The sequence below is a fragment of the Mobula hypostoma genome, chromosome 26, assembly GCF_963921235.1.
Source record: "Mobula hypostoma chromosome 26, sMobHyp1.1, whole genome shotgun sequence".
NCBI classification, from domain to species: Eukaryota; Metazoa; Chordata; class Chondrichthyes; order Myliobatiformes; family Myliobatidae; genus Mobula; species Mobula hypostoma.
The window spans coordinates 26,744,382-26,885,442 of NC_086122.1; the positions used below are offsets into that span (position 1 = coordinate 26,744,382).

The 141,061-nt window shown below is 41.1% G+C and overlaps 1 protein-coding gene across 1 annotated transcript; it reads left to right on the forward strand.

The window, feature by feature from the left end:
* Nucleotides 1-8,482: 8,482 nt before the first annotated feature.
* On the forward strand, nucleotides 8,483-120,316 carry LOC134338160 (transcription factor AP-2-beta-like). Its single transcript, XM_063033757.1, has 8 exons — nucleotides 8,483-8,937; nucleotides 9,352-9,739; nucleotides 10,347-10,808; nucleotides 18,201-18,261; nucleotides 77,643-77,868; nucleotides 79,104-79,222; nucleotides 94,149-94,290; nucleotides 119,167-120,316. Exons 2-8 carry the CDS (start codon nucleotides 9,713-9,715, stop codon nucleotides 119,456-119,458), a joined length of 1,329 nt encoding a protein of 442 aa, XP_062889827.1. The 5' UTR covers nucleotides 8,483-8,937; nucleotides 9,352-9,712; the 3' UTR covers nucleotides 119,459-120,316.
* Nucleotides 120,317-141,061: the final 20,745 nt, after the last annotated feature.

Here is a 141,061-nt window from a genome sequence, read left to right on the forward strand (position 1 = left end):
GCATTTTTTAAAAAGACTGTGAAGGTAAAACTTTAACGAAGACAAAGCAACGCCTCCGGGTTTGCCGTCGTTACAGCCTGTCAGCTTTTCCCGGGAGAAGGTCCTCCCTCGGCAGTGCTCACCCGGGGCCTACCCATTGCTGGGGCGTCGATGCTTCAACGCTGAGAAGGGCCGCGGAATTCCACCACGCCTTCGCACTCAGCACGATTATGTTAAATAATTTGTAGGGTGGCATCACAGCAACCATTCATAACCTTCCAACATTTCGATTCTGACACTACTTTTGAATGTCAGTTGCACTGTTTTCGTTTTGCTGAAATTCTATAATATCCTAATGGTAAAAATAATATGCGGGTTGTATTGAGTAATAGGGATATAATTTAATCCTGATTTCGGAGTGGTATCCATAAAACATTGCAGCTTTCCTCTTGTGTTTATGATCCCGTCTGAGTCTCCTGACTGAATTATATCCTTATTGTTCAATTACAGCCATCTATTGTTCTATTCATCTATTCACAGTGAGAAATAAAAAACAAATGGGGAGAGAGAAAATCTAACAAATCTTGAATTAGTATCAGCACATACCATCTAGAATCAGTAAGTTCCCTTAACCTTGTGATATGGAACTCAGGTGGAAAATTAACTGTAATATATTACTCACAGCATTCAACATTAGGATGTACAAGTGCTTTTCACCTTCGTGCCAAACTCTTATTATTATACCATAGAATAGAGTGTTTGATATCAGTTCTGTTTCAAGCTTGATGCATGCAGTTCCTTTTGTCAATCAGAACACTTGAGCTCATATTGTATCTGCAGATTAATACATTTGGGATGCTTTCCTCTGCTGGAAGTTCACTATATTCTGAAAATGGTGACAATTCATCGGTTATTATTAATTCATCATGTCAACTAGGATCAAAGTTCAAATTGAATGTATTATCAAAGTATGTATATATCACCACACACTACCTTGAGATTCATTTTCTTGTAAGCAATCACAGTAGATCAAAGAGGTGCATTAGAATCAACCAGGATGAGAAATATTGACATTCATTTAAAGAGAATGTCAAATGCCAGGCCCAGTCCTGATTTGGAATTTATTCTGATTTTTATTATAGAGTCATAGACATTGCTGTATGAATCTATGATACAAATCACCATAATCTGATGAAGAGTAACATCTTGTTTTTCTCTAGAACAGCTCATGGACAATGGGATTAGTTATGGGATTCCTGGATGCAAGCCTTAATTAAGATCAAACAATTGCATAGGGGCTAGGAATTGATCCGGAATGATTCAACTATGAATATGCAATACATGTATAAAAAGATGTGTTCCTGTTTAACACAAAGCACTATGGCTAAATTTATGTTCCGATATTTCCAAAACCAAATGTTTAACCCAAAGCAAATGAGTGAAATGGCAATCGCAGTCAGCTCTAATCTGACCAATAGTCTGTCCTTAGAGATATGAAGGAGCTACCTTCAACTCCCAAAATTTGTTTGTGAGATGTGATCAACAGTAGTAAGGCTCCATTTGTAGTATTTCATAGCCCCGCTTAAAAAAAAGTGATGGTCTCACTGTAGCAAGATTGAGTGGTGCAGTTTAAATTGTCTGTGCATAATCTTTGGGGGCATTTTGAATAGCACTGAATCAATTCAAAGAACTGTAACATCCTTCAATTGCAGATAATTGTTGGTTTTGCCTTGACTCTAAAGCATTAACCAATGTGTGTTTGTCAGTCTTTCTATGAAGAAGAATCCTTAACATATGTTGATGTCTTTGCTAACAATTCTGACTGGCTGCCCATAGTGTACCAAATTATGAGAGTCATAGATAGGACACACAGTCAGAATCTTTTCACCCAGGATAGAAATGTCAAATACCAGAGGATATTATTTTAAGGTCAGATGGAGGAAATTTAAAAATGGTATGAAAGGCCAGTTTTTTTCACACGGAGAATGATGGGTGCCTGGAATGGATTACTAGGGGTTAGCAGTAGAAGTAACAGCTTGGAGCTTGAGTCTTTTTGATGGCTCATGAAAATGAAGGGAAAAAAGGGATATGGATGAAATACAGGACATTAATATAAACTGGCATCAAGATCGGCATAGCATCATGGGCCAAATTGCCTGTCCAGTGGTATATTATGTTGGTCCCAAGTTTGTTTGTTTTAATAGTTTAAAATGTCGCCTCTAATTCTATAATGGTTGTTGAAATTTGCATTGATTATTCATATTGTTTTTTTCTGTGATAGATTTTTTTATGCGTGTAATTTCATAAAGCCACCGTTGAAGCAACTGATTTTAAAGGCCATAAAGTCCAAATTCCACCAACAGTTCCCCATAAGTCAGACTTCTAACGCTAGAGGTCACCCTCACGGTTCTTATCTGCATTGACGCTAGCAGGAATACTGTGTCACGGTGACCTGAACTGAATAATACTCATGGTGTGTTCTGATTGCATTGCATGTTGGTTAATTTATGACTCGGTACATACACATGCCAGAAATAATTACCTTTCAGCTTCGTTCTAGTTAACTAATTTTACAGTTACACTTGAAGCCGGCACCAATTTTAGAAAACGGGAGGTGAATAATCTGCTTCATTTAAAAGAAGAACTCTGCGGATGCTGGTCTAAGTCCATACTCAAAACGTCTTTAACAAGCAAAACTATTAAGATGCCTGTTTTTCTCTGCACTTACACCTTGCCACGTTTTAAGGTGTTCGTGTCAAATAAATGGAAATTGTTCTTCAATTCATACAGAATGAACAATAAATTGTTCATTCAAATCATTCATACAGGTTTTATGTAATTGAATAAATTAATACACATGGGATGACAACTAATGCATCTACGATTAGTCACAATTTTCATATTTAGATATTTTTGAAATCTGATGCTGCGGCAATTTCTTAAATTGCAACCTGTTATCGGTATGGTAGTTAGAACTAGGCTTTTGTAGGACCTGGCTAAGCATAACAAACGATTTTGTATTTTAAATAATTTGTTTGAAGAGTTCAATATAAACTGGGACGGAACAAAGAGTTCAGTGTATATTGGAGTGTGTATGCATAATGCCAAATCAACTATAGTAAGATGCATATCGAGGGGGAAAGTTTAGTTATAGCACGAGTAAAATAGATGGAAGGGAAAACAAAAATGTGTTTTCAACTTTACCTTCAACAGTTGTATGCCTTTAAGAATTAATACTTTACAAACGACTCTGTTCTTTATCACAGTTTAAAAAGCGTGTATCAACGCTTGAAATGCGCCTTATTCTTCTGTTACAGATTTCACTGTGCAAAGACACCAAAGTCACAGACATTTCATCCTCTTTTCACTCGAGGAAAGGATAAGAGCGTCGGAGCACTAGGACAGGAACTTTGGATATTGCTAATCAATTTCATATCAGCCCATGTCCAAAGTTACTCCACCATGTAAGCTTAAATAACTACAAGCGCCTTTATACTCATCATTGTTTTAAGGACAAACCCTGGCTCCGATAATAAACCTTAATGGAGTTCAGTAAATTGCCTACAAGATTTGAAAGTTCTGTAACTTATTCAAAGCGGAAGCAGTAGCTGTCCGGGCTGCTTGAAGGTGTGACCCTCGGTGAAGCAGACCTGCTTTATACCATGACTTCTCCATGAGTTACATAGAGGTTAGTGACAAAGGAGCTGTGCTTGAATGCACAAACAGAACTCTAAACTTGGGTAGTTAATTTTTAATGTTAAGAGCCTGCAGGCAAATTTTAGACCTTCTCTTGGGAAAGGAGATCTTTATAAAGTTCCCAGCAGATTCAGTATATTATCCAAAGATTTTTAGAATGTGAATGCTCCTCAGTCTACAGTTAACATGTAACTACTGCCGTTAAATTGCCTTCTTCAGGTGATTGTTACACTGTCTAGGAAGTTTTAATGCTCATTTCAATTTTTCATATGGATGTTACCGGTCGTTTTGATTCACATTGAAGATTCCAGTGGTTTAAACAATTCACGGTCAGATTTACATTTTATCTGAAATCCCAGACTTTGCAAAACACCAATGCCCAAACTTTTAACAAAAAAGAAAACGCCATTCTCCTCCTGATAGCCTGGCAGCCGGATGGCTGAATATTTTACACCGGGCACATAAATTAAAGCGGTTCTGTAATTGTACATCGAATCACTAATAATTGTACACATTCACAGTAAAGTTACACTGAAGACTGAAGTTAAATCTGAGTTGAGGATTTGGGAGAAAGGAGCAATTTCTCTTGCCTGTTTCCTTGGTTAACATTAAATGCCGACGAGAACATTTTAGATTCCGATTCTTTCCAGTGCTGAATGTTACTTTGGAGCGGGTGTGTAGATTAGTTTGCTCCGCTGGGTGTCGCTGTGACACTGATTCACAGTGCTTCTGGGCTGGGCGGGGAAATGTTAAACAGCACTGTACCCAATGCACACCTATAAAAGACGGAACTTCGTGTCGCAGAGACTCGCTCCACAAAAACAAAACACGCGCAGTTTATTAGTCTTTTTTTCACAAATGTTAACAAATAGAGGGCGAACCAGTATGATCTTCGAACAGAAGATAAGTTTTATAAGTGCCTCAATTTCAGCCTCATTTTCGAACTTCTACTTCTAAAGATAATTCTGAATACATTTAAAATGCCTGCGTTACTTCACCGAGTGTTATTTTTTCCCCCATATTTAGATACTGCTTCTTACTACTTCCATCCCGGACGTGTCTCTGCAAGTGCACGCGTGTTAAGGGTTGATGGGCTGGGGTTAGTCATTAAATTAAATCATCGGTGACATACATTAGTGAAAAATAATTCATGTTAGGTAAAACGAACGAGAGAATGTACCAGCATCAATTCGATAGTCGGCCTTGTGACTTAGCGCAGGAATAATCCATATTTGTCAGTAAATGTGTGACAATGAAAATGACATTTGATAGTCAAAGTAATTTAATAGCAGATTTAATTAATACTGTTAAAAGAATGAATTCTGGTCTTTCCAAAGGCGATAAGATTCACCCACAATCGCTTCTCCCCTTTTCCCGTCCAACAACAAAACAAAAAGCCGGGGATTGCTGCGGGCGACAGAGGGAGAATTCAATTGATTTTAATGTGAGATCTTCAATCTGTGAATGTCCCTCAAAGCTGACACTAGGAACCGAGGGTTCAATTTAACAACATACGTATTATGCAAAGACGTGCAGAGAGGGAATCAAATCGCAGACACATTTATAACAGAAAACACAAACAGCAATCGGCGATGAAAGTTACTGAAAGAAGCTAGTAATGTTGTAAACAGATGAGAGTAATAACACACATTCGTAGCATCATGTTGTAGTACGTAAAGTAGGATGAGCTAACATTAACAGCAATGAAAAAAATGGAAGCGCAAAGACAGCAGAAACAGAAATATTTGATAGTAAATATTCAGATGGGAACTGTTCAAAAAAATTCACGGGTCCGTGCGGATGATATTTTAATATTTAAGCATGTCTTGATATAATGTAATCGAAAAATCATTTGTAAGGATATAATGATATCAAAACTATAGAATGCCCAAACAAAGAGCGCATTGTTATCCGAGGAATTCAGAAAGCACTAAGAACTAAACACTATTTGCTTCTGATTTTTATTGTAGTATTCGCTGGGGCCCATCTCCAGGAAACCACACGGATGTAACTCTTTTGAGTTACTTCTGTAGGATTGTAGAAGAGACATAAGTACTGTTTTCAGCGAACTAATTGCCTGGAAAGTGAGGCATCTCGGAAGTCGGAGTCAATTGATGAATTGTGTTAAAAAGACAGCAGAGTCCCTTCCAATTTAAAATTTTACGCATGAACTAATATCGCTGCTCTTCAAAAAGTTTCTAAAATGTTTATGATTTTGAAAAAAGATCACTTGCTTTAGTGGTATAACTAAACTCTTCATCCTAACTCCACCGGCCCGCGACTACCCATCCAAAAAGTTAGGACGGTTAAGATTGGGAGTAGAAAAAATGGGAAACGTGCCTGTTTTTCTACCTAATGGAGTTTCATTGGGTCCAACCGACTCCAAGTTATATTCTGCTTTATAAATAACTGCCACCTTACTTTTGTGGACTATTGACTTTTATCCTGGAGACAGCATTTCCATTCTCTCTTTGAGCCCATGCATAATATTTATATATATGTATTTTTTATAAAACCATCTTTATCGATTCTATTGTGTTTCTTATACTTACTATGAATGCCCACAAGAAATTTAATCTCCTGGTTGTATATGGTGATATATGTCCTTTGGTAATAAATTTACTTTGAACTTTCCCTTTCGCCTTACCTGTTTCACCAGCTATCTGTCTGCTGTCAAACTATTTTATTTGGAAGGAATATGACGAATGAGTAGATCTGCAATGAAGCTGCGGACTTGCTGGCTCCAAGTGCGCGTTCACATGGTTGTGAATTTGCCCTTTTTGATATCTCTTGTACGCATTTGCGTGAATGTGAGCATTTTAAGTGTGGCATTAATTTGGTCTCAAATTTCAGTTAAGTTATGGGTAATGGATTTCCTTAGGACTTTTCCGTGATTTTATTTATCCATAATTAGGAGAGGGGAAATGGACGCTGGATAGGAAGGGAACCGTGTCCGAAAATGCATGTTTTATCCAGGTTCTGTTATCCGGAGAAATGTTCTTCAAACAATGACAACAGGAAAGTGTTTTCTGCTTTATTTTTATTATACTAATAACTTTTTAAAAATAAAAACATAAATCCATTGAATGAGTCGAACCACGATCATAAGATAAAGTTGTTTAGCTTCAACTTAGAAATTGAGAAGTTGAGTACATAGGTAGCAACAATATTTAGGAAAGTCTGTATAATGTTCCTCGGTGCCATAACCATATATTGTTTTAACCTGACAAATTTTAAATGCTTTGAAGTATTAAGGATATTCTTTATGCCATTTAGTTTTAACGCTCGGGTAACCAGCCCTCCATCAGGGAAATTATCTTGTTAGAGATCAGAAAGTTTTGAATTTTTAAGGTGCAGTCCTTGACTGAGAAGAGATGGCTACAAAGGACGATGCTGTGCCACGGGAATGGACGGAAGAAAGCCCGCGGTATATTTCATCATTATTTACCATATGGTTACAATGGGTGATTTTCGCAATCTCAATTGAAAAGCTGCTTTTTTTCCCCCTTCTTCTAATACGCGTATCCTCCAGAATGTCATCCATATCCTCGCTGCAGTGCGATTCGTTAATAGCAGTACAACTGTATAATGGACCACCTTTCCGCCCTACGCCTACAGTTTTCTCACACTCCACTTTCACATAATATATCCATATATGTATACTGTTTTAAAAATCGGGACTCACATATATCAATTTCTCAAGACCAACATGTATACACTTACATGTATATATTCAACCCCTTCTCCTCTCGCAAACACTTTGATTCACATATTAAAGGGACAGTTCATTTTCAAAAGAATTAAAGAGAAATCTCTTGTCAACAGCAAAAGATCGAAATAGTATTCTGTTTAAATTGACGAATTTCTCAAATCCGCTTGCCGAACTGTGTGCCCTGTTTCTAGTGGTCTAAAAGATAGATTGTCTTGTGGTTGGTTCGTACCATAAAGATTTTTCTTAAAAAATGGAACTGTTTGTTTTTTTTGTCTCATTATTACTTATCGCGCACAGTTCTAAACTTTCGGGTAATTTGTTTCAGAAAGTTTTCGAATATTATTTTTATTTTGAGTTTTAATATTTCGATTTTAAATTATTGTAGAACCATATCATATACAGCCCCGCACATTGGGGATTTAAAATGTAAATTAGCTATCCCCTGTGGCAATGCCGTTACGAATGGTCATTACAACTGACCCAAACTTTATTACTAACATTGCGGTTAACCAAACGTTAGGGTGAAGACGGGACATTTGTGAACATCGCCTTGAATACAGGTAACGTTGATGTTTAATTACTGTTCTGAGATTTGGTTATTGCATCGACCCAGTTTCCTGTTAATTAAATCAGAGACAGTATCAGCTCCCCACACTCACCTCAGCGCTCGTTTCATCCGCATTGTGTAAACTATGTATTTACGAACGTTTCTAGTAAAATGTAAAGTTACGGGGACAACATTCGCAGCAAAGATCACAAATGAACGTTTCTACAAGGTCCAACCACTATCTAGCAAAAAAAATTAAAGCAGTTCCGGAGCTGAAAACTGATCTAGTAATTTATTAGTTCCACCTGCTAACTAACAACTTAATATTAATATCAGGTATTCGGAAATGTAAGTAACATTTTGCAATTGCTCGTTTAATATTACAGTTGAGATTTGCAGATTTACGGATGCTGTTGGAACAGAAAGTTTTTCTGCAGATCACCATGGTTTGGAGAGCCTTTGTACCTGCAATTGAGTAAGACAATAATACGAAAGGACAGGGGAAAAATACAAAGGAGCGAATTCCATAAAGGACGTTGGCCTTTTACAGAGCCGTTAAGAGAGTACTGGCGAAAATGAAATAAGTACGCCAGTGGAAAGTATTTGCCCTCTTCACTGTTGAAAATAATTTGCTAAATGTCCCTCTTTTATTAAAGCAGCTAATCACTAAGTTTAAGAAAAATGACACTAGCTATAAGGTAGAATGTAAAGATTACAGTTACCTGTATCATCATACACTCCCCAGAAGCGAGTGTCTGAATTTTTAATTTCACTCATTTTTATATGCAATCTGAACAAGAGTAGCCAAAAACGATTAACCGCAATATTTTGTTTCTTTGGGGGAGTCGACGAGTCTCCAAGGCTTTGGCAGAGCTGGAAACACCGGCAAGCATTCAGCATTAAGCTGGGTTCTGAGGCAGAGGAGCCGCAAGCGACGCCAACTGCTCAGCGCATTCAGATTTAAAACAGGCCCTCGGGCAACGTCCGCCATCGGTAGAAAAAGGTAGATAAAGCCCTCCGTCGCAGCGTTTGCCTACTTGCATCGTCCAGGCCACTCTCAAACTTTAAACGAGTTGTCTCCATTCCGAGTTCGAACAGCTTCCCCAAAAGAAGTGCATGTCTTTTTAGTGTTTTATTTTAATGCCAAATGCATGTTAAAGTGTGTTCGTGTTCTGTGAAACATCAACGATTAATCTGCTTTATCAGAGGTCTGCTTTTGCAGACTACTATTGGGCTCTGGATAATTTTGTTCACTTTGCATTCGACTTGCGGGGAACTGGGCGGCAGTTGTGTGCAAGGCACACGCATAGACAACTCTTAATAAATAAAATGGCCAGCGTGCATTATATTGTCTATTGCTTTTCTTTGAAATGTCTCTTTCGGTTCCACTACTATTTCCCTATCCCTCCCGCACCAGGAGTTGTTCAATTTGACACAGGAAGTGCGCGTCCCCGGAGCCGAGCGTCGCGAACGCGCGGTGCTCGTTCACGCCTGGCTGATTAAAGATTTGGTGATATTTAATAGAAGAGAAAGCCCGGACTCAGTGGGAGAGACTCACAGCAAGAGAGAGAGGGAGAGAGAAAGAGAGAGAGAGAAACTCGGATCCGATCCTAGCCTCTTGGTTTCTCTCCCAAATAAACCCCAGCATACGGATCTTTATATGGATTTTGGACTCAATTTCTCCTAATTCTTTGGAGTTGCTCCGATTGAAACAAGACACAGACACACATACAAAACGACTGGGATTGTTTGGGATTTGGTGTCCTCAAATCGCACAGATGTTGGTGCACACATACGCTGCAATGGTAAGAACAGTAGAAAAGGGGGGAACGGCGTCATTTATGTGAAATCGAAGCTAAAAACATTATCGCGATTGCGTTTATTTTCGTATCCAGTAAAATAACAACAGATGGTTCCGACAACGCGCGTTGTTTTTATCCGCCCTTTTCGTTATTTTGGCGAACTTTATGTTTCTCACAATGGCGAAATAAACGAGTCAAAACTGCAACTCCAACAAAGGGTAACTTTTACACACACCCGAAAAACAAATCGGGAGAACTGTAGAGATGAGGGGTGTGTGGGGAGTGGTGGGGAGGGAGGGGGTCTTTTTTTTCCTCGGGGCTAGTGGTGGGGGTGGTTGACTTTATTTCCGGATTTGCAGCCGATATATTTTCTCACAGTAACTTGTCAGGGAAAAAGGTCCGATTTTAGATAAAGACAGAAGTTCGGCGGAGAATCGAACTGAAAATAGTACTGCGCAGAGTTGGAATTGTAAAACAGCGAAAGGGAGAGAAAGAAACCTCCAAGAATCGGCTGGTTAAATCGAAGAAGGGGAAGGAATGGAGCGGGGAGGACTGTGTTGTTTTGCCTGCGTGCATGCTCCTGTAATCGCTGTTCTGTTTCCTCTTTCAGGATCGGCATGATGGAATGAACAGCAGTCATAGTGCCCGGCTCGCCCAGCTAGGCTCCATGAGCCAGGCTCCCTACTCCACGGCCCCGCCGCTCTCGCATACCCCTTCTTCGGATTTCCAGCCGCCTTACTTCCCACCGCCCTACCAGCCCCTGCCCTACCCTCAGAGTCAGGAGCCCTACGCTCACGTCAACGATCCTTACTCCCTGGCCAGCCCTTTGCACCAGCCCCAGCAGCACCCGTGGCAACAGAGGCAACGCCAGGAGGTGGCGGCCGAGCAGGGTATCCTGCACCAACCCCGGGGTCTGTCTCAGTTGTCAAGCCTTGATCACCGTCGGGATTATCATGGGATCCGGCGGCCTGATGTGCTTCTCCACTCCGGCCACGGCCTTGACTCAAACCATGGGCTGGTTGACACTCTCGCTCTCCACGCTCTCAATCACCACGGGCTCGACGACGTACAGGTACGGGCTCCTATCTAATACACCGAGGCATGCGTGACGGGACAGTTCTTCTAGTGACATTTTGTTGTTTTTTTTGAATTAAATAAACCGGCCCTAAGGATTACAGATGTAAATTTAAGGTTATTTCCGAAATTTCTTTTTGCATGGAAATTAAAATAACTAATGACAGCGCATGAATTTGAAAAGTTTTCTATGAACTGATTAGTTTCGTTGTCGCTCCCCGGTCTCCCTGTGGCAAGCTCACATTGTACATGGGAGGACTCGATAGCATTGTTTGCAAACGCTGACACAGTATTTATATCAGTTCGCTAATCCGAAAAGATGCTCTGATCTAACACAACGGATCCCTCATGTCATTAATGACCGCAATGGAAAACAGGGCATTCGGCTATATTTTGTTCTCGAATTTGCGTTTTATCCTGAACCTGCTCGTCTTCGAACATTTAGTTCCATTTTATAAATTGATTTCCCAAATCAACTTTTAGGCGGGAGACTCATAAATGTATCATTATTATATCATAAATATTTAAAAATAAAAATCTGCATCGTTTTTAAAGGAGAAGCGAGTGTGATGTAATGTACGACGAGGGAGTCGTTCTGCTGACAACAACGATTTGGTTTGGAAGGAAAAAGAAACTTAGTAATGAGTTAACTTAAAGTACGAAGAGCAAGTATAGTTTTATTAATAGAATAGGTTTATAATTGTCACACGTTGGCTGTGCACTTTGGTTGTCTTCCCCCCCCCCCCACGTCGCCCCCCACAACACACCCTACACCCTTTGTTCTCTTCTGTGTTAAGGATTTGGATGGGTTGTTGGTTTTATATTTTAACGGTCATAGCAGAACCTGACAGGTTTCACGAAATAGTGTCGGGTTTTGATGTCCAATTTGGATTAACCTCCAGCAATTCCAATACTTAATTCTCTTCAGAGCACTCATATTAATCTGGTCGGATGAACGGCAAGTCCTTGCTGCAGAGATTCACATCTAGTTATTTATTATGGTTGCTGCCTTTTTCGATGAATCCCGCGATGCCAGGGTGTTCAAAACGAAAGTGACAACCAGTGGCGCATCGTGTATGTTTTAGACATACAATCGAGCGCTCCTAGTAATGACAAGGTTGTAGATGTGTTGTTCTTTTTCCCATTTCAATTTCGTTGATATAAAGCAAAAACTATCAGAATTAAAAATAGATATGTTGTGTAGTATAATTCGGTTTCCGCCTTTACTCAACCATAAGCACGACAATATGTTATTAATACAATACATGAAAGGTCTTAAGGCAGAGCTCTCGGTTTGAATTCGCTCTGCCCGGATGAGTTGTCTCAAATAAAATCAAGAACAATTTAAGATGAGCATATCATTAAATCCTGTACGGTCTCTCCCTTGGCTCTAGTATTGACGAGATCTATCCAGCCTGGTCTCGGTGGATTGTTCCACTGAAAGATTTTTCTAATTATAGGCTTTGTAAACACAACTCGCTTTATTAACTCCGCGCGCTAGACGGGCTTGTGGTGTTTAACGAAAAAAAAAACAGATTCAGAATGGCAAGTAAATACAGGGAGGAATCGTCTGCCGTCGAAAGGCTCGAATTAGTTATTCCAAGCACAGAAAGAGTGTCGCTCACAAAGTGTCCGCTTTATGCGGATTGCGGCGATGTTGAAAAATATGGCAGGGTAACTTTTCACTGTTATTAACATTGCTTTTTTATGATCATCTCATAACTAGGTGCAAAATGATACATTAGTTTTCCCCCTTTGGATGAATCTGTCGAGTCACCGTGCTCCGTTACAAACAGAATTACATTTTTTTCATTTAAAAAATAATATATTGCTTTTGAAAAGCAATCTTTACGTTTACCAGTGCCAAAATTTCTGTTTTTCTTAAATCAAGTGAAGCGGATCGTAAATATCAGAGAAATGCGAGCAAAGGTGCGACTTTTTTTAAAAGGGTTTCCGAATTGACTTCACTATGATCTCGAATTTTAACTTCGCCTTTACTTGTTACTTTGTCGATGGCATCTTTCAATTATTTTTTGAAAAGTCTTTCCCGTCCCTGTCGCCCGCAGACCTACTCATTCCACCGTTTCCGCCCAGGTCCTGGGACCTCTCAGTTGATGGTATTATAGTTAACAGATCATGGGCCCACTATGGAATCCTACTCATTGCGGGAAGACATAAGAGTAATAATCTTACAATTCATAACATCATGAGCACATTTGTTGCAGATGCCAGTTTGAAATGCATTCATTTTAAATAGAGCAATCTGCTTAATTGAACTAACGCAATTACATTGTATCTGGATTCAATGAAGACAGGTTTTAAAGTCGTATTATAGATAGAGCGTTGGCAAAATGGCCTATGAAGATATTATTATGTTCCCCAAAGTTTTTTTCATTCAAGAGCCATTCTGTCGACAAGGTAACATGATAGCTATATAGTAACAATCGGTCTTTGATAGAAGTGAGTTGCACCGCTAACCTAGTTAGAGGGCGTTTGCTACCGGGAGTACAGTGTTAGTGCGGTCTCCGCATGATGATTTGGTGTGTAATTCATATTGCACAAGTTTCGGTGTAAGTTAGGAACCAGGTGCATAGCCTTAACGTGAAATGAGGTCTCAGCACAGTACTGCCATTCCAGGTGTCAGTTTAATGAGAAACGGCCTGTCACTCGCCTAAAGTTTCTGCTCCTGGTAAATAATTATTTCCAGAATAACACTTAGTTCATTTTCAAATACTGCAATTCCCACCGAAAGAACGTGTTTTAATTACTAAATTGCCAGCTGGCGTTTCTCGTTTAACTATTGCGCCGATCGCGATAGAATGTTTATTGACGGACTAACAATGCTTTAATAAGAACTTCCATGGGTTTGAACATAAAGTGCTGGTCATAATCTTGAAATAATATAACGTCTGTGTTAAACTAAGTTCCGCAATAAATTTCAAATAGTTTCTTAGCGTAACGTCGACTACCGTTTTACCTTCCTAGAGGACAAAATAAAGCCAAATTGAACGAAGTGAAAATACCGTGAAATCTGTTTAGATAATGAGGGACGTTTAATGGTTTACTGCTCTCAGAACACAAACTCTTAAAGGACATGAGAACCCGAGACACGTCGTAAATTCTCAGAACAGATACAGCACGACCCACAACCACCTGGATGTGAAACTAATTGTGAAGAATCCGCGGAATGTTCGATCTTGCTTTTTTTTTGAAAACTAGCTTTTATTGGAAAGTGCAGATAGTACATGCTGAGATTCGGTGATAAGTATTTTGGCAGAAGGAAAGGGGCGAAATGTGCAGTTTGCTGATCTTTAATTTATTGTCACCCCACCCTATTCCCGCCCCCATGGCACTTTCTTCCCAATGTCGCACTCTGTCAATATCAGATGTCCCTCAAATCTCAGATTCCACGTAACATTATATTTCTCCCGTCATATTTAATACGAGTTCTAAACTTCGATCTTAAATTTCCTACTACAACGTAGCATTCGCCCGAATAATCCAGGTTCAATATCTTAATGTATTCGATATCACAGTAGGCTTAATGTCGTATCACATAATCTCACATTCCCTCAAAGTCATATTACCCCTGATGTGTACTGGCAAAGATTAGGTATTCTTTAAGTGGAGAGAACTGTAGTTTTATCATTCACAGATGATGGTCGAAAACTGATATTCGTAGAACATTTATTTCAACACAGTTTTCAAATATTGAAATTATTAGGCGGCTAAAATAATTTATATTTAAGTCATGGCACATCAGAAAGTTAAGAAACCGCGAAACACCTGCCCATTAGTACTAGTTTTGCTAACCGGAGACATTTGATCAACTACCAACTTGATCTCTGCACTGTTGAGTTCTTAGGACTACACCGCGTATTCTTCTTTGCCTTAAAATTATTACAGTATGCAAAGCTGGGAGAGCAAATAGGATTTACCAGCCTGAGATAATCGGGGTCTTCGGTTTTGAATGGGGAAAGCGTTCTGAGTGAAAGTTCGCTTCGAGTCCGAAAGTAACCGTACTTATCGCTAATCATTGCGAATTATTGTGATACAAAACGACAATGTAATCACAAAGGAGCGTTTATTGCTAGCAATGGGATATAATTCCTTGAGGAATTCAGTAATTTCAATTTACTATAAACCGTAACTCTCCCTAATTTAAAGGTATAATGTAATAAGGACATGATACACACAGTATAATTTATACTTATTAGCTTCTGTAATTGTATTTGAACGCGGCTTGCAAGAGATAGATTTTCTCTGTACTTATATTTTGAAATTTAAATGGAGATTAATTCAAACACCTTACGTTCTCAAAAGGCCGGAAAAGATGATCTATTTTGTGGCTGAGGGTTAAAAAAGTCAATCTAACACTGTTAATTATATTTTTAGAAAAGTTTTAGTTTAGTTTGAATTGTACCTTTTCTGTTAGATTACCGTTTTGCAAGATATCAACGGCATTGACAAAATGTATACCATTAACTTTTCTCCTAATGTGGTAGATTCATTTAGAAATTGTCCCCTGGCTATTGAGGACTTGGCACGTTTGTATTAGACCCGAGCCTTCTGCTCGATGTACTAAAGCAAGGGCAATACGTTTGATCTGAGCAGGGGACTGATGAAATTCTGTGAGGCGCTTTCCTGTTGACCCCGTCCCAATCCCCCCACCCCACTTCTGTCTTGTATTATGAAATCCATTATGAACTGTGAGTGTAAATACCGAAGTGGAGACATTGAGGAGATAATTCCGTCGAAGGTGTTTTAGACTGCACGAGTAGTTTTACCCGAGAGCTTCAACGAGACCTCCCGGAACAGATCAGTTTTACATTGAAGTAACCTCGTGGATATTTCACGTTTACAGCACTGACCATTACCCACGGAATACCAACTTTCATTTCAAACTTATGTTCACGCCTTGAAGCAATCGATATTCAAGAAGTCTGTAATTCGGGTGCAGTAAGCTCTGTGCAGCGTGACAAACCAAAGTAACTTAAGTTAGTACTGAAGACTGGCGGGACATTCACAGTGATGATCAATTTACACGACGCTGTTAGAGTCATGTGTCGGTGCCGACAGGTTTGCTCCGACGTTGGTAAAAGAGCGCTTAGGAGCCCGAAACTATGCCTGTTTAGATTCTTCACCAGACTAGCGCAGCAAACTACAATCAGGCGGACCACTTCTCTCAACGTGGTTAGGTATAAATAGGATTTCCCGTTGATGATGGTTATGTTGTATCACAGATGCTATGACTTAAATCCCAAAGTGACCATAAACAACCAGGACATATGGAGCTAATTCTAGTGCTTTATAATACAGTTCATATCTGTTTGCATGATGGGTACTATGAAGATGAGATAATTTAACCCTTTAAGAGTTCTCTTAAAAAATCACTGTAAAACCTGGGATTGTGGGGGCGAAGGGGAGGAATCTGATTCCTTCAGTCCACTTTTCCAAATATACCGGGGAGAACATTACATCGATTGATGCATCGGATAAGATATCAAGGTGTGGCCCTTTTAGTCCCTATGTAAGAGTAACAGGTTGAAGTCTCCACAACACGACACTTGTCAAAATTTTAATTCCATACCCTTTACTGTTCATTATTTAGTGCTGCATGCAGACGGTTTTACCCCCTCATTTTTTTTTCCTGCTATTGTAGCGTTTGTCCGTCAGAGTTTAATAGTTTCTGAGGAAGGGTCTCGGCCCCCGAAACGTCGACTGTTTACTCTTTTCCATAGATGCTGCCTGGCCTGCTGAGATCCTCCAGCATTTTGTGTATGCTGCTTTGATTCCCAGCATCTGCAGATTTTCTCTTATTTTTAATAGTTTAATATCAGGATCTGGGGAAAAATCTGTTGTAGGAGCACGACACATTAAATAATCATTAAATCACGTACGTTGGGAATCAAATGCACTCTCATCTAATTAGAATGAGTAATTTGAAACATGTCAATTACTTCGGATTCAGGATTTGGCCCCTATATATTTCAACCATACAAAAGTTTGATTCAGCTTTCTTGTTAGGCTGGAGAATTGGTCAGATTTGAAATCAGCCCAAATCCCACTTTAAGCACAAATCTTCAATCGGCAGACTGAAATGTTCAGTCGCAGCAGATCACTTTTCAACTCATTTAACAATTATTTGTTGGGTACAAATTAAAAGTATCCAGTCATGTTCTCTTCCATTTCTAAAATATTGTTGGGAGCAAGCCGCAATTATTAATTGGAATCTGACCCTAAAGGCCTCAGTTCTTCTATATACAAATGACTATGTATCTTGCTGATTTACATACATACGATAAATAAATATGCAGAAGTAATGGAGAAACAAATACCACGCGGATTAAGGATCGAGGGACAATAATAAATAGCGAAGTGTAAATTTCAGAACCATGGTCACCACAGCACCAGTCATCAATGTCATCTATTAAAGTTATTCAAGACAGGACATACGAAAATTATCCCAGATCCTCACATGCTAATGCACCTCTTAAGGTTGACTAACCTTCGTAATGTATATTTTCAATAGTTCATACGCAGCCCTGCATATCGACATGGGTACAAAATGACAAGTCCTTCTTTAGTATCGACATTCGGAATATATCTGAGCCGCGGGCTGCAAAGTAAATTGGCAACGCCTTTTCCTATTCATTATGAATTCTCGTCCTTAACTCGTAACAATTTTGGGGTGCTCTAATTTAGAAGGACACGGCAGTATGTATTTGCAAAGTGATCTCTTGCCCAGTGTCAAAATATGCGACTGTCAAAATACCTTAATCGGCCGTGCACCAGCTAGACAAGCAATGAACAACACCAAGAACAATAACGGGAAACACGCTGGTTGGTTTGTTGGAACTTTCCTCGCAGATTGTATCCCTTTCGACTCGCCTTTCCACTGAACTGACAAAGAATTTTGCGCTGACTGTGACTATCTTCGGGTGCTGTTGAGAGGTCGGCGAGAGATGGCGTTGACAAGCCTCTGGCAGAAGCTCACGTGAACTTTAGTTGAAGATGGCGCGTCCGGGCTCAGTGATACTGGCAAAAGGAAAACCCTTGAGAAAAAGTTAATATGGAAAGAAAAGGATACATCTAGATTACATGGATAAACTCTAGTCTAGAGGGAACTGCAATTCTGGATAAGTGGGAGAATTAGGCAATATATTAAGGAACCAGTGGATCCACTCACTCCTTTTGGTTCTATCCTAAATGTAGAATGAAATCACACGTGGGTTAGATTTTCATTAATTCAGAAGCAATGGTAGTAACTGAATTCCACAGCGTAGTGCAATGTTATCAGTTGGGAGGATGGAGGGAGAGAGAGAGAGTGTGTGCGAGAGAGTCATATCTAAAGGATATTAAATAACGATTCGCTCTTTCCCCCCTTCAGGCCGTGGAAGATAACGGAAGCCCTGGGATGAATTTATTGGACCAGTCTGTAATCAAAAAAGGTAAACGACTTAACTTGCTCTGTTCAAATTAAAGTAACTGTAATTGACTTTTCATATAGTAAACCCGTCTTACGGGATATGAAATATTCTTACAAATGGGAATCCGTTACATTCGAAATATATTACGCTTTCCACCACATTACTGAGTGAGAATTTATATTCACGGACACACCGTCTAACAGAGACAAAATATGCATGATCAGAAATCGATTTACACCCACTTAATACTCCTTTTTGTCAATGTTAGCGGCGTTGGTTATTTCATCGTAACCCGATTTCGGGCTGAGATGGATGTGGTTTAATGTATGTGAAAGAGATTTACACCTAAGCATATTCAGTAAACAAGAATCAATGGATAATGTTTCTACTTCCTTGCTGCAAGATCGTGAGAGGTGAAGGATAAACATCGTGATGCTTTTTAAGTGTTTTGTACGTGGGAGGGCGCCTGAATAGCTGTGTTGCAGTTGAAAGCTTGTGATCTGCGGGCAATGACTCACATTCCACAAGCAGCAGTTGTTTTATACTTTATATAATCCTGAATGCTGATCAGGAATTGCTTTCAATACTGGCAATTACTTGCCTACAACAGACTTGGATTCGTTTGCTATTTTCGTTATATAAAATATTGACTTATAGCCGAAAAAAACTGCCAGGGAAACTTTCATAATTAAAATGTGCCTTTTTCAAAGTAATCTCCGATGTTTATGAGTGACACTTGGGCTACGTCTATGGTTCGAATATTAGTAGAAGGCGTTTTACAAATAATCACTTAGGGCAGAAACAGGCTTCTTGTCCAAGCAGTTTAAATTGGCCATTATGGCAAATTCGAACTTTTTTTCCCCCTGCCGGTTGAGCACAACTTTTTCGTACTCATTAGTTAACCTCTTCAAATACAGTATTATCCGCGAGATGGAAAATCCCTCGTTTTTCTCAGTTACCGAATCTTCTAAATTCCCCACTTCACTTTACATGTTAGATTTAAGCTGACGGCTTTTAGTTTTACATTCTTCCTGAACATAATCTATAAAAAAACATTTCATATGCGATCTATTTCTAATAGGCCATTTTTGGACCTCATTGAAGAAAACTCATAACTCGAGTTTCTTGAAATGTGCAACTTCTTTGTGGTGGTACCATGTTTGTGATTTTTTTTGCACCCCATCTTTTTCTTCAATATTCATTTACCATAATCTGCCGAGAATTGTATACAGCCCGCAACTGTGCTCTAACAGAAGACTGCAACTAGTAAACTTTTCAATTCCACTCCAAATATAAACGCAAGATCTGGCTCTGTTGTCTTGTATGATATAACCAGTGTTGCTACTATTAGTAATTAGTATATTTGTACTTAAAACCCTTTTGTTTCTTTAATGTGTTTAAATTTACTTTCACAATAATATTTGTTCTAATTATTCTTCCCAACAAGTTGGTATTTGCTTATTTATTTCCTCAGTATTTGTCCATTCTGGCAGCTTATTAGTGTCTCAACTTGCTTCACTCCTCCATCGTATTGACTGTTCCCTGTACACAACTTCAGGTTTTTTTTTGCAAATTTAAAACTTGTTCTTGTAGTGACTTCTTATAGTAAACTCTTTTAGCTTTCTCCCAGCTCTTTCCCCCCACCCCCCAGGGGTGAGATAATGTGTACGTTTCTTCTCCCCTGGTTTTATTAATGAATGTATTATGTATTGTCTTATCAATAGTAATTTGGAAATCTAGATGCATTATATCTACTACATTACCCTAGTTGACTCTGTCATTCTGTTAATTAGTTAGATGAGAATGACCATGCTAAACTTTTCCTTGTATAATCTATTTAATGCATTAAAAATATTTTTCATTTGAGATTTGTTCTTTTTTTAGTATAGCCTCCAATATTGTGACTTTAATAGTTCCTTGGATATTTTATATTTTTCGCTTTAAACAAAAGTGTTATGCTACTTTTTTCACTGCGTCCCTTGCATTTGCAACAAATTATTAAATAAAATGACTTGGGGATCACTTCTCTAAATTCTTTCATAATATGCTGGTGAAATTCTGAAGTGATGTTATCCTGTGATTTTCATTGGATCTGTTTGCAATGCTTTCTTTTTAAAATGTATTCACGTATGTTAATTCAAATCTCAGATTGATTTGTTTTCCTGGAAAATCAGACACAAAGTCTGATTCCTTCCATTTCTCATTGCCTGAGATTGTCCTGCCCATCCCTTACCGCTCACATCCAAAGCCCGTCTCTCCCATTTTCTTACGTGACAATTGCTTTATTCCATGATACTTGAGTTTCGTAGTTGATTTCTGCCTTCATAATTGTTTCTCTTTTCACCCTTCCCGCCTTCCTCTCTACAATATTTTGTATTGTCCATGTTTCGGGCGTTCCTCACTCTCACTTTCCCGCTTGTATTTACTGAGAACGCTCCGTTACTATTTATTTAGCTCCCGTTTTACTTTGGCGGCAAATATATTCTTCCTTGACGCGTTCTCGAAGTTTTCTATTCCTTTTCTACGCCATTATTTGCCAATATTTTCCAGTTTGGAAATTGAAACGTTTGGCGTAGGCGATAACTGATCTACGTATTTGAAAACCAAATATTGCTCCAGTAATCTGAATGCACTTATTCATAACAACCGGATATTCGGGAATAAAACGGTGTAGGGAAATAAGCCATTCCGAGGAAGACTGGGAACTTTGATACAACCAGTGTTTTCGTGGAAAAGACGAGCGCGAATTAGAAATTGACCCGTGCCCGAGTCATTGTGTGTGAAACCGGAATAGCGGATTAACTAAGAGGCTCTTGACTTCAAAACTAATACTTCACCTGTCAGTTTCACGACAAATGTACCGAGGGGCTCAGTAATATGTCTTCCTAACTAGAAATGTTTTCGAAAAGGAGATAAACTCCTTTAGGTTTGGCGGCTTTAATTTAAGTAATCACTTCAGTTTTATTTAAAATGTATAACCTCAGCCAGTCTTGTACATTTCTTTCCAAAAACACCGTGGACACCAGGGAAGGTATAATTCAAATTAATTTATTCTCATATATGTGGAAATATGTGGCTTTTCAGTGGGCGTGATTAAAGGGGAAATATATTGTTTTTTGATCATTTTAACACAGTGCATTTTAGACACCATGAACCTGCACCAAAACGAACGACGTTCATTTCTGAACATTTCGTAGAACGAGCCAGTTGTAGAGATTCCGCGTAAATCCCAATGTGCGTTTAACTTCTTCGGTGCCAGATGAATTTAGCTGGAGGAGGGAATCTAAGGGTGTGTGGAGGTTACTATTTTAATTAACAAATTGCCCAAAACTGATTTGAAGTTAAACTAGAGAGAGTAAGGCAGTCTGTAACACGGGCCGGTCAAAGTTCTGGCCGACTTTTAAACGCGGCAGAGTTTAGTGGATTTCATATCGCCAAATTATTCGCCCCTTCGCTTTCCGATCAGATCTTTTAACCCAAAATAAGATTCCGTGACTGCTTCGGAGGGGGCGTTCCTTACCGAGTCCTCGGAGGTTCAGCACCGCGTTTTGCCCTGTGTCATGTGATTCTAAAAAAAAATTAGGACGTTTTAAAATATTGGCGGAATTTTTGCATATCGTTACCAAACCGCGAAAATAAATATTAAACTAATATTACTGGTCAGCCAATCAGGCTTCCAGCAGATGCCGCTGGGGCCTCCTTTTTCCCACTCTGAAAGCCACCTTGGCGGAATGGCTGACAGCCTCACCCCCCCCCCCCGCCCACCTACCTCTTAAATTCCCCTGGGGTTTGTGTGGCGCTCGGTTACGACCGGCTTATTGGGAGATAACGCGCCCCAATACATGACCTTAGTAGAAGCAGACGGGGTCTGAGAGGCGGGGGGTGGGGGGCCAGAGAGAGAGAGAGCCAGAAGGACACACACACACACACACACACACACACACACACACACACACACACACAGTCAGAGAGCGACAGAAACATAGGGTGAAGGAAACAGAGACAAATAGAGCGAGAGGGACAGACAGAAGGGTTGGTTGGAAGATTGAAATAACGACATAATTTAAACACCGGGAGAACAAGCGGCCTCAGAAACGGACGGAACGAGTAAAGATAAAACATGCATCAAAAATGAAAATACAAATAATCGTGAAAAGCCAGCAAACCAATAATGGACGTGGAAAGAGTGTCGGCGGGTGATAGATGGGTGTTCATTAACCCTCTCCTGGGCTCGTTTAGCTCTCATTTCAGTTATTAGCCCCTGCTGGGCTATTACAGCCTTAGACAGCCGTTCGCCGCTCGGCACTGAGGAATCTCACCTCGCCTGGGACATTACAACCTTTTAAATACTGTGCTGTGCCGTGCTTACTCTCAGAGTGTGTTCTGGTTCAGTCCCTGTGTTTGTCACTTTCTTTGGTTTACACATCATGCCGCTGGTAAGCTTTCCCTGTAGGGTGGCCAAGCGCTTGACTACCTTTATCTCTGTACATTAGAAAATTCGCAGTTTCAAGCTGGACAGGTTCACTCATTACGGAATTATCATAGCAGATCGATTTTTACTCAGTTTAGTAGTTGAGTTGTTGTCCGGGAGCTATGTCAACGCTTCATTTACGACAGTTCATTGCCAAAATATTGTTACATACCACTATTTTCCGTTTATGAAAGGGTATGGAAGGCATTGACTCCCCAATTAAATCACAAGGACGGTTTTTAACTGAGGCACAATTCCTTTGCAAGACTTGCTTACTTAAAAAAGTTTCCGGTCTAATTACACCGCGAATCTCGAGTAAATATTAGTCGTACAGTATTCATTTCGCTTAGTGTTCTGAAGCATAGATAAACTGTTATAAACATAGCTTAGTTTTGGAGTTGCACTTACTAATGTCAACAAGTTGTACGTCAGCGGGTACACGCATCTTTGTTTACAACTTGAATCAACTTCTTCAAAAACTAGTAGTGGGATGTTTCAACATGCAAATTAGATTAACAAATACAAAACCGTGTATTTTCATACATTTCGGCACAACGATTAAACCATGGTTAATAGATACAGGGGGAGTATATATGTTCTGAACGAATGGTTGTTCTCAGGGCCGGTGCGAATTCTGACAGAACGGAGTGAGTTTCTTTCACCCACAAAGCGCAGAACTCCCCCCAGTGTTTTCACTGAAAGGGTTAATAATCCGGGATTTCTAGTTTTATTGTGAAGCGATTGAGGTCCCCGTGCTTACTGCGTTCGTCATTCTGCGATACTCTGTGTTGCATTAGTAAGGGTGACACCAGACTCCCAAAATAGGACAATGAAGGTTTCTAATTTTAGTATCTCACGACTAAGATCAAATTCCTGCTGAAGCTGAATGGTGCCAGAGTGCGATTTAATGAAAACAAACGCATCTTGGCGTAACAAGGAAATCCCCATTGGAAAGATTCTACAGTATTTACTTCACAATTTTCAAGCACGTTGATTGCCTCTTGAGGTTGAAACGGCAATAAATAAATGCAACGGTCCACCCTACCGCCTAGCTAAGCACAAGATTTTCACGTCTTCGTAATTGTTGTGCGCAATTGGATATCGTTCGTGTCCAGCTTGATCGCCAAATAGCCTCTTCCACTAAAACAAAACCTACATTTTTAATGAGGCTTAAAATGGTTAGTGAATTTTAGAACCATTTCCTACCCAAAATAAGCAATTACACATCCGATTTAACAAACTCTGCAGAAATCTTTCATTCGGGCGCCATGGATCTTACACACGGATACCTTGCTCCGCAGCACACACAAAATACAGAAGGAGTTCGGCAGGCTGGGTAGCAACCATGGAAAGAAAGGTAAACGGAGTCCTGAGGAAGGGTCTCGACCCGAAACGTCAGCTGTTTACTCTTTTCCATGGATGCTGCCTGACCTGCTGAGATCCTCCAGCATTTTGTGTGTGTCCCCAGCAGCTGCAACTTTCTAGCGTTTATCAGCTCTTGTCAGACAGATGAGAGAATCGATTTGTTGTCCAAATGATCATTGCTACCAATTCTCCGAAGTATGTACAAATTTATGCGTTGGAGATCCCTTTTTGTGCAGGAAAGGGACGTTCGTACACTCCGCAGCGCCACGTCACTTGTTACATTTAGAAAGTGATGTTGAATGACCCGCAGCGCTGCGCAAATTACATTTACAGTGCACCACGTTAAAATCCAGTGTTGACGTGAAAAGATACTATAAACCCGAATGGATTCTAAAGATACACCATAAAAATATAGGAAGGTAACAAATCATCAATAATCAGTAATAAACAAAGAGTCAGTTAACAGGCATGACTGTTTAAATGAATTAAAGTTCGATACACGTCATTGGCAGCATTGCGCCACAACCATAGTTCTAGTCAAATGGTACATTGGATATGTGGCGACTATTAAAAATCTGAACAAAACTGCAGACGCTATAATTCTTAAAATAGAAAATGTTAAAAAAAAACTCTCTGCTGGTCGGGCAGCATCTGTGAAGAGAGAACAGATTTAACACTTCAGCTTTATTCAGAACTGAAACAAAGAGTCGAGGTCAATCTCCACCCATACTAGTTGACCTCATCGTTATTTTCAGAATGTTCTATTTTTATTTATATCCTAGCTGTTGTTGATTTCCTTCTTGAACAGATTATCTGAAATATATGCTTCCCACATTAAAAGCAGTTGTAGTCTTGCAGGAGTTTCTTTACAAAACATTCTCAGGTATCTTTGGCTTGGGGTAAGGACATTCAGATTAACATAATTAATATAAAATTAGAGCCCATTATATATTTATATAAATTCATGAGGTGTGCAATTGAAAGAAAAACTAAAAAAATAATTTTAATAGGTAGATTTAATGGCATAGAGAATAATGATACAGTACTTGAAAAAATACATATACAAGCACATAAACAATTTCAATATTAAATAGACCTTTTAATTAGTAATCTGCCTGATATACAATGGAAATGCACAATGTCTGGTACAAGAATATGGAAAATCAAGGAATATGATTGTGAAAGAAGGGGTATTTGTATAAAGCATATTGTGCCATTCAATACGAAGTTATCTGAATAAGACAGTGTGGAAAATTTTAAATGCTGCCACGTGCATGAAGATAAACATGTATTTTCGCATTAAGTTATTATTTTGAACACGTATTTCCCTCCAAAGACTTTTGAAATTGGTGTCAGACAAATCCGTTAGTACAACTCTCAAAGATTATGCGAGAAACAGTTGGTTTAAACATTTAGCAAGTCTAGCATATTTGATACACCAATTGTTCATTTGAGATTTCTGGCAAAGCAATATTTATTGCTCATCTCCAGCTGACCTATGAACTGGCAATTTTAAGTAGGCATGGAGTCACATAAAAGCCAGACTAGGTAAGGCTGACAATGGAACATATCCTTTCCTGATGAACAACATGGAGACAAACGGGTCACCGATATTGAAAGCAGCTTTTTATTCCAGTTTTCTTACTAGAATTTAATTTGCCCAGCTGTTATGATAGGAGTTGAAATCATGTTTCATGATCAACAGTCTACTCTTTGTATGCGGGTATAGCAACTTAACCACTGCTTTATTATGTTGATTAAATCATATTTCCTATATTACTACTATAGATACAAATATACCTTCAAATAAATTATAATTTACATTGGCTAGATAGAACTGCATTCATAAATTATATCTTAACATTTTCATTCTTCTAAACTTGTGAACAAATTTTGAGGCATACCAAATCATTTGGATTAAGATTCAACTAATATTTGTAATCAGGTAATTATTTTTCCTTTAATTAACTTCCATGTCTTAAGGTGAGTCCAGGATTCACTTTTAATTTACATGACTTTTCTGCACATGGCTCTTCTAAAAGGTCTTTATAAAACTGAACTTTAATCAGCTTTTAGAAAATAAGTTTTAAAATTATTAATTCCCTTTCATTCAACTGGGATGGGGAAAATTTAAAAAATGCTGTAACACCTAATAAAATTTTGAACTCTAAAAGAAAATAAAACTGTCAAAAGACGTATTGGTCAGCAGGTATATCAGGTGAATGGTGTTTGATTGTGCCACTGGCCAGACATGAGACTCAGTGCCCTGTCCCCTCTCCTCTGATAACTGTGCCCAGAGGTCTGAGGTCTATTGTCCTGGCCCCCTCAATGCATGAGTCAGGCCACAAGACACAGCAAGGTTTCAGTAGTGGTGAGGCCTCAGCCAGCATGCTGTTGAGTACCCACTCCCAGGATGGTCTGATCAGAAGCAAGGCTGAGCAAGATGGGGGTTCCCCTCTGGTCAATGCCAATGAGACATAATGATCAGCTCAGGGGAACTTGCACAGAAGAGGAGCTGAGGACAGAATTGATTGGCTAAGTTCATTTTGATTCACAAGATCATTGTAAGTGATTTTATAATTTAGTAAGAAATGTTTAAAGTCATTAAAATTGGTTTGAATGATTAAAAAATCCAGTAAAAAAAACTTTAAAGTCATAATAAATAAACCAAAATATAACAACGTAAAAGGTAAATTGATTGACAGGAAATTTATCTGTAATGAAAGCACCGTAGATCAATTATAGAGTCAGCTGTCCATATATTGCCATATTTGTAAGTGTACCATTTAATTAAATGCACATGGCTCTTCTAAGATTTGATGCCAGCTGAGGGCCTAGATTATTGAAATGTGTTCCTTTACTTTCAATAATAGTACTTGTATTACTTGGAATTGTATTATATACTCCGGAATGCAGTACGTCATGCAAATACCAGATGGACACCAGTCAAAGCACAATGCCAAGGAATGAAAAGAACCAAAGTGAAGTGTGTTCCAATATTAATCTGATAAATTGTGTGTTGCTATCAACACCACATACTGTAAAGGGAAGTGGAAATTGCTTATAAGATTTGTCTGAGCAAGGATCACCGACACATACACACACACATACACAGACAGACAGACAGACAGACAGACAGACACACACACACACACACACACACACACACACTCTCTCTTAGACTCAGAGGGTCATACTGTATGGCCCTTTGGCCCATCTCATCTATGCTGACCAAGGTGCCCTTTAAAGCTAATTCCTTTTCCAATTAAAGGCAATTTCTTCAAAGCAACATGCTCACTGTCTGAGAAAATATTCAGTATTATTATAAAGCTTAAATCACTTTGCCTTTCCCCTCCTGCATCAGAGTCAAGTGGTGTCTTGAGCTCTACTAAAGAATTTCAAAATTTTTGTGGTAATATCCTATATTTCCAGTATGGAAATTTAGGAATGCTTTCCTATTTTGGATAATTTTTGACAGCTCAGGTCTGTTGACCTGCAATATGGAACTGGGAGCTGGAACTTATTGGCATTTAAGTTTCGAACATAGTTGGCTTGGAGGAGGTGGTGGTGATTACCGAATTGCCAGCCTTCCAATTTCCACAGACATCTGTCCTCCTGTGGGGCTTGATATATTGATGGTTTTCTGCCATCATCCAGCTGCCACTTACTTTTAATAGAGCCAACAGAATGCTGAGTATTAGGAACCTTTGGGCTTAGAGTGATGCTGGGAAGCAACCGGCAGGTCATGAGTAATGCTCCCAGCTTTCCACTCATTCTAGAGTTTGGTAACTACTACTAAGCCTGATCTACCAGGCAGAAAGAAATTAACCCAAGCTCTTGGATCCAAAGTGCATTGTGACAGCAGAACAAGAGAGGATTGGGAAAATTTTGGGTTGGAAATAATCTCTGACCAAATGCCTTTGGATTCTGTGAAACATCAATCAGCACCTTGAACAATGGATGGAACATGTTGTGTGGTGGTGGGGGGGGGGGGTCAGCCACAGCACAGGTCAGGACAGGCACGTGGGAAGAAGGGGAAGCTGGATGACGATTTAGTGATTCTCTCTTTCAGATCTCACTCCTTTCCTAGGAAATGGGTTTTATCCTGCTTGCTCATCAGACTCTAGCCAAAAGGACATGTGGAAGTGTAGGGGCACCAAAATACAACCAGCAGAGGGTGCCCCAAATATCAATCAGGGTTTGGCTGAAGGCTGAACCAAGATCTAAGCCCTTCCAGGAAAATATTTGGTGCCAACTAAAGAGAGGAACTTGCAAAGTCCTAACCCAATGAATGGATATCTAGGTTCTTACTGTCACTCTCCACAGTTTAATGCCTACTGTGAATCCACTGCAAACTGTATAATGTCCTTTGACTAGCAAGCTGTAGGAGGGAAGGGAATGACAATAATGACTAGAAATAGGCCGAGTGTAAACAAAGTAGAAAATGATGGAATTATTCAGCAGGCCAGGCTGCAGCAATCTTGAGAAAAAGTGATTTAATGGTCAAGTTAATGACCTTTGAGCAAAACAATAAATGTGCTTTGCAAAGTAAGTTGGTGTCCCATTGTGGACAAGAGTAGCAAAGGAAAGGTAACACACACAAAATGGAACTCATCAGGTCAGGCAGCATCTATGGAAACATCAGCAGATGTTTCATCAGGACTTGTTACTCCGGATCTCCAGCATCTGCAGAATCTCTTGTCCAAAGGAAATGTAGTGGTAGGTCGTCCACATACCAGTTATAGCTCCCTGTCGCTAGCTTTCCAATGTGGGGTTATGCTGGCTGTGGCAGATCTGAACAGAATGTGATTCACAGGAATGCAAAACCACATTAAAGCAAAATTTAAAGGGAAAGGAGGATAATTAAAGAGGGGTGTTAAGGTCCTAAAATTCTGATCATTTTAAGTAACTCTCAGAGTCACTTGACTCTCAAGTTGGAAAGCTGGCTGAAAAGTTGCATGCAAAAGGGAAGGCATTTGTAATCTAACATGCTGGCACGTGTTTATGGAAAGATGACGGCAGTCTTGACCTACTGTTTGAACACCATTTAATAAAGGCCATTTTGTAAGAGGTGTTTGTCAAGAGGATAATGTCTGTGCCATTTCTTGTCCTGCAAGGAGATAGAGCTGATGTTCAAGCCATACCTGATCATTACTGAACAACTTGTAACCTGCATGTTCACTGCAAATGCCATACCATCTACCTATGCACTGAATCTGAATCTCTGAAGATATTTCTGATTCTGTATTATTAGGTATGTACAATGCAACACACACAAAATTGCCGGAGGATCTCAGCAGCTCAGGCACCATCTATGGAAATAAATAAACACTCGACGTTTCGGGCTGAGACCCTTCTTCAGGACTGGAAAGGAAGGGGGAAGACACCAGAATAAAAAGGTGGTGGGGGGGTGGGAAGGGAAGGAGGATAGCTGGAAAGTGATAGGTGAAGCCAGGAGGTTAGGAAAGGTAAAGTGCTGGAGAGGAAGGAATCTGATAGGAGAGGAGAGTGAACCAAAGGAGAAAGGGAAGGAGGAAGGGATCCAGGAGGGCAGGTGAGAAGAGGTAAGAGGCCAGAGTGGGGAATAGAAAAAGAGGGGAGAGTGAGGGAAAATATTACCATAAGGAGAAATCGATATTCATGCCATCAGATTGGAGGCTACCCAGACGGAATATAAGGTGCTGCCCTGAGGGTGTACAAGAGGAGGCCACAGATCGAGATGTTGGAATGAGAATGGGAACCAGAATTAAAATGCCTGGCCACCGGGAAGTTCCGCTTTTGGCGGATGGAATAGAAGTGCTCAACGAAGATATGTAAAATGCTGTTTTCAAATCATTTGGCCTTGTGGGCTGTTGATACACACAATCTGGTGTTGTATTCTATATTCTCTAAAGGTACGACAGATAGCGATTGGGTTGTTTCCGAGGAGATGCCTAACATTGCAGTTAGCCATGCATTCATATATCTTAAAAGTACCATGGATTGTTGTGCCAGCCCACCGTGGAACTCGGAATTTCTTCATTTACTGACCCTAGCAAAGTGAGATCTGTCTCCCTCAGTCTGCAGAGCATGTTTCCATGTGTGACCAGCGAATGGAGCTGGTATGGAACAAGAAACTTACTTTGCAGGGATGCTGCCTGACCTGCAGAGATCCCTGGCAATTTGTGTGAGTTGCATTGATTTTCAGCATCTGCAGATTTTCTCCTGTTTGCATTCCTGTACTTTACTTTTAACCAAATCTGATTAGTACATCTTGTTGGGAAATGGAAGGACAAAATAAGATTGAATGTGCCTTAATGTTCCAACAGCAAAAATCATAACCTTGAACAATGACCAAAATATTGCAGCTTTAATCAATTCAAGGCTTTTAGTCGGTAACAAAACTACCTCTGTGCGGTACTGGGCACTCATTAAACTTGGCCGCCTTTTGGAACTGATTTTCTCAGACATAAGAGCAAGAAAACAGCGGTAGATGCAGGTCATTCAGCATCTCAAGCCGGTTCCACCATGCAAAATGACCACGGCTGACCTACCCCACGTCTCATCTTCTCTGTGCCAGTTCCCTCCCTAATCCCCACTTTTCCAATTCTTTTATTCTTCTTCTTATCATCAATGATCCAGCCTCCACAAACTTCCAGTTGAGAGAATCCCAGAAATGCACAACCCTCTGCAAAGAAGTTGTAATGCATCTCAACTTTAAACGATACCCCCCCCCCCACCCCATCCAGCCACTGCACTCTTGTCCTTGTCTCCTGTTTAAGGTTCTTCCACTTGTGGAAATATGTCAACATCTCTTGTCATACCTCATTCAGTACCTTCAACGTTTCAATAAAATCACCCCTCAGTCTTCTAAATTCCAAAGAATATAGGTCTAACATCTTTAGACCCTCTCATCCCAGAAAAACTTTGGGAAATCTTGTGCTTCAGACTTCCACACCCTTGTAAGTATTTCAATGACCTGTGGTGAGTTTGAAGCAGCTACTTCATGTGTATTAATCTCCAACCCATAAGAACTATGCTATGATCCAAAACTAGCTCTTATTAAACAGCTGATGATAGAAATCTCAAATTTAATTTCCAAATATTCATTATGGTAGATCGTATAAATGAGAAATAAGAGGGGTTAATTGTTCATCTGTATTTATTGAAATTCTCTTTGATTACAAATATGAATTTTATGTCAAGACAGTCAAAAGTAAATTATTTGTCTGCATAAAGCCCTGTGCCTCAAATATAGCTTCATGCAGATTTAGTGCATCTGGTGCTCTAAATACTCCATGCAAATTTAATTACCGATTCTAGATCCTGCTGTAATGAGCTAAACATTTTGGAGGTCAACTTTCTGATATAACATTAACTTTCAGTTAAGAAATAATTTATCTTGTTTTTTTTTTATTGTTTGTATATGCCTGACTAAAACTGCAGACCTTGAGCTGTGAGATAAAAATTAATGTCACACCATCAGCAGTTTATCCCTACATCAGTCACCATGTACTGGCCCGTTGGAACGATGGTAACGTTGATTAGAGGAGCCTATTTCTCAAGATCCAAGCATGCATGGCTGATCCCAGTAGCCTCTTCTCCAGGTGATAAAGTGCTTACTGTGCAACTGTCATTATTACAGCCACTCCATCAATGTAGGCGAGGGAGACCTGAGGTCTGGAAAAGCTGCTGTGAACTCTAAAATATTATTCTGACAAAGAGTATTCGCAGTAACAACCAGAAGGATCAAACCTTTTGTGTTAAATTCCCTCCACAAATAAATAATAGACTCTCTAACTGCTTGGAATAGCAATTTTCAAAGCAATGTTCATTTGTTACACTCACACAATTTTGTCAGCTCCACTTAAGGGACCATCCAATATTGTGTTAAGGCACTGAGGAACAGATATCCTTTTGTGTCCCGTTGACAATCATTGCATTGATTCCTGGCAACTCTAACTGAAAGCTTATATTTGCTAAACCTGGATAATATATTTTCAGTTATGTTTACAGCTTGTCTGACACGATTACCTTTAAAGCAACATCCCAGGTGGTTACTGCATCGCTCATTTAAACAAATCTTGTTCAAATTAAAATTATACACACTGGCTGCTTATAAAAATGCAAATAAAGGTACGTCCAGAACTTGGAAACTGCACATAGTCAAAAAGCATGTTAAACTGGTAAAATAGACATTTGGTATATATATTCTTTTATGTATTGGCTTGAATTTTTCGAACAGGCCAATTACAGTTTAGTTTATTTAACTAGCTTGCTGCTATGATATCAATGCAACTTTATGGCCACTAGATTGTGCTTGTTTTCACTGTTCAATTCCCCAAAAGGATGTGGACTTTAAAGCATGAATTATGTTTGGCACAGCTCAAGTTTCCATAATCTTTTGTGCTATTTAAAACAAAACATTGAGTTTGCTGCAGGCTCTGTCCTCAAAGCTGGTCACACCACCAGAGTGAATTAATTGCCGTTGAGAGTTTCTGCTAATTGCATTTTTTTGCAGGCCTTTTAGAAAACTCTAAAAATTAAGCTGGATCTTTTGGGCTCAAGGACACACTAATAGGTATGTTTTAAATGGTTTGAGTGTAATTTTTTCTTAATTCACCGTGAAACTGACTATTGTATTTCAATCCAGTTAAAACTAGTTTTTAAAATATATTTTGAAAGATGATGTACAGTAATTTTGTATCTGGTTACTCACAACTGTTGGATTGACACTGAGATTAAAAATACTTACATCATGTGATAAATCCATTTCAGTTGTACCAATCAGATCAGATTTTAAATAAGTTAGAACTCTTAAGCTATAAAAAGGTATATTTTAAAAGGAAAATTCTTAAAAAGATATGGTATTATATGGAATTGCACTAGTGCATGACAGATTTTAGTTTGGACCATAATTGCAATAATTTGAGCAGAAGCCCTGGGCAGAAGGAACACTTCAGAATTACTTTCATTTTTGGTATAATTTTTACTAGAAAGTTCAACTGCAGACAAGATGGAAGGCCAGCTCACTTACTTAAAACTATTGGCATATGTACTACATCTTTTCATGAAATATCAAACTTACAATAAGTTACATCATTGGCAAATATAATCCAGGGCTTCCCAACTGTCTGACATCTATTAATTTGCAGTTTAGGAGACATTCATCACACTAATTAATCTCATATTAAATACGCTTTTGTTAAGCATTTATGAACATAAACTATTAATTCAGTCATATGCTTAATTAAAGTGCTGCACTTACATTAATTCCCTTAAACTCTCCACTGTGCAATGAATTGCATTGCTTAATTATTTATTTTATTGGCATATTGTTGAGATAAGTCAAAGATCCCCTATCGGAGAGGATTGTCAAAGCCATTGAGCTCAGGGTAATAGCTTCCATAAGGGGAATGCAGAAAACGTAGAGAGGAGGAAGCTGTAAGACTTTCCATTTAATTTTGAACATTAGTTTAGTACCAAGATTCATTTAATTATCAAATTATGTTAATAAATCGATATTTAAAATGCCAATTACTCCACAAAATATGTGGCATTTGCTATAATGTATTTTTTGATCAGAGCTTGCAGTGAAAATCTGGGCTGACACAGCATTCCAGAACAAAAATATTGATAGCAGTTGATCTTCACTAACAAAATTTTAAAAAGAATAAATTAAATAAACAAAATTATATGTTATTTTCATTATTTTAGATATTTGGTTGCACATATCAGAGAGAAGTAGGAAATGACTGTTCAAATTTCTGAATTTAAAATTAATATACAGAACACTACTTTTTAAGACAGTAGAGAGGAGAGTTCATTCGTAATCATATCAGTGGAATCAAGTTCATTAGTGACTACATTAAGTAGAAAATGCCAATAAAGTTAAGCATGATTTTAAAACATGGTCATATATGGTGGAATGGCAAATTACAAGCTTAGATTATGGTTCTTTTTACAATTACATTTTAATCTCATTTGGGCCACCTGAACATTGAGGTCTTGATGATAGAAGAGGAGTGCAGAGGAGTCTCCTTCTCAACTCATCTTAGCAATTGCTTGTAGAGTACTGGACTCTAGGAGTTTGGAAATATACAGTGGACCCCCCCCCCCCAGTTAATGATAGGGGTCCATGGCATAAAAAAGGCTGGGAACCCCTGTCCCCGAGTGAGTATCCTTTATACTAGAAAAGAGTGAATGCCGAGATCTGAGAAATAACACAAAATGGATAGATATTTAAATATGATGCACAAATAGAAGGAAATGGCAATTCCCTCTGAATTCTTCAGTATTAACATATTTTCCAGAAAATGCTTTAATTTAAGAGAAAGAATGATTTGCGTACTGTATAAGTATTTCCATATTATTGTAAGGAGAGCATATTAGGTTCAAGCTCTTGAATTTAAATAACAATTGTATGACCAAGCTAATATCAAAAGAAGTTTACTGAATATTGAGACAGTCACATACCTTTGGGGCTGAATGTCTTCCACACAATCCACCTAATGGTAAAATAATGGAAATCATTATCCATTTGGCTTGTATTCAGTGCAGTAGTTGTTTGCTACAGATATCATAAATATCATACAGATGTTAGCAATAGTTACCAGGTAATTTACATTGCAATTTGGAAATGTTTATTCCATAATAAATCTTCAGGTTTAGTTTCAGTCCCTGTTTAGTTAACAAGAATTTACAGCTACAACATTCAGTGAACTGGAAAAAAAAACACTAGGTATGTCTTTTGATCTTCCATTGCAAATTTGAGCAAATGGGGTTGGCACCCATTTTTCCTTCAGTTATTGGTAACGTTGCTCATAAGTACGGTTCCTTATTAGATTGAATATGACATTTTCCAGAGCATTAATATTTAACATGCTAAAAGATTTTTTCATTTATCCGATGAACTTATTAGTACCTGTAAATCGATACTTTTGTTTGATTGTATGGATTTAAAACAATGTAAGTCTCTGATTTTGATCAGTGTAGTGCCTGCAGTGCTAAGTGGATGTTGCATTGGTGTATTGGGGATCTGTACAGTTTGCAATAATTACTGATTCATGGCAAACAGCAGCAGATGGCTTTTATTCTCATTAAGAAAACAAGCAATAAATTTTGTTGGAATTTATTCAAACACTTGCTTTGCCGTGAAGCTAACACATGCATAAATATTATACATAAAGTCATTTTGGTTTGGGCAGAAAATTCATTTGAAAACTAAATAAAGAATTTTGCTTTTTAAAAATTCCCCTTGATATTATTGAAACATTTCTTTCAACCTGCAACATAAAACAGTAGTGCTAGTGTCTCTGAGGGAGTCACAGCTCCTTTCTGAAAGGACATGTAATTGCAGCTGTTCAGAATGGCCTCCAGTTCCTGTGTGCATATTACACACCCCAGACTCCAGTAAACTTCAATCCAATTCACTTGCAAACCTGTTTAATAACTACTTGCTGTCACGTTACAACTGCTGCCAGGGGATATGCAGCAAGGAAGGACCAATTTCCAGGGAAGAAAGAATGTTAGATTATGTTGCTTGTTTTGATCATTCTGTTCTGAAGTGATCAAGCCTTCACTAAACAGCGTACAAGTTGACCTTTTGAAATAATACAGAAAATATTATTCAAATGCTACATGCTAAGTTAATGATTATTATTAGACTGTTTTATGTGTCATAATGCATTTTCAGTCCCGTTTGTAAACAGAAGCAGACAAATCATACAAACTGCCAGAACAATCTTACTGAACCTATTAGAGAATGCCTTTATATTGGATTGTTTCAAAATATGTCTCAATTTATTACTTTTCATGTTCTTTCAACACTGATTACCTCTTTGCTTTTAAATCCAGCTTTAATAGATGCCCCGTGTTATCAACTGTGATGTAATTTTAGATAAGAGAGATGATTTCATATCTCAAAGCAAATTGTTCAGACATTTTGTTTTATGTTAATACGATTTCACTGAAGATAGACAAATCTTTAGACTCAGGAGTTGGATGCCTATATAAACTAGTTTGACATTTCACGTAGGACAGCATAAAGGTGTCATCCTCTATCAGATCAATGTCCTTGGGAGTAGGTTTTTTCTTTAATGTAACTGAATTATTCTCCTCTGGATTTAAGTGTACTTTGACTGCTTGTCCTATTTAAGGGACAGTAATACTCAAATATTGGTGCGGCTACTTCATTGAAATAATGGTTGAAGTTTTGTAATAAAGACGGGCATTTGGAATTGAACTTCTTTGTGATGTTCCCATAAAAAAAGGGCTCTTCATATTGGCAGGCAATTTCTGAGAATTGCAATTTTGATAGTCTGTTTGTATGTGAGTCAGAAACAGTTTCCCGACTAATATAAAAAGAAGTACTGGCATTGTATAACTTACGATATTGTCATATCTTATTAAAAAAATCTTGATCCAGTCTTTAAAAACAAAAGAAAAATAGTGAATAACTTCTGTACAGGGCTAGATCTAGGAGAATTATCTTCCTTGCAGATATCCATTACTTAGTTTGTCTAACAGTTTCTAGCAAAATTCGGATTTGATAAATTAATCATTTAATTTACTGCTAAGTACCTCATTTGCAATATTGAATTGAATAACTTGAACATCGTTGGCTCTTTTAGTTACTGAGCTCACATCAACACTCCTTGATCAATGGCAGTTATTGCAAGGATATACGAGGGGCGACACCTTTTTTGATGTTTATGGAGTAGCCACCATTTTCATTTCCATTAGATTTTTCTTTAAATTTGAATGGAAGTAAAGGTTCTATCAATGTCTAGTGTTACTTCATAACATATAAATATAGGATAGCAGATGGCTCAAAGTGATGTTCAAAAGCAGTAATTCAATAAAGTGGTTCTGATGACATCATTAACGGTATGAGTGAAGCTTCACCAGACTTGGAAACATCAACAGAACGCCAAGCTTGAATTAATGCCTAAAACTCACTGCCAGCTGTTTGTTATTCTTCATAATATGAAACCTATAATTTTATAATTATAAGTTTTGTCATTTTAAGCCTTTATGTGGGAAAAGGGATGAATGTCATAGAGAGTACATGATGAGAGTTAAAACAACCTAGGAAAGATGACAATGACAATGAACTTGGGTGTATATCACACTACAAGACTGACACTGATGTGCAGTGTCAAGTGTTTTTAGCCCAAGTTTATTGGATAATTATTATCTCGTCATATTAACGGTCTTTATGTGTGACTTACTTTTTCCATTGCTCAAGGCCTTTGTTCTTTTATATTTTGTAATGGAAGGGACTAGTCATTGGAAATCAATTTCTATTTTGTCTTAATAAATTTCCTTTGGCTTATAAAGTATTTTAAGTGATATTTACAAATGTACGGGACATAAAAAAGACATCTGTTTTTCAAGCAAAAACAATAGATCTTAAGATGACATTAGGCTGTATTAGGCTGGTTTTATATCTATATTTGTCTACATCGACTTTTGTAGGATAAGTACTGTACAAACTGAAGTCTCAGCAGTCAGTGGCACATCAGGATCCACCATAAATTTTTCATTTAATGGGAGTCCTTGTAAAAAGGTACAGAACAAGATCAGATGTTAAATGTTTCAAGCAGTTTTAGAACATAGGAATATAAAAAAATAACTGTTTCAACTTTTATTATAGAAAGTATTTTAAGAGTTTAGATTTTATCCAAGTCCAATGTACAGCAGTGAAAATTGTTTGAGCCTTTGATCCTCATTTTATGGTTGTTGCCATACACATGGTATACATATTTTTCTGTGATCTTATTGATAATGTTAGTATATAAACTTTCAGTTTATGCTTGCTTAAAACATTGATGTTTCTACTCTTTGGAAACCTGTTAAATAAAATTTAAGTAGCTCAAATATTTGCCTTTTTGATGTGTTCGTGATGTACTCGGTACAGAGTTATAGCACCTACAGCTACGGAAGAATCTTTCAGCGGAGGATTAAGATGCTGGTCTTGCCCTAAGATGCTGAAGTGATGACTTCCTGATGTCAGCCAGTCCGGGAGATATTATGAGTGAAGCTTATAAGATGAACTGTAGAACTTTTCTCACCAAACCATGGAATGATATGATGCATAGCACACGTTACAAGGCCAGACTTTGTACTGGCCTATTTCACCTGTGTCTACCTTGCTGCCTGTCTATGCTAATCCTAATTGTCCTCACTAGTCTCGTTCCCCTATTTGCCTCTTCTATTCAAGTACCAATCCAGATATCTTTTAAATGCTATAATTGCATCAACATCCATGATCTCTGGCAGTTCATTACAGATATTTACCACTCTCTGTGTGGAAAAATCACCCCTCAGTGCTCCTTAAAAAAAATTCCCATCTCATTTAATCCTGCATCTTCTAGTTCTAGATGCTGCTGTTCCTGAGGAAAAAAAAGCAAAAAGGAAAGATTCTGTGCCCTTCATAATTTTGTAAACCTGTGTAAATTTACCCCTCAGCCTTCTTCACTCTAATGAGAATAACCCCTGCTTGCTTAATCCCTGCTTGTAAATGTTGGCACTTTCAGGGAGCTATAGATTGCAACCCAAAGTCTCTGTTAATCAGTGCTCCTAAAATCCCTACCATTTACTCTATATGTGCTACCACATCCCAAGGTCTGGTTTATTCTATTCATAAAAGATACAAATATATAGTATATTCATATTCAGTGGATGATGGTTAATTGCTCCATTGGTTAATTGGGGCAGCCACTTATTTGGGACAGCTATTAAGGAACAAAAGCGAATTGAGAAAATTGTCGTGATTCCCTTCACTTATTTGGGACACGATAGTGCTAAATTGGGATGGGAGACTTTGCCAAACAGTTTCTAATTAGCGGCAGTCATGTGAACTTGTGTGGCCGTTAGATACGACATCGTGCTTAGAGCGAGCTATTTTTAAATAGTGCCAGTTGCGTGTGTTTGTGTTCAAAAAGCAATGATTGTTGTCACTGATAATTGGCGAAAAATAAGCAGTAAGGCAATTTAGAGTAGTCTTAGAAACTGCTTACTGTGATTTCAAGCATTCAGGCTTGGAGACGTCAGAAATGACTGGGAGTGAAAACCAAATGATTTCACTCCTTCAGCAAGTTTGAAACTATGAAGAATTTAAAGGTATCGACAATCGTATTGAATGTTGCAATGAAAATGAAGACTTGGAGGATGTAATCGTCGAAGGCATTGATTGTAGGCAGCCCATTACCTACACTAGAAGTCTGCCCTAATCTTGTTCATTTACAGTTAATCCAAAGAACACAGCAGCATGCTGGTTGTCCGTCATATCTGGTGACGACAGTGAAACCTGTGTGGGAGAGTTTTTAATATGGAAAAGCTATTACACTGGGATAGTTCCGCTCCCTTGATCTCAGAAATCCGGGTTCATTGGTACGAGTAGTCGTCACAAATTGGGGTCTTCCTTGGATGCATGGATGACCATGACTTCTTCTGTGCCTATCATCCCCTTCGCTCTCCACGAAGAATCGCTTTCTTGGCCGTTGGGTTTCACCCGCCCTGGTTGCCGGAGCTGACTCTCCACATGCTAGGGTAGGCATGTCCCTATTTCACCATGTTATGAGGTCTGGTGGCTACCCTCACAAGGCTTAGCCTGCCTGTCAAAGGAGTGTACCAGGGTGTGGCCGCTGTCACATGCAAACAGCTACTGGGAGCCACAGGTGAGAGCTGAGTGTGCGGTAGGAACCAAAGGTGAGTGAGCTGCCGCACAATGGACATGACAAGCCCCTTCACCTGAGGTGCTACCCCTCCCTGGGCCCCCCATACACAGCAGCATACGCTGGATGAATCCATCCCTCCATAACTATTGGGACTAACACACAGTTTTATAGTGCTATGGTAGCATTGGCAGTATTCTAACTTGTTCTGTACTTCATTTCAATATGTAATTTTTTACTTAGTTAAATGGTAGTTTGTCTTTTTTTTATACTTTTAAAATGATTTCCATAAAATTTCAGCAAATTGGGACAGCCAGTTAATTGGGCCAAAATGTACTGGTCCTGATGTGTCCCAATTAACCGGAATCTACCTGCATTGTCATTTGCAGTTATAGTACATGTCATTCCATTTTCTTATAAGATTTACCATTTAGCATTACTCCTCTTTGTGTTCAAATCTATACAAATGGTTTTGGTACAGGTGTTAGTCCCCTAATGTGCAACGGCATAGTTCCTGGAACAGAAATCCTTCTTGTGGAGTTTTTGTGGCAGGAATTGTTGCAAGCTGGAGCATGCAGCAATACATTTCGGAAGGTAGTAGTCTGCAGTGTTAATTTGTGGACAGATCCTTGAACTGGAGTTTCCAACAGACCAAAATGTGTCTCTCACCGTGCATGTAGTGTTCCAGCAGCACTTGATGTTGGTCTCAATGTGTATCCTGGGGAACCAGTCACTTGCATATGATGAACTTCAGCAAAGGTCACTGCAACTCTTTCCTGTGCTTCTTGTCAAATATATATTCTATTTAGAGCAGGAGTTTCCAACCTGGAGTCCACGGACCCCTGGCTTGATGGCATTGGTCCATGGCATAAGAAAGTTTGGGGAGCCCTGGTCTAGAAGAAGGATGCCGATATTTATTCCACTGCAGCGCTCACAAGGGTAACATGTGGAGGGTCAGAATCTTCCCTGGTGAAAAGGGTAAATGGTAAAATGTAGCAATCGTTATGCTTGAATTTGTATTATTGTCTGACTCTTGGAAGAAGGAGGTTGTCTACCACTTAATCCTCCAGTTATATCACTCTGTTCCCCTGAAGAAAAATGGTTCTTGCTGGAGTAATTGTCCACTATTGCACTGGCATTTCACTGAGCTACCATTTCATTCTGAGCAGATGTAGACTGAACTTCCTGTATAAGCGTGCGTTATGAATCTAACACTTGTGATCAGTGCAGATCTTTCATGTAGTTTGGTAAGTTGGTAAGGAAAAAATTGTCATGTAAACCATTCATACAGATGAAGTCATTACAACGGTGAATTGCTATAACATGAGTTAAGAATAAAGTGTGACAGTTACAGAGAAAGGAAAGTGCAGATAGACAATATGGTGGCAAGTCATAAAGAGGTAGATTGAGGTCAAGAGCCCATTTTATCACTCAATAGTACACAACAGCGGGCAGAGGCTGTCCTTGAGCCCAGAGGCACATGCGTTCAGACATTTGCCTTATCTGCCCGATGAGAGGAAGGAGAAAAGAGAATTCTCAGGGTTGGTGGAGCCTTTGATTATGCTGTTTTTTTACCAAGGCAGTGAGAAGTAGGCAGAATCACAATGTGGAGAGTATGATTTTATGGACTTTCCATTTGCACAAATAAAGTAAAATTAATGCCAATCAGTCCTATAGTAGAGACAGACAGCGGCTGAATCAGAATCAGGTTTAATATCACCAACATATGTCATGAAATTTGTTGTTTTGCAGCAGCAGTACAATGCAATACATAACAATAAAACTGTGAATTACAATATATATGTTATTTATATATATTAGTTAAATTAAATAAGGAGTGCAAAAAAAGAAGTGAGGTTGTGTTCATGGGTTCAATGTCCATTCAGAAAAGGGATGGCTGATTATAAAATCATTAGTCCATAGTATTTCAAAGAAAAAGTTTTGCGTTTTTCTTTCAAAGGCAAAGTTACATACAAGAATATTAGAAGTTAAAGCTTTTGCTGTTCCCAAAACTACCTGTTGCCTGCTCTTGAAACTTGCTATTACTTTCCAGTGTGTTCCTGGATGCAGTCTTCGGAATATCAGTGTGTCCCGGCATATGAAACACAGTGCAGGGCCACTCCCTGTGTATGTGGCCAACAGAAAGATCGTGGCAGCTGCTGAGACCTTTTGCTCAGGCTTTTACATTTCTTCCATTTTATTATATTTGCATATATTACATTTACATTTTACATAATTTACAAATATTCAAATTACCTGAGCAGTATTAAGAAAAAAAATTAAACACCCACATGAATTGATGGGTTAAATTGACAAATGGAGTCTAATACGGGAAAATGGGAAGGTTACGCACTTTGAAAAGGTGAATAAAAAGTATATATTATTCAAATGGAAAGAGACGACAAAATGGTGAAGTGCAAGGAAATCCAGGGATCATAGAAATGCAAGAAGTTATCTTGCAGGCAGAAGAAGAATCTCGGAAGGCAAATAGAAAATTGTACTGGTACATACAGTATATACTGCTGGGGTGCCTAAGACATTTGCACAGTATGTGTCAACATGGAGCGGAGAGCAAGCGCGTAAATCTGGCTGGAGCAAAGGGTGTTGGGAATGGCGAGGGTGGAGCATCACAGGAGAGGTGTGGGACAGGTGGCAGAGAAGGAGTGCCAGAGGCAGGGAGTGGCGTGGGTACAGACACGCCCAGCCCTGAGACTCCAGGCAAGGTCATTTGCAGCGGCAATATTACAGTGCAATACATAAACTTACTACAGAACTGTGCAAAAGTCTTGCACACCCTAGCTACAAATATGTGCCCAACACATTTGCATAGCACCATATTACAAGGGATATGACAATATAAGAGTTGGAAAGTTTTGGTGCGACTCCAGAATACTCCTAGAGTACTGTGTGCAGTTGTATAATAATAGAGCATACAGTACAGGATAAGCCTTTGGGCCTACATAGCCTACAGTACAGGATAGACCTTTAGGACTACATAGCCTACAGTACAGGAGAAGTCTTTGGCCCTACATAGCCTACAGTACAGGCATCCCACCTCTCCCGGAAGTTCCGGGAGTCTCCCGCATATTAATAGTGGCTCCCTGATGCCCGCAAATTATATACAATGTTCCGGAAATTGATTTTTTTGAGAGCGAGCTTGAGAGAACGCGCGAGAAAGAGCAAGAGAGTGAGCGCAAGAGCAAGTAAGCAAGTGCGAGACAGCGAGTGCGAGTGAGAGCAACCACGAGAGAGAGAGAGAGAGAGAGAGAGAGCAAGAGCAAGAGCGAGAGTGTCTAAAAAAAGAAAATATAAATCCTACTTCACCCCAGACTACACTAAATTGTACCCCTGCTTAATAGGGGTCAAAATAATGACAGTGTTGCTCGCTGCACTGTTTGCAACAGTGACTTTCCTATTGCCCATGGTGGGTTAAGACTGTAAAAGACATGTCGAGGTGAGTTTAACAGGTGTCATTTGTTCATTAGCATAGCTAACGTTATTTAAACTAGCTGGCTAGCTGCTAAGGTGCTACTCTATTGCAGACGTCCCACCTCTTCCGGAAGTCTCCCACAAATTGATGGTGCTACCTCCCTGAAATGAGTTTTTGCAGGATGGGATGTCTGACAGTACAGGATATGCCTTTGGGCCTACATAGGCTACAGTACAGGATAGGCCTTTGAGCCTACATATACATGCTGACCATCATGCACTCATCTGTACTAATCCCATTTACAACACTTTGCCCTGTTTTTTTTCAGAATACTGCCAACTTTTGCAATTCTCCAGCCCAGAAAGCTGTGGATGCAAAGTCATTGAATGTTTTCAAGACAGCGATTGATGTACACTTGAAGTACAAGGGAGCCATGGGGTATGGGGAGGCAGCAGGGAAGGGCCATTGAAGCCAAAATTTTCATTGATCTTATTGAATGTAATGGCAGGCTCAAATCCTCCCATCAAAAATTAAAAGTAATTAAATATTTAAAAGCTGAAAAGGTTAAGGGGAGCATGAGGGGAAATTTCTTCACTCAGAGAGCGGTGAGAGTGTGGAATGAGCTGCCAGTGCAAGCTTGATTTCAACATTTAAGAGAAGTTTGGATAGCTACATGGATGGTAGGGATATGGAGGGCTGTGGTTCGGGTGCAGGTCAATGGGAGTAAGCAGTTTAAATGGTTCAGCATGGACTAGATGGGCTGAAGGAGCTATTTCTGTGCTGTATTTTTCTATGACTCTAGGACATTTATACTAACTGAAATAAAAATAAAATAAAAACTTGCCCAGCAGATCCTTCTTCCCATTGATTTCTATGAAGATCCTGAAGCTACATTAGATTTAACCTGGTCGCAGTTCAGTGAGCAGATTTCCCAAAGAGGTGTGTCCTAGTCTGTTGGACTCCACATGTGCAATACAGGGGCATCTGGCATTACAGGGAGCACAGTAGAAGATGCTACTGCTGGCTGAAGCTCATGCCACTTTCGTGAAGACATTTGGTAAGAATGGTAAAAGTTCTGGGTCAAGTGGAAGATCAAAGTCCAAATTTTAAAGTACGTTTATTATCAAAGTACCATGTACTACCTTGAGATTCATTTTTCATGCAGGCATTTGCAGTAGGACGAAGAAATAAAATAGAACCAGAGAAAAACGACATGCAAAGACTGACAAACAACCAATGTTCAAAAGAAGGCAAATTGTCTCCTGCCCTGATATGCCGAATCACAAAACAAGTTTTCTTGCATTATTATAATATATATTGTTTGGACTGCACAAGGCCTGAGCTGAACCAGTACAAAAATTACTACCTTTGTACTGCTACCAGATGTAGTATACTATTATTCTATTATAATAATGTACTGTATTATAATACATTATTATAATAATTACTGAACTCTGCTTGATGCAGCAAATTTGCTTATCCGGTTGTATAAACAGAGTAGGAATTGCCTGCAGTAAGTCATTTTTTAATACTGCGGATCCATTCTGTTACAATGCATAAATGAACAAAATTTGTTCATCACTGCACAAACTCATGACATTGTGTGCACTTTAATCTGGGAACAACATTGGTGCAGGATGTGTGCTATCAGAATGAGCTCCAGCTGCTTATTTTCCAAAACCGTGCAGGGTATGTTAAACCATAGCCAGCTAAGGCTGAGCAGGTACCTCCCACCACTTTCTGGTCTCTTTTAACATCCACGTCTCCATGCATTCCTACAATCCCGTACGGCGGCACGATAGCATAGTGGTTAGCACAATGCTTTACAGTACCAACGACTAAAGTTCAATTCCCGCCGCTGCCTGTAAGGAACTGTATGTATGCTCTTCCCGTGACAGTGTGGGTTTCCTCCCACAGTCCAATTGTTGGTAGGTTAATTGGTCATTGTAAATTGTTCCATGATTAGGCGAGGGATAAATCGGGGGATTGCTGGGTGGCGCGGCTTATGAGGCCGAAAGGCCCTATTCTGCACTGTATCTCAATGAAATAAATAAAATAAATCCAGCTCTTTCTCTCAGGACAAGAATTCCACACAACTATCTGCCTACAGGATGTCAAACTTCCCCTTTGGCAAGAACGTTTGATAACACTGTGAATAATGTTGACCTGGTGAATATTTCACTTTATTCAGCGTTCCCTTACCTTTGCTGCTCTCCTTTAGTCCCCTTATTGTCTTTTTTAGCTCGTGGTCTAAAGATTACAGGCTTGAGTAATATTACCTAATTTTGCTACTAGACTCACCGGACTGTGCAAGCCTTGTTTCTTACCTGTTTGCACGTTCAGTTGCTACAATTATTCCAAGCCCAAAGTCAAAGATTGAAAGTACATTTATTATCAAAGTATGTATGCAGTATACAACCTTGAAATCTGTCTTCTGCAGGCAGCCACAAAACAAAGAAACACCATGGAACCTGTTCAAAGAAACACGCAACACGCAGAAAAAAAAAGAACAAATCACATAAACGGCAAAAAATGAGCAAATAACACATAGAATATTAAACATCAGACCGTAGAGTCCTTGAATCAGTCCAGGGATGATCAATTTAGTTCAGTTCAATTCAATTTTGTTTGTTGACTGCAGGCCATGCAAAGTAAACATCTACAAGTAAACTCATTGTAGGAATGAAAGTCAAATTCATTCCTACAGTGCAAGCTGCCTCATACTTCTTCTCCATTGGACTCTTTGTTTGCATTCCTTTGCAATGGAGCCAGTCAATAACCAGCTGTATTTATTCTATTTCCATTTCTCAGTCTGCAGCCCACAACAATCTATCTTTGTTTTTTCCCCTTCGTTAGTTAGAATTTTGTTCTTTGGTGGCTAGGGGAAAATTGATTAGAATGCGGGGGAATAAAAATAGGATTAATCAGAATCAGGTTTAATATCACTGACATATGTTGTGAAATTTGTTGTCTTTGTGGCAGCAGTACAATTCAATACATAATAATATAGAAAACATGAATTATATTAAATATAATATTAAGTAAGTATATTATATTAAATAGTTAAATAAGTTGTCAAAAATAAAAAAAGGAAAAGTAGTGAGGTTGTATTCATGGGTTCAATGTCCATTCAGAAATCGGACGGCAGAAGGGAAGAAGCTGGTCCTGAATCATTGAGTGTGTGCCTTCAGGCTCCTGTACCTCCTTCCTGTTAGTAGCAATGAGAACTGGGCACGTCCTGGGTGATGGTGGTCCTTCATGATGGATGCTGCCTTTTTGAGGCATCGCTCCTTGAAGATGTCCTGGATACTACAGACATTCAGGGAAACAGCAACGCGCACAACACGCTGGAGGAACTCAGCAGGTCGGGCAGCACCCATGGAAATGATCAGTCAACGTTTCGGGCTGAGACCCTTCATCAGGACTGTAGAGGGAAGGGGCAGAGGCCCTATAAAGAAGGTGGGGGGAGGGTGGGAAGGAGAAGGCTGGTAGGTTCCAGGTGAAAAACCAGTAAGGGGAAAGATCAAGGGGTGGGGGAGGGGAAGCAGGGAGGGGATAGGCAGGAAAGGTGAAGAAGGAATAGGGGAAAACACAAGGAGGAGGCGGAACTTTGAGGGAGGTGATAGGCAGCTGGAGGAGGGGGCAGAGTGAAACTGGGATGGGGGAAGGGAGGGGGAGGGAATTACCGGATGTTGGAGAATTCAATGTTCATGCCCAGGGGCTGGAGACTACCTAGACGGTATCTGAGGTGTTGCTCCTCCAACCTGAGTTTGGCCTCATCATGACAGTAGAGGAGACCATGTATGGACATATCTGAATGGGAATGTGAAGCAGAATTCTCCAACTTCCGGTAATTCCCTCCCCCTCCCTTCCCCCATCCCAGTTTCACTCTGCCCCCCTCCTCCAGCTACCTACCACCTCCCTCATGGTTCCGCCTCCCATTGTGCTTTCCCCTATTCCTTATTCACCTTTCCTGCCTATCCCTTCCCTGTTTCCCCTCCCCCACCCCTTTATCTTTCCCCTTACTGGTTTTTTCACCAGGAACCTACCAGCCTTCTCCTTCCCACCCTCCCCCCACCTTCTTTATAGGGCCCCTGCCCCCTCCCTTTTCTGTTCCGACGAAGGGTCTCGGCCCAAAACATTGACTGTTTGTTTCCATGGATGCTGCCCGACCTGCTGGGTTCCTCCAGTGCGTTGACCCCAGCATCTGCAGAGTATTTTGTGGTTAGACATACAGGGAATACTTCAGATGCTATACGTAGCTCTGAATTTTTCTGATTTGTTGATTGTAACGGTAATGGTGTGTTCATCTTGCGGAATCATGAATGTTGCCCTTGAAGTTCATGTGGGCACAGTCAGCATCAGAGGGAGGAACATCACAAACCTAAGATTTGCTGACAACATTGATGGACTTGCAGGAAGAGAGGATGGACTGGCCAACCTGGTCAGCCACCTTGACAGAGCCTCCACAAAGTTTGGAATGGAAATAAGTGCCGAGAAAATCAAGCTCATGGCAAATGCCAACAGACATCTCAGTCTATGGTCAGAAACTTGAGATAGTGCAGCAGCTTAGATACCTGGGGGAATCATCAGTGATGAAGGATCAAGACCAGAAGTCCTGGCAAGAACTGCACAGACAATGACTGCACTATCCAAACTCAAGACAATATGGAGGGACAGCAACGTCACCATGAAGTACAAGATCAGACTTCTGCGTGCACTGGTATTCTCCATCTTCCTGTACGCATGTGAGACATGAACCCTCTCAGCAGAGCTACAGAGGAAGATACAGACATTGGAAATGAGATGCTATCGCAACATCTTGGGCATCTCATACTTGGACCACATCACAAACGAGCAGGTCCCCAAGACCATCCAGCACCACATTGGCCCCCATGAAGATCTTCTCACAACAGTGAAGAAAAGAAAGCTGAGATGTTACGGCCACATAACAAGATCCAGTGGCCTTGCAAAGACCGTTCTACAAGAAACTGTGGAGGGGAGAAGAAGGAGAGATAGACAGAGGAAAAGATGGATGGACAACATTAAAGAATGGATAGGGAAAACATTTGCGGTGACCCAGGCTCTGGCACACAACCACGACAGATGGAACAGACTGGTGCAAAGCTTGTTGTGATGGCACTCCAATGACTCCACCAGGAGTTAAGGGCACAAGGCAAGGCAAAGTAATGGTAGTGGTCTCAATTTCGGAGCAGCCAGTAGAAAAAAAATGTCAGTTCTGCAAGTAAAAAGATATAATCTTATCTCCTGGATAGCAGAACTCCAGATAGTGGCAGTTTGTAAGGTGAGAGAACAAAGTCACTTAATGTCTAAGAGCAGCAGGACATCAACTGGTAGAATCTTGTGGCTATGAAAATCATGCAAAATATTAAAAAGATAGATGCTCCAATCAGTGCAGTAACTGCATATTGTAGAAAATTATCCCTTATTAGGGAGAGAGAGAGCCTGTGGTATGTTGAATCCCGGATGAACATGCAGTCTTTGGAGTACGACAAGTCTGTCTCTTTGCTGCATGCTTGAGTGCTCGCTGACATGCGCCATTGTTTTTTTTTTGCCGATGGGGGGAGGAGAGATCGTTGCTTGCTGCTGCTTATGCGCAGGTGGGAGAGGAGCTGGGGGGGGGATTTTGGGGTTCTAACATTTAATTGTCATTCATTCTTCGGGGCACTCCTCTATTTGCGTGGATGTTTGTGAAGAAAAAGCATTTCAGGATATATATTGTATACATTTCTGACATTAAATGTAACTTTGAAAATTCATTTAATTCAATTGGTAAAGATGCAGGCTGAGGCCTGGAGGTCAGTAAAATTAGGGGTTTGATTCTGGTACTGACTTAACTGATCTTAGCTAAGGTGGTGATAGTAGGCTACAATGAACTTTAATTAATGAGAAATAAAGTAGATGAGTTTTTTTTAACCTTCTTATCTAAATATGGATACAGTGTTTTTTGATGAAAATGGTGATTGGAAAGAATTGACAAAAAATGGTTGAAATTCATCCTTAGTAGCATTGTATACATAACAAAATGGTTGGGTTGGGTTGTTCTCCAATCTCGGCATTTACTTGCAAACGTTTCATCACCATGCGAGGAGGTGTCATCAGCACACTGTTAATTGCGGTGTCCTCCGAATGCTTGGCCTTATCAATCAGCCGATTGGTCGTCATTATGGAAATTCAGTTGTGATGTAGGGAGGAAGTCTCGTTGGTTGGTTGTGTGGCGAACTTTGTGTGGTGCGGTCTGGAACTTTGCCCGCGCTGACTCATAAATAGGATCAAGGTCTACATGTCTGTTTACAGAATTGTTTCGCGGAACACCACGCTTCTTGCATGCCGCGTGTTTGCTTGCGCCGTGACTTTCACTGAAGCCCAGTCGAGTTTGTGCGCCCCTCGGTCTCCATGGGTAGAGACTAGGGAGAGTTGGTCATGCCGCTTTACAGCCAGATGATGTTCACGGATCCTTGCGGATAGTTTATGAGCCAGTGTGGGTAACACTCCAGACCACAACGCACAAAGTTTGCCACACAGCCAATCAGCGACAAGACTTCCTCCCTACATCACAACTGAGTTTCTGTATTGACAACCAATCAGTTAACTGATAAGCATGTAAAGGCCAAGCTTTCGGAGGACACCACAATTAATAGCGTGCTGATGATGTCTCCTTGTATGGTGACAAACTGTTTGCAAGTACATTGCCAAGGTCGGAGAACAACTTAATCCAACCATCAACCACCCGAGCTACACATTTCCTGAACTATTTCCAACATAACAAAATAGCATATATCTGGGCTAGATACTGCTGGCCATGACTTGCTGTGTTCAGACTCCTTCGCCAGCACGCACTTGTTCGGGATAGGGAGGGCTAGTATCTCTAATGTACTGCACTTGAGTGTTGGGCTTGCTAGCGTAGTGGTTAGCGCAATGGCTTTGCAGTGCCAGCAATCATCGATCACGGTTCGATTCCTGCCATTGATTGTAAGGCGTTTGAACGTTCTTCTTGTGACTGTGTGGTTTCCTCCAGGTGTTCCAGTTTCCTCCCACAGTCCAAAATAAAAACGACGCATGGTTGAGGGCAAGCTGTGTCGGCGGCGGAATTATGGCACCACTTGTGGGCTGCCCCCAGCACAATCCTCGGACTGTGTTGGTTGTTTATGCAAAATGATGCATTTCACTGAATGTTTCAAGGTACATGTGACAAATAAAGCCAAACTTAGACTAGCAATTTATACATAGTTCAACAGTCACAAATACTAGCACAATGAATCCCTTGTTAAGCCTGGTTTATACTTCTGCGTCAACGCATCGCCGTAAGGTCTGCGTCGCTGCAAACCCTATGCAAAGCCGATGCGGAACCCCATGCGAGAGCTTGCATTGCTGCGACGCGCACCTCTCCCAAAATGTAACCGCGCGTCGCGGCAATGCAGAATGCAACAACTGTGATGGGTCTGCTTAGTAGCATCGCATGTCATCCTACGCTGCAACGGCTTCCCATTGGGTGACTGAAGGGCAGGGAAGGAACTCTGGCTGCAATGCTTTCCATAAAGCTTTACAGACCTCCGAAATTATGGAGGACACATTTCGCACGAAAAAAGACGCTCGCGTCTTGTTTACCCCGAGACTACAATGACCATGAAGCCTTGCACGGGCAGGTGAGTGTGCATGTGTGACATGCGCGAGTTGCCGAGCGATGCAGACACACCAACGCACAAGTATAAATGCTCACAATGCACGTAGGCCACTTGCGTAGGTTACGGCGTCCAGTTAACGCAGAAGTATAAACCAGGCTTTAAACTGGTCTGTTCAAGTTTTATTGTCATTCGACCATAAACATGCAACCATGTTCCTCTGGACCAAGGCGCACAACACAGTACATGTAACTCACACACACATGGGGTAATATTACCACAAATAAATTAACAAATAATAAGGAGCAGTTATGACACAAGTCAAAAAGTAAACTGTTTACACTTTAGACACTTCATACATGATGAGTCCTGGGTGGTGACAGGAAGTTCAGTAGTCTTATGGCCTGGGGGAAGAAGCTGTTTCCCATCCGACCAGTCCTTGTCCTAATGTGATGGTACCTCCTGCCTGACGGTAAAGGATCAAAGAGATTGTTGGATGGATGGGGAGGATCATTGACAATGCTGAGGACGCAGTCCTCCTGATAAGTATCTCCGAGATGTGGAAGAGAGATTCCGATGATCCTGTCAGCAGTCCACACAAGCCTTTGTAGGGATTTGCAGTCAGATGCCTTGCAGTTCCCATACGGGACAGTGATGTAGCTGGCTGGCTTGTTCTCACTGGTGCTCCTGTAAAAATTGGTCAGAATGGGGTGGAGGTGGTGGTGGGGGGGGGGCGCGTAGCCTTGCTCGTCTCAATCTCCTCAGGAAGTGGAGACACTGCTGTGCTTTCTTGGCTAAAGAGGTGGTGTTGAGGGACGAGGTGGGATCGTCCATTATGTGCACTCCCAGAAAGCTGGCACTCCTACGGAGGAGCGGTTTATGTGTCGTGAGGAGTGGTCAGCCTGCACCTTCCTAGTTGAGAGTTGGGGGCAAAAGTTTAGGGGTAACACCGAGGGGGAACTTCTTTACTCAGAGAGTGGTAACGAGCTTCCAGTTGAAGTGGTGGAGGCAGGTTTGATATTGTCATTTAAAGTAAGATTGGATAGCTATATGGACAGGAAAGGAATGGAAGGTTATGGGCTGACTGCAGGTCGGTGGGACTAGGTGAGAGTAAGCGTTCGGCACAGACTAGAAGGGCCGAGATGGCCTGCTTCCGTGCTGTAATTGTTATATGATTATATGGTTATAAAGTCCGCAATCATTCTTTTAGTCTTGTCCGCCTTGAGAATCAAAAGTTGTTGTGCTCCCACCATTCTACCGGCTGCTCTGCCTCCTCTCTGTACACCGCCTCGTCGTTGTTGTTGATGAGGCCAACCATGTTGATGTTGGTTGATTAATTAAACTGCTTTATCATTATTTTAGTTTGTAAAGGTACTTTTGAAAAGTCTTCTGTATACCAATAACCGTGATCACAGCAATCTTTTATTATGTTTAATGGTCACATGTTTAAACTGTCTAATTAACTTGAAGAATAAGAAATTTACAATTGCACTGATATCAAAATAAGTGTATTGGTCTGTAACGTACATGCATATTAAAATAAATCATCACGGGCTAAGCGTACATCAAAGTTGCTGGTGAACGCAGCAGGCCAAGCAGCATCTCTAGGAAGAGGTGCAGTCGACGTTTCAGGCCGAGACCCTTTGTCAGGACTAACTGAAGGAAGAGTGAGTAAGGGATTTGAAAGTTGGAGGGGGAGGGGGAGATCCAAAATGGTAGGAGAAGACAGGAGGGGGAGGGATGGAGCCAAGAGCTGGACAGGTGATAGGCAAAAGGGGATACGAGAGGATCATGGGACAGGAGGTCCGGGAAGAAAGACAAGGGGGGGGGTGACCCAGAGGATGGGCAAGAGGTATATTCAGAGGGACAGAGGGAGAAAAAGGAGAGTGAGAGAAAGAATGTGTGTATAAAAATGAGTAACAGATGGGGTACGAGGGGGAGGTGGGGCCTTAGCGGAAGTTAGAGAAGTCGATGTTCATGCCATCAGGTTGGAGGCTACCCAGATGGAATATAAGGTGTTGTTCCTCCAACCTGAGTGTGGCTTCATCTTTACAGTAGAGGAGGCCGTGGATAGACATATCAGAATGGGAGTGGGATGTGGAATTAAAATGTGTGGGCACTGGGAGATCCTGCTTTCTCTGGCAGACAGAGCGTAGATGTTCAGCAAAGCGGTCTCAGTGTATTCTGGTTTTGAGCAGCTAAGCTACATGGGATCTGGAAAACAGAGATGTTGTTCTTCCGGTTGCACCAACAGAGTAGGAATCGCCTGCAGAAATTCACTTTCAGGCCTAGGGACTCATTCCTACAATGTGCAAATGAGCAACATTCATTAATTAGTGCACAAAGTCAGCATTGTCTGTGCGCTGTGCTCAGGCAATCGCACCAGCGCTGGCTTTTCAGGTGTGGGCTCTCAGAGAGAGCATCAGGTGTTTTTGCCTTCCACTGTGACATAATGCTTATTAAGCCACAGCAGTTGGAACTGATGTTGCTGGAGACCTGTTTGTATTTTTGTAAAATAATTTCAGGAAAATTGCACAGAGAAATGAAGCCGACTAGCATAAGAATGCAACAAAACCAATTAAGTTAGGGGAAAATGCTGTGCATGAGACATTTGACAAAGCCCTTTATAGTTACCATCGAAATGGAAATTAGCACAATTCAAGAAAAACATGTTATTTAGTTAAATTTACTAAATGATGGGTTATATTTGGGAAGAGTAAAGAATGAAATATCACAGAATAATTAATAAAATCTATTGCAGCCATTAACTCTATTTTTGCCTTGCCTAAAGAAGGTGATTCATTTTGGGCATGATTGCAGAAAGTTCGAACATTTCATCCTAGAGGTGATGCTAGTTATATTAACCGAGTTCGTGAGGGGTAGAGCTTTGTCATCTTTAGTGAGAATGGAGTGACTGGCTGTTGTATATTCTAGCCGATCTTCATTTTCAATGATAGCAGTAGGACTGCATATCGATAGCACATAAACTGGGCAGCGATACAACTCACTTACCTTCCGCTTGTGCCCAAGATGACTTAGCAATCCGTGAGTATCAGCAGACCTCTGTAATTTAGGAGCTGGGGAAATCACTGCTGTTTCTTATCCTGTCCACACCTGCTATTCGCAGATGCACTTTCTAGAAACAGATCCGCAAACAGAAATAAAGAGCAGGGACTGATCTGTTTGAACATTTTTTTAGCACATAGAGCAGTACAGCACAGGAACTAGTCCTTTAGCACACAGGATTTTCACCCAACATGAGGCTGAATTAAGCTAATTCTCTCCTGGCTGCACATGATCCATATCTCACTACTCCCTGTGTCTATCTAACAGGGAATTGTTGTTCCTCTCCACGCCATGTGGCACGTTGGGTGACATCCTTGCCATTTCTTTAGCATTTGTCTGTTTTTCACGAGGCTGGGTTGCTAGCTCGATGCTCAACCCAGCACGGAGGGAAACCCTGCAAGGAGCCGGCCAGATTCGAACCTGGGAACACTCACCTCAAAGTCCGGTGTGGATGCCACCACATCACCAGCTGGCATCTAACAGGGAATAAAGAGTGCCTTTTCTGGTTGGCTGCCAGTGACTAGTGGTGTTTCACAGGGTCTGGTGTTGGGAATCATTCTTTTCACATTTTAGATCAATGATTTCAAAAGTTCAAGGTTCAAAGTAAATTTATTATCAAAGTACATATATGTCACCATATTCAACCCCAGGTTCATTTTCCTGTGGGCATACTCAGCAAATAGTAACTATAACAGGATCAATAAAAGATCAACCAAAGTGCAGAGGGCAACAAACTTTGCAAATGCAAATATAAATAAATAGTAATAATGAGAACATGAGATAATGAGATGAAAAGTTCTTGAGAGTGAGATCATTGGTTGTGGGAACATTCCAATGATGGGGCAAGTGAAGTTGAGTGTAGTTATCCTCTTTCATTCAAGAGCCTGATGGTTGAGAGATAGTAAGTGTTCTTCAACCTGGTGGTGGGAGTCCTGAGGCACCTGTACCTTCTACCTGATGGCAGCAGTGAGAAAAGAGCATAACCGGTGTGTTGCGGATCTCTGATGATGGATGTTGCTTTTCTACAACAGCATTTCACGTAGGTGTGCTCAATAGTTGGGAGAGCTTTACCCATGTTGTACTGGGCTGAATCCACTACTTTTCGGAAGATTTTCCAATCAAAGGCATTGGTGTTTCCATACCAGGCCATGATGCAGCCAGTCAATATACTCTCCACTACACATCTAAAGAAGTTTGGCTTTGTGGCCACGTTTGTGGATGATATGTAGGGGTATGTAGGGGTATGTAGTGGTGAGGAAGCAGGGTGTCTACAGAAGGACTTAGCAGATTAGGCGAATGGGCAAAGAAGTGGCAAATGGAATATGGTATTGGGAAGTGCATAGTCATGCACTTTGGTAGAAGGAATAAAGGCGTAGACTTTTTTCTATACAGGGAGAAAAATTCAGAAATCAGACATGCAAAGAGATCCTTGTGCAGGATTCCCTGAAGGTTAACTTGCAAGCTGAGCTGGTGGTAAAGAAGGCAAATGAAATAGTAGAATATAAAAGCAGGGATGTAATGCTGAGGCTTTATAAGGCCAAAACCCATCGAATAGTGGAAGGCCTAGATAGAATGGATGTGGAGAGGATGTTTCCTATTGTGGAGGGCGTGGAGTCTAAGACCAAAGGGACTTTCTTTTAGAACTGAGATGAGGAGGAATTTCTTTAGCCAGAGAGTGGTGAATTAGTGGAACTCATTGCCACAGATGACTCTGGAAGCCAAGTCACTGGGTATATTTAAAATGGAGATTGATAGGTTCTTTATTAGTAAGAGTGTCAAAGGTTATGGGGAGAAAGCAGAAGAATGGAGTTGAGATGGGTAATAAATCAGCCATGATGGAATGGCAGAATGGACTTGATGGGCCAAATGGCCTAATTCTGCTCCTATGTCTTATGATCTAAAGACCACTATCATATCTGCTTCCATCGCTCACTTTGGTAACCCATTCTAGGTACATATCACTCTATGTAAAAAACAAAATTTCCTTGTGCATCTCCTTTAAACCTTCCCCCTCACACCTTCCTGTTCTGTGGAATTATCTATATGAACTCTTTCTGTATTCTTCGGAGACATGGGAACTGGCATACCAAGTCGAGGTGGCTTAGCCCCTTCAGTTTGTTCATGGCTGATTTGCACCTTAATTAGATTCTCATCTTTGAATCAGTTTATATCATTAAACTTCACATTTTCTTCACAAAATCCAGGATAGAAAACACAGAATGGCCTTTTCTATTTTCATTCACAGTTTCAGTGATTTTTTAAAAATTAACTATCACTAGCTTTCTGTTTATAAGAAGTCTTTCCATTTAAGGTATACTTTGTTTGAAATTTTCCTGTACCAGCAGGCTACTCTGCACAGGCTGCATAAACCACTAATACTGATGGAGCCCTTAGAGGAGAAACGTAAAACAGAGCAGTCTTAAATCTCTGGGAAGGTGCATTGCAGAAGAACGTCAAACAGTGCAAGATAATTACTTAAGATTACTTTCTATTCATTGAATATGTTCAAAAATACTGTATCTTTCAGGTTTGCCTGGTGAAAGTTGTGTATTCTTGAAAGTGGTCATTGTAAATTGTCCCGTGATTAAGTTGGGGTTAAGTCACGGGTTGCTGAGCAGCATGGCTCGAAGGGCCAGAAGGGTCTAATCTGTGTTGTATCTCAATAAAACAAAAAACAATAGTTTGCCAAGGTTATAATTAACTCTAGACATTTGTTAGGATTCAATTTTATTGCTTCTGCTTTGACAAAATGCAGCATTCACTTTACAGTGACGATAGAAATGTTAATTTTCAATCACGGTCGTGTAGCGGTTAGCGCGACGCTGTTACAGTTCGGGGCGTCAGATTTCAGAATTCAGTTCCAGCGCCATCTATAAAGGGTCTGTATGCTCTCCCTGTGAAGTGTGTGGGTTTCCTCTGGGTGCTCCAGTTTCCTCCCACAATCCAAAGACGTACCCGTTAGTAGGTTAATTGGGCAATGTAAATCGTCCCATAATAGGCTAGGACTAAGATGGTGGGTTGCTGGGCGGTGGAGCTCGTTGGCGAGAAGGGCCTTTTCCTCACTGTATCTCCAATAAATGTTATAGTGGCAGAAGTGTACTCAAGTACTCAGGTGGCAGTATAACCCAGCGCTACTTGAAGTTCAGTGCCTTGCCCTGTTTCACCATGGCGCCTGATGTTGGCAGCTCAGTGTCCACCACTTTGGCATGGCTGACCCCAGTACAGATCCTGCTGCATCCACAGCACAACATTTACTCTTGGTGAGTCTCTGTCCGCTAGAGTCAGTGTCAGAACTGTCCATGCTTGGGGCTCTTGAACGTTCATGTGTGTCTCTGTGCCTGCGCCAACTACAGGCTCATCAGAGAGGCTGGCAAGGTGGTTATCTGAGTTGTCTCTGAAAAATAAATGTCAAGGAGTTATTGCTACGTTACTCTCTGCTTGCTGGACTCCATGAAGCTCAGATGGAAAAATGCCAACATGGAGCTGCTGGCAGGCTTAAAATAGTCACGTGTTCATCTTATATGTGAGAATTATGAATGTTTCCATTTATACAGAGAATTGCTCAGAATTCTCCACAGAATTTGGTCCAATGTTTCTTTGTAATTTACTCCTTCTATTGACACTATTTAGAATACTTTGTTCTTCTTAGGTGGTCCAGTATAATTATGCTTCCCTTTCATTTTTCTCTGGGTCCTGAGTAGGATAAAGGAACTTTGTAGGACTCAAAGGGGATTAGTGGTGCTTGGCAGGGTAGGTGTGTGTCGTTGATAATGTGTGGGTCCTTCCATTATTTGCTTCTCTCATGGATACTCCAGGTGCTTAGTACCTTCTTCATCGCTGAGCAGTCACGGGCCTCCAGTCTGAAAGGATTATCAGTTTCTAAAGGAGATTTCAAGAATGCAATTGAATCAGTTTCTCTGTTCACTTGGAAGTCCTGTGCCATGATGGAGCTTAAAATAGGGGGCATATACTAAGAGTTTGCTGTCGAAGCGTGCAGAAAATATTGCGTGTTCTTCACTCGATGAATGTGTTTGGTGATCAGACCTTCAGTGTGGAGATGTTAGCGCAGAGAGTATGCTTTCCACCTTTCCAATGGATTTGGAGAATCTTAAGGTGACAACAGAGTTGTAGAGTACTTTGTAGCACCTTCTCCATACAGGAATGTGAAAATTACTGACGCTTGGTAAACCGGAGGTTAACTGCTGAGCTTGAGGCCTTGGTCTTCAAAAACCCAATTTTAACATCGAGGGATTTCTTTTAAGGAAAGTAAACTGATCCATGTATCCAGGGTTCTCGTTGAGAATCCTGATTGTCGGAGCTCAAATTGTAAGCGGCTCTTCATTTTATTCATTACTTGTGTCTAGTGTAAGGTTCATCTTCTCATACATATCAGTGAAGATCCCAACAACGGTGGAGCTCAGTTTCCAAATTTACACTGATGTAGCTGCCTTCTCTGTGCTGTAATTAGATAAATAATATTATAGTTCCTAAGTGGAAGGAGAATGAAGTTTCAATAGCTTCATGTATCATGCAGATTAACTCCATTCCACTAAGGAGCCTGCAACAGATGGGGAGAGCCAAATTTCAGATGGATTCTCCACAATCCCTTTTGCTTGATATATGTGTTTGTGAGGTCAAAAAGGCCAGATAGAGCAGTCAAATTGCCCGACATTTTCCCTGGATTTTTCACATCACCTTGAGAAGATTATCTTGCAACTGGGAGACGATGATTGCAAAAGATCCTTCCAATGACTTCTCCTTTGACAAACACCATGACAGCTTTTCTATAATATATGGGTCAGTCTTCTTTCTCTGGGATCCTCTATCATGTTCCTTTGGCCAATGAAAAACATGAGGTCATAATTTCACCCTGGAAGTACTTCTCTGCCATGTTTGAGTATTTCATTAAGATATCATTTTTCTTCCATTCCTGGCTCTCAGTAGATGAGTCTTTGGGTGTTTGTGTCAGAGATGGGCTTGTCAACATTGTGAAGTCTTCAGTTGATTTGGTTATTGACTAGTTGTCGATTTCTTGAGCTCTTTCTGCTGAAGTCATGAAATTTTTGTTGGACCTAGGTCTTTAGGTGCCTGTAGTTATAGTTTTTTTTTACTCATAAGACATACTAGTGTTATTAAGCTACTGGATTTGGTTCATTTTCATTAAATCTATTTAATTATTTTAGGTAGAAAAGATGAAGGATTTTTCATAGCTGTTAGTTATCCTAGACTTCAGGGTAATCCAGACATTGGAGTCTGTACGTGGGAATTTTTCTGTGCTTAAGGAGGCAACTTCTTTGAAATGATTGGATGATGATGTAATCTATTAGAAGCCATATTTTGCTCAAGGCTTTTGCATCAGACCTTTTATTTGCTGTCCTATTAGTTTTGACAAGCATTTTATTACGAGGCGTTGTCTTTCAATAGTTCTTCCTTCCCAGTTACACCCTTCCAGATTCTTGAGTCCCTTCTTACATTGGCACCAAAGTAGCCAAGGGTAATTAGGGATTGTTCAGATGTTCCTCCTTGGCTTTAGGCATTGCTTCCAGAGTTTGGATTGTACACTCTGTTGATCCGAGGATGCTGATTTTATGTTAGAATGAACTGGTGGGGTCGTGAGATATAGAACGTAGAACACTTCAGCACAGTACAGGCATTTTGGCCCATGATGTTGAGCTAAACATTTAACCTACTCCAAGATCAATCTAACCTCCCCCCCCCACCGCACATAGCCCCCCATTTTAATTTCATCCATGTGCCTATCCAAGAGTTGATTAAATGTCTCTAGTGTATCATCCTCTATCACCACCCCTGGCAGCGCATTCCATGCATCCACCACTAACTGTGCAAAAAACTCTCTCTGACGTCCCTCCTCCATAGTTTCCTCTAATCACCTTAAATTGTGCTCCCTTGCATTAGTCATTTCTGCCCTGGGAAAATGTCTCCGGCTGTCCACTCTATGAGGACTTTGGAACTGTGTGACATTTGCCTACCCCACAGAAGTGTCATTGAGATGCCAGACTAATTCAATCTAGATAACCAAATCTAAAATGCATCTGTTTCATTCTTTCAGAGGAATATGTGTCCATTTCCTTATTCCCTGAGATGGTCTTCCGTGCCCCTCCTGGTCTCACTCATGTCAACATGAAAGTGACTGAATTCCCAGGCCATGACAGTAGAGCGATGCCAGATCTAGTGCTATTTTGGCTGTCCATGAGGGTTGTGATATTCCAGGAATGAAACTTCATTTAGGAGGAGTGGAAGACGAGTGTGCATTGTTTCTTTAAACATCTGTGCACGCCATCGACCACATCTTGATGCAATGAAGTCTTGGTCAGGTGGCAAAGAGATCCAAGATGGTTGGAGACCAGGTTTTGCTGATTGGACTACATAAACTTAAAGACAAATGCTCTTGTAGGGAAATGTAATTGGTGGAAACATACGTGATTCATAACCACTGACGTTGGGGTTCATTGAAGAGGTTGGTCTGACGCGATGACGTAATGACGTGATGTTCTGTTACCGCACTTCGTGTTCAGTTTTTGCACTATGATAAATGAGTTGTTACTGTTTTTCTTAAGCATAAAATGGCTCACTCCATTTTATTTGTGAAAACCTACACTCACGCTCCAGTTATAGGCAGGTACAATTTGACCACAGATATGCACAGGTTGGCATACACCCACTTGTTCTTGCCCACACCCACCTTCTTTCCCTTATAGTTATCCAGTTCCCTAACAGTTTCCCACTCTTCATTCCTCTCCCCTCACTTTGTCTCATTCCCTCTCTCATTCTGCTACTCAGCCCCATGACTTTCTCTCTCCTTCCATTCACTTGTTCTGCCTCTCTCATCCCTCTATCATCTCTCCCCTCTCCCACCACGCTTCTAACTCTCAATGTTCTCCAGCCACTGGCCCTATCTTGTCTCTTAAAATGAGGTTATCCTCTCCCGCCATCATTTTACCGCACTGGGGCTGCTTCTTAAGGATTGGTGTCTAAATCTGGATTGTCAGAGGTCTGTAGACTGGTCCAGGCCCTACACATTATCCAGGCTTTTTGCAGAAAAACCCTCACTGAAGCTTGGGCTGCCCACTAGGTGTGAGCAGCTATGGCCATGCAGTGGACCCTGGCTTGTGGGCTTTGCTGGATTAGTTATTCAATGGGAGCAGGATGATTCTACTTGTGACTTCCTCTATCTTTCTCTCCCCAAGTTCCTCTGAAGGAACCGCTTGCATTTTACTCACTATAAAGAAAAATAGTTCATAGTGCTGTCAGTTGTCATGTCATTGGGTATTTGATTCCATGTTCCATCATTAAAGTCATTAGTAAACGCAGTGTATAGCAGAGGTTGCAACACACTCATACAGGACACACTAGCTGTAATCTGCCAATTAGATTACGTGAGTGATAGTACCGGGTTTGCTGATTGCAAAACTCTAAACTCAAATGAAGATCTTAAGCCCTGCTGATATAGACAGCTACAGGTACCCTCTTTAACAGGTGATTATACATCAGACCAGTTCCTTGTTTGTCTTCAATGGTGATTTTAGCTGCCAACACTCACTATTTGATTGGAGGGTCCCCCTCCCCCCACCATGGACAAGATACTTCCAGCTAACACAGTTTAAGCACAGTTCATTTATTATTAGTTATACATGTTTAAATCCAGACAAAACTCTTAAAAACATTTAAAATTTGCAGAGGTTTTCTATCTTAAAAAAGATTTCCAAATTACAAATAATTTCTAAAACACAAAGGGTTTCCAGAACATAGGTACAATTCCTATAAGCTAAGAAGACATACCACAGAGTTGTGAACACATGACTCATCGTAGAGGAATGGATTCTAGTCATCCTATCTTTCCGTCATTCTTCTTGCTGCTGCTTGACCATTCCTAACAAATCTGACTGCTCGCTAATGCCTATACTATTTTTCTTTCCACTTGGGTGACTTCACACACACGTGATTTTTTTTTTCAGATATCTTTTTACAGAAATGGTTTAAGAGCTTCTGGAGACAGAGTTTCCAGATACTCAGAACTAGTGCTGATAAGCTGACTTCCCTGAGTACACAAACCTTCCAACCATTAATAAATCAGCGACTTGATGTGCTAAGTGATAGTATCAATCTGCTCTGCAAGTTCCCTTGAATTAAATAACTTAGCTAGCATTGTCTGATTTGAAACAGACCAATTGAAACAACCCCATTGTCTTACACAGCAACTCTGAACAATCAGCTCAGGTGCTAAAGACAAACATCCTGTGCTGTACAGACAGTCCTGTTCGTTCGCAAAGCTGTTCTTTTAACTTAGGACCGATTAAGATTAAGAACTGAAGACTGGTTCCCATTTACAACAAAAATCTGAACAAAGAATATTGATTGGAAGTTTACCTTACTCAAGAAGAACTCTTTGATCTCCACACATTTCATCTGTTGTGTTGGAAAACTGCCAAATAAATGGACAACACACATCAAAGTTGCTGGTGAATGCAGCAGGCCAGGCAGCATCTCTAGGAAGAGGTACAGTCGAGGTTTTGGGCCGAGACCCTTCGTCAGGACTAACTGAAAGAAGAGCTAGTAAGAGATTTGGAAGTGGGAGGGGGAGGGGGAGATCCGAAATGATAGGAGAAGACAGGAGGGGGAGGGATGGAGCCAAGAGCTGGACAGTTGATTGGCAAAAGGGATATGAGAGGATCATGGGACAGGAGGCTTAGGGAGAAAGAAAAGGGGGAAGGGGGGGGAAAAGCCCAGAGGATGGGCAAGAGGTATAGTGAGAGGGACAGAGGGAGAAAAAGGAGAGAGAAAGAAAGAATGTGTGTATATAAATAAATAACGGATGGGGTATGACGGGGAGGTGGGGCATTAACGGAAGTTTGAGAAGTCAATGTTCATGCCATCAGGTTGGAGGCTACCCAGACGGAATATAAGGTGTTGTTCCTCCAACCTGAGTGTGGCTTCATCTTTACAGTAGAGGAGGCCGTGGATAGACATATCAGAATGAGAATGGGATGTGGAATTAAAATGTGTGGCCACATTTTTTAAAAATGGACACATGGCCATGGATAATGAATATCTATCATGAATGTCCATACCCTTCACTCTGTTTCCAGTCACTTAACCAATTTCCTAACCAGGTCAATAATTTGCCTTCAGTTCCTTGAGCTTCATTTTAAACTAAAAATCTCTTCAGTGGTTTCTGGAAGTTCATATAAACAACAGCCTCCTGCCAACTGATTAGTCATCTCTTCATGAAATACTCAATCCAGTTCATGTCCAAACATTCAGAAATCTGTATCGACTCCACTGATCTGCTGTAAGCTCTCAAGACATTGAATCACTATGTTTTTAATCACTGCTGCTGATGATTTCCCAACAGCTGTTGGTAGCAGTGTTGGCAAATCTTACCCCATGTTTCATTACAGTTTTCCTGCAATAGTATTTCCTTCCTGTACAATTATTAATACAAAATTGTCAATATGTCCACTGTCATGATTAGAGTTTGCCTGTTTCAGCAGGGACGTAGTGGTCCTCCATGGATGCTGGCAGATGGTCATGTTTCTGCCCCTGCTGACACACTGAATACAGGCCAGGACCATGACTTTTGACCTCAGACTCAATTGTCTGTAGAAATGATGGTTTCTCTGGGATTGGCAGTCATCAGAACTCAGGCATGAATTCTTAAGGACTCAACAAGAGGCTGTTTGCCAAAAGCCACGGTCTCCTGGCCTTGCCATTCCATGCTGTTTGATGATAGATCTCAGAATCGGTGACTGAAACGTGTGTCTGCCCCAGACGTCAGTGGTTGCAAGCATCCAGTTTCCTGGTGTTTGTGTGTGTGTGTGTGTGTGTGTGTGTGTGTGATCAAAGTTCAAAGTAAATTTTATTATCAAAGTACATACATCTCAGGATATATAACCTGAGATTCATTTTCCTGTGGGCATACTCAGCAAATCTATAGAATAGTAATTATAACAGGATCAGTGAAAAATCAATTAGAGTGCAGAAGACAACAAACTGTGCAAATGCAAGTATAAATAAACAGGAATAAATAACAAGAACATGAAATAACAAAATAAAGAGTCCTTACAATGAGATCATTGGTTGTGGGACATCTCAGTGGATGGGCAAGTGAGTGTAGTTAACACCTTTGTTCAAGAGTCTGATGGTTGTACACAATGTGGAAGCAGATCTTTCCTGGTATTGTGTTATCCTGGGTATATGTGTGCAATTAATATTCACTCAGATTATCTGCTTTTTCATTATTTACAACCTCAGTTTTCAAGAGGCCCTAAATGCTTCTGGCAATCATCCTCTTCTTAATATAATATTTTGTATTGATTTTGACATCTCTTGAAAACATGGTTTCAGTCACCATTACTGTAACTTTGGTTGATTTTTGTCTCGCTCCAAGTCAACAATAGCCATTTCCCTGTGATTGACAATTTCCCTCCACAGGAGCTGTCTAACCTCCTGAGACCCTCCAGTTCCTTTGTGTATTGTTGCAGATTTCCAACATCTGCAGCCCCTTCTGTTTCCAAAATCTGTGCTGTTTTTGGAATTTTCTTTGGTGTTTTCTTTTAGTTTTATGTTGCCCCTCACCTCTTTAGTCATTTGTATTTTAATATATTTTGTTTGGCATATTTGCTTAAAACAAAAATAGAAGCCATTAGGCTCAGGAAGAGCATAAACGGCATAATCCTATAATTTCATTGCCCCACTTCTGTCTCAGATTTTCTTCAACTTTACTGCAAGACTTCCACTAGGTCCTAAAGTTGGAATAATTTATAAATCTAAATTATCTACAAGCCAGCTGGTAATGTAGGGGAAAACTGGACTGCTGAGGTAAACCTCCCTGCTCTCGTAATCTTTGCCTTGGTTAACAATGGAAAGTATCTAACGTTACTTTTGAAATTCACCTGTCCTGTCAGCACGGTCAGCTCTGTTCACCCATACCACTCAGTACCTTACCAATTACCGGGTATCACCTTGACTTGCTGCACCTCCCCAAATGTAATTTCACATTTCTCCATACAAGTGATTTCTTTTTTTCTGCCAACTGCAGCTTTGCCCTTAAGGGGAATAAGCAGGTTCTGTATCACTTTAAATTGTTTTTGAACGTCAGCTGCGTATTTTCTGTTTTACATATCAGACTTGCTTAGGTTGTTGCCTTATTCTGTTGCATTCAACCTTGCCTAAATCTAAACTATTAGTAGCTGTTGGAGTGTCTTGTTTGGAACTCAGTCATATTTTGATTGCTATTAGTTCATACTCCCCGAGGCTATTAACAACATCTTACTCATGACTCATTGGTCTATCTAACGTGGGCGATTCCCTCGTTGGCTCCAGTACATATTGTTGCAGAAAACTGAAGGCAAGCAAGAAATTCACTTTTTATGTGACATATGCCAGCCTGCTATGTGAAAGTTAAAAATCCCACACATAACTGCACTGTCTTTGATGCATGCTTCTCTAACCTCGAAGTCTGCACCTTCCAGCTCTTGAAATCAGCTCTCACATTACGCCACAGTCATAAAAGCCTTTTCTGTGTTCTCTCCACTAGGACTCCACTCCCAATTCAATCTTTCTGACGGTACCTTTTCTTTCTGCCCCAGAAACTGGTGCCAGTCCGTCAAGGAGCTGAACTTCTCCTTCTCATGGCATTTGTCCAGACAGATCTCCTCTCTGTATCTGCACCAGACTGCAGATACAAACAGAAGATAGGGCTGAACAAGTGTTCTGCAACAGTGCAGTACTCTCTCATTATAGGGATCTCGGAGACTTGGCGTGAACTACAGAGCTTCGGTTTAAAGTGTATCCGTATAGTGAGAGTTCAACTCCCTGAACCAAGATAGGAGGGATTCTGTAAATAAACCATGACAGACAAACTCTTCTGAGCATTGCGGAGACCATCCAGCCTATTCTGTGCAAGTCTTTTTGCAGGTACTGTCCATTTTATTCCACTCCCCTATGACTTGAGTTAAGAAGGATGAGGGGGCATCTGATTGAGACATATAAGATTATTAAGGGATTGGACAAGATAGAGGCAGGAAATATGTTCCAGATGCTGGGGGAGTCCGGTACCAGAGGGCATGGTTTAAGAATAAGGGGTAGGTCATTTAGGACAGAGTTGAGGAGGAACTTCTTCTCCCAGAGAGTTGTGGAGGTGTGGAACGCGCTGCCTCAGAAGGTAGTGGAGGCCAATTCTCTGGATGCTTTCAAGAAGGAGCTAGATAGGTGTCTTATGGATAGGGGAATCAAGGGTTATGGGGAGAAGACAGGAACCGGGTATTGATAGTAGATGATCAGCCATGATCTCAGAATGGCGGTGCAGGGTCGAAGTGCCGAATGGTCTACTTCTGCACCTATTGTCTATTGTCTATTGACTGCCATATGCCTACCATGGAACCAAATGTAAAGGTGTTATGTTATTATATTGAGCACTGGTGAGACCATATCACTGCTGAGAAAACAGTGTACAATATTGCTCTCATTCAAAGAAGAATGTTGTTATACTGTAAGGTCTTCAGAGAAGGTTTATTAGACCGATACTGGGAATGGGCAGCTTGTCTCATGAAGACAGGATATACTTGTCACCATTAAACTTTAGAGGAGTGAGGGAGACCTAATTGAGATATATAACATCGTGACATGCCTTGATAGATATAGAGAAGATGATTTTCTCTTGTGGGAGAATCTAGAATTAAGACTTACTATTTAGAAAGTAGGGGTCAACCATTTAAGACTGAAATTAAACAATGTAGGAAGATTATCCTGTATTTTATGAGGCTACAAGATCCTCCAGATATAAGAAGCAGACCTTCTGATTTTAGGATGCAGTGGATGAAATAACTGAATGTTAATGCCAAGATTGCTGAAAAATATAATGACCTTGCATGTGGTCAAAGTTTTTAGATGCATTCCAGTTGCCATTATCTGCAACATTAATCAATTGACCTCATCCATATCAGCATCTTCATTATTATATGCCATGTCGTAAAAAGTGGGCGATTGTTCTTAAAAATTTTTCTACAGAAGTGGTTTACCTTTGCCTTCTGAGTGGTATCTTTACAAGATGGGTCACACCAGCCATTATCAATACTCTTCAGAGATTTTCTGCCTGGTGTCAGTGGTCGCATAACCAGGACTTGTGATCCGCACCAGCTGCTCACATGAACTGCTTCCATGCTTCACGTGAACTTGATCGGGGGTGGGGGGGGGTGGATAAGCAGGTGCTACAACTTGCCCAAGGGTGACCTGCAGACTGGTGGAAGGAAGGAGCACTTTACACTTCCTTTGATAGAGACGTATCTCCACCCCACCATCCCCTCATCCATAAACAATCTCTATTAATGCCAGCATATCCCTACTATTCAGATACCAACTTCACTTTCTCATTCTTGCCATTGTTACAAAGTTCACACTCACTAATGACAGCTTGCACGTTATGCAAGTTGTTTAACCATGACAGCCTCATCCTTCAACTTCTTTGTACGTACTCATTGCGAGATACACCTTTCTGCTGTGGCTCAAAGTGTCTAAGCAGAGGTCAGAAATGCTTCCAGCTCCCATCTCCCATGGGAAAAAATGATACAGCCATTATTGGAAAGGCTGTTGCAGGCAGCTGAAGTTGATTGCATCTCTGTTCCTGTTCCTGCTTTCCACACCTCACTGCCCCTTCAACCTACATTTCCTTCACCTTCTCACATGACACCTGGTGTAAATGTGCACCTCTTACTTTATCCTCCTTGTGGAAGAATTTGACTGTTGGCCTTTTTTTCCTTTCAGTCACCCAATGTGTGCAGTTGGGCAGCAGTAGTGAACTAACAAAGGACAATGATACTGATGATGAGATGCCATTAAATTTTGCACTTAAAGGCGTCAGGTTGCTGATGCTGACAATGTGCTTAATGGATAACAGAGAACTTTGCAGTTGGAGCTGTAGGTTGAAGCGAAGACTGTAGAGCTGGAGGTTTGTGTGGGCCAGTTTTGTAGGATAAAATATATCAGCAGCTGCAGAATCTGAACTTGGTATCACCCAGTTGCCAGGGTAAATGTACTTATTTAAGGACATTAATTACTTTTGCACTCGACCAAGTGGTTATTGTGATGGCCGTGTGTGGTGGTAGGGAATAGATGGGACAACTGGTGAATGTGGGATTAGGTTTGCAATTAGCTCAGATCACAGATGGCCGTAGGCCAAAGGGAGCTATATTGTTTACTTACCCTGCTCTTATTTTTTCTTTCTCCTGCTCTTCAATTGCTTGGTAAAGCCCAATGGCAACGTTTACCATCTCTCTCTTGGAGTTCCTAACCTTTTTTTTTATGCCATGGAGCCTTACCATTAACCGAGGGGTCCTTGGACCCCAAGTTGGGAACCCCTGTTTTATGGTAACCTAGTACAACAGACAGCAGAACTCCGTGGATCTTAACACCACCTCAGCTGACTACCAGATTTCCTCTTTACAGGTCCAGCCAGTGGAAGCAATGGCAATCACCTGCTCTGTGAGACTTCCTTTGGTAACACGGCTTTTGTTGGATGTATGGCGTGCGTGAATGCTTGGTTTATGAGCTGGAACTACCTGCCACATCATCAGCCGATGACCCTCGATGTTCAGTAGGGTCTCTCAATTTGGTAGGTGGCTGGGACAGTGGAATACCGAGGAATGAATCTACCTGAGCACTATCTATGGATCTGGCACTGATTTGAGCATACAACACAACAACTGGATGTTAAGATTTCCTGCTTCTTGTACTGTATGTATCAGATTAAACACGTATCACACAGAAAGCCTTGTCTGTACAACGAACAACATCCGGAATTACTGGAAAGCACACAATTGTCTCAAAGCCAACTCTGTTCCCTCTCTGTAAGCAGATCTTGGACAATACCAAATGAAGTGTAGTTAACTTTCTTTGAATAGACAGTATTCGTGACCTTCCTTGCATAACACTGGCTGTTGAAAGTGCCCGGAGGGAATTTGGCACACAGTTGATTTGATCACCTTGGCTGCCACTGGCGTTGCATTCCTTGAGGTTTTTTTTGGGTTTGCAGTGTATGGAAGGTTTCCATATTGAAGTGTAGATGTTTGGCATATTGTTGCTTGCCCAGGTCTGAGTGAATGCTTTGCTTTCTGAAAGGTTGTAGCTGCCTGCTGAGAGCTATTTTCCCTCCACCCCGACCTCTCCCAGCAGTTTTTATTGCTCTGTATGCCTCCTGTTGATTCTCCTCCTTCGACTGTCATCGTCATCGTGGCTATCCTTCGAGGTCAAGGATGATAGTCTTTGTTCCGTACAGAGCGAAGACGCCTGTACGTGTATTTGTTTAACGTGTACTTGATGCTGCACTCCAAGAAGCACACGATACTTCACAAATCAACCAACTGATTCCAATGGCATGGAAACCACGACGATTGGAGCTGATGGATTTGTTGCAGCCTTCATCCGCCTTCACAGCCGTTGAGTTCGAAGTAACTTCGTCCGCCTGTTCCACCGTTGAGGTCTTGGTTGAATTGTTCTTTGTCAGGGACCTCACCCTTGACCTTACCGTCATGGGTGACCTACCAGGGGCATAGCTCCAGACGGCATCGCTCTCAGGATCTCAGGACCACACAAGCCTCTCCACCGCGACAAGGTGACAATCCATGGAGAAGACTGCATTGCAAGGACAGTGTACCTGTTCAAGTACATCTGGTTTGTGCAGAAGTATGGACAACAGCAAAATGTTCCCGCAGCACCGTGTTTGGTTCTGCAGCTTTGCATTACCAATTAAAATGTCAAATACTCGTAAATTTGTAACACCTGCCCACAGAAATCAACCACAGCTTCACTGAAGTAGTTGATCATTCTTTTCTACGTCAGCAGCTGGTGGGCCATCCTGCTGCAGAACGTGCTCAGCGGTAAAAGACTAAGGGTTTTAGGTGCGGTACCGAACTCCAAAATAACAGCTCTGATGATTAACATTATCTGCCACTTCTGTTTATTTCTACCAGACATTCATGTCCCCTCACCAATTTGACCCTTCGTAAGGGTCTCGGCCTGAAACGTTGAAACGTCGACTGCACCTCTTCCTAGAGATGCTGCCTGGCCTGCTGCGTTCACCAGCAACTTTGATGTGTGTTGCTTGAATTTCCAGCATCTGCAGAATTCCTGTTGTCTGTATAGTACGCTTTGTTTGATGTTTAAGAAAAGCTTCTGCTGCAAAAGTGGCAGGCACTGACCATCTCCAGCAAGAGAGGACCCTTGCCTACCCTTGACATTCAATGGCATTACCAGTGCTGTACGACATCCTGGGGAACTGCTGTTGACCAGAAACTCAGCTGGTAGCTACAGAAGCAGGTCTGAGGCTGTATGGCCCGCAGCTAATACCCAAGGACTTTCCGATATCTTGAAGGCAAAAATCGGGAGCATGATGAATGGACTCCAGCAGTTCAGATGAGAGCAGTGCTTGTTGAAACATGAACTAAGTCACTTGAGAGACCCTGAAGCTACTGAATATAGAAGTGTTTTATTCAACCAAAAAAAAGCAAGCAGCAGGCATCATTTTGAGACACTCTTGGAGGAAGAGGCCTCCCAACCTAATATTACATGACATTTTTATATGCTAAAGATCAACGGTAACAGCAGGGCAATTCTGTAGGAAGTATCTACAATGCTTCCTTTTAATTACATATAGTTTTCACACACCTCCTCTTCGCACCCACACTCCAGACATCCAAAATAAAGGCTAATCAGCATTATCTGGTTTGCAATCAACTTCAGTCCACAGCTCCAGGAAAAGTATTGTTCAGGACTGCATTTTAAATTTAATCTACAGTCCACGCTCATATCTGAAGACTGGTTGCTGGTGAAGTTAATATTTATTATATACCCTAAATCCAGAATATGCCTGAACAGTGCCTATAGCTTTTAAAATACTCAACACTATCCAGGACAAATTAGACTGCTTGATGGGCTCCTCCCCAACTGTTGTAAACTTTCATCCCTTTCAGTAACGGTGGCTGCAGTGTGTACCATCTATAAAATGTACCGCAGTTGCTCCTGCAGGCCATTCTGACAGTATTTCCCAACCCACAACCTCTAGTAAAAGGGCTGCAGGTGTATGGAAACATTATTTTCTGTGTGTTGGCCTCCAGGTCCTTCATTAGATTATGAGGACACACAGTCCTTTTTTATTGTCATTTAGTATTGCATGCATTAAGAAATGATACAATTTCTTCCTGATTTGGAAATATACTGGCAGTCTTTCATCGTTGCTGGTTCTAAATCCTGGATCTCATTAAGTAACTTCATCTAGACTGCAATGGTTCAAGAAGACGATTAACGACAATGGGGATGGGCATCAAACATTGGACTTGCCCATGATACCCATATGCTGAAGATGAATGTCAGGGTTACGTTTAACATAGGGCAGTATCTATCACTGAAAAGCCAAAGTAATAAAGCAGATTATCCAATCACTATCTCATTGCGGGAACTTACCCTGTGAAGCTTCCAGTATCACAGCGGCAATTACTCTTCTAGAAAGTTCTTCAGTGAAAGTGGAGTGCTTTGCAATGTCTTGAAGTTGTGAGAGGTGTTACCCAACACACTATGGGAAATCAGCAGAGGCTTCTTCGCCCTTAGTGTGATTAGAATGTGGAACTTTTTTAACAGGGAATCATTGTAATGAAAAGAATAAAAGGGCTGAGTTTGAAGGGTCTCGGTCCTAAATGTTGACTGTTTATTCCCCTCCATAGATGCTGCCTGACCTGCTGAGTTCCTCCAGCATTTTGTGTGCGTTGCTCTGGATATCCAGCATCTGCGGAATCTCTTGTTTATATTTAAGAGGAAACTGGATTCATCTATGAGTGAGGAATGTACAGAAGGATATGTTGAACTTAAGCGGAAGAAGGATGAAATTGGAGCATTGACCTTTTGGGCAGAATGGCCTATTTCTCCTATCTTGATCTAATTCTGTGTAATATATGTAAATGCCATTTTCCATAAATAGACAAAAATGTGGAACCAAAACAGACAGTATACTAAGCATTACATATTCTATATATACCCTACTTCCTATCTACCTGTTCAATTCTCCATCTGAGACTTTTCTTGGATATCTTAGACACTGGTATGAATAATGTATCTTAGTTCCACATTTCTTCTGCCAAAGAATATCATACAATCTATCTTTACCTCCTTTGTTTTCCTCCCCTCCTGCTTTATGGGCCATCTGCCACATAATATGAATAAAAGGCATGCACCTTTCAATGGTTTTCTTATATCAATCATCATGAATGATTTGAGAAAGACTGTTGAACACTAGTTAGATTTCCTGCTCCTTTGTTTGACTTCATATTTTTCCCTTTTTGTTATACAGCCAAAATTCCACAAGGAATAATGATGGATAGCTCATCACACCTTCACAAGGCACCTACAGTACTGCCATTTCCAAACGTCCCTAACTTTGTTAGTGTTTTGGTTATTTAGAAGTACAGTAAAAAGTTCTAAATAAATTAGTACGTAAAATAATATTTTTAAATGGAGTTGTATACAGATGTAAGTGCTCAGTATGACCTCGTTTGTACAGTGGATGGCAGAGAGCTTGTGCATGAATCAAATTTCATTGCTTCAAATTACAATTGGTTTATATGCAAGTTTAGTTTCCGACATTATAGAAGAAAAATAGCTTCTATTTAGAGAGCTTCACTTTCACTTTCGAGATTTTACCACTCACGTCCTCACTTCTATCTATCTATCTGTCGATTTATTGTTTGCAGTTTGTCTTCTTTTTCATGTTAGCTATTTGTCAGTCCTTGTTTGTAGTTTTTCACTGATTGTATTTCTCTGTTCTACTGATAAAACCTGCAAGAAAATGAATCTCAAGATAGTATGTGGTGACGTATACAGTACATGTCTTGATAATAAATTTACTATGAACTTTGAACATTGTACATTGAGTGAGCACTGAGAAACAAATAAGTAAATGCTATATTAAGTTTGAACAAATTAATCTAAGTTTACACAATTTTAAGTTTCAAGAAATGTAGAACAAGATTGTAATTTAAAGCCGATACTATTAATAAGCATCAATTTACACAATTTACCTATTCGATAACTACCCATTGGTAGCGCAGTTTCCTCATATAGCATGCAGTTTAGTTTAGTAGTGGATTCTTTGTGCGCTTGGAGGCTAAATTATTTGACTGAAAATTGATAATTCTGTTGTGACAATTTTGCAGTGGGAAAGGCCACTGTATTCTACATCCACAACTAATTATAAACCTTCAGTATAAAGGAACCAATCAGTTCAGTGAGTTTTCCAGTAAATAGATGTATCAAACTGACCAGGAAAATGCCAGGTTTAATTTCTTGCAATTCTGTGCTAAAGGGCCAGTTATGGAACACCATTCTTGATCTCAGTTATGACTGGATTAGGAATAAAAGATGAATTATAATTTCCACAACAGCTCACGTTCTTCCTCAGAAAATCACTAAAGGTTTATCGTCAGTTTAAAATGGTTGCAACCCCTGTGTACAAACATCTACTGATGCCTCTGGATACATCTTCAGCGATGTTCCTGGAATCATCGGGTGTTTCGGGTCTTTCAACATCATACACCCTCCTCCATTTGACCCATTCGGGGCTGATCAGACCCCAGCTTGTGTCCAGATGGCCAGCTACTTATGACTCCATGGCTCCTCTCTTTTGAGCCACAGCCATCTTGAGGCCCTCTCTGCCACATCGGTGGTACTGCGGATGGCTCTCCTCTTCCTCTCTCCCTCGATGCCCAAATTGCTGAAGGCTCTAACTAAGGAACAGGCTGCGAATCCCCTACATCCAACCTCCACTGGGAGACACCTCGCACTCCATCCAGCCTGCTGACAGTTGCTGACCAGTCCTGTGTACTTAGAGAACTTCCTTTCAAAGGCCTCTTCCTTGGGACTGTCAGCTCCAGCAGCACCACTTGCTTAGTAGACTCAGACACTAGGATAATGTCTGGTTGCAGGGTGGTGGCTGCGATATGGTTGGCGTTCGAGGTCCACCAACAACTGCCAGTCCCTTGCAGAGGTCAGAATGCCTGCAGATGTTCTTTTGGCAGGTATTGGCTGCTCCCCAGCTCTGACAAAGGCAATGGTCTGCTTGGAGGGTCGGGACCGCTTCGCCCACTCAACTCCTGCGCTGACGGCTTCAGCGATGGTCTTCAGGACCTGATCATGCCTCCACTGTACCGTCCCTCACCAAGTGCCCTTGTGCAGCCGCTGAGGATGTGCTCCAGGGTTCCTCGCTTGAAGCACAGTGGGCACGCAGATGACTCTGCCCTGCCCCATGTGTGCAGGCTTGATGGGCTTGGAAGCACATCGTACACTGCCTGGATGAGAAATTGGATGCGGTGTGGTTCGGCTTCCCAAAGTTCAGCCCAGGTCACTTTCCTCTCAACTGCATTCTCCCATCTTGTCCAAGCTCCCTGTTGCTTCATTCCCACCGCCTTGCGGGTTCTCATCTCCTCCACTACTGCTCTCACCTCCTCCTGAACTATGCTATAAAACACTGTGACATTAGAAACCCAATGCATAACTGAAAGTGCACTGGAATTGGAGCTCCAGGTTTTCGAAATACTGTACATATTTTCTTTCTCTGTTGTTCTTACTCTGTGCTGTTAGTAAGAACTTCTGACCAAAGAGAATTCCCAATTCATAGACTAAGCATCAAACACAATAGGAGTGTGTGTGTGTGTGTGTGTGTGTATGTGTGTGTATGTGTTTTTGTGTGTGTGTGTGTGTGTGTAGGGGAGGAGATGTGGTGTGATTGGGATGGGAGGTTGATGGTGGGAGATTAGTATTGGTCAGGAAATTGTCAGGTCAATATAACTACAACTAATTCTTAAGTAATTGCTGGTATACGAGTAGATCTTGTATGTCAAACAGGGACATTGTAAGCGTTTCTCTAAATTAGACCAGCATTATGCATAGCTTTGGAATCTGTGCCCTTTAATTTCCATTGGCGTTCCTCACGCTCAGAAGATATCGCACCAGCCCGCAGAAACTGGAGCTATTACTGTGGATTACACTGAACATTACAATGCTTACAATCTAGACCAAAAATTCATGTAGCAGTTAGCACGATGTTTTATAGCTTCAGCTGCAAGATGAGGATTCAATTCTTGCTGCTGAATGTAAAAATTAGTGCGTTTTCCACGTGACCACGTGAGTTTCCTCCGGGTGCTCTGGTTTCCTCCCATATTCCAGAGAAGTATGTTTAGGATTAGTGAGTTATGGCTATGCTCATGTTGATGCTGGAGGTTTGGCAAAACTTACAGCACAGTCTTCATTGATTTTATTTGATGGAAATGGCACACTTCACTGTACATTTCCATGTTTTGATGTACTTGTGACAAATAAAGCTAATCTTTATATTAAAAAAAATTGATGATTTCAGGACAGGTAGATGCCAGGGCTTTGGAAGACAATATCCATTTTCAGGAAGTTTTACTTAAAAAGATATTTTGTACCTTAAAACAATGCACAGGCTAGTGCAAACTGTGATCATGGTGTTGATGAGCAGAGGGACCTCGGAGTCCAAGTTCATAACTCCCTAAAAGTGGCGACACAAGTTGATAGGATGGCTAAGAAGGTGCATGGCATGCTTGTCTTTATTATTGGAGGCTTTAAATTCGAAAGTACTGAATTTTATTGTGGCTTTATAAAACTCCAATTTGGCTGCATGTGGAGTATTTTATACGGTTCTGGTCACCCCACTGTAGGAAGGATGTCAAGGCTTCGGAGAGGGTGTAGAAGAGGTTTACCAGGATGTTGCCTGTGTTAGAGAGCATATGCTCTACATAGAGACTGGACAAACTTGAGCTGGTTTTCTCTGGAGCGGTGGGGGCCGAGAGGCGGGATCTGATGGAGAGTCATAAAGTGATGGGAGGCATAGAGTAGACCCAGTTTCTTTTCCCAAGGGTTGAAATGTCTAATACTAGATGACATGTATTTAAGGTGAGAGAGGGTAATTTTAAAGGAGAAGTGAGGGGCATGTTTTTACAGAGAGTGGTGGGTGCCTGGTATGTTCTGCCTGGGGCGGTGCTAGAGACAGAAGCATTAATGACTTCTAAGAGTTTAGATAGGCATATGAGCAGACATCCCACCTCTCCGGGAAGTTCCGGGAGTCTCCCGCATATTAATAGTGGCTCCCTGATGCCCGCAAATTATATGCAATGTCACGGAAATCAATTTTTTGAGAGCAAATGAGAGAAAGCAAGAGAGAGCACGAGAGGGACCATGAGAGAGAGAGCACGTGCGCGCGTGAGAGAGAAGGAGAGTGCGAGAGTGACCACGAGAGAGAGAGAGAGAGTGCGCGCGAGAGCGAGAGAGAGAGTGCAAGAGTGACCATGAGAGAGAGAGAGTGCGCCATGGCAGAGTGTTCCAAAAAAAGAAAATATAAAACGTACGTCACCCCAGACTACCCTAAAGTGTACCCCTGCCTAATAGGGGTCAAAATAATGACAGTGTTGCTCGCTGCACTGTTTGCAACAGTGACTTTTCTATTGCTCATGTTGGGTTAAGACTGTAAAAGACATGTTGAGGTGAGTTTAACAGGTGTCATTCGTTCATTAGCATAGCTAACGTTATTTAAACTAGCTGGCTAGCTGCTAAGGAGTTACTCTATTGCAGACATCCCACCTCTCCCGGAAGTTCCGGGAGTCTCCCGCAAATTGATGATGCTACCTCCCTGAAATGAGTTTTTGCAGGATGGGATGTCTGTATGAATGTGAGGAAAATGGAAGGATATGGACATGGTGTAGGCAGAGATCAGTTTAGTTAGCCATTTGATTACTAATTTAATTAATCCGGCACAATATTTTGGGCTGAAGGGTCTGTTCCTGTGCTGTACTGTTCTGTGTTCTAATTGTGTATGTTCCTGGAGTAGTCACTGGAATAGAACTCCTGGTGTCCTGTCATTCCGACTCAGCCAGAAACACTGAGCAAACTCAAAATGCTAGATCTGCTACAAAGCATTTATTCAAGGACCTTTGTGAGCTATACTGTAGTTCATATACAAAATAATGGACTGAATAGTGGCTAATAATTGAGATGTTTGAGGATACAATGACGATTTATGACTCGTCATATGATTTAGCAATTTTACCAATGAAGCAGAAGTGTGACTCGTTGTCATCTTCAGTAACATCCCTGACCTACAATTGTCTCACAAATCTGATCAAAATGGGCAGGCAAATGCCATTTTACCCTTTCTCTTCTGCTCGTTATGCCGCTGGTGCTGAGGGCAGTACTGAAAGTCCTCCCCCTCTGGCGGTGTCCAGGGCTTCCTTCATCACGTCAGCAGCTTCCTCTCAGTTTTCACTTCTGTCAGCCATGCAAGTCCTGGGTGGAGACTCAGGAATACCGTTGTACTCAGAGGTAGAAGGATTCTTCATTGCTGTTTCCATAACAATTCTGTTTTACCAGTAAGGGTTGTTAGCCCTGAGCTGAACCCCCCCCAAGCCTGGAGGATTGGTGGACCACTCTTAGTTTGGCCTCTACCCTTTGACCTGTTTGGCATTGGAGACCCTATCAAGAGCCAAAGCATAAAGCCCTGACTCCAGCCAACAGAGTTCTCCAGGTCATTGAGGAACACGAGGCTCCAAACCCCACGACAAGGTTGTGGTCCTCTTGGAGGATTTTACAAAAAAAAAAGCTTCACCCAGTCAGTGGTAGCCATTGTTTCTATGAGAGTGCTTTCAAAGTTGCATGCACTACATTCTATAGTGACATTTTTTGCTTTATTACAGTTCCAATGCCAATTAAAGCCAATGGCAGTTCACTTTCTTTGAACATGCAAAAGGATGGCTCAGTTGGAGGAGTAACAAACCCAAATGAAGTGTTCTGCTCAGTCCCAGGCCGCCTGTCACTGCTCAGCTCCACCTCCAAGTACAAAGTGACCGTGGGAGAGGTTCAGAGGCGTCTGTCTCCACCGGAGTGTCTGAATGCATCACTACTCGGAGGAGTGCTGAGGAGGTGAGTGAGGGAGGGAGTGTCGGTGGAGGAGTTCAGCCCTGAGGTTGAGGTCAAAGAGCTGAGAATGGTAAAATGAATTGTATAATATCAGACATAAAAATTAAAATGACAGACATTGGGTTTAGAAGATGAAAAGGAGGAGCACAGTCCATTGCAAATACGCATCATGCCAATGAGAAGAGTTGGAACACTTGGCAAGAAATGGAAAATGTAAACTGAACTGGAGATTGAAAGGAATATAGTATTGAAATTTACTGAGCAATAATGACTATTTTATATCTAATAAATATACAGTAAAATGCAAAAGTCTTAGACACACACACACGCACGCGCGTGGGGTGATTGATAAGTTCATGGCCTAAGGTAGAAGGAGATGAGTTATTAATTTAAAACTTTCTGCATAATCACTCAAAGATTTGAACTGCACGTGCATGTAACGAGAGCGTCTTGGACCTCCAGGTGGTCCACAGCAGGGGTGATTGATAAGTTCATGCCTAAGGTAGAAGGAGATGAGTTATACAGCTCTCGTTACATACACGTGCAGCTCAACTCTTTCAGTGAAAATGCAGAAAGTTCGAAGATTCTCTTCATCTTCTATTTTAGGCCACGAACTTATCAATCACCCCTTGTGTTATCTATAGCTAGGGTGCCTAGGACTTTTTCACAGTACTGTATTTGTCCACGTGGAGCAGAGAGCGAGTTTGTAAATCTGGCGGAAGCAAAGGATATTGGGAATGATGAGGGTGGAGCGCCGCCGGGGGTGGGGGGAGGGAGATTGTGGGACAGGTGGCAGAGGAGGAGTGTTTGGAGTGAGGGGGGTGGAGTGGGTGTTGACATGGGTGCAAACAGTTGGTTTATTGATCATTACAGAGTGTCTCTCTGGTTCTTTCTGCTCTCTCCCCTCTCCCTTCCCCTTCACCCAACCGTGATTCCCTTCTCCCTGCCCCCTTCCCACTCTCAGTCTGCAATGGAGACCCATATCAGAATGGGGTTTATCATCACTCACATATATCATGAAGTTTGTTTTTTTTTGTGGCAGCAGTACAGTGTAATGCTTAAGATTAATACAACTCTTGCAAATGACTTAGACATCCTAGCTATATATACGTGCCTAAGAGCTTTGCACAGTACTGTAATTAAGTTCATGCATGTACTGAGCAAGAAGTTGAAAAGTTACTGGAGTTGTTATTTTTCCACCTGTATACTGGATTTAAATCTATGTATGTCTTCCTCAGGGCAAAGTCAAAAAATGGTGGTAGATCCTTGAGAGAAAAATTGGAAAAGATTGGATTGAATTTGCCTGCAGGAAGACGCAAAGCAGCCAACGTCACCTTACTCACCTCACTCGTCGAAGGTAGGGCAATTTTCAAGAAACACACGAAGGCAATTCTATAGAGAAAACATCTTTAATCCTTTGTATGTGCATGTCCAAACAGGCACATGTGTAAAGCACTGATCTGATTGTAATCTCAGTTCCACATTCCTGGTTACCTCATTCTAGTCTGCACATCCATCTATCTAAACTAGGAAAAACAACCGATAAGTTAGCTTGTCAGCCTTCAGTATATATATTATAGCGATGTTCCAGTTGGGAATGTGTACTGTGTATTATTTTGCCAAATTAGTCTAAAACAGAAAACTGTTTAAGTATTTAAATCCAGAATAGATCGAGTTGTCTTTCTGGTGTCGACTCTCTGGGCACAGAGCTCGGAAAAAGCGATGCAACAGACTTCTAACATCGTAAATCTGCGAGTTGTTTGTTATGTCTCCCCTCTCGCAGTGAAATGGGGACATCTCTTTTTCCCTTATTAGGGAGGGAGAGAGCCTGTGGTATGTCAAACTGTCAGGTGAACGAGTAGTTTTTGGGGTACTGCAAGTCTGTGTCTTTATTGATGCTTTGCTGCTGCTCGTGCATGGGGGAGAGATGGGGTGGCTTTGGGGTTCTAACGTTTTAACTGTCATTCAATCTTTGGGGCACCTCTCTGTTTTTTTGGATGTCTGTGAAGAAAATGAATTTCAGGATGTATATTGTATACATTTTTCTGACATTAAATGCACCTATTAAACTTATTGAATTAAAGAAATCTACCTGTTTGTAGGCTAATTTATTTTCATTCCTTGAATATATAAACTAAAGCTCTAGAGATGAGGTTTGAACATAAGGGTTCTTTAGAAATTGGATTTAATTATCTAAGGATGGTTAACGCTATAGAGATTTAAGCATAGGGCCGCATCGGAAAAGTCAATTACAAACTGAATTGAGGCAGTGGGGTCCAGGCTCGAGAGCTTACTGAGGTGATTGTACCCGATGTTTGGACATCGGTTTAGTTGCCAGGTCAGATAGAAAAGGTCAGGAGGTGAGGAACAAGCTGGTTCAGATCACTGCTCCATAACTTAGCTTTGCATTGAACTACCCTGAGTGATGGGACTGTCTTTGCGGACCAGTTCAGAACATTGTTTTCTTGCGTTATTGTTTGCAGAATGTGTTCGATGGTCTTTTTTTTAAATATATGGGTTCTTTTGGGTTTCTTTGTTTTATGGCTGCCTGTACGAGATGAATCTCAAGGCTGTAAAATGTATACATACTTTGATAATAAATATACTTTGACTTTGAACCTACTATGTAGTTAGTGTACACAGCTGACTTGTTAAATGAGTTTGGTATCAACCACTTTTCCCAGTAACTTGTTGCTGTGATTACACTGGACAACAAATTTTTTCAAAAGTGTTGTTTATCAGATTTTTTTTGTGTATGATAGACAGCTTGAAGCTGAACACAAATATAATTGCAGACTCCTTGTATCTTGTAAGAATTTGGAGAAACAAGAAAGTAACTTTTTTTGAATATAATATGCTTAATTGTATAATGATGCTGATGCTTTGCAATCGTTCACCTAAGCTAAAAATGTCTTGTTGGTGATTTTCATTTGTATTCAGCCTTCTTGCTTAAGTGTCCAACAATAAACAGCCAGCGTTGATGGATTCCAGTTGCCCTGATGCCATTTCTCCAGATCGCAATGTCCTGGTGAAAAAGTCTAAATGGGAATGCAGAAAATGAATCTTTAGTGACGTTTTGCACTTCATGGTTTTGTATGCTTGAAGCATGTTGTCAACTTGCTGCACGTAGTTTGGTGTTCTGTGGTTGCCAAGAAAAAATGCAACAACATCCTTGAATACCTTCCATGTGATTTTCTCCAGTCCCACTGGAAGTTCTTCGAATTTCCTGTCATTGATGACCTGTTTGATTTGTGGACAAACAAAAATGCCTTCTTTATCTTGGCATCAGTTATTCTGACTTGATTTATGAATTGAACTAGCAAATATGGAAGATTTCAAAACAATGATGTGTAATAGGGAAATGTCATGGTGATTTTCATAATCAGCAGCCCAAAATCCATAAGATACACACAAAGGTATTCAGGAAGCAAAATCTTGTTGTCCAGTATTATTCCCACTCCAGAAAGTTGCATCTATATTGCATCTTTGATGTATGGATTCATCCCAGAGCACTTCACTGATGAGCGAGGAGAGTATGAAAGCAAATGTGAGATGGGTGAAAGCTTGGGTGAAGATATAGGGAACAGGATCGGCAAAGGAAAATTGGTAAAGTTAACCTGTTGATAATTCCGAGTATGAAGAAGTATTAAGTAGATCCTAACCTTACCCTTCGTAGTTTGGAATCATATTCCACTTGTCATGCTTTGATCTATCTGCAAGCATGACTTCAATTGTGTTGTGTAGCCATCGAGTCATATAGCTTGGAGACAGGTCTTTTGGCCCATCCTATCCATGCTGACCATTAAGCCTCCATTTTATGCTCATCTCTTTTCTCTCCCCCATGTCCGTATCAACTGCTCCCAGGTTCTATCTACACTCCAGGGATAGCTTACTGAGGTCAGATCAGCTACCACTACAACCTTCAGACGTAGGAGGAACCCACAACACCTTGAGGAAGCCCGTGCAGTTTGAGGGAGAACATGCAAACTCCACAGAGACAGCATCAGATTGAAGCCAGGTAGCTGGAACTGTGAGGTGGCAGCTCTACTATCTGTGCCATAGCACTTGTTACACACTTATAAGGAGTCTTTCAAGATGGAGATATATTCCTTATGCTGCTATAATGACATTAATTTCATTAATGAAAGCAGGCCATTGAACATAGGTCCTTAAGTGTCCAAAGTGATAACATCACCATTACTTTTCAGTGTTATGAAATTGAAATATTGACTCTACTAAGTTTGTAATCTCCTGGTGTAAGCACAAAACTTGTACTTCCATATAAATTTTCACTGAAATGTTTCACAATTTCATTTAATCCAACTTGTCTTTAACTGCAGCTATTTACCATGAGACCTAATTTAAAGCAATACTGCAAAGGTCTGCAGGTTGTGCCAATGTGTTCATGATGCAGACGTTACTGGAGGGACCAGCATTTATTACTCGCCCATAATTGCCATTGAGAATCAGGTGACAGTGAGCTATCTTCTCTGTATGTTCTGCTTCCTCTGGTGAACATACTTCTAATTTGCCCTTGGGTGGGGAGTTTCTAGACCCTGCCACGATGAAGGAATGGTGATGTAGTTCTAAGTTAGGACTTCAAAGTACACTTATAAAAGTATGTATACATTAAGTAACCTTGAGATTCGTCTCCTGACAGACAGCCGCGAAACAAAGAAGCCCAAAATAACCCATTAAGAGAAAAGAAGACTGTTGAACACCCAGCGTGCAGAGAAAAAAAATCAAATCATGCAAGCAATAAACGGAAGCAAATAGCACTCTGAACTGAAGTCCACAGAGAGAGTCCAAGGCCTATAGTTCAGCACAGTTTAAAGGCGACCAGGTAACTGGTGTGTTTCTGTGCTCTTGATGCCCTTGTTCTTTTCTATGAGAGAGGTCACAATTAGTGAGGTGGAGTTGAAGAAGCCTAGAGTGAGTAATGAAATGCATTTTAGAGTTGGAACACATTGCTGCCAGTGCTGGAGGAAATTAATATTCACCACAATTGACTGGGTGCCAAAAGGGTAAACTGTCCTGTCCTCTATGGTGCTGAGGTTTTAAAATATTCATTGCAACTGAACTCATTTAGGCACGTGGAGAGTAATTCATCACACTCCTCTTTGCGCCTTACGAGTGTGGAGAGGATTTGACGTGATAGGAGATGAGTTACTTGCTGTAGGACACCCATCCCCTGGTCTGCTCTTGTAGCCACTTAAATTTTGTGACTGGTCACAGTGTTTCCGGTTAAAGATGAGTGCCAGGATGTTAATGATGAGAGAACGTTTTTACAGGAACACCACTGAGGTCATGTGAGGATGGTTGGATTTTCACTTGTTGGTGATGGTCATTGCCTGGCTCCTTGTGGTGTGAATGTTACTTACAACCTAGCAGCCTATGCCTGTGTGTTGACCCATGTCGAAACGGACTGCTTCATTTTCCAAAGATTTGAAAATAGAGAATTGAACTTTGTGCGACTACTGTCCCTCTTTCCTCACCTCAGGAACTCAGCTCTTTTGCCGCTGTCTGCACCGGTGATATGACGAGCTGTTGTGTATTCGACAATATTGATTCAGTTTGTTGGTCTGTTGAAGTGCACACGAACGAGTTGCAATATTTGATTCAGGGAGATGTCAATATTACAGTCACAACAAATTCTTTAATATCACTATATAAATATTAATACTCTCTCTTGTCTTTGGCTTCTGCTTCTGAATTTATAACTGATCTCTGTGGCTGCTGGAGTAAAGTTTGTATATGCTGGAGTAAATCTTCATAACCTCAACAACAAGAAGTATCTTTCATCTAGTGTGGAGTCATGAGGTCTGGACTTAATTGTGTTAATATGCTCTTATATGGTTCAATGATATTTTTGAACTGAGAAATATTACCTCGCATTCTGGAGAAGTGAAGTGCTTTATCTCAGTCCTGAAGAAGGGTCTCAACCTGAAACGTCGACTGTCTGTTCATTTCCATAGATGCTGCCTGACCTGCTGAGTTCCTCCAGCATTTTGTGTGTGCTGCTTTAGATTCCCAGTGCTCCTGATTTAGCAGGATTCAGTCTGGACTGCAATTCCACACTAATCTTGCTTTGGTGTTTGCAATGCTTTACATGCTTTTAATTCTTCTGAGCTCAAGTCAAAACTTGGGCCCCATCACTTCCAAGTTTCACATTGTAGTTACTAAAATTTATCACACCATCACGAGGATGTATACTAGAAGCCTGCGATGTCTTCCTGAATTTGGGCTGCTTTGATTCCTTTTCACAGTCATCTTCCTTACCACAGTTTCTGTGTGGAGTGTGATCAAGTACTTAGTAAGTGACAGCATGCTTAATTACCTATGGTATACTTAACTACGTCTTAAAAGTTAGAGTACGCCTGAGTTTGCCTTCACCTCTGTGGAAGCTGGACGTTAGGAGCTGAAATCAATTTCAAACCTATATTTGAAATGACATAACTTTTGCAAATATCCATCATTAAGTCGTATGGATTTATAGATTCTGAGTACATGGCAAGTGAAGGAGAACGATGGTGAATGGAAATCTTTAAATAACTATTAACATCATGAATAAGATTGGTCTAATTTTTATATTGCTTTTCCAATTAAAATGCGTTACATTAGCCCAGGGAGAAAAGTATGTTTATTTCCAACAAATATCCAGCTCTTCATCTTGGGCTTAATTTGTATCATAAGATCATAGAAACATAGAAGTTAATGGCATTAGAAGAGAGCCATTCTCTGCACTTGTCCACAATGAGCAACAAAGAGCTGTTTGTGCCAATCCATGTCCCATTTCTTTGTCTGTAGCCTTGGAGGCTGAGATGCTGCAAGTTATTTTAAATGCTCTGAAACACAGTTTGGTGGGAACTCACTTTTGTTTGGAAGGCAGTTTGAGAGTGGTTTTTACTTCATAGTCTGGAACATTGCTGTTGGGCAGCAAGTTCTCAATCTCCACTGTCCTTTCGGCGAAAAAGATTTCCTTAATCTTTCAGTCAATTATTTTAAGTCCAGACTTTGACTCCTCCTCTTCTCCATTAATGGATCTGGGTCCTTTCTATTCGTTCCAGCCATGCTTCTCACGAGTCTGCCATGAAACTTAAGTTCCTCATGTGCATTATCATTCATGTGAAATTAAATGCAGCTTTTCGTTCGTTGTTGTGCAGCTACACCAATTTTCCCCAGAGAAAACTAAACAGTTCCTTTCAATTTCCATTGGTACTCATCTCTTCTTAATTCTCAGTAGTAAGCAGGAAACAATTCAAATGTGTTTACCTGGATGTGGGAGCAAAGATCAAGCTTGAACGTGGCCAGCTACCTGATACATTCATCACTGGAGTGGCGGATTTTATTCTGTTACGTGCAAATGAATGTTTTAATGTGTCTGAAATTAATTCATCCATTGCATAGCAGCGAGGATTTACTAGTGTTCAGGCACAGGCTGTGTAATAGGCTGGTCATGGAGAGAGGAATGGATGAAATTCATTCCTTTAAGGACCGGTGCCCCAGAAGGGCAGTGTCCATTATTAAGGACCTCCAGCACCCAGGGCATGCCCTTTTCTCACTGTTACCGTCGGGTAGGAGGTACAGAAGCCTGAAGGCACACACTCAGCGATTCAGGAACAGCTTCTTCCCCTCTGCCATCCGATTCCTAAATGGACATTGAATCTTTGGACACTACCTCACTTTTAAAAAAATAGATGGTATTTCTGTTTTTGCACTTATTAAAAATCTATTCAATATACATAATTGATTTACTTGTTTATTTATTATTATTTTTTTTTACTTTATTTATTTTTTTTCTCTCTCTGCTAGATTATGTATTGCATTGAACTGCTGCTGCTAAGTTAACAAATTTCACGTCACATGCCGGTGATAATAAACCTGATTCTGATTCTCTTGTTTCCATCTGATCTATTTGAATGAGGTTGGGGGTGCGGGGGTGATTTGTTATTGTCGCTTCAACGTCGTTCTTCCCTGTAAAGTTTTATGCAGAGATTGCCTGCAACAGAAACTCATACCTTTACTACCTTGCGGATGTGGTAAACTTATTGATAAATAACAAAATTATAGCATGTTTAATTGCCGATGGACTTTCTGCCTGGTTTCATATCCTCATTTATTCCAGTTACAGAATTCATCATATCCATGAGAAATGACGGGTACTGTTAGCCTAGCGTTTGCCTATTCAGGATTGATATCTTTATAGTGATGTTCACCAGTAAAATCCTAATTTGTATTATTTGTGCTAATTGGCTCTGCATTCTTCATAAAACCTTTGATAAATGTACCCAATATTTTGGCATCAATCCACTTTATGCCATCAATCTAGTTTGAAATAAGCAGTCCTGGCTCTGGGTTGAATTACTGTTTATTGGCTAGATAGAATTAATTGTTGTTAAAGAGAAGCCTTTTGATCTCGTTGCTCTTCCCACATTCACGGAGGAATTCGTTATGCTTTAGTAGGTATTATTTTAACTTGTCTGCTGGTGGGAAAAGGTTTAAAATGTGTCCTTTCCACCATGGATTTAATATGGGGAGAACCCAGACAGATAACTTAATGGGAGGGGCAATCTGAATCAGGTACTTTCATGGTCGATACATCAGGTTTAAATTATTCTGAATATATTTAGTGGTGGCATATTAAAAACAAATGTTGGATAAGCATAAAGGGGTATGTTATTGAAAAGGCTATAAATATGTACAATAAAAGGTAAAGGCCACTCCACTATCATTCTTAACTATCCTCCGAATAAAGTAGAACGATGTATGTATGACAATTTCTTGTTACCTTGTCCAATGAATTCTGTCCTCGCTCAGAAAGATATGACATTCCTTTTAAAATAAGGCACGGAGAAGCCACGCGGAAGATTGTAATATCGAAGCGACGAGCTGCTGATCGCCCGCTCTCGTTATCGCAGGAGCAATTTCTCTCTCCCTCACTGGTTCAGAAAGAGCCTGTCTGAGATACCAAAGTATTGGGGGTGGGCTGTAGATTTTGATGGGCTCCAGATCAAGGCGTCTTTGGGGGGGCTGTGCTTTTGCTTGCATGGTGAAAGAAGGAGGGTCAATGCTATTACTGCTGCCTTGTGTGTGGGAGGGGGAGGGGGACTTTGGAGCTCTAATGTTTCTGTCATTCATTCTTTGGGGGTTTTTCTGTTTTGAGGATGTCTGTGAAGAGTAAGAATTTCAGACTGTATACTGAATACATTCCCTGATATTAAATTCAACCATTGAATAAGGCACGCCTTCTAAAATCAAATGTACTGATAGACTCAGTACGATACTATGAGATTAGGTCGGATTCAAAGGTTTCAAAGGTTTGAAAAGTACATTTAATATCAGAGAAATGTATACAATATACATCCTGAAATGCTTTTTCTTCACAACCATCCACGAAAACAGAGGAGTGCCCACAAAGAATGAATGATAGTTAAATGTTGGAACTCCAAAGTCCCCTCCCCAGCTCCCCTCCCTCCCGCGCGTAAGCAGCAGTAAGCAACGATCCTTCCTCCCCCCCCCACTGGCAATAAAAGCAATGGCACCCATGACCAAGCACTCAAGCGTGAGCAAAGGAACAGCAAAGACACAGACTTGCAGTACCCCAAAGACTACTTGTTCACCTGGTATTTGACATACCACAGGCTCTCTCTCTCTCTCCCCCTAATAAGGGAGAAAGAAATGTCTCCATTTCACAGCGAGAGGGGAGACATAACAAACAGCTCACTGGTTTATGATGTTAGAAGTCCGTTGCATCGCTTTTTCCGAGCCCTGTGCCCAAAGATCTCAGGTCTCTGGGCACACAGCCTTAGATCTTCCATCTCCCACGACACACTGGTCTTCTGCTCAGATACTGACCTCGGATCCCCCCCCCCACCTCGTCTCCAGAGCCATCAAATCTTGGTCTTCTGAAGGTGAGCGGAGCTCTTACGTTGAGCCCTTGGCGTGCCAAACAGTGGCCAGTTATGAAACCCCGAGAGCGGGTCCCATTCCCGCAAAAAGAACCGTAGTCAACATGTAACTCCAGGTCAGGGTCTTCAAAAGAACCCTGAAAGGGAAAATAGATATTAAAGATGGAAATAGAGCTGTTTCTGAAGATGCAAGTAAAGGAGTTGCTGTTAGGCGCCATTAACCCTCCTAAGCTCCACTTCACTACTCTGAATTGTACTTTTCCTGAACCTTGGTATGTTTCCAAGGCCAATTTGGGACCAGATTTTGGCTGTTGCTTCATTGATTCTGAATGTTATCTGTAAATTATTTGCTGATTAGTATTTGTGAACTTTGTTCAAATTCCATGAGGAAGAAACTTGATATGAGTTGAAATTAGGTCCCATAATTGCTTGTGCATTTTCTCTGAACACTATTACATTTGAAAAAGGAGGCAAACTCTAACACCCCAGCAGCAGACTAGACTAGAAGTTTTTGTGGTCTAGGGAGTAGAAGCTTAGATTTTTTTTTTGCCAAGCTGCCACCAGGATTACTAGTTAGTGTCTGACAAGTGGTTGAGCAAGTCCAGTATATCATATGATTGCACCTGAATTGTGCATCTGGTGTCCTGTAACCTACCCAAATTCTGATCTGACATATTTATAGAGTCTAATCCCAGTTTCCCTAGGACATTTTGAGTGTTTAATAATATGGCATTTGGTGCACATCTGACAAAGTACTGGAGCATGGAATCATGGCTCAAAATTTGATGGTTTATATTGGAAAACTGAGTTTGTTTTCCCTCTCTTTCAAGTGCAGGGTTATTTTGGATTCTAGAGCAGCATTTGAAGTAAGTTTATTTTATTCCTCAAGATATTTTGCATGAATTGGAGAAATATTGAACTTGAATAACATGCAATTTTAAGGCTTCAGTGATGAGAAGTAAAGTTCTATAGTTCTGGTAGGAGAAATCATATCATTCTTGTGGTTAAACTTAATTAGCCGGCTGATAAGTTAGAATTTGTTTAAGGAAATAAAGTTCTGTTTCTAAAAGGAAATAGGTAACATTTGGCAAATAATAAACAATTGTTCTGCGTATGATCTGTTTTTCACAATGGCAGATATTTAAGAAAATTAGTCTACAAGCCTTTCTGCACTGTAAGTCAAGTGATTCCAAAGAATAGGAATTATTTGCTGCTTAAGGGCATCATATAAGTATAAAGTATAGTTTTTCTTCTTGTTTTCTCAGTTTTTATTGACAAAATTTATCTGCCATTGTTCTTTGAGAGGATCTTTCCAATATTGGTGGAGTCTAAGACCAGAGGGCACAATCTCAGAATAGAATGACTTACCTTTAGAATAGAGATGAGGAGGAATTTACTTAACCAGAGGGTGGTGAATCTGTGGAATTCATTGCCATAGGTAGCAGTGAAGGTCAAGCCAATGGGTAAACTTAAAGTGGAATTTGATAGGTTCTTGCTTGGTAAGAGTGTCAAAGGTTATGCGGGAGAATGGGGTTGAGAGGGACAATAAATCAGCCATGATGGAATGACGGAGCAGAATTGATGGGCTCAATGGCTCACTTCTGCTCCTATGTCTTATGGTCTTAACTTTCTCTCCATTATCACTTTTCTCATTGTATCCTTCTACTAGGTGTCCCTCTCGTTCATTCATGTAATCTCTTATTTCTCTTGCTTTGTTTGTTTGAAATTGTCCTCAGGTCTAACAAATCTTGAATTGAAATGATCTTAAATACTGAATTTTTCCAGCATCTTTGATTTAAATTACTGTACTTCCTCATTTTTGGAAAATAGCTTCATCTGATTTACAATCATTCTCATTCAAGGAGGATGATTATAAATACTACCATCCGGGACGAGGTCCAGGAGCTTGAAGGTGGACACGCAACATTTTAGGAACAGCTTCTACCACATCAGATTTCTGAACAGTCTGTGAACACTACCTTACCATTTTTCTCTCTTTTTGCATTACTTACTTGCTTCTTACATATTCTTACTGTAATTTTTAGCAATTGTTGTGTATTGCGCATTAGTGCTACAAAAACGCAACGTATCTCATGACATCCGTCAATGGTAATAAACTTGATTCTGATTCCTTGAGCTCAGGTATCTCCAACTGTGATATTCTGCACACTGTTTGTTTTGATGTACCTTAAGTCAGCCTGTATGCAAATCAATAGCTTCAGCTGATCCATCTTTTGGCAGTTTTATTCAAAAGATTTTTTTCATTTGGTTCATCTTGTGAATGAATATCTGAGAAACAGTGTTGTCTCCTGGTCAGTTCAGTTTATCCTTTTCCTTGACAGCAAATTTCACTTGCTGAATATTTGTTATTGATCATTCGTTACAGACATCAGTAAACTTGGGAAATGCAATCAACTAAGATGGTATATACTTTATTTATGTAATCATTTCTTGATGCCTTATGGGAGATCCAGTGTATTTTTCAGCGACTATTTTCCAAAATTGATTTTCTAGAGCTCGGTTAAAAACTGTTGCAAAGGGACTGTTACTGGATATTATAATTGTTAATGGCAAACATTGTGATCCAGAATGGAGGGTGATTTTAAGGAATTTATAACACAATAGCCTTAAAAGTGATTTATTTTGTTAACTAATGGCTTTGGCAGAACAGTATGTTGCTAACTCAGGCAGAGCTTAACAGAAATGCACAAATATATTTTCTATATTTATGCTATGTTATCACCTTTACTCTTGATCCCTAATTCATGTTGAATTGGATGGCTTGCAGGTAATTTCAGAGTGCAGTTAACAGTCAATCTTAGTTCAGAAATGATACATTATTTAGGCCATACCTGGTATTGCATACCAGGAGATTCCCGTCCCTGAATGAGGAAATCTGATAGAATTTTACAAGTCTGGTAGTTCCATGCTTGATATCGCTGATCCCGGCTTTTTGTACTAAATTTATTTTGTTTGTTCATTATAATGGAGGCGATCATGGTCTTTTTATGACCATGATTGTTCTTGGCAAATTTTTCGACAGAAGTGGTTTGCTGTTTCCTTCTTCTGGGCAGTGTCTTTACAAGACGGGTGACCCCAGCCATTATCAATACTGTTCGGAGATTGTCTGCCTGGCGTCAGAAGTCACATAACCAGGGCTTGTGATATGCACCAACTGTTCATATGACCATCTACTACCTGCTCACATGTCTTCACTTGAGTCTGATCGGGTGGGATGGGGGCACGGTGAAGCAGGTGCTATACCTTGCCCAAGGGTGACCTGCAGGCTAGCAGAGGGTGGGAGCGCCTTACACCTCCTTTGGTAGAGATGTAGCTCCACTCTGCCACCCTAAGATGATTTCATTACATTTATGTTTGCCAGTTGGTAAGGTGGGATTTGAACTTATGTTTATAAATCAATAGGCTAGGCCTCTATTGGCTATTGAACCATTAACTATATTAGTTTTAGCTAATAAGCATCTTTTGGTTCTGATGAAGAATCCTGGACATGAAACGTTAACTGCTTCTCTTTTCGCAGATGCTGCCTGACCTGCTTTCCAGAATTTTCTATTTTTATTTCAGATTTCCAGCATCTATGTTTTTGTTTCTTTTTTTAAGCGACATTTTGTCATTGTAATTGGTGTTCACTTTCAATTCAGTAGCGAGTTCATATTGCTTCATTCACAAAACCCTGGGGTAGGTAGTCCCACAAGGATATAAGCAGAAACTTGTCATGGGCAAGAGAGGGAGAAGGAAAGGCCAAGTGTGGATAGGACTAAGGGAGTGAATTGACCCTTACATCAAAAATGCATATATTAGATAATGTAAAGATCATTTGCCATCCCAAAGTTTTGAAAATATAATTTTATACCTTACTCCCTCAATCTTTTATGGCAAAAAACAATCCAGCATGTTTTGGGTCCGTGCACGCCATTTCTTTGTTTTCACAATGCTTTGAGTGAATTTGGTTCACAAAAAAGGTCTGTTTGTCCTCTCTTTTTTCTGTAATGTGCAGAGATGTCAAGTGGTTTATTCGTGTTCCAGATGTGTAAACTCATGGAATCCTGAAGATTTGTGAAAGGCACACTCAAGGCTTCCTTTCTTGAGCGTAAATTTCTCAGTTTCCTTAGCTTCAATTTCATTGCCATTAACGTACTTTCTCCAAACTGAGGTTACTCCACATCTAACCAAGTGATTGAAATGATATATGGCATGTTGGGATAAAACTCCAGAGGGCTTATTGTCACTTCCTGGACCCAAGTTCCTTTACACCATGCAACAGGAAAACATGTAATAGATTCTGCATGGGAAACTTTTGTTGATAGTTTAAGTTTGATGATGATGGTAGTGCAAGTAATGATGGAGAGCATTCTGACCGGTTGCATCACTGCCTGGTACGGAGATCCCAGTGCACAGGATCGAAAGAGGCTTCAGAGAGTTATAAGCTCGGCCATCTCCATCATGGGCATAAACCTCCATCATCAAGGGCATCTTCGAAAGGTAGCATCCATTATTCGGGGAATCCATGCCCTTACCTTCCAGGGCGTGCCCTCTCCTCAGGGAAGATGTACAGGAGCCGGAAGACCCTCACTAAACATTTTAGGAGCAACTTTTTCCCCTCTGCAATCACATTTCTGAAAGCGACCTCACTTTCCTCTTTCGCACTACTGATTAATTTTATTTCTTATTGTAATTATAGTAATTTTTTTCATTATCTTGCACTGTAGCTCTGCCACAAACAAAAGTCATGACATATGAGGGGTGATTGATAAGCTCGTGGCCTAAGGTAGAAGGAGATGAGTTATACAGCTCTCATTACATGGACGTGCAGTTCAACTCTTTGAGTGAATATGCAGAAAGTTTGAAATTAATAACTCATTTCCTTCTACTGTAGGCCACGAACTTATCAATCACCCCTGCTGTGGACCACTTTCTGGAGGTCCAAGATGCCGACTTCTACAAAGAAGGGATCCGTATGCTCCACGACTGCTGGACTAAGTGTGTAAATGTAGGAAAAATAAATGTGCTAGGTTTTCTAAAATTGACTCCTTCTACCTCAGGCCACAAACTTATCAATCACCCCCTCGTATGTTAGTGATAATATACCTGTTTCAGATTCTGAGTTTAAATCCCTCATTTATTGCTAAATGTACAATTATTTTTAAAATGTTGTGCCCACAATCCATTTAGGCAAGACAGACTTTTGTGAATAGCTTTTCATTTTGTTTATTTTATTGAGAATAAATTGCTCTTGCTATATGAAAAGCAACTGGTATTCAATAACTTTTCTTCCACAAGGTCTAATGGAGGCAAATTAATCTTTATTAAATGGGGCTCAGCTCTTAAGGCCTCTTTGAGTATAAAATTCCTAGTTTCCCTAGCTCAGATACCGAAAAAGGCATGTTAAAATTCCAGAACTTGGAAATGTGTTTTCGTTCCGCTGGTGAAAGGAAAACTTCACAGCAATGTGCCTTTCAGGTCATGTAAAATAAGTCTGAACTTTATACAGGTTCAAAGCTAATTAGAAATATTGTTTTCTCTTTCTTAACATGAACAATCTTTTTTTTTGCTTTTCTGTAACTCTGTGGTATTGTTAGAATCCGCCATTTTAGGGCAAATATTTGTGACAACATAAGTGTTGCCACCAAATGCACTTGCAAGGGCAAGTTCAAGGCTGGGATTTCCTATAACGTACTTTGAAAATTCTACAGGCTGGCAGTGCAGTTAAGGCTAGAGTGAATCATCTTGTTTATAAGAAGAGCAATTCTGACTTCATATTATATATATCAAAATATTTCAAGGGGGAAAAGGGGATGGAGGAATTAGGAAAGCATTCGGGAAGATTACCGAAGCCAAAATTCATGATATAGATTTTGAGGAGGTTCTTAAAATGGGAAAGGTGTCTCAGTGTTTGGGAAGAGATCTAGGAGAAGAGTGGAAAATACCACTGATGTGTAGAAACTGTGAGCTAGGATGAACACATAGAGATGAGGAAAGTAGATTTTTGGGAAAAGCAATGAAAAATGACAACAAGCATCAGGTCTTTGAACTTAAAATGTTAGTGGAGGAGGAGGTAGAGAAACTGGTAAGTGGAAAAATGTGGACCTGAAAGAGCTGGAGTATTGAGCGAAGATCTAGACACTTGGTACGAAAATGCTGCAGAATTTGTGCCCGGAAATATTGGCACTAAGTCCTGACTTAGTACTGGACAGGTTGAGTGCTTTGAAAGAAAATTAATATCCTACCAGTCTGCATGAATCACGAGGTAGGGCAACTACTTGTTATATTTCCTTGATTTAATACCTGCTACATTTGGTTGCTCTCCTCTGATACTAAGCAACTTCACTCACTCTAGTTCTGTTTTGGTTTCTGCAGGTGAGGCTGTGCACTTGGCCAGGGACTTTGGGTACGTTTGTGAGACTGAGTTCCCAGCAAAGGCAGCAGCAGAGTTCTTGACCCGACAACATTCAGACCCAGCTGAGCTTCATGCCCGAAAAAATATGCTTCTTGCTACCAAGTGAGTACCAGACATCAATATTCATATTTCTTCATACAAGCAGAATGGGTAGTTTACTTAAACTCAACTTCGGCTGTTGACAAGGAAACACTTCAACATGAATACAATGTGTAATTGTAAGAATTCAACGTGAATAGTTGAATAAAAGGAATGGATGCTGGCGTAAGCCTTTCAGCTCTTCATGCTTGCCTTGCTACTCAACAAAATAATAGCTCATCTTCTATAATCCATTTTTCCAACATATCTCTTGATGTCTTCTAGACATCTAAAATTGACTTTTCCCAAGGCAAACTTATGGAAAAGCAAGATCTTCTTGCACTGTTCATTCTTGTTAAATATTATTTTCGGGATGAGCAACATTAGATTTCAGATTTGGTCGGAATTGTATCCAAGAACGCTGTGGTCAGCATCAAAGTTCTTGATAGGATCTTACTGCGGTAACTTACGGCTTTTACATTCGTTCAAAATAATCTTGTGAAATCTGCAGTTTACTGCTCAAAGCATTGAAGAGCTGTTTTCAGATCTCTGGTTCTGGTACATGCTTAAATGAGGCACGTAAGGCTAGCACAGTTCTGGCTGGTAAAGGTCACCTTGCAATCTGGACATGCAGTTTCAGTAGACCAAATATAGAATACATTAATTTGTAAAGTGCCAAAAGTCAAATGTGTAAAACTCTCTTTGAATGGCTTAAGAGCAGTAATATAAATGAATAACACAGAGCTAAAATTAGCAATTAAAAAAAAAAGCTGGCACTCTCTCCCATAACCTCTTGAATTAATGACAAGAGATTAGAAAAGAATATGTGGTAATTTTCTTCTTGCTTTTAAATAATATTGCCACCAAATAATATTTTGATTAAAATGCAGAAATTTTAAGTCTTACTTTTGTTAGATTCTCTCTTTTCATCCAAGTTTCCTTTGCTTTTTATGTACTAATGCTTAAAGAACTATAGATATGAGAAGTGGAGTCCAGTTACGTGCAATACCTGCCTGCTGTCCACAGGCCCTCACTCTGATGAAGCCTGCCACAGCATGCCTTGAATGGGACTGACCCATTCCAACCTATCCAGCTTTCCTTAAGCCCCACCACTGACTACACACGTAATTGTTTTGTGGGAACCATATACTGGAGATGAAAGAGACTTCCATTGTCCATCTTTGCTTGTGGCCATCGGCAGTGAATCCTGACTATCTCACCGCGGGCATGTTCTTTGTCAGTCTGCATTGCTGGCAGCATTTGAACCTCAAGTATGGGATATAGACTGTAATCCAAGTTTGGATATTGGGTGACCAGGCCCTTCTGTCGATGTCTTGGCTCGTGGGCTTGTACTTGCACATGCGGGCAACTTGCATATGATGAAAACCTTAAATCTAGACCAAATGTGATAGAATAGACCCCAGTCACTTCTGCCATGTCAGATCTCTGTAGGGTAGGGTGGCAAACTTTGTAGTCAGTTTTCTACTACACAGTCATGGTACTTGTCCATCCTCAAAAATAAAAGCTACCACGACTCAATGTTGTTTAATTGGCCAACACAAAAATGAAAGCTATCACATAATAAATCAAAATGATAAATCCAGTCATGTCATATCTTTGCAAAGGTCAACTACCTTTGAGCATTGTCATTGTGCCCCCCTTTCAAGTGTCTACCTGTTGTAGATACTGGTAAGCAGAGTGACCTCAGGTCCACCGTTGCTCTGGGAGGGGGCAAAGACTTTGGGCCTCGAAAGCCTCGCTGTCAAGGAGCCCCTCTAGACTTGAGTTGCAGCAGCCCAGGCGAGTTCCCTGTCGACCACTTCTGGGGTGGGATGGTGAGGGGGGTAGCAAAGACAACACTGTATCAATATATTGGTCGGGGTAAGAGTCAAACCATGACTTTCTGAAAGAAGGTAACTTTATGGAGCCTCTGCCTTTAACTTGTAGCGATACTTTAGGAGAATAGATTGCTGGACTGCTGTGACATTCCATGGTCCCTTTGCTTACTCTAGCCTACAACCACGATGGCAGCATGCTACTCAGTCATCGGGTTCCTTGTGAAGCTGTACCTAACAGACATTCCTTCAGGCTTGAGCACAGAGTCTGCAGTGATGAAGCTGATAAATGGTTTATTATTGTCACATGTACTGAGATAAAGTGATAAGCTTTGGCTTTTATGCAAAGAGAAAGTGCAGTGCAGGTAGAGAATGTGGAAGGACAATGACTAGATAACGTGAGATAGAGTGAGAGATCAGGACGTCATCTCCAACATTCTGGTGTGGTGGCCAACATATTAGAACGGACAGTCTTTAAGTGATCTGTCATATGCAAATCCTGACAAATCCTAAATCAACTTGATGATCTTCATATCTCACGATCAGTTGATGGACTCAGTGGACTAGGCAGACCCAGCACCTTTAAGAGGGCAAAGGTCCATCTCCATGGCCAAAAAAGAGGTGGGGGGGTGGGGTGGGGTGGACTACAAGCCAGGCTGGAACACAGAGGGACGAGGCCCCCTCTACCCAGCATTTCTCGGCAAATGTGCAGTCAGTGGAGAACAAAATTGAGGACCTGAGGGCAAGATATCTGAGGTATTGGAGAGAGATGAGAGACTGTTGTATTCTATGTTTGACTGAGACAAGCCAGAGTTAGTGATCAGACCTGAAAGCTTCTCGGTTTACAGAATGGATCGAACTGCTGATTCGAAAAAGGGAAAAAGAGGAGGTGTGTGTTTTATGACAAACTCTCATTCGGTGCTCTGATGTGGCGATTTTGTCGAACTCGTGTTCACCCTACTTGGAACACCTAATGGTCAAATGCCATCAAATTCTGACCACAGTTTTGCATACCACCAGCGGCCGGCTATAATCAAGTGCTCACGATACTGCATGATGCCGTCTCCAAACAAGGAACAGTCCATCCTGGTGTATTTCAAATCATAGTTGGAGACTTCAACCAGGTTTGTCTGAAGAAAACCCTATCCAATTACCATCAGTGTATAGCCTGTAGCACCTGAGATCCCAACAACATACTACACCACTGTTAGACTAAGATAAGGAATGCCTACCATTCCATACCGAGACTTTATTTTGGTAAATTGGATCCCTTGGCTGTCCTTTCCCTGTGTTCAGGTAGAGGCTAAAGGGCAAAGCTTCAGAGATTGGGACAACAACAAGCTGGTTGCGGGAGGCAGATGAGTGGCTACGTGATTGCTTCGAGTCAGTGGGCTGAGTCATGTTTAAGGCCTCATCTAGGGATCTGAATGAATACACCATGGTTGTGACGGACTTTCTTAAAACAGCTGTAGACAAGTATGTCCCCACTAAATCACTGAGCATCTTCCCCAGTCAGAAGACCCAGATGAATCGTGAGATCTGAAATCTGCTGCTCAGAGGCATTCAAGTCTGGTGACCAAGAAAGTCACACGAGGCCTAGGTACGATCTCCGGAAGTCCATCTCAGAATCAGAATCAAAATTAGAGTCAGAATCAGGTTTAATATCCCCGGCATATGTCGTGAAATTTCTTGTCTTTGTGGCAGCAGTACAATGCAGTACATAATAATAGAGAAAAATACTGTGAATTACAGTATGAATATATATATTAAATAGGTAGTGCAAAAATAAAAAAAAATAAAAAGTGGCGAGGTGTTCTTCCTGGGTTCAATGTCCATTCAGAAATTGGACGGCAGAGGGAAGGATTCTCTTCCTGAGTGTGTGCCTTCAGGCACCTGTACCTCCTTCCTGATGGTAGCAAGGTGAACACATCATGTCCTGGGGGCATGTCCTGGGAAGTGGGGGTCCTTAGTGGTGGAAGTTGACTTTTTGAGGCATTTCTCCCTAAAGGTGTCCTGGATACCATGGAGGCTGATGCTCATGATGGGACTGACTGAGTTCACAACTCTCTGCGGCTTATTTTGATCCTGTGCTGTAGCTTCCCCGCCCCCCCCACCACACCCTAGCATACCAGATGGCGATGCAGCCAGTTAGAATCCTCCCCAGGGTACTTCTGTCAAGATATGCAAGTGTTTTTGGTGACATACAAAACCTCCTTAAACTCCCAATGAAATATAGCCACTGTCGTATCTCCTGTATCAATATGTTGGGCCCAGGACACATCCTCAGAGATATTGACGCCCAGGAACTTGAAACTACAGACCCTTTCCGCTTCTGATCTCTCTATGAGGACTGACGTGTGTTCCCCCATCTTACCTTTTCTGAAGTCCACAATTAGTGTTTTGGTCTTCCTGATGTTGAGCGCAAGGTTGTTGCTGTGACATCACTCAGCTTGCTGATGTATCTCACTCCCATACGCCCCCTTGTTACCGTTTGAAATTCTGCCAACGATAGTCGTGTCATCAGCAAATTTATAGATGGCATTTGAGCTGCGCCGAGCCACCTCACGGGCGAAGTGGAAATTCCAGACCAAAACTGAATCAAAGAGGATGCTTGACAGTTGTGACAGGGCTTGAATACTATCATCCATAGTCTGGCAAAATTGACATGAATCCTCTGCCAGGGCAAAGCAAGCCATTCCCAGGGGTGGAGGGGTGCTGCTCTTGGCATCTTTTGGGATTTGTTGGCATTCCGAGAGGTGCATGGCAAGCAGCTCGATTTGCGGATCTATCCCAGACCACCAGATTAACCTTCGAGCCAGTGCTTTCATTTTGACCAAGCCTAGGTGACTGCAAGTAGTTCCTCCAACACTTTGGACCTCAGCTTGGTTGGTACAACAACTCTCAATCTGCACATAAAGCAACCTCCATCAAAGGCTAATTCATCCTGGTGCTGGTCAAAATGGGGGAACTGGAATTTCTGCTGCACATTCCATCCATTTTGAGTTTCCATGTAGACCTGAGACAGTGTGAGGTCCTTTCTGGCTTCTCTTTGGATCCCCTCTACCATAATAGGGAGACTTTTGAGTTACATTATGGAGAATATGTCAAGAGGAGTGTTCTCTTGTGTGAATTTTTCAGATATTTCCTTTTCCAAGGGTAAATGGGCCAACCCATTAGCACTTCCATGATTAGTGGTCCTCTTGAATGCATTCTTCTAGTTGTGTCCTCCAAGAAACAGAAAGCATCTCTGCATGCTACTATTGGTGGGACACCCTTCTGTGTATTGAAAATGGACACGAGTAGCTGATGATTAGCAATGAGGGTAAGCTCTCACACATGCAAGTACTGGTTGAAACGAACTACATCCCAAACCAGAATCAAGGCCTCTCTGTCAATCTGTGCATAATTTGTCTCTGCAGTGGTAAGAGAACGTGATGAAAAGGCTATGTGGCGTTCACTTCCATCACTCATAACATGTGACATGACTGCATCTATACCATAAGGCAAAGCATCACAGGCAAGCTTCACTGGATGATATGGATTATAATGTGTGAGTACCGTGTCTGACGTCACCATTTCCTGTACCTTTCCGAAAGCCACCTCACATTGCTTTGTCCATTGCCATTTCTTCCCAAACAGTAATAAAGCGTTCAAGGGGAGGACCACAGTAACCAGGTCTGGCAGGAACCCGTTATAGTAATTGACAAACCCTAAACAGGAACACAACTGTGACTTGTCATTTGGCCTTGGAGCATCCACCACTGCTTGAATTTTCTCAGCACACTTGTGTAAACTTGTGCTTCAATGGTGTGACCGCAGTAAGTGATGCTTGATTTATAGAATTTACACTTGTTGCGCCATGCTTTGAGACCAGAATCTTCTAATGTTAACACTGTCTTGAGATTTTGGAGATACTCCTTGTCATTTTTACCTGTAACAATGATGTCATCCAGGTAACACTGAATGCCTGGACAGCCTTGCAACTCCTGGTACATAGCTTTCTGCAGAGTGCAAGTGCAAATGCCAGTCCAAAAATAAACTCATTATAGAGATGAGTGTTTATGGTGAGAAATACTTTGGTCTCTTCTTCCATCTCCATCTGTTGGTAGGCCTCAGTTAAGTCCACTTTGCTGAATTGTTTCCTTACAGAAAGGTTTGCAAATATATCCTCTATCCTGTGCAGAGGGTACTGATCTACTTTCAATACTGGGTTGATGGTGACCTTGACCACAGATCCTAACAGACCTATTCTTTTTTGCTACTGGGACCACTGGTGTTGGAAAGAATTCCTTCTGCCTCCATGTGATCTAGCTCACTGGCTGCTTTATCACAGGTGGTATAAGGAACTGGATGGGCTTTGTAAAACATGGGTGTGGCATCTTCATTTAACACTAGTATATGCTTGATATGTTTTAGTTTTCGAATGCCATCCTTAACACTGCCATGGCTTTCAGCTGACTCTATTGTAGGGGATGTGCATGCAAATTGTGGATGGATCTTCAATCAACCAATCAAAGCCTCAGAATTCTGGGCATGCTGCTTTTACCACATACAAATCCAATGTGGCTTGTTGGATGCTGTATTTCACTATTACAATGTCATTCCCACTGGAGTTCCCTTTTCTCTAGTATAAGTTCTTTGTTGGATATTTTCAGGCATCAGTTCAGTATCTTTGAAATGTTACTCAAACTCATTTAGTGGAATCATTGAAACAGCCGAGCCAATGTCCAATCCCATTTTAATTAATTTGCCACTTTACTTCTTGTGTAAGCCATATTACTTGTCTCTTGTTAGTTTTCATGTGGTAAATCTCAAGGTTACGCAGTCTCGTCAGATTCTTCTTCAACAACATGCAGATTAGTGCTCCTTTTGAAACTGCAACTTGATATTTAGTCTTTTGCTCCTTCCTGTGCAGTCCATTTATTTTGTCTGCCTGACATGTTCTTTGTACTTGTCCTATGTTGTTGCATTTTTTGCATATTTCGCCTTTAAGCCTGCATTGATCTGGTGTATGTGAGCCCCTGTCACAAAAGTAACACAGTTTGTTCGGCCAAGCCAATTTCTGTTTAGATGCTGTGATTTTGTTCGCAACCACTTACATTCTTGACTGCAACTCAATTGTGCCTTTGTCTGCGGTTTCCATTGATACAACAATTTCAACTGCTCTTTTAAATGTGAGTTGTGCCTCAGTTAGGAGCTGTTTTTGAATGCTTTCTTCTAAGATTCCACAAACTAAATGATTTGTCAGTACACCATTAACTGACAACGCTTGGAGAATCACTTCAATTCAGCCACCTATGCTGAAATGGACCCCTTCCTTTTGATTCCACATTGAAATCTAAAGTGTTCTGCGATCAGCAATAGTTTTGGTTCTAAATGTTCCTGCATTACTTTCATAATATCAGCAAAGCTCATTTCAGCGAGATAGGGTGGAGCAGTCAAACTTCTAAGCAAACTGTATGTCTTTCCACCCAATGCACTGAGCAAAACTGGAACTCGCTTTTCACTGGCTATTTCAGTTGCTTCAACATTTTGTTCCATTCAGTTAGGATACATCAACCAGTTATCAATCGTGCAATTGAACACATCTATCTTTCTGTGTAGCCAGCCGTTTCTGCCTTTTTTAAAATTTATGATTATTATCACTCAGAACTCTGTTAATGAATCCATGAATTTCATCCATTTTCTGCCTCTTTTTTAACTCAACCATCTCTCTCCTTTTCTGAAGAAATCATGTGCTGCATTTTTTTTTACTCAGCAGTTTTCCTCTTTTGTAGAAAATATGCTGTGCTTTTTTAAAAACTTGAACATTTCACTGCACTTCAACAGGTAGGTAGTCATCTCGGGTTCATTTAAAATTTCCTTGTCACCACTGTTATGTTTTGTAACTCCAAAACATAAAACTAATCAAAAGAGAAATACAGAGACACAAATAACATATCTACTTCATTCTTACTTTTACTGAGGTGTGCATTTATGACACAGTGGCATAATGGTGTATGACATTCATGTACTTTTACATTTAACCCGTAATTAATTGTGTGAACAAGAAAGAATGCTTAATGAAACAATATATTTAAAATATTACTCAACTATTACTGAAATATTAAATACACAACAACTGGTGATTCAGTACTATACAAGAAGTCCAGGTATGACCTAAGGAAAACTATTTTAAGAACAAAAAAAAACAATTCCAATTGAAGCTAGAATCAGAATTGAATACATGTCAGCTCTGGCAGGCCATTATTTCCTACAAGGCAAAACCTAACATCATGAATGTCTGTGATGCTTCACTCTCAGGTGAGCTCAATGTTTTTATGCATGCTTTGAAAGGGAGAATAAAACTACACCCGTGCGAATCCCTGCAGCAACTGGTGACCCTGTGATCTCCATCACGGAGCCTGACTTCAGAACATATTTCAAGAAGGTGAACGGTGTACCTGGTAGGGTGCTGAAAACCTGTGCCAACCAACAAGGGGGAATGTTCTTCAATCTTTCACTATTGTTCTCATTTGCTTCAAAAGGGCGACAATCATACCCAAGAAGAACAGGGCGAGCTGCCCCAATGACTATTGCCCAGTTGTACTCACATCTACTGTGATGGAGTGCTTTGAGAAATTGGTCATGCCCAGAATCAGCCACAATAGGTCAAAGCTCGAAGTGCATTTATTATCAAAGTACGCATAGCAATATAACCTTGAGATTCATACTCTTGCAGGCAGCCAAAAAAAGAAACACAATAGAACCCGTTAAAAAAGACCCATGCAAAGACCGTCAATCATCCAATGCAGCAGCTGTCCCAGGAGCCCGATGGATGCAGGCCACAGTCACGGGGTGAGTTCAGCGTTGAGGCGGGTGCCAGAGGTCTACAGTGGATGCAATCCCACTGGCTCTCTACTCAGCCTTGGGTCACTGGACAACAGCAATACCTGTGTCAGGCTGCTGTTTATTGACTACAGTTCAGCGTACAACATCATCATGCCCTTGGTACTAATCAACAAGCTCCAAAACCTGGGGCTCTGTACTTCTCTCTTCAACTGGATCCTTAACTGCAGCATCAGGCAATCACAGTTAGTGCGTATTGGACATAACATCTTCTCTTCACTGACGATCAACACTGGCGCACCTCAAGGATACAAGCTTAGCCCCCTGCCCTATTCTCTCTACATTGACAACCGTGTGGATAAGCACAGTTCAAACACCATCTATAAATTTGCCGATGACACAACTATTGTTGGCAGAATTTGGGATGGTGATGAGACGGTGTACAGGAGTGAGATGTATCAGCTAGTTGAGTGGTGTTGCAGCAACAGCCAAGCACTCAATGTCAGTACAACCTAAGGATTGATTGTAGACTTCGGAAAGGGTAAGATGAAGAAACACGCACCAGTCCTCATAGAGGGATAAGAACTAAAAAGAGCGAACAATTTCAAGTTCCTGGGTGTCAGTATCTCTGAGGATCTACCCTGGACCCAACATATTGATGCAGCTACAAAGAAGACATGACTATGGCTATATTTCATTAGAGTTTGAGGAGATTTGTTATGTCACCAAAGACACTTGCAAATTTCTACAGAAGTACCACGGAGAGCATTTTAACTGGCTGTATTGCTGTCCAGTATGGGAACAGTGAGAAAAGGGTGTTGGAGGTCCTTAATAATGGACTCTGCCTTTCTGAGACACCGCTCTTTGAAGATGTCCTGGCTACTTTTTTTAAGCTAGTACTCATGATGGAGCCGACAAAATTTACAATCCTCTGCAGCTTCTTTCGGTCCTGTGCAGTAGCCGCCCCCCCCCACCCCGCATACCAGACAGTAATGCAGCCTGTCAGAATGCTCTCCATGGTACATCTATAGAAGTTTTTGGGACTATTTGTTGATATACCAAATCTCTTCAGATTCCTACTGAAGTTTTGTCGCTGTCTTGCCTTCTTTATAACTGCATCGAGATGTTGGGACCAAGTTAGGTCCTCAGAGATCTTGACACCCAGAAACTTGCCTATTTTCCATTGCAGAACCCTTGCCAACACTTGCTGCAGCCACCATATATCTCTGCTTCAAGAGGTGAAGGCAGACTCTAAACTGTACAGGTTGTCTTTAATTGTAGGCAACGACTTGCACTATAGTTCCCTATTGAAACAATAAACCCTGCTACAAATCAGACAATGAGTTCCCATTTCCATTGTGCCTTGAACAGTGAAATGTCCCGACTCATTTCATAAGAACATTGTCATCCAAATATTTAAGACAAAGCCTCTTCTGGTTTAAGGTGGTGCTACTGAAGGGGTGCGACAGCTTTTTGGTAGATTGAAAGGCAAGAAATTTGACTAAAAACATCACTTATAGCATCTTTTCTGAAGCAAATTGTGGTGAACTATCGCTGCAGACAGTGAGGAGGCAGCTGGAGGTGAGGCTGGTTTGGGGGATGAGTCGTGCTGGGGCATAGCGAGGCGCAACGCGTTCGAGCCGGGGTCACAGACGGAGTTGGTGGTAATGCTGCCAAAGATGGAGTGAGTGTATTGGAGAGGAGTTGATGTAGAAGAGTTTCAATGCCTGTTCACCTAACCCAGGTGTGAGGTTGAATTGCTCCAAGCACGGAGTCGATTTGGTGAGATTTAGAAAGGCTTTGGGCTGGGTGGCCCAAGTGTTGGAGTCTGGGTCCTAGTGCTTGGACAATTTAAGCGCCAGCACAGATAGACTGGAAACCCAAGTGTTGAGACTGGAGGTGAGGGTAGGGCTGATTTCACTTGCTCTCCTGTGAATGTTCACTCTTTCTCTGGGGCGCTGAGGTTGTAAACTGATCAGGCTGCTGTGCATTTTTGACCCGCTGCTGGTGTGATGAACTGGGACCGAGGCTTGGGCCTACTCTGACTGCTCTGCGGACCCAGTGTGGTTCGGAATGCTGTCTTTCTCTGCATAGTGGTTTTTGGTCTTTTTTCTTAAAATTGAGTTATTTAGGTTTCTTGCTTTCTGGCCACCTGTAAGCAGCCAAACCTTAAGGTGCAAAGTTTACATATTCTTTGATAATAAATGGGCTTTGAATCTTTGAATCATGTGAAGATATTAGAGTGGATACCGAAGATTGGTACAAGAACTAAGTTTCTCGAATATTATATTAGCAGGAAAAAGTGGTGGAAAGGGTGGGAGGTTGAGACATGACAACTTAGGGCTTGGAATTATAACTATGTACAGCAACAACAGAGTGATTACACTTGTGGATGAACAAGAGGCAGAAAACGGAGAAAGGTAGATATCTAAAGTTAATAGAACTTGGGAAATCAGAAAGACAAGGGATTTGGAAACAGGAACAAATGTAAAGGTTGCTAAAATGGGAGCTGATGTTTGTGTTGGGCACGTGACCAAGTGGTTAAGGCATTCATCTAGTTACCTCAAGGTCACTAGTTCGAGCCTCAGCTGTAGCAGCGTGTTTGTGCCCTTGAGCAAGGCACTTAATCACACATTGCTCTAGTCTGTGCGAGGGGTGGCGCCCCACACAGACTTCCAATCTGCGCCTTGTAAGGCATGAAAATGCCCGATGCAGGCCATTAATGGTCTGAGTCGACATTCCCTCCTCCCCCTCCGATTTTGGTTAGAAAATATATTGTGAATGTTGAATTAGATTTGGTAGGTTTTAAGATATGAACAAGTTTTTGAAGTCATTAGGATGGCGGAGGGTAGAAAGAGAACTGGAATGTACTAAAGATATCAAAGTTGTGGAAGAGGGTTTCAATGGCAGCTAAGCTGGGGAAGAACAAAGTCAGACAATTTACAAGGCATGGTTAGAGAGTTTGTGCATGATACTAAAATAGGTGCTATTGTGGACAGTAAAGAAGGTTATCAAAAATTATAGAGGTATCTTGGCCAGTCAGGTATGTGGGCCAAGGACTTGCATATGACATTTAATTTGGATCAGCGTGTAGGATTGCCTTTTTGGGAAGTCAAACCAGAGTAGGACTTAAGTGTGCATGGCTGGGCCCTGGGGAGTAGTGTGGAACATAGGACTCAGGAGGAAAGTGGGTAATAGGTAGACAGGATGGTAAAGAAGGCCTTTGGCAGACTGGTCTTTATCAATCCAGTGAGTACAGTGTTATGAAATTAATTGAACGAAAAGCACAGGAGCCTGTGAAAACATATCTACTTTGTTTATTTTGGTGAGGCGCTCACTTATGATGTGGTGGTGTAATGATGTATGCCATTCATGTGCTTTTACATATAACCCATAATAAATTATGTAAACAAACAGAATGCTAAATCAAACAATATATTTACAATATTATTCAAATATTTCTGAAATATTAAATAGATTACCCTCCTTCCCTCTTAGCTATGAACTCCAACTCAATATAGAATGCATCTCAACTCAAATATGCAGCGTATTGTTCTCTTCAACTGATCAACGTGTCGTCTCCAGATGACATGAGAAACGATCTCCACATTGGAGGAGAGTGGTCCAGTTCTGTCCTTGTTCTTTCCAAGTACCCGCTTTTGATCACCTCTGTAGTCCCTCACCAGGAGTGTTTGTCCAGGAGTGAGACATTGATTTCCTTGTTTGAGGACCCCGTCAGTTTGTCTCATTGGCTTGTCCTGAGATTGGGTTTGAGAGATCCAAGCGCAAGCATGAGGAATTGCTCAGGAACGGCATAGCTGGTGAATTGTTGGTTGTGGAATATGCTGCGTAGCGATATACAAGGATGAAATTGGCGAGCTTCTGATTTGGTGTCAGTGTGTGCTCTGCTGCCAATACTTGCCATGCGTCCTTTAGGCTCTAGGTGAACCTTTCCACCAAGCCATTTGTAGCTGTGTGTTTGTAAATGTAATATTTCTTATTCCATTCATTTTCAGGCATGACTGAAACTGCTCTGCAGCATTATCACTGACTAAGTGTTCAGGAATACCAGTCCTTGAGAAGAGGCTTCTCAACACAGCAACATTGATATATCGAGGCTATTGTGAACTCTTCTCAAAAATTAAGTAAAATTTATTATCAGAGTACATACTTGTCACCACATACAACCCTGAAATTCTTTTTCTGCGGGCATACCTAGCAAATCTATAGAACATTAACTGTAAACGTCAGGAACTGTAAACTGTAAACAAACTGTGCAAATTCAGATATAAATAAATAGCAATAAATAATGAGCATGAAATAACAATATAACAGAGTCCTTAAATGAGTGTAGCTATCCCCTTTTGTTCAAGAGCCTGATGATTGAGGGGTAGTAACTGTTCTTGAACCTGGTGGTACGAGTCTAAAGGCTCTTGTACCTTCTGCCTGATGGCAACAGTGAGAAAAGAGCATTGCCTGGGTGGTGAGGATCTTTGATGATGAATGCTGCTTTTCTATGGCAATGTTTTATGTTGATGTGCTCAATAGTTGGGAGGGCTTTACCCGTGATGTACTGGGCTGAATTCACTACCTTTTGTAGGATTTTTCACTCAAAGACACTGGTGTTCCCATACCAGGCCAGAATGCAGCCAGTCAGCGCACTTTTCACCACGCATCTATAGAAGTTAGCCAAAGTTTTCGTTGAAATGCCACATTGTAGCTGCATCCACTACCACCAAGAAATTTATGCCCATGAATGGTTGGGTAAAATCCACATGAATCCTCTGCCAGGGCAATGCAAGCCGTTCCCAGGGATATGTTAGCATCATGAACAGTGCATGGCAAGGTGCTCAATCTGCTGATCTATACCAGACCGCCAGGCAAAGCTTCAAATCAACACCTTCATTCTGACCATGCCTGGATGACAGGATTGTAGCTCCTCCAACATATTAGTTCTCAGCTTGGATGGTACAACAATTCTCAATCCCATATAAGGCAATCTTTGTCCAGGGAAAGTTCATCTGGGTGCTGGTAAAAATATGGGAACTGAAAATTCTCCTGCACAGTCCAGCCATTTGTTATGGCCATGTAGACCTGACACAGCGTGGGATCTTTTCTCATTTCCCTTTGGATCATTTCTGCTGTAATAGGGAGACTTCCAATTTGCATTAGGGAAAATATGTCAAGAGGAGTGTAAACTTCCAGTTATCTCTTCTTCCGAGGGTAAACAGGACAATCCATCAGCATTTCCGTGATTAGTTGTCCACTTAAATTCGACCTTGTAATTATGGCCTCCAAGAAACAGAGTCCAACTTTGCATTCGTGCTGCTGTTGTTAGTGGAACACCCTCCTATGGACTGAAAATGGACACGAGTGGTTGATGATCAGTAATGAGGGTAAACTCTCTCCCATACAAGTACTGGTCAAAATGATTTATACCCCAAACTAAAGCCTCTCTATCAATGTGTGCACAATTTTTATCTGCAGCGGCAAGGGAATGTGATGCAAAGCCTATGGGGCGTTCACTTCCATCACTCATAGCATGTGACATGATTTGCACCTGTACTATAAGGCAAGGCAACACAGGCAAGCTTCATTATATGATGTGAATCATTACGTATGAGTACATTGTCTGATGTCACCATTTCCTTTACCTATTTGAAAGCCACCTCACATGGTTCTGTCCATGGCCATCTCATCCTGATCTGTAGTAATGAGTTCAAGGGGTGGAGCACAGTGGCCAGGTTTGTCAGGAACCTGTTATAGTGACAACCAAATCCGAAAAAGGACTGCAACTGTGACATGTCTTTTGGCCTTGGGGCATCCACCACTGCTTGAATTTTCTCAGCACACTTGTCTAAACCTTGTGCCTCAATGGTGTGACCACAGAGAGTGATGCTTGGTTTAAAAAATTTACACTTGTTGCGTTGTGTTCTGAGCCCATACTCTTCTAATCTTTTTAACATTGTCTTGAGATTTTGGAGATGTTTCTTGACATCCTTGCCAATAACAATAATGTCATCCAGATAACACTGAGTACCTGGGCAGTCTTGCAGCACTTGGTCCTCAGCTTTCGGTCAGTGTGCAGGTGCAGATGCCACTCCAAAAATGGGCCATTTATAGTGATAAAGCTCTTTATGAGCGTGTATGATGAGAAACACTTCAGATCCATCTTTCATCTCCATCTGTAGGTAAGCCTTAGCTAAGTGCACTTTGCTGAAGTGCTCCCCCCAAGAAAGGTTTGTAAGGCAGAGGGTGTTGATCTACTTGCAGTACTGGGTTGATGGTGAACTTAAAATCACCACAAATCCTGACAGACCCAGTCTTCCTGGCTACTGGGACCATTGGTATTGCCCATGAGCTCTACTCAACGTTGGAAAGAATTCCTTCAGCCTCCATGAGATCTTGGTGACTGGCTACTTTATCCCAGATGTATAAGGAACTGGATGGACTTTGTAAAACTTAGGTGGTGGCATTTTGATTTTACTCTTGAATATGTTTGAGTTTTCCAATACTATCCTTGAACACTACTGTGGCATCATCCAGTACCTTTCTTAAGTCGCTTTCAGTTGACTCTGTGGCATACAAATGGTGGATGGATCACCAATCAATTTGTAGTTGTCTCAGCCAATCATGGACCCACAATGCTGGTCTTCCTGTTCTTTTTTTGCAAATACGAGCTCAATGTGGCTTGTTAGTTGTTGTATTTCATTGTTACGAATGTCATTCCCACAGGAGTTATCTCTTCTCCATTATAAGTTTGTAGTTGGATACCTGCAGGCTTCAGTTCAGTATTTTTGAAATGTTGTTCAAGTTCTCTTTGTAGAACGACTGAAACAGACAGGTGTCAAATTCCATTTTAATTTGCCTTTCACTTCTAGTGTAAGCCATATTGCTTGTCTCTTCCGTCGTCGACTGCGCCTCTTCCTATAGATGCTGCCTGGCCTGCTGCGTTCACCAGCAACTTTGATGTATGTTGCTTGAATTTCCAGCATCTGCAGAATTCCCGTTGTTTGCTTGTCTCTTGTCAGTTTTCACATGGTAAATATTAAGGCTGCTCAGTCCTGTGTCACTCTTATTGTTATCAGATTTTTCATCAACAGCATGCAGATTAGTGCTCTTTTTGAAACTACAACTTGACATTTTATCTTTTGCTTTTGCCTCTGTAGTCCATTTGTTTGTGTTTGTCCTACTTTGTTGCATTTTCTGCAAATTTCGTCTTTAAGCCTGCATTGGCTTGATGTATGTGAGCCCCTGTTGCAACCATAACACAATTTGTTCTGTTTAGACTTTGCAATTTTGTAAACATTCACTTTCGTTCCTGACTGCAACTCAATTGCGTTTCTGTCTCCGGTTTTCATTGATACATTGATTTCTCTGCTCTTTTAAACCTGAGTTGTGCTTCAGTGAGGAGCTGTTTTTGAATGTTTTCTTGTAAGATTCTACAACTGAAATGATCTTTCAGTGCATCATTAATTCCATAACTGAACTGACAATGCTCAGACAATTTCTTCAATTAAGCCACAAGCTGAAATGGACTCCACTTCCTTTTGATTCCACTTATGAAACCGAACATGTTCTGTGATTAACAATGGTTTCGTTTCTAAATATTCTTGAATTACTTTCATAATAAGAACAAAGCTCATTTTAGCTGGTTTTGTTAGAGCAGTTAAACATCTAAGCAAACTGTACTCTTTTCCACCAGGGTCACTCAGCAAGACTGGCACTTGTTTCTCACTGGTATTTCATTTGTTTCAAAATACTGCTCAATTTGTTCAGTATACATCAGTCAGTTATCCATTGTGCAATTGAACACATCTATCTTTCTGATGTAGCCAGCCTTTTCTGTTTTATTTATTTATTATTATTATGATCCAGTACTCACTGTTTATGAATCCATGAATTTTGTCTGTTTTCTGCCTTTTTTTTATCTCAACCATCTCTCTCCCTTTGCCGCGCTTCGACAAGCTAGTAGTTGTCTTGGGTTTGCTTTAAAACTTACTAGTCACCACTGTTGTGTTTTGTAACTTCAGAAATTAGTTGAAAGAAAAACATGGGAACCTAGGAAAACATGCTATTTCATTTTACTTTCGTGAGGCTCTCACATTTGTTGTGGTGAAGTAATGATGTATGCCATTCAAGTACTTTTACCGATAAGTCGAAATGAATTATGTGAACAACAAAAAATGCTTGATCAAACAATATATTTATATATTACTGAACTACTGAAGTATTACTGAACTTTTAAATACACTACATATAGGAGTTTAGACGTTATGCTGCCATTGTACACGACATTGGTGAGACTGCACTTGGAGTATTGTGTACAGTTTTTGGCCATCCTAGAAAAAAATCATTGAATTGAAAAGGGTATAGAGAAAATCTATGGGAATTCTGCTGGGACTCGAGGGCTTGAGTTATAAGGTGGAGCAGGGTAGGATTTTAACCCTTGGATTGTAGGAGGTTGAGGAGTAATCATATAATGGAGAGGTGTATAAAATCATGAGGGATATAGACAGGGTGAACACACTCAGTATTTTTCCCAGGGAAGGGAAACTAGAATCTAGAGGCCATAGGCTTATGGTGAGAGGTGAAAACTTTAAAAGGGCAACTTCTTCATGCAAAGGATGATGCAGAAGTAGAATGAGCTGCCATAAAAAGTGGTTGAGGTGGGAGCGACAACAACACTTAAAGCATTTATAGATAAGTACATTGATAGGTGGGGTTTAGAGGGATATGGGCCAAACGTGGAGAAAATATTCTAACTTGGCGGGCACTGTGGTCAGCATGGATGTGTAGGGCCGAAGGGCCTGCTTTCCTGCTGTATTGCTCTATGATTCTATGCGATAGGTGGAAATAATTGCCTGTGAGACTCAGAAATAGCGTGCTCTAAGCGTCATTGGGGGTTAAGTATGAGGCCAAGGTTGCGCAGAGTTTGGTTCAGGCTCAGAAGGTTACCAGGAAGGATGAAGTGGTCGGTTTGGGAATGATGGTGTCATTATTTCAGGAAGGGTGTACGATAGGTGATTTAGGGACGATGGAGTGGTAAGGCGGATGTCATCAGTGCTCATGTTTCTGTGTTTCCGGAAGATGTTGCTTAGGGGCAGCACTGAATCCGGTATTAGCGTACTGCCTGCACGGCACTGAATGAGCAAGGGTGTATCACACACCATGAATTCCCTTGTGAACTTCCAGGGGCTTTTTCATTTAGCCCCTGGTGTGTTTTTATTTGCCTACAGGATTAGCTCTAGGTTAGCGATGTTTTGTCCTGTTGATACGTCAATGCAGTATCTGATGTGCATGTGCTTATGGGGAAATAACTGGCAAATTTCCCTGTCTGGTGTTAATTAATAGGTCATGATGTAATGTTTTTCGAGTATTGCCATCAGGGTATATTTTGTTTAAACTGGAATTTGCACACCTGCCAACAACCTTGAACCCACAGGGCTTAACACTGTGATATCATTAAATTTTCTTGAAAGAATAACCTTTGTAATATTTCATAGTTGGTATTGCGTTGAATTCCTGTTACTGTCACCATCAATTTGACAGCTCTGCTAGTAAGAGGCAGTAGGCAAGAAATGACAATATTAGGGTTTCACTGGAGTGTGATGTTTTCCCCTGTGAATCTTTCTAGGTTGTTTAATGCAGCCATTGAAAATGAAGCTGCCACTCCAGGCAATGGTGAGTACTGCAGTTTAGCCTAGGGATCCACTACTGGTTTTGATGGAGCCGAGAGCATTTAGACTCCATCTGACATGTTAACTATCCATGTGATTGAGTTGGATTCAGAAAGACTGGCTGGAAGTGGGAATCACAAGCGACTTCCCGAGTGTTATTTTCCTTCTGACAACTTTATAATTTCCAGTAGATTGATCACTCACTGATCTGAGGTAAGCGAGTGATCGATCTGCTGAAAATTATTAAGATCTTAGAAAGAAAAATAACAATAAATAAGTGAAGCAAAAGCAGCTACAAATTCTTCTCACTCAGTATTGCTAAATGTACCAGAAAATCAGGTTTCTGCATTGTACTCCACCTCTGAATTCATTCCTTTTATTTCAATGCACTGTCTTCTGGGCAGCTTCTATCCACCCCTCATCTCTCCTACGTGGAAGAAATTTAATTAAGTGACTAGAGTAAGGTTGCAAATTTATGCAGTGAGAGATCATGATGGAATCCCCTTCCTTTTAACCCAAAGCTCAATATTCTGAATGACCAAGACACTCTTCTCTACCTGTTATATGGTAAAGCAATACTTAAACTAATTCGCATTAAGCAATACATGGTATGCGGTGATATATAATATATGAAAGAACCAGATTTAAATGTTATGTCCGTAGATACTAACAAAAAAATAGTAAAATAGAATCCTCTCAGTGCATGAAGCAGCCATTAGTTAACGTGCTTAGGCTACATGGCTGTAGACTTAAGATTTCTGCTGCTTTATAAACATTTTAAAAATTCCATATTTCTCAATTGCATGCTCAAGGTTAACTCTATGAGTAGTGGTTTGTGCTTTAGAGTTCCAGGTTTAAGGCTGGGACTTCAGCCTCTGCCTATAAGCCGAACAGAGTTAACCAACTGCATCCGTGTCTGGAATTCCCATGATTCCCATGCGGAGAATTTCCGAACATTAATATGATTTTTCTTGGTGCATGTGAAAGTGTGCCTTCCCTTATCCGGCAGTCGGTTTTCTTTGTTTCTTCTGAATGTTGTTGGAGAATGAATTTTAGCAGCTTCATTTTTAATTCAGAGTGTGCAATTATTGAGGATACCACCTGAGCTTCAATTGAAATCATGAATCAAAAGAAATATTTATTTTGTCAGTACAGATATTAAATGGCATAATTTTGCGGACTATGTTCTTTCCAAATACTTTTGTAAAAAGTCAAGAAACTTCGTTTTGTGTTTTTTTAAAAATCAAAATCGTATTTAGATTTTTGGTTTTGATATTAAAGAGATCTGCAGAGAGAGGGTAACAGATAGAGGATGGTCATTTATAAATCGTACAACTCTGTCTTGTATTGGTTTTCTGAATTACTGACCCGACACTAATTAACTAGCTGACTGGCCTAAGGCTTTGTTTACTTAACAATTAAACTTTGCATGCTTAAAGTATATCTGCATATGGTGTATTAGTTACTGTAGTTCTCTTGCTGTACCAAGGAATGCAAATGAAGAATAATAAGATGATTCAATTCCTGCTGAGTTCTCAGATTCTGATCATCTGGACTTGCGAGTGGAAGGCACAAACTGAATTGACTTTATTTCTTACATCCTTCACATACACGAGGAGTAAGAATCTTTATGTTACATCTCCATCTAATTATGCAATGAGCAATCATAGTAATTTGTAATAAATAGTATGTACAACAGGACAGTCAATATAGCATCTGCATGAATTAATCAGTCTGAAGGCCTGGTGGAAGAAGCTGTCCCGGAGCCTGTTGGTCCTGGCTTTTAAGCTGCGGTACCGTTTCCCGGATGGTAGCAGCTGGAACAGTTGGTGGTTGGGGTGACTTGGGTCCCCAATGATCCTTCGGGCCATTTTTACGCACCTGTCTCTGTAAATGTCCTGAATAGTGGGAAGTTCACATCTACAGGTGCGCTGGGCTGTCCGCACCACTCTCTGCAGAGTCCTGCGATTGAGGGAAGTACAGTCCCCATACCAGTCAGGATGCTCTGAATTTGTAAGTAGTGGCCGTCACTCAGGAGAATTGTTTCTAAATGACTCCAGTGTATGAACATCCCTCCCGGTATGAACAGAGGCCTGAAGGTTGTAGGCTGCAGTCAAGAAGCAAAAACAAAACCTGCAGATGCTATCATCTAAAGTGAAAACAGAGAACGCTAGAAATATGTAGCAGGTCAGACGGTATCCGTAGAGAGAAGAGCAGGACTTTCAGAACAAGTCATCGACGACCTGTTGTATATTTCCAGCTTCTAACCTTTATTTTTGATTCATGGGCAGATTTGGATCTCATATTACCCATGACCCTCATGTGAGGTCAATGAGCACCTCTGCAAAGTGTAGTAAACCATCGTACATTAATACCTCATGGTCTGTATTTTAGTATGCTCTGTGTCCCCGACAATCTGCTGCTGTGCAGTCAAACAGTGCAGCATCACATACCTCTGCAGCTTTCAAACCTTCAGTCCTTCCCACCTTCATCCCTTCCCAATCAATGTCAGTCCGCCTGTACCCTGTGCTCAGTGAGACCACAGCAGTACCTGCAAAGGTCAAATTGGAAATAATTGTATACAGTATTGTATTTCAATTGTTTGGTGTTAATTATAATGTAGCCATTGAATCTTCTGAGGTTCATGAGCCATGTTACTCTCGTGGTTTATGGTGACATCAGGACTTCTTAATTGAATCACTGCCTGGTAACTCACAGCCAGACATTTGTATCTGTTATAGTACGTAGCCTATAATTATTTCACATTTTGTTTCCAGATCCTATGGGTATTGTGAGCAGGATAAAGACTCATTTAAAGACGAGGTTGTTCAGATCATCTCCGCACTTTACAAGAAAAACACAGCTTCTGTTCAGATCCACACGAAGCTTTCCCATATTTCGTTCTGGGCATTTTCTTCTGCTTGCTTTGATTTGCTCCCTGCAAGTTTTCATTATTTTTCCGTGTGACACAAGTGCACACAGCACCTCCGGGGCACCAAGCTGGCAGCTGTTTCCAGGCCTGGGGCCTTGCTCAGCTGTATGCTCGAGCAACCCAACCCATCCCCCTCTGATCTGTCTCCTTGATGAGCTGAAACTCCTATTGTTTGCTTGTCGCGCGATCTCGACCCATGTCTAGTTTTGGCTACCCAGTCAGACTTAAGACTTGCTTGTCCAAATAGATTGATGCTGTCAAGGAAAATTGAGATTAAATTGTGATTTCCATCCTTGGAATGAAGGACTTTGTTTTTCATATTGTAAGCAGGAACAAAGCAGTTGACAGAGTTCCTCATCCGCTGCACGATCGGCTCCAGGGTAGTTAATCCGCATGGAAAGTCTTTCTGTAGGGATGTCCTGGGCTGCTGAGATGCATCCCAAGTTGCACTCAGACATGTCATCGGTGATGTTAACTGGGGTCATCGGATGTTTTGGGTCTTTCAACATCAGACGCTCTCGGCCATGTGACCCAGCCAGGGCTGACCAGGCCCCGGCTTGTGTCCCACCAGCGTTGGTCCACGGGCCACACCTCTTGATCCACAGCCACCTGGAGGCTCGCTCAGCAGCCTCTGTGACGGTCCTGATGGCTGTTCTCTCTGTCATTAGCCTTCAATTGCCAGTGCAGTAAATGCAAACGCAGGCAAATCTGACCAATTACTTTTCCTACCTCGATATTTCTTATATTGATATTTTCTTTCAACTGGGCACGATATCACCAGAATTATTACTGGACTTTTAGAAAGAAAGGCGTTACAGAAATAATAAACGGGACCTCATAAGGCTGGTGGCTCATTTCAGATTCCTTGTATATCATTAAAAATCTAAAAGCAAAAGAAGATTTAAGAAGCTTAGAACAGTCATTTAATGTAAAGTCATACAGCCACAATAATAGGCACTTTGACCCACCATGTCAATGCCTACCCATCTCACTTACCAGCACTTGCTCCATAACTTTACTATGCAGTGCAGATTAAGGTGCTTGTTAAATACAGTAAAAGTCCCTTCCTTCACCATCTTCCCAGCCAGTTTGCCCAGACTTCACTTAGCCTCTGAGAGAAAGAAATTCTTCCTCAGGTCCCCTGTATGCTTTTATCCTCACTTTATTCCGAAACCCTCTGATCTTAAGATCATTTGAGGGATAAAGATTTAACCATATAAAGAACCATATAACAATTACAGCATGGAAACAGGCCATCTTGGCCCTTCTAGTCCGTGCTGAACTCTTACTCTCACAAATCCTGGGTGGTGGGTGTCCCTGATGATGAATGTTGCTTTCCTGTGACAACGTTTCGTGTCAATGTGCTCAGTGGTGGGGAGGAAACTTTACCTGTGATGGACTGGTCCATATTCACTCCGACTGATTTCTAGCCACTGGTAAACTTCTGCCAGAGTTTGGCATATCTTTGATCTGTCTGCCAACAGGCCAATAGAGGCTTAGTCACCATGTGTATCAGGCAGTAAATACATTGTCTATGCATTTTGTATATCCCTATCAGGTTCTTCCCCAGCCTCCTCCACTCCAAGGAAAACAAACCTATCCTATCCAACCCTCAAAGTTCAAAAGTTCAAAGTAAATTTATTATCAATGTACATATATGCCCCCCTATACAGCAAGTGAGATTCATTTTCCTGTGGGCATACTCAGCAAATCTATAGAATAGTAACTATAACAGGATCTTTGAAAGATCAACCAGAGTGCAGGAGAGAGCACACTGTGCAAATGCAAATGTAAATAAATAGCAATAAATAACGAGAACATGAGATAGTCAGATAAAGAGTCTTTGAAAGCGAGATCATTAGTTGTGGGAACACTTCAGTGATGGGACAAGTGAAGTTGAGTGTAGTTATCCCTTTCATTCAAGAGCCTGATGGTTGAGGGAACAGTAACTGTTCTTGAACATTTCATCCAAGGCAACATCGTAGTGAAATTTCCTCTCCACCTTCAACTTGCAGTTATATCCTTGCTGTGATGCTGTGACCCGAAATGTACTCAATATTCCAGCTATGGCCTTGCCAAGACCTCCCTGCATTTGTATTCTGTGCCCCAGATAATGAAGACTAGCATCCTGCATAGCGTTTTCAGTATCCTATCTTCCTATGCTGCCACCTTCAGGGTCTTTTTGAACTTCTGCAATATTCTCTTGTTCCTCAACACTCATTATGGTACCATCATACATGGTATATGTCCCACCTTACCTCTCACTTATCAGGATTAGATTCTTTCTGCAATTTCTTAGCCGAAATGACCAGCTCTGCCTAAGTTACCAAACCGATTACCTTTCTAACAACACCGCCCAATTTTCGCATCATCTGCAGTTTTAAATGATTTTCCTTATTTCTGTTAAATCTTGTCAGCTTTATAAACGAATGTCCTGTGGCCCATGACCAAGGAGTCACTGAGTTGATGTATACATCATAGCCATAAGTCAACTGTTGTACTTTTTACAAATATCTGTTTCATTGATGGCTAAGACTTCCGAAATCAGCTTTCTTAAATGGGCTGGATTGTGAGTGGTTGGAACTACGAATGGACTTAATTGTGGGGAGAGATAGATTATGATCTAGGTCTTACAGGTGCTCCACAGCCTGAATACCTGTGTCAGTTATTGATGTGATCACAGTTATGAGAAACAGCAACTGTGCAGTCTTGAATCCTTCCGCGTAACCCTAGACATAAAGAGAGGCCTATAAAGCTGTTGGCTCTTGTATCTGGTAGAGATCGTCAGTGGTACTTCGTGGAAAATGGCAAGGGATGTGAGATATCTCAATTTTATCGACAGTTACAAACTTCTTTCAATGCTGGGAACTGTGAGCTTCTTAGGAAAGCAGATGTGCAAACAAAGCCACATGATTTGAATTTTTCTCCCTGCTCAATATGCCAGGAATTCGCATACCATGAAAGTTAGAGAAAAGGATATTTGGCCTCACTGGGTCCATTGGTGAAAGAGAAGTCCACTCTGGTGCTAATTTGTTGTTGATGGACAATGAATTCACTGATTGCTGTTGATTAAGGTTTACTTCAGTGGTGGCATGGGCTCGGAGGCACATCGAGACTGGACTGGATAAGGCTGACAAATCCTCCTTGAGGAATGTCTATAAATCAGATGTTTTGTTTCCCCCCAGTAGTCTCAAGGTCACCATTACTAATACATCAGCTTCATATTATACAACACACACAAAATGCTGGAGGAGCTCAGCAGGTCAGGCAGCATCCAGAGGAAGGAATAAATGGTCGACATTTTGAGCTGAGACCCTTCATCGGGTCTGGAGCTTCAAAATAAATGTATTTAATGTCTTGAATTCAGATTCTCAGGCTGCTGTGGTATGATTTGAGTTCATGTCTGGGAATCATTAGTCCAGGCTAATCCTGTGAGGTAACATTGTAGAGCAAAGTGTGGTTATACGGGTACTAATATATCGTTATACACCGTATATAGATGATTTAAAATAGCCTAGGGAAATATTCAAAATGCTCGAAGGTTCTTCTTACAATTGTAGTCTCTGTTCATTCAAAAAATGACTGACCGCTGAAATTTACTGTTTCCATTTCCTTCCTTTTCTAGGCAGATCTGTAAAGAGTTCACAGATTTATTAGCTCAGGACCGATCTCCACTCGGAAACAGCCGCCCCTCAGCAATCCTTGAAGCTGGAGTCCAGAGCTGCTTGACTCACTTCAGCCTGATCACACATGGCTTTGGCAGTCCTGCCATCATCGCTGCATTAACTGCCTTCCAGAATTACCTGGTGGAGGCTATAAAGGGGCTGGATAAGATGTTCCTGAGCTCATCCAACAGCCATCCCTCGGGGGAATCTGGGACTAAAAGCACAGACAAAGAGGCCAAACATCGAAAATAACCGGGGACAGATGGCACGGACCAAACTGTTCTAATTATCAAAGAGATTAAACAGTCATTCAACGTGCAATTAATAACAAAGGACAAATAAAATAATCATCAGGAGGATTGTGTTGAGGTGGCTGTGCAGTGACAACTTTCTAATTGAGGCAAGAAAGGAGTAAAGAGTTAGCCTGGTTTTATCGAGATCGAATAAGGCCTGAACCCAGGCTCGTCTCAATCAATGGCACGCACATTGAACTATCTTGGGACAATTGATCCAGAATTTTGGGAACATTAATATGGCAAGAGATTAATAAAGCACAAGCTTGGGGCAACAACCTCGGCAGAGCAAGCAAATAGTGTTCCACATGTGTATATTTATTTATGTGTAATTAAATGGGAACTTTAAATAGACCTGTGCAAGCTATTTATCTGCTGACCTGGTTTTTCTGCTGTGAGTGATAGGAGATGAAGACTTTGCTTTTAGATTTTTTTAAACTTGAGGTTTCAGGGACAGGATAAGGTCAGACTGGCAGTATCTGTGTAAAGGTCATTGTATTTTCTTGTGGAAGTGATGCACAGAGGAATATTTGTGAATGTGTTCCTGAACCATATTTTGAAACGGTGGCGTGTGAGGTATGAGGTTATAAATCTCTTAATTTGTTTGTCTAGAGTGTTTCATAAATTGTTGAATAAATTGTGCTGCTATACAGAACAATTCTATTATATGTTTCCTTCATGTAATGAAAACTTGGTTATCAGGACTTTGTAAGATTTTGTAACCTATTCTCTTCCACCCCAGACACCCTGCAAACAAAAAAAAACTTAAATCAAACCCATTTTTGTGTTTTGAATTTCCTCACAATCTGTCTTGTTAATAAAGGAAAATAATTTAAACAGTGCTGAAACTTAGATGCTCGGTTTGATTGAATAACACTACGTTTTGGAAAAGAAAGATCTTGAATTTCCCATCAGTTGAGGGGACTTGCAGCATTTATTTTTAAGGGTCTGGCATGTTAATTTATCAATTAAACACAGAACAATGCAGCAGAAACTCTTCGTTGTTGGTTGACCAGGCTCACTCAGTGTTACTTTCTGCAGGTCAGCACATCCGAAGATCCTGTCTTTGTCACCAGTAGGTATTTGCTAAAGTTGTTTCTACAGTTGACCACAATTGATCCTATAGAAATGGAGATAAGTAACTGCTGTCAGTTGTCTTCCACTGAACTGTACAAAGTTACAAGATGTGACACGGTATCTTATGGTAGGATCAGTCCATCACCTATAACATAGGAGTTTCCCTTTGCAGCTAAAGGGCACATAGACCACAGTTTCATATGGAATACCAGGACAGCGTAACATGGTTCTCTACTGATCTTCCATAAATTAAAGAACAATGGTGGCGATAGCAAAAATGTGGGTCAAATTATTTTGCCAAACAAAAACACCGGGCTGTAAGCCAGACAGAACATGAGACCACCCGTTTGTAAACAAACATCCTGTTACATTCTTCCCCTATGCGACTCCTACTTTTACCGATCATTCCTCCCCATCCCTTTCCTCCGACGACATTCCTTTTTAACCCAATATCAAAGCACCTGAGTAACAGATTGTTTAATTACATCAATCAGATAATTATCCCCAAACGACTGTGCTATTTCACCTTGCTATTGCATCATTGGCTCACCCACCTGGGAAAGTCCAGCCCTTGTAGATCATATTGTAACTTTCTAGTGGAGTCCATTAGGAACAATCAGTCAAGGGCTGCCTTAAGGTACAAGTACATGCTTTAAAAGCTGACCTGTGTGTTTGAGCAAATGATTTGATGGTAAAACCAGCATCTAATCCATGAGTTCCCAACCATTTTTATGCCATGGACCAATACCAATAAGTAAAGGATCTGTGGGCTCCACAAAATCCTCTGAATCCACTATCGGGATAGGCAAACCAACCTCAGGTATCCACTCCCAGGATAGGTAAATCAGTCTCAGATATCCACTGTTGGAACAGGTAAATCGACCCCCGATATTCACTGTTGGAACAGGTAAATCAATCTCAGAATCCTCTCCTAGAGTCATGGACTCATAGAAAAGTACAGCACAGAAACAGGCCCTTTGGCCCATCTAGCCTATGCCAAGTCATTTAAGCTGCCTACTCCCGTCGACTCCACCGGGACCATAGCCCTCCACAGCCCTACCATCCATGTACCTATCCAAACATCCCTTAAATGTTGAAATCGAGCTCACATGCACCTCTCATTCCACACTGACCCTGAGTGAAGAAGTTTACCCTCATCTTCCCCTTAAACATTTCACCTTTTACCCTTAATCCATGACATTTAGTTGTATTCCCACCCAATCTCAGTGGAGAATGTCTGCTTGCATTTACCCTATCTGTATGCCGCATAATTGTGTATACCTCTATCATTTCTCTATTCCAAGGAATAAAGTCCTAACCTATTCAATCTTTCCATATAACTCAAGTCCTCCAGAGCAACATCCTTGTAAATTTTCTCTGTACTCTTCCAACCTTCTTTACTTCTTTCTTGTAGGTAGGTGACCAAAAGTGCACAAAATACTCCAAATTAGGCCTCACCAATGCAGGACCTTATCAAATTCCTTGCTAAAGTCCCTGTAGACAACATCCACTGCCTTGCCTTCATCAACATTTCTGGTAATTTCCTCAAAAAACTCTACAAGATTGGTTAGACACACCCTCCTACATACAAAGCCATGCTCACTCTCCTTAATCGGTCCCTGTCTTTCCAAATCCTCATATATCCAGTCCCATCGACTACCTTCCAATCAATTTCCCACTACTGATGTCAGGCTCACTGGCTTATAATTTCCTGACCTCTCTCAGACCAAGATTCCTAATTACACTCAGCTGGTTCCTATGGGCAAGTCACACTATTTATACAATTGACACCAGATAATATATTGTGATGGTCTGAAATGTTTCTTGAAACTGCATGCACATCCTTTGCCCTCAAAATGGAGAAGGGTATTAGGGTGGAAGTCTTAAATTTGTATATATCTCTCATTCTCATTTAGAAATATTTAAACTGTAAAATTGTAATTATGGGCTGGGGATAATTTTAAGGAAGTTGCTGCATGCGTTATTCTTACTGTCTGTAGATTATGGCTAGAAATGAAGTACCTGGAAGAAATGGAGGTGGGCGTCTCTGCCAAAATGGCCAATGGGTGCTCTAGTAGCTCACGGCATGGCTTTGCAGAAGGAAAGCTTGTAATGTTAAATAGAGAAGACAAAAGGGGAATTTTCTACAGCTGTTTCTGGTTGTTAGGCATGAAAAGCTAAACAATTGGTTGAGGTTTCTCTCATCTAAATGCCAGAAAATGCTTAAAGGCATGGATGGGAAGTGGTTAAAACTAAGGGAGGAACGAAGAAATAACTTGGATTGATCATGATGTCCTTCAGAACCTCAGGCCATCAGAAATCATTTTAGAGCGCCGAAATGCTCTTGAAGTGCAGCCACTGATGTATAGTAGAGAACTGCAGCAACCAACTTGCACATGACAAGGCCTCACAGATAAAATTACAGCTGGTTCCTTTCTGTCCGATAGTGTAATTAGAACATACCGTATGGTTAGAGAAACTGCATGCTCACAGAAACAAGACTGCTGCTATATGCAAGATGAAACAGCCCACTTTTGTAACAATCAATCTTGCACTGTTCGTGGTTGAGGTAAACTTGTGGCCCAGAAAGGAAATAAGGGCATTTTTCAGCCAGTAATTCTCTGTGCTCTTTCCCTCCCTTACCCATTTGACAACTCTGACCCCTGCAGCAATAGCTTATCTCCTCTGATGTGAATGCCCGTGGAAAATGATTCTACTTGATAACTACCGGATATGCTGATGAAAGTGAGACTGAAGAATTAGTATTGGATAGAAGCTTCAGCATTACGTTTAAAGAAGCCAAGACCAAAAGTGTGATGGTGATACAACAGAGATTAGCTGTAATATTAACTTAGCCTCCTTTAAAGGCAAAACTCTGAGTGCAGGATTGAAAGTTAGTTAACTATTCTCAACTATATGCAACAAAATTATGAATTCTTTAATAGCTTCATTAAATACAAAACAATTATAATCCAAGGGAAGTGAATACCTGGTCTAACAGTGGAACGTGGCAGTAACAGGTGAAATGGTCATTGAACAATTAAACAGAAAGGAAGAATCTGCCTTTCTGAAATACTACCTTTCATATCTGCCGGACTTTCCACATTGATTAATCGTGGTTGTGACACAGCAAGTCTGTAGGTGAATGAAGCTGTCAAGTTGTAGGTGGAAATTCTCAGATACGGCCAAAGTTATAAATGACCAACCAACCTGCTTTGCTGAGTGGAGTTTTGGATCCACTGACACGTGCGGAATTTGTTTTAGTTTGATTGTTTCTGGACAAATGTACAGTACGATTCACCGTATTCTGAAGTCATGAAATAAAGTTGTAAGTGCATTCCCCAAAGAAATTGCAACAGGGAATTGGAGTAAAACAAACTGCTGAAGGAAATCAGTGGGTCAGGCAGCATCTGTAAAGGAAAATAGATGGTTGATGTTTTGGGCTAAGGCCCTTCATTTGGATAGAAGATGCAAAGGGAAGACAGCCAGTATAAAAAGATGAGGGGATGGGTTGGGGAAAGTGCTGGCAAGTGATGGGTAGGTCCAGGCAGTCACTTATGCCTCAACAGGGGTTTGAAACAATTTCAACTTTGTCAGGGAACAGAGGGAAATGTACTTGGTGTAGCAATAGTAATAGAAACAATCACAACATTTCAAAAACAGTCTGTGCTTTAGATGAAGTTAGGGAAGGAATTAGCCCACCATCTCCATCTTGTTCTGAACTGTACACGGTCACAAATAAGCATACTAATGGCCTAGAAATTAAGCAAATTTAGTGAAAATAATTCAGCTGTGTTCAGATTGGACCAAGAGGAACAGAGAGATGGCAAATTTATAATAAGATGAGTAAATACTGGCCATATACAGCAGGGTGATCCACACTGAAAAAAAAAACAAAAAGATTGCGATTTTTGTGATTTCATCAGAGTTAGGAACAAAATGTCTCTTGAAAAAATATCAACAATTTAGTTTGGAAGTTTTACTACAACCTGTTATTGTACAATAACTTCTTGTATCAGATTGCCTTTTCTGCTAGGTAACAGCATTTTTACCACAGTTACTCTGAACAGATTAACATCTTGGTCATAAAACCAACCGACAGAGGAATTTAATGACTTCAAGACAGAATTTCCATAACATTATTACCTGACTTATCTACCTTAAGGCTGATTTCATCTAATTTTTTTTTTGAGAGGGGGCTCGATTTTAACTTAACTGAGCAGAAATGGTGGTGATTGGGTTAAAGTTAAACTGCAGTTTAAAATAAATGAGAAAGAACAATTGCAAGCATTGAGCAGGTTGACTTCTGAATGGTTTTAAACTGTAGTTAAGATAGGAAGAAACCTTCATCTGTAGGTTAATTCCCGGAGACAGAATCGGAGTCTCATAGAGAAAACATATTTTACAATCATGATGATCTGGGAGGGAGCACAACGATAGAACCATCAACAATGAAGAAAATAAAGTCACATTCCAGGAATCAAGCAACTAATAATTTGCTTTTGAATCCAAGGTTTTCTCTCAATGGAATCAGACTGCTTTTAGTGGTGTCCTAGGTTAGTGCATGGAATGATAATCTAAGATCGTAATTGCATTCAAATGCACTGTTTTATACTTGGAGTAGTAAGCTAAATTGAAAAAAGAGAAACTTAGAAACTTATTCCCTCTATAAATGTTTTATAAAATAAAAATCTTAAAAATTAGCAACTCTGAGAAAACCATTCTGTCTTACTCCTTACATTCAAGAAACCTTATTTGAAAATTAAAGAACAGAAAAAATTAACAATCAAAAGGGGATAATGAGAAAGGCATCCATCCACAAGGGGATTAAAGACTGGTTCTATCTGATACGCGTACAGTACGTTGAAACGCACAGTGAAATATATATTTGCGTCAAATCATATCAGCAAGGATTGTGCTGGGGGCAGCCTGTAAGTGTTGCTGCCACAATGTACTAACCCTCAGCCTAAGTCTTTGGAATGTAGGAGATATACTCTACATATACATTCTCTGAAATCAGATCTTCTGTATAAACATTCTGTAGAGATAATGGTATGTCTTTTCTCTTTATGTTAGTATGATTTACCTCCACTTGATTTTTCTAGATACAGTATCTTTAGAAGCCTTTGCAGGAATGTGCACACAGTCAGACCAGTGTAGTGGCTCACCTCTTCCTCAGATCATTCAGCTAAACTTTGATATAAAGTCAGAGATTGAATAAAACAATTCTGCTACGTGTTTTGGAGCTTATGCTTCCATCCAGATTGCTGGGCAAATTCTCTGTAGATCCAAAAAAAATGTAGTTGCAAGATTCCTGCATTGCATAAGAAAGAATTCACTTTTCCATTTGACTTTATTAGAATATTTGAGAGCTTTTCCTTCCTTCCTTCCAAATCCCCAACATGTAAACTTCCTATAAGTGCACTATTCTTGGCTGCCAAACTGCATCCTGAAAATGCCTTTGTTCAGTCTACTAACACCACACTTCGGTAATTTAATAGGTTTTCCGATTTATTGTATCCTCTTTCTCCCACAGTTGCCCAAGGTAACCAAGCCAAGAATGGTATCATGCAGAGCGATGTTCAAGACCCGAATGTGTTTTAGGATCTCACTGAGAATCAGAAACTATAGCCACTGCTCAATCATTTTCCATTATTTTTTCAAAGTTCAAAGTACGTTTAATATCAAAGTACATATATGTTACCATATACAACTCTGAGCTTCATTTTCTTGTGGGCATACTCAATAAATCCTATAACCATTATAGAATCAATGAAAGAAGACATGAACAGGGCGGACATCTAGTGTGCGAAAGACAACAAATTGTGCAAGTACAATAAAGAAGAAAAAAAAGAAATAATAATCATAATAAATAAATAAATAAGCAATAAATTTCAAAAACATGCGATCAAGAGCCCTTGAAAGTGAGTGGGACCTTAAACTCATCCCTTGTCTTTGCAGCTGAGTTTGTTCTTCAACAAAAATTAGTTTGAGGCTGCACATTTCATATCCGTTCACACTGTGCATGATATGGGAGGGGAATTGTGGCTGGAGCAGGAGCTGGCCATTCTTTGTAGCTAAATCTGTCCTAGGAATAGTAAAAGCTGCCAAGAAGTTCACTGGGGTCTCCCTCCCCCTATTTATGAACTTTACTGGGTGCATTATAGACAAAAGGCCCAAAGCTTTGTTGAGGATGCCTACCACCCATCCCACAATCTCTTTCACCCACTATCAGGAAGGAGGTACAGAAGCATTAAAACCAGACTTCCTCCCTCAGGCTGTGAGACTAATGAATACCCTGCCACCATCTAGGCCTCATCCCTAGGACCGTGAGCTGTTCACTGTTTACTGTTTACCTGCGCTGGGCAGTACATGCATTTTGAATCATATTTTATAAACGTATTTATGGTAATACTTTGTTTTAAACGCTGTTTTGTGGGTGTACCATGGTCCAGAGGAGTGATATTTCATTTTTTTGTATTTACGTAAAGTCAGATGACAATGAAGTTGAACTTGAGCTTGAACTTGAAATAGAAATGAATTGTAGAATATGGGAAAGAATAGCACCCAGGTTTGGAGCTGTGGAATTAGAGAAGGAGATGGCAGGGAAGAGTAACAAAAGAGTTATCCTATCACAAACTAGAGAAAATCTGTAGATGCTGAAAATCCGAGCAACACACGCAAAATGCTGGGGGGAGCTCAGCCAGCCAGGCAGGGCTGACTGAAGGGTTTCGGCCCGAAATGTCGACTGCACTCTTTTCCATAGATGCTGCACGGCCTGATGAGTTCCTCCAGCATTTTGTGTGTGTTGCTCTGGTTCACTAATTTCCTTTAGGGGAGGAATCCTATCGTCCTTACAAGGTCTGGCCTATATGTGATTCCAGACATGAAGTACAGAGGCAAAACAGAGTAGTTAGAGCTTTATGCATTGAAAAGTGGAGGACCAGCACTTTTTGCATGTAAATGGTTGAGAAAAATCCAACTGGACGGGCACTCAATCAAAGCTCTCAATGTGTTATTAACAGGCAACTGCAGACCAAATGGCAGCACCAACCAGAGACTGTCACAGCTGCTCAATGCTAATGAGAAGGTGTTTGAGAAGGGCATTAGTAAACTCAAAGACATGAACGTTAGAATTGAATTGAATGAAGCAGCAACACCAAGCTTCCAAAAAGTGCGTCCAGTGCCTTACGCACCATGTCCTAAAGTGGATGCTGGACCTCAGAGCTTGGAGGCTTGGAGGCTTGGAGGCTTGGAGGCTTGGAGGCTTGGAGGCTTGGAGGCACTGGCATTCTCTCCAAGCATGAGGGGAGCAACTGGGCCGTACTCATTGTCCTGGTCATCAAGAAAAGGAAGGCCAGAGCAATTCGTATACGTGGGTACTTCAAAGCGAGCATCAACTCTGTGCTGCGTTTTGTGCAGATCCCCTGTGCCATGAATAGGAGACATTTTTGTATCTTTTCAAAGATTGGCTTGTCACAAGCTTATCTGCAAATGGAGATTGAGGAGTTAAGCAAGAAGTTCCTCACAATCAACACTCACAAGGAACTGTTCCAGTATAACTGTCTTGTCTTTGGCATCCCATCAGCTCCAGGAACTTGGCAAAGTGCAATGCACCAAGTGCTCCAAGATATCCCAAGAACACAGTGTTACCTTGATGACATCATTGCGACTGGCAAGAATGATGAAGAGCACCTCCAGAAGCCTTGGTAATATGCTTACCAGACTGGGTGAGTATAGTCTGCGCGCAAAGGAGAGAAATGTAAGTTTTTCAGAATGAAATCTCATATCGAGGACAGGTCATTGATAGGAATGGCTGGCATAAGTCACAAGAGAAGATTGAAGCAGTGCTGCAGACACCCAAACTGGAAAATGTGTCACAACTCAGGTCATACTTGGGCGTTGTAAATTACTACCACTGGTTTCTCCCAAACATTGCTACAGAGCTGCGCCCATTGAACGCACTGTTGTAGACAGGAACAAAGTGGGAATGGTCAAAAAGATGTGAAAGAGCACTTAAGGAAATAAAGAGACTAGTAATATCAGATGAACTGCTCACCCATTATGACCAATCCCTGCCCATCTGACTTGTGTGTGATGTGTCTCCTTATGGCATTGGAGCTGTTTTGTCACACACTATGAAAGATGGATCTGAATGTCTGATTGTGTTTGCTTCAAGATCATTGACGAGCGCAGAACGCAACTACGCATAGATCAAGTGAGAGGCCCTTAGTCTAGTCTGGGGAGTAAAGAAGTTCCACCACTACCTCTATGGACAAAAGTTTGTGCTAGTGACAGACAGCCAGTCCCTTGTGTCCATCTTCAATCCCGGGAAGGGAATCCCACTGATGTCTGCTACTCAGCTATAAGGCTGGAAACTTTTCTGTGGAGCCCACACTTATGGAATCATTGGTACCAAACAAAACAGCAATGCTGAGAGTTTGTCACGTCTTCCACTACTGACAACTGAAGACAGGTCTTCATCCCATGACCCAGCAGAGGTGTTCCACACAGCATTGGTGGACCTGTCGCTGGTAACAAATTTTGAAATACAAAGAGGAACAAGGAATGACCCGACATTATCAAAAGTCTATGAAATCACCATGAAAGGATGGCCAGCTCATGGTAATCCCATGTTTCTAAAATTCTCAATGAGATGCTGATATGTAGATCTTGTGTTGTGGTTTCCTCTAAACTGTGCGCCGGAGTGTTTGAGAATCTTCATGAAGGACACCTGGGTACAGTCAAGATGAAGAGTCTTTCTCGGAGCTACGGTACATGTGGTGGCCGGGAATAGATGAGCAGATTGAAGACTTGACCAAAATCTGTTCGGGATGTCACAAAGTTCAAAATGTACCTCCAGAGCCACCTTTACACCCATGGGAGTCGCTGTCTTCACCATGGCAAAGAGCGCATATTGACTTTGCTGGGCCATTCATGAACTCCATGTTTCTGATTGCTGTGGATGCTGATTCAAAGTGGCCAGAGGTCAGAATGCAACCACATCAGAAAAGACCGTTTCTGCTACCTTCTCCAGAGATGGATTACCCAGACAAATTGTGAATGACAACAGACCACAATACACATCAGAAGAGTTCAGACTACTCATGAAGAAAAATGGCATCAAACATTTCAAGTCAGCTCCTCGCCACCCAGCAATGAATAGGTTAGCTGAAAGGTTTATCCAAACTTTCAAGAAGTTCATTAAAGCAATGGACAATGACAAGGTGGACAACTTCCTTTTTGTGTATCTGAACTCTGTTCATGTGACGACAAATCAAACACCTGCAACATTGTTCACGAGCAGGAATCTGAGATCTCGCATAGACCTCCTGAAACCAGGTTTATGGAAGGAAGTGCAGAATAAACAATTTGGCCAGTTGCCAAGTGAGGCAGCAAGGAGCTTCAAGATTGGACAGGAAGTCCTACTGTGTGATTACTGAAAAGATAAGAGGACACTTGATAGGATAGTTACAAGAATTGGACCACTGATGTACACAGTGTACGTTGGAGATCAGACATGGAGACGTCATGTGGACCAGATACGGGATGCACAGCTGAAGGACACACCTGAGTCGACTGCATCCAACAAAGCAGACATGGTACAGTCACCAGACCTACATCTCAGTGATGATCATGTCACCAACAGCAACGTGACACCTGCAACAGAGAAAGTTGTCTTTGACAGGACACCGGCCAAACCTGATACCACTCCACAGGTCTAGAGGCGCAAACACTTTTAGTGCAAAAAGAGAGGTAGGGTTCATGGGTTCATTGACCAATCAGAAGTCAGATGACGGAAGGGAAAAAACTTTTTCTGAAACATTGAATGTGTGTCTTCAGGCTCCTGTACCTCCTCCTTGATGATAACAATGAGAAAAGCAGGTGAATAATACAAAGTGGATTTTGTTCCAGGAATTGAGCACAAGTTTGATGGGCCAAATGGCCACATTTATTGCTATATAATTCTTCTATTACTATTTGACATTCCACTTCAGTTCCCGTTTCAGAATATTATAACTTAATTTCTAAGGGCTTTGAATCACCTAAATAATTTGCCTAACAATATAATGTAATATTTTTGCTGCTTAAATCTGAGTTCAAATCAATGTCAATTACGATATAAAAACCTTTCTCATTGTCTAGTTGAAAAGGTTCCAATTGAACAGAGGAACAAAAGTTGTACAAAATGTTAGAGAACAAGGTATTCTTCCTCTTGACTCCATGGAAAACTGAGAGGCTACATGTAGAACTGAAATTCATGATGTCTTGTTTTTTTTACTACAATTCATCCCAGATAATTAAACCTTAAAGTTCAAATAGGGCAAAGGAATCACAATACACAGTTCAACTTGAAGAAATCTGAGCTGCTTTGACGTCAAGAATTCATTAGCAGGGGGTCAGATCCATGTTTTGAGAACCAGGTTCAGGAACAGATATTATCCCTCAACCAAAGGGGATAACTTCACTTGCCCCATCACTGAGATGTTCCCACAGCCAATAGACTCACTTTCAAGGACTCTTCATCTCATGTTCTGGACCTTTATTGCTTATTTATAATTATTGTTATTTCTTCTTTTTGTACTTGCAGAGTTTGTTGTCTTCTGCATTCTGGTTGAACGCCTCAGTTGGGCGGTCTTTCATTGATTCTGTTATGGCTATGATTTTATAGATTCATTGAGAAAATGAATCTCAGGGTTGTACATGGTGACATTTATGTACCTTGATAATAAAATTTACCTTGAACTTTGAGTTGAAGAGAATTACTTGTAGGGATTGGTAGCATTTGGTGTGCAGGTTTGGCAGGGGTTGAGGTCCATGCTTGGGAGGGAATGAGATCCCTGTCTGGCAGAGGCTGAATTTCGCACATGATCTTACAGTAGGACGTTCACTCTTCTCTATTTTCCATTTGATTATGCAATGTTGTGAAGTGGAGCAGGAGCCTGTCTTGTACGGTAAGTAGGATGGTTGTGAAACCGTCAGTTTTACTATCCATCAGATTTTCTTTTTCATTCATATGTGAACTTTGAACTTTCAAAATGTTTTCCAAATAACTCCAGGAGGACCTAGAAGGACGGATGGTTGGCATTAACTTCACTGGCTTATTTTTCCATGGCGTAAAATATTCCCTGCACTTTGTTTAATGCATGAATAGAACCAGACATTTTCCAGAGAGCTCAACCAGGTGCTGCTCCACTAAACCAATGTTATACACACTCATGTAACACCAGTGGCTGCTGGACGCCTCTTTAATCATTTGCAAAGATGTGCCATGTATGTTATTGAGGATGCTAGGCTTCTTGGCTGCATAGTAACGGGATTGCATCAAATAATCTGTCTCGATCTATCAAGAAACTTGTTAAATTTCCTAATCAAAGGAGTATGTTACAGCTCGGTTCTCTCACTATAAAACCACAGTATATAAATAGCAGCTTTCTGTCACTGTGGAACATATGGAGGATTTTTCAGCTACAATGTGGCTTAAACATAATTTTCTCCCATAAATTTGCATCAAATTTAGAACAGCAAACTTAGAACAGAGAATATTACAGCACTTTACAGGCCTTTCACCCTGTGATGTTGAGCTGACCATTAAACCTACTGTAAGATCAAACTAAACATTCCCTCCAACATAGCCCTCCGTTTTTATCACCCACGTGACTATCTAAGAGTTTCTTAAATACCTTTAATATACCTGCCTCTCCTACCATCCCTGGCAGGGTGATCCACACACCCACAACTCTCTGAGTAAAGAAATTACCTCTTACCTCTGACTTTCCTCCAATCACCTTAAAATACACAATCCTGATTTGAAGGAGACAGCCGTGAGAAGCACGGAGGAACATCTGGAGAAACTTCTGAAATGCCCGGTTCGCTGCCGCCGCTACTGTGTGATCGAGAATCTCCGGAAGGGAAGGCCCCAAATCCTCGGCTTTGCTTGCTGCTGGCCGGGGCTGGGGTCGAAGCGCTCGGCAGAGATGGTGCTCGGTGCTCGGTGTCGGAGGGCTGATCAGAGGCTCAAAGTTTTTGGACAGACTGAGAGTCAGACTGTGGTCAGGTGCTTCCAGGATGCTGCATCGGCAAGTTTGCGGTGCTGGAAGCTCATAGTAGGGAGAGTTTTCTTCCTCCTACCGTCTGCGTGAGATGTTGGGACTTTCGAGAGACTTTGAGACTTTTTTTACCATGCCCATGGTCTGTTCTTCTATCAAATTATGGTATTGCTTGCACTGTTATAATTATGTGGCTTTTGTTAGTTGTTCAGTCTTGGTCTGTCTTGTGTTTCTGTGATACCACACTGGAGGAACATTGTATCATTTCTTAATGCATGCATTACTAAATGACAATAAAAGAGGACTGTGTGTCCTCATAATCATAATCATAAATCATAACATGCTCTGAGGAAAAGCGCTGGGAAAAAAAGGTGCTGACTGTTCACTCTATCAATGCCTCCTATCTTTTTATATATCTCTAACTCATACATCTCTCATCCTCCCCTGCTCCAAAGAGAAAAACCCGAGCTCACTCAACCTATCTTCATACGGTACGCTCTCTGGTCCAGGCAGTGTCCTGGTAAATCTCCTCTGCACCCTCTCTAAAGCATCTACATCCTTCCTAAGATAGGCAACCAGAACTAAACACAATATTCCAAGTGTGGTCGATTCGCAATGCTGCCTGCAAGAAGTTTATACATTGTCCCTGCGACTGCGAGGAGTTTATACATTGTCCCTGCGACTGCAAGAGTTTCCTCCAGCGGCTCCGGTGTCCCGTAACGTTCCAAAGGCATACGGTTAGGGTTAGTGAGACGACGCCAGAACTGTGGTGACACTTGCGCGTTGTTCCCCAGCACAATCCTCAGACTGTGTTTCGCTGTACAGGTGACAAACTCTTTCTATCTCATGCGGCACCAACTTAAAATTTTCTGGGGTTCGATGCACCAAGAATAGTTTTAAATGACTTGACGGTGGATCAGATCACTGCTTTCTGCTGGCTGAGCCAGAGAAGGATCCAAACAGTGCACATCACAGAGGAAAATGAAACTCCTCAACTTCTACGTTCAATAGTGGAAACTACTGGCACTCAGCCGATGCATTAAAAGCCTGACCTCAATGTATAGGGATCTCTGAAGAACTCAAAAGTACTAAATGACAGATGTCATCATGCCCACCCTTGCATTCTGGTACTGAAGGGATCTCAATCTCTCTGCCACATCAGATCCCAGCTTCAATGGAGATTCTGAACAGATTAAGAATCTGGGAAGTGTCTATAGAAGTTTGCCAAGGCTTTTGATGACATGTTGAATCTCCACAGACTCCCAAGGGAGTAGAGGCACTGTCGTGCTTGCTTCACAATAATATGATGGGTCCTCTGAGGCAGTGACACCCAGGAATTTAAAGTTATTGAGCCTCTCCATCTCTGATCCTCCAATGAGGACTGGCTCAAGGACCTCTGGTTCCCCTCTCCTGAAGCCTGCAATGAGTTCCTTGGACTTATTGACAGTGAGTGAGAGGTTGTTGTTATTACACCACTCAGCCAAACCTCCAACCTTCCTCCTGTGTGCTGATTATGAAAACGGAATTGATAAATGGGATTACTCAGAAAATGCTGGAATCACTCAACAGGTCAGATAGCATCATCGGAAAGAGAAAAAGATTTGAGTGCAGGTTGAAAAACTCCTTGGTCAAATAGAAAATGTTTTTTAAGTTGCAGAAACAGTGGGGGGAAGAGGAATATCTCCAATAGTCTGAATGCCTCCCCTCTTTTCCTTGGCAAGAGCACTATGAGATCTTCCATCTTCACCTGGCTCGTTGTTCCATCCCTACCTCATCAAGATAAAGCAGCGACTCTGACAATCTTTGGAGTATACCGGCCTCTCCTTCACATGTTCTACCAGTCTGTTGTCACCAGTACAATCTTCTATTTGGTGGTGTGCTGGGGCAATGGCACCAACACAGGTGATGCCAACAGGCTCAATAAACTGATTAGAAAGGCTGGCTCTGTTATAGGAGTCAACGTGGACACACTGGTGGCTGTGGTGGAACAAAGGACCCAACAGAATATCCTGGCAATTCTGGACAATGTCTCTCACCCTCTGTATGCCACCTTGGCTGAACAAAGGAGCACTTTCAGTCACAGACTAAGACAAGTGTACCGCTCCAAAGAGCTCTACATGAGGTCATTCTTACCCTCGGCCTTAGGTTCTATAATGAGCCAACCTATAGCTGGGGAAGTGATAGCCCCCTCCTGAAAGACTGTTTGAGGTAACTTATGTTGTATTCTTTCTGACTTCTCTTCTAAAATTTGTATATTTGTACATCTGTGTACATGTGACAATGTAATTTGCTTTGGGATCAATAAAGTATCTATCTTCCTCAATCCTATACTGGTGTGATGGGCTGGTTTTGTGTGTCCAGGTCTTTGGAATGCAACTTGAACCAACACTTTTTGGAAGCATGAGCACATACCACATAGATACATAGATACATTGGCACCACAGGGTTAGCGAGACGCTATTACAGCTGGGGGTGTGCTGGTGTTTGGAGTTCAAGCCCAGCACCATTCCGTAATGAGTCTCTGTACATCCTCCCTGTGGAATGTGTGGGTTTTCCCCAAGTGCTCCAGTTTCCTCCCACAGCCCAACGACGTTCTGGGTAGGTTAACTGGTCATTGTAAATCGTCCCGTGGTTAGATTAGGGTTAAATTGGGTTTATTGGGGGTTGCCGGGCAGTGTGGCTCCAAGGGTCGGAAGTGCCCATTCTGCGCTGTATCGCGAAGCAAATAAATAAATAAACGTAAATGTTATTTTTCTGAGGTTCTAATAACAGACAAACAAATAAACCCTATGAAAACCAGGTAGAATGGAAATTAAAAATCAGCATCCAGAAATAAGCAAAAGTGCATCCATCAGGGAATCTGGCAGGATGGCTATGTGTTCATTCAGCCTGTTAACGTTATTTATGTTTAATATTACACGCTGAAGGTAAATTAATGTAGAATACAAACTTAAATCTTTTCTGGTTAGCTGCAGAAATATGACAGAATTGGGTTATTTTGTTAAAGCTTTACTTGTTTTATTGAGTTCCATTATTATTTCCAGTGGCTACAGTCAACTGCTAACAACTTCATTGGCTGCATGCTGTCAAGCTCTGAAGGTCTCCTCGTAGTCTGAAGTGAGAGATTGTTGTGTATTTAATATTTCAGTAATATTTGAGTAATCTTGTATATGTTGTTTGTCCATCATTGACGTCGAAGAGGACCTCGACACCATAATGATGGTGTCGAGACTAGTGCGTGATTTGGATTTAAGTGAGGGAGAGTTGCGCAGCGTCAGCCTCACTCTCTCTTCCCAATTCCCATCTGGATCCAGTGACAAGACAGAGTCTAGACGGCTGGAGATGGGACTAGGCGCAGTGGATGACCAGGACGTCTTCTGTGTCTTGTCCTGCTCTACATGTTCCACGACGCTTGCAGAGACCGCCTTCTTGACCGTTGGACCTTCCGCTGGTCTCGTCCACTCAATCCGCCGGAATCTGTCTTCACATGCTGGGATAGACAACTCCCTATCTCACCGAGGGTTTGAGACCCGTCGGCTACCCTCACCTGGTTTAGCCGGCTTGTCGAATCCGTTGCCCGGGGTGTGGCCGCCGTCGCATGCAAACAGCTACGGGGAGCCACAGGTGAGAGCTGAGTGCCAGGTGGGGACCAAAGGTGGAGTAATCGCCCTGAAAAGGACGCGACGTGTTCCCCCAACAGAGGTGCTACCCCTCCCTGACACCCCATACCCCATACACCCCATACAATCTTGTATATATATTTGGCTGATTAACCATTTTTGTTTATTTAAGTAATTCTTTATGGGTTCTATATACAAATACGTTAATTGCACACCATGTGATATGTGTGCTCCTCGCTTAAAGTAAATACAAAGTTAGACTCACATTTTGGACGCCCGTCTCTTCCTTTGAATTAGTTTATAATGTTTTGAGGTTACAAAACATAACAATGGTGACAAGGTATATTTAAAACGAACCCGAGACAGCACTCAACCTGTTGAAGTGCAGCAAGACATTTGAACTGGAAAAAAGCCCAGCGAAGAATGCAGTCCAGCATGTGGAAGGGAAGACACTATCCAGTTTTTTAAAAGGTAAGTCAGAAAATGGAAGAATTCAGAGGTTCATAAAGAGTGATAATCATTAAAAAAAAGAGCAGAAATGGCTGACAAATTGGAAAGATTGACACGTTTGATCCACAAGGGACAACTGGCTCATGTATAGTGAGCTAATTGAACAATATTTTGAAGCAAATGAAATAACTAATGAGTACCTAATACCAATTTTGCTGAGCGCATTGGGTTTAAAGGCATACAGTTTGCTTTGAAATTTAACTGCTCCAACCAAACCAACCGAAATGAGCTTTGTGAAAGTAATACAAACACTTGTTGATTAAACCATTGTTGATTGCAGAGTGCTTTAGGTTTCCTAACTGGAATCAAAAAGATCTTTTTTCAAAAATAATCGAAAAGTTTGTGGAATTTTAAAAGAAAGCATTCAAAAAGGGCTTCTAACTGAAGTACAACTTACATTTAAAAGAGCAGTTGAATTTGCTGTATCTATGGAAACAACAGACAGAGATGCAACTGATTTGCAGTCAGGAATAAAAGTGAGAGTGAACAAAATTGCGATGTACAAACAGAAACCGGCCTGGCTAAACAAATTGTATTACTGTTGTGGCAAGGGCTCACATACACCAGACCACTGCAGATTTAAAGGCAAAACTTGTAGAAAATGCAACAAGTAGGACACATACAAAGAGCATGTTGGGTAGACCAAAAAAATTAATGGACTTCACAGAGAAAAAGATAAAAAGTCACATTACAGTTTCAAAAAGAGCACTAATCTGCACGCTGTTGGTGAAGAATCTGATCATGATGAGAATGACACAGGACCAGGAAACCTTAAGATTTACAATGGGAAAATTAACAATAGACAAGCAATATGGCTTATGTCAGAAGTGAACAGCAAATTAATTAAAATGGAATAGGACACCGGCTCAGCTGTTTCAGTCATTCCGCAAAATGAGTTTGAACGACATTTCAAAGATACTAAACTGAAGCCTACAGATATCCATCTCAGAACTTATACTGGAGAAGAGATAACTCCCGTGGAAATGACATTTGTAACGGTGAAATACAACAACCAACAAGCCACACTGAGTTTGTATGCGGCAGAAAAAGAAGGACCAGCATTATGGGGCGTGATTGGAAGAGATAACTAGAACTTGACTGGAGATCCATCCACCAGTTGTATGCCAGAACCCCTGCAGTAATGTCAACTCAAAGCTAATTAAAAGAGGTAGTAGATGATGTAACAGCTACCTCCATGCTGAACACCAGGAACCATTGCCCCACAGAGGATAAACAGGTGCTGGCGTCAACCTCTGTCCTGGTTGAAAAGCATATTGAACCAAGGAAGGACCATATGGCTCAGAGGAATTGTAAAAGTAACGAAAGCAGTGATCCAACTACAACAGCTTTTGCAGGTAACGCATCTGAGAAAGCTTCTGACGTCAGACAGTTACTTGTGAAATGTGGCTTGGTTTTAAGCTGGAAGAGAGTTCAAGGAGCTCCAGGAAAGTTCCAAGCATTCGGCTTGAGTGAGTATGAAGAACCAGAACCTACTCTGTGTGCATTAAGGTTATTGCATGAACTTGAAGTGGGAGACAAAAAACTGCTTGTAAAAGCAGATGCAAAGGCCAAACCCCAGCTGAATGAATGGAAGGCCAAAAAAGAAAAGAGTCAATGGAGATACGAGAACAGAGGATTTGGCAGATGATATTGTGGATGAGGAAATTAAGAGGGGGGATCAGATCGTAAAGGGGGCAATAGAAGGATTAATAAGAGAATACTCCATTGAACTAAATGCACCTTCCCAAGATCAACATGCACAAAGCAAAAGAAAAAAAGGTGGCTATCACTGTCAGAACCACTTCCTGCAGTCTTAGAGTCAATTCCTACACCCATCGCAGATGAGACTCCAGAACCTGAGGTTGTTTCCACAGCCACAAGTCTCACCTGCCAGGCAGAGTGACCTGCCTTGTCAGGAGAGATGTTATTCTACAAGAGTGAGAAATCTCCACAGCGATTAGATCGTTAGACCTCAATGGAACAATTTAAAATGCACTATGCTGTGGTTGTCTGTATATAGTAGTTGTATTATATAGTGTACTGTGGCTATAGTTGAGGTGTATTCTCTATTAAATTGGAGTTTATAGCTAAGTTGGAGAAGTGTGTATTTAATATTTTAGTAGTATTTGAGTCATCTTGTATAAATATATATATATGATGATTAAGCATTCTTGTTCCTTTAAATTTAAAGTTGGGTCTTTATTCTTTGGAACATAGAAGGTTGAGGGGGGACTTGATAAAGGTATTTAAAATTATGAAGGGGATAGATAGAGTTGACGTGGATAGGCTTTTTCCATTGAGAGTGGGGGAGATTCAAACAAGAGGACATGAGTTGAGAGTTAAAGGGCAAAAGTTTAGGGGTAACATGAGGGGGAACTTCTTTACTCAGAGAGTGGTAGCTGTGTGGAACGAGCTTCCAGCAGAAGTGGTTGAGGCAGGTTCGATGTTGTCGTTTAAAGTTAAATTGGACAGGTATATGGACAGGAAAGGAATGGAGGGTTATGGGCTGAGTGCAGGTCAGTGGGACTAGGTGAGAGTGAGAGTTCGGCACGGACTAGAAGGGCTGAGATGGCCTGTTTCCGTGCTATAATTGTTACATAGTTATATGGTTAAATAATGCATTTTGGGTTATATGTATAATATGAATTACATATGTCGTCATGTTACCATATGATATGTGCACACCTTGCATAAAGTAAACACAAAGTTAGATTTAAATGTCAGACTCCCGTCCCTTCCTTTGAATTGGTTTAATGTTTTGAAGCTACAAAACAGAACAGGGAAGAACAAACAGCAGGGCACCTCCTAAAAGGTTCACAGCATCTTTTCAACATAACTGATCCTTCTTGAGTTGCAGTGCACCATCAAACGCCTGGACATTGAATTGGAACCAACCAGGGGCTCTGCTTTGGTTTGTGTCTCATGTGAGAAGGTAGGGTTTTCATGCACTACAGATTTTATTTACACTTCAAAACCTTTTAATTAGATGTTTAATTACAACTATCTCTCTTGGTTGGGTGCCACCAACAAGCCATAATTTGAGAGCTGTCAGCTCTCACTTATTTTGGCTCAGAAAATGAAACCTGTTTCTTGGTCTCAAACATGAAATTAATGCACAGGGCAACCTTGAAGAACCTGAAGAGACACTGATAGCAGTTCCAGACCTCAGTGAACATCCTCGAAATGCTGTACAGCGGACTGAACACACAGCAAAAAGAAGGGTGGTCTCCCCTGACTGTGCAAATGCATCAAACAAATTATACACCATAGCTTTTCTATTCCATTTAGAGCTTTCCTTTTTAAAACATAACTTGCTCCCCAATTCTCATTTCCGTGTTTGCTTCTGTCACTTCTGTTCACCACCTTTTTCTGTCCTGCTGGGCCATTAACCTTCTCCTGCAAGTCTCCACCATCTCCATCACAGTTCCAGTTCCACCCCAGCCTGCTGCAACTCCTGACAATTTTTATACAAAGTTGGTAGGAGTGACCCTGTGTAACGTCACACCATACTTCATACCCTCATGTTGCACCGGCTTGAGAAACCAGCTTTTAACTCATTTTGTGATTTCAGCCGTCTCACCGTCTTTTCAGAAACCATAGAAACCATAGAAACTACAGCACAGAAACAGGCCTTTTGGCCCTTCTTGGCTGTGCCGAAGGTTCCTGAAGTGCTGTTTCTTTGGTCACCATCCTTTATCTGATGGTGTGGTAGCCAACAAGCACGGGAAGTATGAACGACTGGCTAACTCTTGTCACTTTTTGAAGAGGGCTGACACGTTTGCCTCCCGCTACTTCTCTGTGTTACCACATAATTTTGATGTTACACCCAACACTTCCACAATTCCTTTACACACACCAAGTACTGTTTAAAAATAATGTTGATTATCCCCCAGGTGAAGCAACACTTCTCCTGCGAATCTGCTGGTCGTCTACTGTGCTCCCAACGCAGCCTCCTCAACGTTGATGAGACCTGTTGTAAACTGGGGGACCGCTTCGCTGGGCACCTCTGTTCCACCTGCCAAAAGTGGAACTTCCCGGCTGTCCAACACTTTAATTCCGATTCCTATTCCTATTCCAACATGTTGGTCCATGGCCTCCTCTTGTGTCACAATGAGACCGCCCTCAGGGTGGAGGAGCAAAACCTTATATTCTATATGGGTAGCCTCCAACCTGATTTCTCCTTCTGGTAAAAAAAAATTCCCCCCTTCCGCTCTTCTTCTATTTTCCTCTCTGGCCCTCTTTCCTCTTCTCACCTGCCTATCACACCCCCCGCCGTCTTCTCACCTGCCTATCACACCCCCCCCC

Coding starts and splice junctions, on each gene's coding strand:
- LOC134338160 (XM_063033757.1), top strand. CDS start 9,713: ATGTTGGTGCACACATACGCTGCAATG. Junction 9,740..10,346: donor TGCACACATACGCTGCAATG/GTAAGAACAGTA, acceptor TTCCTCTTTCAG/GATCGGCATGATGGAATGAA. Junction 79,223..94,148: donor ACTCACCTCACTCGTCGAAG/GTAGGGCAATTT, acceptor TGGTTTCTGCAG/GTGAGGCTGTGCACTTGGCC.